Source organism: Helicoverpa armigera, chromosome 30 (assembly GCF_030705265.1).
Source record: "Helicoverpa armigera isolate CAAS_96S chromosome 30, ASM3070526v1, whole genome shotgun sequence".
Taxonomy (NCBI): domain Eukaryota; kingdom Metazoa; phylum Arthropoda; class Insecta; order Lepidoptera; family Noctuidae; genus Helicoverpa; species Helicoverpa armigera.
Window position 1 is genome coordinate 2,705,633 of NC_087149.1, and position 134,330 is coordinate 2,839,962.

Genomic DNA, 134,330 nt, shown 5'->3' on the forward strand with positions numbered 1-134,330 from the left:
AAGATTTCAATATAGGTACTGTTTTATATTTTTCATTTTTGTTTTAATCACAAAATAATAAAAAAACACGAAACTTAAAAGTAAGCAAAAGCCCTTGTTATCGCCACCCGAAGATAGTAGTCGGCGGCGGGGACAGTCTCCCCAGTTGATGCGACGCGAAAAAGATGTTAAAGCGCCGGTTACGCCGCACCCCGCGCACCCTGCCTGTGCGCTGAAGAACTTGGCACGAAGTCACACAGATACGCCTTCTCGGGATCAGGATTTCAGGAATAAAACACGAGCATTTCTTAGTTCCAACAGTCCGGACGCGTCGTGTTGCTTCAACGGAGGCTCGATGATGACTGACTGTGTGGGCGCCGCGGCCCGCCTTTTATTGAGCGGGTCGTGGGCCCGCGTTGAAACAACACTAGCGCTCGGTTGTGGGCGGTTTTATTTGTCATACATAGGTAAATTCTTATATTTCTTATATTACAATGTATTTATTCTAGTTACAATTCCAATTTTAATTATAATTAGTTTCTAATACGTATACATTACGTTATATATTATTCCCATAAGAACCTACCTAGTTTTCTATGCTAAGTCTCTTAGTAGGATCACCATTTTCTAGGCTAGACCTAATCTAGGAAGCCTAAGTGGTGATCCTAACCTTTGGCCTTGGAGACTTAGCACATGGCTGTGATCCGTATGTACCAACCACCCTTTGACCCATTCATGGTCACGAGGTTGTGTCCTGGCTCTCTGGCGCTGACACCCCTCGGCGTTTTACCCTAGGGTGGTGGTACTCACCGGATTCCCTAACCCTGCTCATCACGTCCCATGGTGAAGAGCAGGTCGCCTATTCCTGTAACTAAGCCGCCTTTTCACCACTAGCAGCAGCGGGGCGAGGCCCTTCAAAGCATGCTGCAGGCGACTTAGTTCTAGGTATCCTAAACATTGAATAAATAAAACCACCCCAATATAATATGTTTATTTTCCAACATTACTTACAAATATAAGACATCTTAACTTATTGTTAAGGTACACATTAAACTTAAACAACATAACACTTATACGTACATAAATCACAGTAAAACATGGCACATAATAATTAAATAATAACATCTTAATCTAAACATAATATTACTACATAAAACAAGTAAACAAGACACTTAAAGTTACGAAATATTTACAATTCAAGGAAGGAGACCGGTGCGCGCCTAACTGTGGACGGCTCTGCCTGCCACTACTTGAGACCCCCGTGTCCGAGGGTCTATGTTTCGCTCGCCGCGCGTAGTCCGTCGCCGACAGTCTCCCCCTCGTGCGTAGCACCGTCCTCCTGGCTCGGCGACTCTCCCGGCGCCTCCACCAGCACCACCAGACGCGTAGCAGGCCGTCGTAGCACGCCGCCCTTGGTCGTCACGTCCACGATGCGCGTTCTGCCGTCTGGACCAGGATACACGGCCGCGACCTTGCCGCGCGGCCAAGTGCACCGTGGAAGAGTGCCGTCGACAATGAGCACTACGTCGCCCACGCGCAGATCTGTAGCGCAGACTCTCCCGCTGATCTTCCTCGGTAGTAGCGTGGGTAGGTACTCCCGCAACCACCTTTGCCAAAAGTGGTCGGCAAGGCGTTGCGTAGTACGCCAGGTGTGGCGTCCCACTAGCTCGCTGTCTGTGAAGCTCCCGATGCGTGCTCCACCACAAGAGCGCCCGATGAGGAAATGGTTTGGCGTCAGCGCCTCTTCTTGCCAATCCGCGGCCAAGTGAGTGAGTGGCCGCGAATTGACGACGTGCTCTGCTTCCAAAAGGAGGGTAAGTAGGACCTCCTCTTTGGGATGTCGTTCCTTCAGCGTGGCGTCTAGCGCTGCCTTGATCGAGCGCACTAAACGCTCCCATGCTCCCCCCATGTGAGGAGCGCCAGGTGGGATGAATTTCCATTGTAGACCCAGCTTGGCGGCCTCGTCGGTGATGTCAGGCTGCAGTGCAGCCATCGTGTCTTGCAGCTCCTTGTTGGCCCCCACGAAGTTGGTGCCGTTATCACTATAGATAACGCGGGGCATGCCGCGTCGCGCCGCGAAGCGTCGCAACGCCAGGATCATGCTGTCTGTTGACAGCGATGACACCAGCTCCATGTGCACGGCCCTTGTGGTGAGGCACGTGAAGAGTGCGCCCCATCGTTTTTCGGTACGTCGGCCCACGGTGATCACCATGGGGCCGAAGTAATCGACGCCGGTGCACGTGAAAGGGTGGCACCCATGCGCCAGCCTCTCCGCAGGTAGGTTGCCCGTTGGTAGCGCGTGTGGCTGCGCTCTCCGCAGCTTGCACCACTGGCAGTGGTGCTGCACAGCACGCAGCGCTGCCCGTAGCCCGAGGATCCAGTAGTGTTGCCTTAGCTCGTTCATCACCGTGGCGTGATTCGCGTGATTGAACCGGTGATGGTAATGCGCCACGATGAGGCGCGCCACCTGGTGGCGCCCGTCGAGCACCAGTGGACGCCTGTATGCAAGGCTGACGCCTTGCACAGCGTCGATGCGGCCGCGCAGCTTGATGACGCCGTCCTCGAGCACCACGTCAAGGCGACGCAGCTGGCTGCCTCGCTCCAGCTGATGCTGCAGCCGGAGGTTGCGCAGGTCGTCTGCGAAGCTGTCGTGCTGGCTGCGCGCCAGCAGTAGCAGCTCCGCCCGTCGCAGCAGCTCTGCGTCGAGTGGCACAAAGCGCGTGCTAGGCGCCTGTGCGGTGGGTGGCGCCCGGGTAGGCGCCCGCTTCGGGCCCGCCTTGCGCCAGGCGGGGTCGTGGCAGGCGTGCACATGCACGCGTCGTCGGCACAGTTGCGTGAATTGCAGCACGCGCGCTGTCGCGCGCAGCAAGCGCGTCCAGGCGCTGAAGCGCGCCGGGTCGGGTGTTGTGTGCACGACGCTCTGCACCGTTGCTACCGCGTCGACTGCTCTCTCTTCGCCGGTCGGCTCGGTCTTAAATGACCGCCTGGCCGGCCATTTGTCCTCGCTATAGGCAAGGAAGTCGGGACCTGTGAACCAACGGTGATTAGCATTGAAGTGTTCGGGGACGTCGCGCGTCGCGTCGTCGGCGGGGTTAAGTGCGGTCGGCACCCAGCGCCATTCTTGTGGGCGCGTTGATTCTTCAATTTCAGCCAGCCGATGAGCAACGAACATCTTAAACGTCCGCGGGTCCGTCTTTATCCACGACAATACAACGCTGGAGTCTGTCCAGTAGACCTTTCGCTCGACTTGCAAATCTAGTTCCTCTTCTACCGAGCGCGCCAACCTGCTCCCAAGTAGTGCCGCCTGCAGTTCTAGTCTCGGTACCGACACGGGTTTCAACGGTGTGACTCTGACTTTAGCTGCCACCAGCCGCGTGTGGTTTCTGCCGTCTGCAGTACTGGTCCGCCAATACACTGCAGCTGCATACGCCTGCTCACTTGCATCTGTGAACGTATGCAGCTCCCCTTCTGTGCAGTGTGGCGCCAGGCACCTAGGAATCTGTAAGTCTCGTAGAACCTTCACGTCTTGCAGGTACTTTCTCCAGGCAACGTCCTCTCGATTCTCGATCTGCTGGTCCCATGACACTCCGCTGCGCCATATGTCTTGTAGTAGTTTTTTTCCCTGTATTAAAACAGGAGACGCTAATCCTAATGGGTCAAAAGTCGACATTACTGCGCTGGTTACTTCTCTCTTAGTGGGCGTGCGTATGCCCGACGCTATGTCCTGCGGTGTGTTGCGCAGGTTAGCCCTGAAACCCAATTTGTCGGAAGTTGTAAACCAGCGCAGACCCAGCGTCTTCTCTTCCTTCTCACCCAGGTCCACTTCCGTTTTTACAGCGCTGTTCGTGTCGATTAACTCATGCAGGAGCCCCGGTTTATTAGACGCCCACCCACGCAATTCAAAACAAGCCTTCTTGTGTATCATATTTACTTGCGACGTCACACTTATGAACTCTGTTTCTGAATGAAAACTGTGCAAATAATCGTCCATATAATGATTGTTTATTATTGCCTCAGCCGCGGCGGGGTATTCTGTAGCGTGTTCTAATGCGTTTTTGTTTTTCACATATATCGCTGTGCTTGGCGACGACGTCGCCCCGAATATGACCGAAGTCATTCTATATTGAGTGGGCGTTACCTCTCTATTGTCGCCTCGCCATAAGAAGCGTAGACTGTCGCGGTCCTTTTCCCTTATTTTTATTTGTAAAAACATTTCCTTAATATCGGCCGCGACAGCGTACGGTCCGCGTCTGAATTTCAATAAAACACCGAATAACGATTTTAATAAGTCCGGGCCCGGCAACAATGCATCATTTAGGCTAACGCCACGCGACCTGGCGGCTGCGTCGAAAACTATTCTTATTTTCTTTTTTACCGGGTGCGTCACCGCGAAATGAGGTAAGTACCACTGCTTATCATTTTTTATCTCATCAGCGCATGTCGGCGCCTTTTCTGCGTAACCGTTTGTTATGAGGTGGTCGATTTGCGCAGAGTATTCTTTCTTTAAATGACTATCTTTATCTAATTTGCGCTCTACATTTTTCAATCTATTAAAAGCAGATGCGTAACTCTCCGGCATACACTTGACGTCGCGTTTCCACAATAGGCCGGCCTCAAACCGCCCGTCTTCTAGTCTTGTGCACGTACTTTCCAATATGTCAGTGGCCTGTGCCTCTATATCTGTGGAAGGCCGCCTAGGTGTCACGCCTAATGATTCTATATCGAAGTGACGTTTAATTGTCTCGTGCATTTCTTCATCTTTATTAACTAAATGTGATATCGTGTTAATGAAGTTTACCGGGCGTGCTGCGCCCGCGTCGGTTCCGTGTAGCACCCAGCCTAGGTTAGTACGCGACGCCACTGGTTCACCCGGCTGACCTCGCCTGACCTCTCGAGTTACTATGAGGTGCCAATTGTCTTGGCCAATTAGGAGCCGTGGTGACTCGGGTGTATAACATAATTCGTGTACAAGTTTGCTCAAATGTTTACATGCACTAATTCTATTTTCATCAATATACTGCGGCGCCAGCTTTAAATTATCCATGGTTCTAACGCGCTCTAGAAGTCGTTTCGTATTTTGGTGAACGCCTCGAATTTTAACATTTAATTTTTCAGATTCTAAATGCCTTATTAATCGACCGCCTACTGTTTCTATTAATAATTCCTCCTTTTCGCCGTTAGCGCCTATCTCTGTCGCCACCTCGGCATCTAACAGTGAGACGGTAGAGCCTTCATCTAATAAAGCCATTATCTTTTTAGAACCCGTGCGCCCATATATTTCAACCGGAATCATCTTTAAATATGCGCGTGTAGTGCACATAGTGTGCACAGGTGCGACCACGTTAGTTGAAATTTCCTTGACTTTCTCGTCGTGCGCACCTTTATTATCACTGTGAAGTAACTTGTGATGCCAACGTTTACATATTCGACACGGCGGCTTCCTGCATGAGCTTTTTCTATGTCTGTCTTTCAGACACTTGAAACATATGTTCGACTTTTTGACAGCTTCCCAGCGGTCATCGACCGACATCTTTAGAAAGTTGCGACACTCGTGCAGCGCGTGATCATTATCAGTGTTATTGCAAAGTGGACATACCTGGTTCCTTTTCGTGTTCCTGTTATCACTGCAATCCATGTGGTTTGTGCACTGACGTTGCACTCGGTTATCACTGCAATCCATGTGGTTTGTGCACTGTCGTTGCACTCGGCGAACACTGACATTTTCACTATTGGCGAACGCACCGCACTTGTCCGCTTCTTTGTTCAAGAACTCACTGATCATTGTCAAGTCGGAAAGTTCACTGCAGTCCGCACCTTCATGGTAATCGTACCATCGAAACTTTAACACTGTGGGCAACTTGTCAACAATCTGTTTTACCATTTCGGGCGAGCACAAATACTGTGGCCTTTTCAGACCTTTTATTGCTGCAACACTATTGTTTACTTGGCTCGCAAACACACATATGTCCCGCGGGTTATCACTAATTCGTTGTAACGCACGCACTTTTTCTAACTCCGCGAGCACCAGCGCCTCCGGGCGGCCGAATCTCCTCTTGAGCGCGAGGATGACGTCACCTGGTGCCGCCTCGGAGTACAGTAGACTCTTGATGGAGTCCCGGGCTGCCCCTCGTATAGCGCGTCGTAGGCGCGCCATATTCTGTGCCTCGTTGAATAGGGGCGCCGTATCTTCGTAGACAACCCGGAAGGCCGTCCACTCGCTGCTGCTGCCGTCGAACATCGGTAGTTCGTGAAGATACTTCGGCGGTGCTGTTGCTGCGCCGCTCCTCCCGAAGGCGTCCCTTAGGGCGGCGGCGAGCGTCTGCACCTCCATCGACGCGCTTCCCGATGCGGCCTCTTCCTTGGCCGTGACTTGCTGCACCTTCTTGGCCGGTCGTTCCGGGCTTTTCCGCCGCGCCTCTTCTCTGGCGCCGTCCTTAAGGACTGAGGTCTGGATCCAATCCTGGACCTGGGCGGTCTTCTCTTCGTTGTCTACTTCCAAATCTGAGTCGTCATCTTCACACTGTGCGAGTTCTAGGCGCACGCGGGCTAGTTTAGTCGCCGCCTGGGCAGCTTCCAGCTCCAGACGCGCGAGTTCTTCCCTTGCTTCTAGTTCGCGGCGCCTTGCTGCTGAACTCGTTGACTTGACGCTTCTTGGCCGACGACCTGCGCCCGCCGGCTTCTTCGAGGTGGCCTCTTCCTCCCCGACTTCCGGCGTTTGGTGTGGCGCCTTCTTGGCAGTCGCTTTTTTCTGACGCGACGCTGCCGTTGTCACAGTCGTATCCGTGGTGGCCGTAGTCTCCGTCAACGTTGTCGCTGATGTTTCTTCCGTTCCCGTTGTACCGGTGGACGCCGTCGCGGACGACGCCTCTTCCGACGTCGCTCCCCCCGTGGCCGATGAGGGTGCTTCTTCATCCTGACGCGTCGGCGGCCGCACCGGCACGCTCTTTTGCGACCTGGTAACTGGCATGTTAAGTTCTTCGATTGCAGGATCCGGCTCGAAGGACCAGCTGTTATCGCCACCCGAAGATAATAGTCGGCGGCGGGGACAGTCTCCCCAGTTGATGCGACGCGAAAAAGATGTTAAAGCGCCGGTTACGCCGCACCCCGCGCACCCTGCCTGTGCGCTGAAGAACTTGGCACGAAGTCACACAGATACGCCTTCTCGGGATCAGGATTTCAGGAATAAAACACGAGCATTTCTTAGTTCCAACAGTCCGGACGCGTCGTGTTGCTTCAACGGAGGCTCGATGATGACTGACTGTGTGGGCGCCGCGGCCCGCCTTTTATTGAGCGGGTCGTGGGCCCGCGTTGAAACAACACTAGCGCTCGGTTGTGGGCGGTTTTATTTGTCATACATAGGTAAATTCTTATATTTCTTATATTACAATGTATTTATTCTAGTTACAATTCCAATTTTAATTATAATTAGTTTCTAATACGTATACATTACGTTATATATTATTCCCATAAGAACCTACCTAGTTTTCTATGCTAAGTCTCTTAGTAGGATCACCATTTTCTAGGCTAGACCTAATCTAGGAAGCCTAAGTGGTGATCCTAACCTTTGGCCTTGGAGACTTAGCACATGGCTGTGATCCGTATGTACCAACCACCCTTTGACCCATTCATGGTCACGAGGTTGTGTCCTGGCTCTCTGGCGCTGACACCCCTCGGCGTTTTACCCTAGGGTGGTGGTACTCACCGGATTCCCTAACCCTGCTCATCACGTCCCATGGTGAAGAGCAGGTCGCCTATTCCTGTAACTAAGCCGCCTTTTCACCACTAGCAGCAGCGGGGCGAGGCCCTTCAAAGCATGCTGCAGGCGACTTAGTTCTAGGTATCCTAAACATTGAATAAATAAAACCACCCCAATATAATATGTTTATTTTCCAACATTACTTACAAATATAAGACATCTTAACTTATTGTTAAGGTACACATTAAACTTAAACAACATAACACTTATACGTACATAAATCACAGTAAAACATGGCACATAATAATTAAATAATAACATCTTAATCTAAACATAATATTACTACATAAAACAAGTAAACAAGACACTTAAAGTTACGAAATATTTACAATTCAAGGAAGGAGACCGGTGCGCGCCTAACTGTGGACGGCTCTGCCTGCCACTACTTGAGACCCCCGTGTCCGAGGGTCTATGTTTCGCTCGCCGCGCGTAGTCCGTCGCCGACAGCCCTGGTGTCATTTTTATTCTGTTGCCGTACTGTCAAATTCTCGTTGGCGCCGAATTTAAAAAAGTTGACTGTTTGTTTAATATTGTTTGTTGAATATTTGCTTTTATTGCAAACAAAAACCAAATATACATAATTAGTGGCTCGCGGTACGTGTTTTTGTTACAAAAATGTGATAAATTAACAACCGCTCAATCGATTTTGTGAACTTCACATACCTAAACCATCTACTAAACAGTCAGAACAAAGCCTAATGTTTTGGTAAGTGAGACCGTTCTTGTGTTATAAAATTACAACGAAAGAGGAATTAATTTTTATGTCTAATTAAATTTTTCAGCAAATAAATGATAACTATCTGGTTATATTTTATATTCACTTTTAGGATCATTTTTGTGCTTTGTGATACCAAAGATTTCGATGCCAATTAGGTACCTACTCGTTTCTTTTTGTTTAATATTACACATTTAAAAAATCTATACTTCCATTCTATTAAAATAAAGGAGGAAAAAAGTTTTTGCTTGTATCTTAAAGTCTGCGAAACTACTGAAGCGACATGAAAAATTCTTTCACTGTTGGAAAGTTACACTCTTCCCAAGTAACATCCAAATCCAAACTAATATTATAAATGCGAAAGTAACTCTGTCTGTCTGTCTGTCTGTCTTTCTGTCTGTCTGTCTGTCTTTTCTTCACGCCTAAACTACTGAACCGATTTGTGTGAAATTTGGTACAGACATAGTTTGAAACTTGAGAAAGGACATGGGATAGTTTTTATCACAAAAAAAAATTAAAAAAAAAAAATATTCCGGACATATAGCGCCATCTATTGGTCAAATCGAAAATCTGCTGGTAGTCACTATTCCACGCGAACGAAGTTGCGGGCAAAAGCTAGTAGGCTATATTTTATTCCAGTAGGTACTAGCTTTTGCCCGCGACTTCGTTCGCGTGGAATGGTGACTTTTGGCAGATTTTTGGTTAGACCAATAGATGGCGCTATATGTCCGGAATAAATTTTATTTTTTATTTGTATATTTCTTTGTAATAAAAACTATTCTATGTCCTTTCTCAAGTTCCAAATTATGTCTGTACCAAACACACAAATCGGTTCAGTAGTTTAGAACAGACAGACAGAACAGACAGACAGCATTTATAATATTAGTAGGGATTTTCAGTAGTTAGTTCCTACGGGAAAATAGCTAGTTGTAAATAAAATAGTTTATGTCACAGTTATGATGTGTGGAGATATGATCCAATTAAGTATCTCAAAACTAATTTGTAGCCTCTTAGGTTTAGTAGACGCGTAGCGCGACTGCTGTGCGGGAGGTATCGAGTTCGATACCCGTGTCGGGCCGTCTGAGAATCTGGTGACTGTCCTGCTTGAGAACTCTCTCCGATGGTGTTGCGTGCTCTCCCATTGGTCTATGAGAGATATCATTGCACCTGTGTTAGCCCAAATGCTTGTACACTATAATACTTATTACGTCCTGCCTTTGCCTCCTTAGTCTAGCTGTCAAAAGCGCAGCTGCGGAGCACGAGGTCTCGGGTTCGATTCCCGGGTCGGGCCGAAATCGCTTTGTGGGTTTTAGAAACTTTTACAGAAAGGGCCCGGAGCCTAGAAGTGTGTGATTGATACACCCGTGCATCGGAAAGCACGTAAATGTCGGTCCTGCGCCTGATCTCTCTCCGGTCGTGTTGGATTGCCGTCCCATCGGGCCATGAGAGTGAAGGAATACTGAGTGCACCTGTGCAGACACAGGCAAATTCCAAATGCTATGCTCTATAATACTTATGTTCTGCGCAACTAGCTAATTTCCTTAAAGAGAACAACTGTCGTGGCCGATAGTCAGGATGCCACTATCAGAGCAAATTATGTATGTATGTACATTGCTCAATAATGCATACTATAGATACATACATAGGTAAACGACTGAAACCGTGCGGGCTGTCATAAGTGACATACCAACATTTTGCATTCATTAAAAGCCGGGATTCACCGCCACCAGCTGACAAATAAACAGTTTTCCTTGTTTTTTCCTTCTATTCTGCATTTCATCTGTTTTAGTAAGATAAGGAATATTATTGCTAAATAGTTTAGGTATTAGATTAGAGTAATAATAATAGGGGTCAAATGAGGTCAAGAGCGCGTGTTGTGGTGTGCGGTGTGCACAAGCGAAAATGAAAGTAGTGCCTAATCGATCCTGAATACAGGCTGGATCGATAAATCGTTATAAAAAAACCTTTGAATCGTTACGTAAAGCAAATCTGAATTTCAGTTCTATATAATTAAGGGTACGTTATATACCTAGGTGCTTAGGTGTGTAAATATTAAGCATATATTTTGTTAACTATTGACTTGTATTACAAATCGATTAATCTTATCTATCTCTGTAGCGATCTGCGAAAAATAACAAAAATGGTTAGGTAGGTATGCATCATTAATGTAAACGATTTCAACATTCTATTCCTAGTTTATTATTGAACTTCCAAGCACTGACTGAAGGGTCCGTTCAGATAGACCGGGTCGGAGCGCATTTTTTTTTCACACAGATCGGAGCGGATCGGCTGCGCGAGCATTAAAGAGCATGCAAACGGAGCCAAACGTCAAGAAAAAATACACGATCGGGGCACATGTTTCACACCGAGCGCATACGAGCATTCTCAATGACAAAAGCAGTGCGCATGCAAAAATAAATCTTACTTCAAATACTAAGTACTGAATTTTCAACGTGTTAAGAATTTGCTCTGGGGCCCGATTCTCTTAAGATAATAATGTCAAAATCGAATCGCAATATGATCACAATAGCAATTTTAACCATATCGGGCATTCTGCTACTAATATAAGACCAATCGTATTCCAACGACATTCGATTGGTTTGCGATTGGTCTGCTATTTTAATGATTTTGGTCTATACGGTAGTTTGCTCTTCAATCATATTGCAATAGTTAATCATTTGCAGACAAAATGATTCATTATTGAATGACAGAAAAACATAAAAATGTTTTTTCAAAGAAAAAATAGCGGAGTGCCACATACGCTTCAATCGTAATCGAGCCGTGATTGGATCGCAGTCGAATGTGAATCGTACGTTGCTTAAGTAAAATTAGGAGAATGGGGCCCCTGCTCTCCGACCCGGTCTATCTGAACGGACCCTAAACTGCACAGAACGTTCGGCCCGTCTGTGGTAAATATGTGGTTTTCAGGATTCCTTTCAACAAAGATCAAAAAGATCTTACTTATTTCATTTTTATTTTTTAATTCCGTCCAACATCTGTCACTGACATTGAAATGGCTTGTCACACAGAAAACGTTGAGCGGAAAATAAATTAAGAATCTCCATATATATCGTAACGTAGTGAATTATTGTGAAATAAAGCAGAGGTCAAATAAAATGAGCAGGGTTCCGTTGTATCAAGAATTGAGATTGATAGAAAGAAACGAGTCTGAAGTAAACGGAGCCTGGAAGGGTATCTAAAATCAGTTACTTTGTGAGAGTCATCATCATCCCTTACTCTTATTCTCCCCAAATGTATTGGGGTCTGCTTTCAGTCTAAATGTATGCAGCTGAGTACCAGTGCTTTACAAGGAGCGACTGCCTATCTAACCTCCTCAACTCAGTTACCCGGGCAACTTATTATCCCTTAGCAAGACTTGTTTATCAGATTTTCTGGCTTCTGATTAACCGTAACGACTGCCAAAGATGTTCAAATGAACCACCAATTTTAGGTGCTTTTCGAAACACGGAGGGACTTGTCATGACAAGATGATCCATCTACAGATCACGCCAAATGCTGCTTAAACTTTATGATCGTTCCGCATCAGCCGTTGCTTAATAACTTCTCTGTCCCATGTCATGAGTCATGTGATGGCTACTCACTACTTAGCCACTAGCTCCTCAATCATCATTGAACTGCCTCGTTGGTTTAGCTGTCGCAAGTGCGGCTGCTGAGCACGAGGTCTCGGGTTCGATTCCCGAGTCGGTCCAAAATCGCTTTGTGGGTTTTAGAAGACTTTCACAAAGCAGCCCGGAGCCTAGAAGTTGATGATTGATACACCCGTGCATCGGAGAGCACGTTAATGTCGGTCCTGCGCCTGATCTCTCTCCGGTGGTGTCGGATTGCCGTCCCATCGGGCTATGAGAGTGAAGGAATAGTGAGAGCACCTGTGTTTGCGCAAATGCTTGTGCACTTTAATATGTCCTGCGCAACTGACTAATCTCGTTACATGAGAACAGCCGCCGTAGCCGATAATCGGCTAGGAGGACATCATTATCATCATTGTAAATATTTGCAGGTGCTCACGTGCTCCTATTTTTCCTGGCGTTCGTGTTCGGTTCTTTCTGCACGTTTTGTTTTCATATGCTAATGTACCTCTTTGATGAGAAATGCGTGTTGTTTCCGAAGCTCCTATCCCTGCCTTCGATTAAGCATAACGTTATCTACGAGTTTGTACCTTCCACCAATGACCTTGGAATCTGTAAGGATTTTTTTTATTGTATTGTTTTCTTAGGCTGGCAAATTCGTACACTCCCTTCGTCCACGAGGTGTGGTTGTCATCATTCATCATCAGCATTTCTGGCGTTGCAAATAAGACAGTCCTTATTTATTTGACGTATACCTTTGTCGAGTCGTAGTAGTCCACCCAAAGGTAGACTAGTAGAAAACGCCTAAGGCGTCCCCATCAATAGTTCTACAGAATCCGGTCTTAGTTGTAGACCTTGTGAAACTTTTCTGCTGTTCTTTTGTCCCCGCTGCCTACGTCTTCCGTTGCCCGTGGACTAAAGGAGTGTCACGTCTCAATTTGCCATTCAATGTTACTTATAAATATGCCCAATTTTTATTTCATACAACTAGTACAGCCTTTATTATATTTATTTAGTCACTTAAATGAGTGTATTCTTAACAATACAAACTTCTTCCAGTACCTATAGACCTGCTAAGTCCTCAATGGGTTGAGAAGAGCACCTGTTCTCTCCCCACCTTTGTTCCGCTGGTGTCGGGGATCTGTGGCCTCATATGGACCACCCTATTCCTTATGTGCTCAACTGGGAGAAGACTTACCGGGTAACTCTTCGACTTCCAGTCTAACCACTAGCTGATGCAGCTGAGTACCAGTGTTTTACAAGAAGCGATTCAAAGGCAAAGTCAATTTCAAATAGGCCTTTGCAGGCTCTTATGAAACGTCACACTAGTTGCACGGTTCCAAGCAGTTGGAGAAGAGCCGGCAAGAAACTCTATAGACACTCTTTTGAAGAAGTAGTATGTTCTGTTACTTAACTATTGTAGGCTGATAAAGTTATAAAATGCCTACCTTATCATAGGAGCTTGGCCAAGTAACATCCGCACGGGTCGCTCGATTGTATTTTGTCATAAATTCCTCAGTGATTCGGAAGGCACGTTAAACTGGTAGGTCTCGACTGTCATTTGAACATCTTTGGCAGTCGTTACGGGTAGTAGACATAAGGTAGGCCATGGCTTGAAGATGTCAGATAGGCGTTCCGTGTAAAACACTAGTACTCAGCTGCGTCCGGTTAGACTGGAAGCCGACCCCAACATAGTTGGGAAACAGCTCGGCAGATGATGATGTGTTCTTGTTCAGTTTGCAGAGACCTTGGCGCGTAATACCTCCGATGTTTGTGTTCTCACTGGTGATGAGCTGTGTATGCATATACTCTTCAGTTGTCACACATTACGGGTTACACGAACTCTGTACGAAGCTGGGAGAAATTACAGGCAGCCCCACGTACGTACAATAACTGGTTCAAATAAATAAGCTGATTTTTCGGAGATCGTTTTGAGAATAGCTGTGCCCCACGGTTTTGTTGAGGGAACTACATCTAGCACTTGGATACCCAAGCCTAAACTTTAATCTTTCAGTAGTGTACATAATATGTATGGAGGATAAATATTAATATTTTAAGCTATTTGTAAAAATGTACCTTACTAAATAAATAAATAAATATGTGTCAGCACAAACTCTTACATGGATGAACCAATTTAGATGCCGTTTGTTTTATAGTCGAAAGCTGGTTTACCAGTGCGGTTTCATCAAAATTTACCCAGCCGTTTTAAGGCCATTTGCAATTTTTGCAACATTTGCCTATTTACATACATATTCTGTTTTTGGGTAGTTGATAAGTTATTTCTTTCTTCTTCCTTTTCTACAGCTGTTCTTACACCATAAACGTGGCGACCCTCCTATACGAGCGACGTATCCGCGGCGTGTACCAAGCGACGCGGCTGACGATCCTCTCGGCCTGGCTGCACACAGCATGCTGGCTGCTATCGGCTGTGCTGGCTCTGGTTCGAGTGCTGCTAGCCGTGGACTTCAAGCTGGTCCGCGTTTCGGCACAGCTCCATGGGGATATCGATAATATATTGGTTAGTATTGCTTGACTTTTCATAGGTTACTCTTCCCAAGTTAGTCATTAAAAATATGTAGCTATGCAATAATGTAGTGGCAAGTAGAATGATTTGACAAAGTTCTAGGCTGGAGTTGGTTGCAGGGCTCTTCCAACTGGTCCTTTTCTTGGCGGATGGGTTATCATCTTGTCATGACGAGTTCCTCCGTCTTTCAGAAGGCACGTTAAATTTTTGGGTCCTGGCTATCATTTCAACATCTTTAGCAGTCGTTATGGGTAGTCAGTAGCCAGGAATGGCCTTGGCATTGGGTTACGGGGGTAACTGGGTTGAGAAGGTTAGATAGGCAGTCGCTCCATGACGCACACTGGTACTCAGCTGCATCTGGTTAGACTGAAAGCCGACCCCAATCTATATAGTTGAGAAAATGCATTGATATTGTAGATCTACTTTTAAGCTGCTTCTACGCTAGGAGAGCCGAGCACGAGCGAAGCACGAGCCGGACACAATTCGTCTAGTGTGGACCAACTTACAAGCCTCTAACGAGCGCGCTGCGAGCATTTCGTTCGTGCTCAGCTGCGTTCGTCCCCATCGTCTTGGCGTTTTTCTATTTTTGCTGACCACCGCTATAATAATCGTCCAAATTCGCCAAGAGCCGCGAATTCACTGCGGAAAACTTTGTTCGAGAACAGTGATCGTTGTAGGTTCGTTGTACGTCCACACTTGACGCCGCGAACGAAGAACGAGAACGGCTCCGCTTATGCTTCGCTCGTGCTCGGTTCGTCTAGCGTAGACCCGCCTTTATATTTATAAAACTCATTTTTTTCTATTATCTAGCAGCGACACGAAGTTCAAATTAGAACCATATCGCCCGAAACCTTAGTTAACGAAGAAAACGAACGTACTCGTGCCTCATCCAATGACTTCATTTTCCTGGCAAAGCATGAGGTTACCATGTCTGATCAGTCGCTTGTGCCCGACAAAAGGTATGAAGCCCTGGACGAAGACACAGCATTTATCGTTAAAATGCTGTACGATTTATTGAAAACCTTGCCTTTAACTGATCTCTCTATCTTACGACCCACTTCTATGGCTCCATTCTCAGAGCCTAACCTTATGGCATCGGATATATTCAGGCAGTACGGGACAGAAGTATTGAAATCTCGAGTCAACACCAGTGAATTGCAATCAGGGTCTAGAACAAGTGAACCCGTTCTTGAAGATGATGATGTCAAAGAAGTAGTAGAGAGGATTGACAGCCTCATTTTAAGTCAACATGACAAAGTAAAGAAATCGAGAGAAGGAATTTCTTTTAGAAACGAATCGCCCCGGGCTTCAACGTCTAGAAGGTCTCGCATTGGGGACGAATCCGTTATGAATATTACTCCAGAAATGAGACGTGTTTTAGATACCGCTGAGGATGTGAAATTAAAAAATCAAGCTCGTTTATCGAGTTTGAGGACTATCTCAGTACAAACGGATGACAAGGGCAGGACTCGACCAAGAGTACAAATATCTCAAATGAATGTGACGATGAGAGAAAGTGATTCGTCTGACTCGGGTGCAGATCAGAGGTCTGCAGAATCTCTTAAGAAAGAGGTCGATAAAGACACACAAACTCGTGAAAAAGAAAAACAGGATTAAGTTTTTCGTGTATTGTATTTATAGTTTGAAAGCCATAATGATATAATAAATAAATATTTTCATGTTTTCAATTACGTTTTGTTTGTAGACGACTTACTCAATTCTTTATTAGTATTCCATAATATATTTTGCTTACATTTGGTATGTCGAGGAAGTGAAATAGCAGTCGCTCCTTGTAAAACACTGGTACATCCGGTTAGATTGGAAGCCGACCCCAACATAGGTGGGAAAAGCCTCGGCAGATGATGATGCTGATTTTATCTTTACTAGTTTTTAGTTGTACATGTACAAATCTAACTGGGGCCCGATTCTCCTAATTTTACTTAAGCGACCTTCGATTGACGTTCGACTCGATTCGACTGAGATCCAATCCCGACTCGATTACTATTGAAACGGTTGTGGCATTCCGCTATTTTTTCTTTGAAATAAACGTTTTTATCCTTTTCTGTCATTCAATAATGAATCATTTTGTCTGCAAATGATTTACGATTGCAAAATTATTGTACAGCAAACTACCGTATATACCAAAATCATCAAAATAGCAGACCAATCGCACACCAATCAAATGTCAATCGAATACGATTGGTCTTTTATTAGTAGCAGAATGCCCGATATGGTTAAAACTGCTATTACAATCATATTGCGATTCGATTTCTATTCGATTTTGACATTATTAATTTAGGAGAATCGGGGCCCTGGCATCATAAATGCGAAAGTACTTAGCTCGCGGTTGTCGCGCTTTCAGGCCAAAACTACTGAACCAATTTGTTTCTGACCTCTTATTCCGACTGATTTCTGCAAAATTATCCTACTCCCCATGTTTAAGTATGTCTTTAGAGTATTATATACTTAAAGCCCATATTTGAATAGGTACATAATATTATTTTTGCTGAATGAGAGCAGAGTCGTCTGACAAAAATAACCAACGTAAATTACTTATAATCAATACATTTATTTATATGCCTTATAACTTCAACTGGTCTGAAGTCTAGTCAGCCCGCAGACACCTATCAGAACACCGCTTCAGACAGTCCGGATCGTTGCGGCAGTGAGCGCGGCAAGACGCTTGACAACGCGTCAACGTGCGCACATTCGTTCGCGCTAGACGCTCGTCGAACATCACGCTGAAAATTAGGTAGATTCGTTTATAAGACAGTCAAATTAGGAAAAATAGATAAGAACTACATATGTGTCTGAATGAACCTAGGATAGTAGGTAATGCATTTCCATACATACCAATCAGGGAGAGCTTTCGGACAGTTGACAATTTGTCAATTTCGCATCGATAGATTATAATATAGCGAAAAATAATGCGTTAAATTGCAATCAGATGTTACGGTTCACAATAATTCGACAGTTTACAATCTATCGAGATAGATTGTTATCTAACGATGTTTGTAATCTTACGGTGACATATATAAGTCACGTACGGGCAGTAGTTCCCACAGGTCGCGAGTGAAACGGCGAGAAAACGGCTAGTAGGCAATATTTTATCACGGTACTGGCACTATTTTCCACAGGTCACGGGTAAAAACACGATAAATAGGTAGGCAAATAACCTCAGCTGCTCTCCTGAGCAGCTTTCGTTTGTTCCACTTCTTCCCAGCAAAAACACATAGGAAGTGATGAAGGGCGCTCGTTTCGGGGGCTGCCTTTTGTAAATTTGATCTTCAAAAAGTGTTGATTTTCAGCTTACTTTGAAAAATTGACTTCTTTCTTTTCTTACCTATCAATAAAAGGCACAGAAGTGCAGGTAGCGGCGTCACAGTGCAGTACGGGAGGTGCGACAGCCGCCATCAGAGAGCTATCCTCGCCCACAACGTACGGTATATGGTCTATGTAGATGCCGTCGAACAGGCACAGTCGCTTCATGTACTCTTCTGAGTGCGTGAACATCGTTGGGGGAGTTCCTGGGAAAGACAGTGGTGCAGGTTCTAGAAAAATCTTGGAGTCAAATAATACTAGGGTTATAAATGTCCCTGGGTGTTTTTCGATGTATCTTCTCAAGGTTATCAGATAAAAAATACTTCATCTAGCTTTTAATGAAAATTAGACGCGCGAAAAAGCGAATCTACATGATGTGATGCAAACAAACCTGTTGAGTTCGGTTTCCTACTGACAACTAGTCTTACCAAGGATTACCGGAGTAACTGGGCATATAGGCAGTCGTTTCATTTGGTACACTGGTAGGTACTTAGCTACATGTTGTTATACTGGAAGCCGACCCTACTAAATTTGTAGATACAAATCTATACAGATGATGAGTTACTTTTACTGTTCGTCGCATGGTTGCTATTACATTTTATGAAGGAAGTTTAACAAAAAGCAAATTAGGCAGGTACTACTCTTTTTTTAACAAGGCAAGGTTGATTTGGCGACACCGTATGGATTAATCGTTCTTTCCATTCCACGTCAGCCAACGTCAGGCGGATTTTAGAAATCGATGGGTGATCAAACTTGTAGCCGAAGTCGGGTAAAGTAGTTGAGTACAAGCAGTACTAGATATACATAAGTATATTATAATAAAGTCAAATACACCCAACTTACCCACAGTAAAATACCTAGTATTACACATGTGCTCCTGTATCAGATCGGTTCTGTTATGGAACCACCCGATGAGCCACTGCAGGTCCTCAAACTTGGTGATCTCATCGTTGATGACCTTCCTCGTCAGTCGGAGGTACTCCACGTCTGCTTCGATCACTGACTCGTCTTTGTCTTCGCCGTAACTGAGAAGAGGAAGATCAGTCCATCACAGAGAGGAACAAACAAAAAACTTGGGAAGGTATCAAGGGACACCCGGATGGCACGAAGTTTCTTTCACACTGTCAGGATTCATACTGTTATTATTTTTAATTATGTATACCTTGTATAAGATGAAATGAAAACAACTGGCTTGCTTTCTATGAGAGAGAAAGATAATTAGAGAGAATTTTATTTTTTTCACTCTAGGCCCCTTTCGCAACGCGCGATAATGCACATCGTTCCAAAAAGTAATTGTATGCAGAAAAGCGTGAACTGAACCAAGTGTAACGACCAGGTTAAGTATATCCTGGATTCATATTAAGAGGTTAATTATAGCGTGGAAACCGGCCGTCATCGTATGGGCATGTGATGCGGTATGAAAGTCATTTTGTGAGGAAGGTTTTGAGCCATGAACCACGGTTGGATATAATGGAAGAGGACAAAAGAAACGATGGATGGATTGTGTGAAAGTTGATATCGTTAGAAAGAATGTTAATTGCAAGATCACGTAAGATAGATGAATATGAAAGGAGAAAACCTGTTGCTCTGATCCCAAATAAAATTGGGATGAGGGCAGCAGGATGATTTTGAAAAAATGTACTTGAAAATGTACTTCAAAATTAATCGTAAACAGTAGTTTTATGAAAACTGGCATCTATTTGGACTTCCTAAAAGCTCAATAATCCTTCGAACAAATATAAATTCCACGTACTTTCTGTACTGCATTTTGAGGACAGCTTCAGACATGTGAATCCTGAAGATGACGCCAGGTCTCAGGTGCGCTTGGTACAAGTCCTTTGGCATTTCTACGTAGCCTGACTCAAAGTCCTGAAAGCACAGTTTAATAATATGAGAGTAAGAGCTCTGCCTCACTAAGACGCCATGGCGACGTCGCCAGCGGCTTAAGTCTGGCTACTTCTGGCATCATAATGTCGCCAAGTCGAGTGGCCATGGCGTCTCATCGCTGAAGAAATCGCACGCTGACTGTCGACCACACTGGCGACTGAGTGAGGGAGGTGCACTGTACCGTATACAATATAGTGGCAACCGTGGCATCGTCGCTAAGCTGCCAGAAGCCACTTAGGGAACTGTAGCTCGTGGCCACGCTTCCAATTTGGCGACGTTGCCATTCCGTCGCAAAGTGAGTTAGGCACCATACGTTTCAATACTAACTATTTGGATACGTAGTCGGCGACGTCGGCATTGGCGTCCTAATGAGGCAGGGCTCTAAGTCGGGTTAAACCACAGATTATGCAGATAATACTTAGACTGTGTCCAAACCAAATTGACTGTCAGTCGCCGAATGTGAGCGGACGTTACGAAGTTTATCGTAAGTCCATACATATTCACTTTTTCGTTCACATCTAACCGACGATACATAAGACGCTGACATTCGACGGTTGACAGTCGGTTAGTTTGAAAGCAGCCTTAACTCAACGGCTCAACTGATTTAACGGAAAATTGGTGGGAACGTAGCTTAGAACTAGGATTTATCCCGTTCCGAGAACGGTAGGTATTTCCCTTGGAACGCGGGTGAATCGTGTGGAAGCTAGATACTTAAATAAAAAACTTAGGTATCCGCCGAAATGGGGATCAACGTCCAAGCCACTCGTTTTCGGGGCTTCCAGAGCACAAATCTCCTCACAATACGCGCCGTTTCAACGAGTATCGCCTGCTACGTCAGTCACTTGACCCAGCCACCTTTTTTTTTTAACGATGTCAAAAATCATCAAATGACCCCTCCCGCTGTGAGTTAGCATTGGTGAGGGATTGTCAAACTCTTACTGACTAAAAGCCGTCGTGTTCCGTCGTAGGCCTTTTGTGTACCAGGGCCGCGGTGACTCGCGCGAACAATCCCGCAGCCCCGGCAGGGCCCAGCCACCTAACGTTGACTTTTGTTCAATAGAACATTGGCCGTTATAATAATCGGCACGTTAATAGCCAAATCGACATTCCACATGGCAACAACCTCATGTGCCATTGCAAATCTTGCCAAGCAAATATAGTACATAAAGCTATTTACTAGAGAGTTATATTTACCTTGCCCGGTGGCTCATAAATATCGTAGCTGGATTTCTTCACGTAATTTCTTTTGTCTCCCTTCCGAGCTACAGGCACCTCGGTGGTGGTCCCATTCTTAGACTGGAAACCAGAGAATTGATATCAAAAGCTGCACTGACTTAATTACTAAACAATCATTATAAAGACGAGAATATTATTATCATTATATAAATGGTATAAAACAAATTCGCGTTTCCATGTCCCCTTTTTGCACTTAAATCTTCAAAACTACGCAACCGATTTTCATGCGGATTTGTCAGCAACGCTTGCCAGTGCATGAAACTCTAACAGCCTTACCAAAAAAACTTAAACATCTGTTGAACACGTGTCTAAAAAAGTGTTGCTGCAAACGGACCTTATTTCAACGTCATAATCTGTCATTTTTTGGATAAGTGTTCAACAGACGTTTAAAAGTTTTTGTAGTACGACGGTATGAATTTATATTTAGGTAGGCGCTACGACATTGCCACAAAATTGCCAGGCATCGAAAAAGTCTTCGATAGCATGCGTAGTCTAATTTCCTTAAGACCATGAAGAAAAACAAATGAATTTATTACGTCATCCTCTGGTGATACGGTTGTGACTCGTTGACGCCCGCGTCGCTTGCCGCCGCGACCACGACGTCTCTGCAACAAACGTTATCAAAATATTACCACAAATCATCTATATAAAATTATGTTAATCAATCAGCTCCACACATTTTAACATCGCTATCTAGTCTTTGGAAGAATGTGGGGAGAGTACATAATGGAGTCTATGGAGTAAGTACATAAGGGAGTATATGGGGAGAGTACATAAGGGAGTATATGAGGTTAGTAGGTACATAAGGGAAGTATATGAGGACAGTGTTTCAAATCGACATAAAAATAAGTAGGTAGGTAAGTCATTCATAGATGCACAATCGTCATCTGATTTGACAAAGTTCAAAACATTTTTATTCGTCTTTTTTTTAAATAAATTCATCAATATCTCAGCACCTCTTGAGGAGCAAGATTGACTCCCAATATGTACTATGTTAACATCATCTGCGAATTTTCAGTTGCTCAATGTGTTCCAAGTGTCAAGTTTGTATGTAGGTACTTTCTAAGTATATCTTAGACATCAATGACTGATAAAAAGGTGAAGGAAAACATCTTGAGGAAACCTTTTTTTTTTCCGACGTTAAAAATCATCAAATGACCCCTCCCGCTGTGGGTTAGCAGCGGTGAGGGAGTGTCAGACTCTTACTGACTAAAAACCGGCGTGTTCCGTCATAGGCCTTTTATGTACCAGGGCCGCGGTATCCCGCTGGGGTTGCTGACGTCTCTTTGAGGAGCGCGTGGAACAACGCGCGCCGTCGACACGGGTCTGTCGTCTAAGTAGACAGAGGGACGATGAGCCACCCGAACTCACCGCCCACAGACCCACGCCTACGGTGGGCGGGAGTCATCTCGCGACACCCGGCGCCCATGGTGCTCTTCCTACTAATATTATAAATGCGAAAGTAACTCTGTCTGTCTGTCTGTTACGCTTTCACGTCTAAACCACTGAACAGATTTTAATAAAATTTGGTAGAGAGATAGAATTTACCTTGACAGGTCACCTTGAGAAACAACATCTAATAGAATAGTTTAATAGTTTTTATCAAGAAGAGTTCTCTTGGAAACGCGATATAACCGAACTCAACGCGAGCGAAGCCGCGGGCGGAAGCTAGTAACTTCATAATGTATTGTTTTCACTAAATGTATGTGTGTTTAGTGCTATGCTTTATTTTTATATTTTACTAGCTTTTGCCCGCAACTTCGTTCGCGTGGAATAGTGACTACCAGCAGATTTTTGATTTGACCAATAGATGGCGCTATATGTCCGGAATAATTTTATTTTTATTTTTTTTTGTAATAAAAACTATCCTATGTCCTTTCTCAAGTTTCAAACTATGTCTGTACCAAATTTCACACAAATCGGTTCAGTAGTTTAGGCGTGAAGAAAAGACAGACAGACAGACAGACAGAGTTACTTTCGCATTTATAATATTAGTTTGGATGTATAATTGTAGTAAGTGCAAAAAAACGAGTTAAGTTTCGGCTTCCTCTTAAGTTAACACTTGCATACTAATTAACGGCAGAATGTTCATAAGTAAAATTCCAATATTAGCTTTAATAACGTTGTAAGTGATAAAAAGTATATTTCCATTCGAAGATAATTTAAACAAAGATTATTAAGATGTTTAGTGTCAAGGACAATTCATTATATGGCCTACGACTTTTTGACTAACATTCTAACTAAATAAGGGCTGACCCTTTGAACAAAAATACCTATATGCAAAATATGATAGGTAAGGTGTAGTAGGTACAGGTACAATCAACTTCAGGTCAGTGGTAACAGTTTTATAAGAAAATCGTACTTATTACTATTGAGTTAAAGTGCATGACAGTTACCACTGATGTGCAGTCTACTGTACATAAGAAAGAAAAAAAAACACATAAGTACACCACAACTATTTATTGAACCAGCTACTTTTCACTCTTCGACATCCTTAGGCTCAGTTATAGAATCAACGAAAACAATAGAGTTGCACTCAGCTGCATCACATTGCAACATTGGGGGCACCTCTACAGGAGTGACAGAGTACTCGTCACCAATCACATAAGGGTTCCCATCAATCCATAGAGCATCGAACAGACAATAAATATGGACCTTTATGGTCATGTAACTTATAAACTTGTAGATCCGACCTCCGCATTCGCCCAAATGCTCCTTAATACTTTTATCAGTTTTGTACATTAGAAGTAGATTATGGAATTTCGTAATTTCATCCATGACCACTTTTTTAATCAAATTCGTGTAAATAATATCAGCTTCTATATGCCTTTCTGGGTCTTCATACATCCTTTGTTTAATTCTCAAAATTGCGTCGGACATCCTAACTCTAAAGATAACTCCAGGGTTCATTTGATCCGGTAGAATTCCAGGTCTTTTGGTGGATGTGGAAAATTCTAGAATCCTGTCTTTCACTGGTTCGGGATACACGTAGTGATGAGGTCTCTCACGTAGTTGGGGTCCGAGCAATGTGTTGAACTTCCTTATGTTCTGTAGCAAAAAACAGTCTTGTCAGCTTTGGCAGCAATAGAAAGTTGTCTGTAGTCTTTTCTTTAAGTTTTTGGGCACTAAATACACTTGTTAATAATCACTGATCACTCATTTTGTTAGATAGACAACAGTTTTTGGATGAACATTGAAAAAAATGTGATTTTCGAGTCTTTTATTTTGACACCCGCGTATTCTTTTGTGATTTGTTTAGTTAGGAGAATTGGTCGCGAAATCTTGAGAAACTAGAACAAGATAAGATTTTTATATTTAGTCGAATCGAAATACCGACTTTAGTTTACATAAAATAAACAATAAAAGTCGTTTCATCAGCAAAATATGTCTAGCAAATATAGGGTGAGTAAGGATCATTCCTAAATTCAATCTACATTAACATTTTTGGGCTTCTAATTAACATAAAATATAATCAAAGTTTAGTTAGTGACTCGTCATCACTATAATATGACGAAGATTTTTAGGCAATTTCAAAGCACGGAAATGAACACCTTGTATTAGATCTAGATGGTTTTATCAGCCGTGAGTTCCGAGCCGGGATTAATTCTCGGCTCTAAATTCAAGATTTCACGTGCCGTTTCCAGCGGTTCCACCCGCGACCTTTGTGAAACTCCACCTTTCTCAACAAAAGGTATTTCTAAATCTGAAATATTTTTTCAAATCGTCCCAGGAGTACCTAAGATAAGCGTCTTCAAACCAACTCTTCAGCTTTATAAAACTAGTATAGAAATCTGTACTAACCCGAGCTCGTCTCTTAATCCTGTTATGCTCTGGTGCGGAGTCTTCCTTGTAATCGTTCATGTACTGGTCAAACTTGCTGAAGTCAAACGGTGCCCAGGTGTCCACGCCGGAGTCGCCTTGGATGTCTGATGGTTCATTCTGCAAAGAAATTAGGGTTTAGATATGTACAGCGCGGTAATAAATTTAAAAATAACACTGGTTGAAGTTGTAGGGGACGGCTATAAAATGAGATGAGGACATTTAGAAGTAGACCAAGTGGTGTTGGGTTGCCCGGGTAACTGGCTTTAGGAGGTCAGATACGTAGTCACTGCTTGTGAAACACTGGTACTCAGCTGCATACGGTTAGAATGAAAGTCGACCCCCAACATGGGATAAGGGTCGGGAGATGATGATAATGACGAATTGGTTGAAGAAATTAGTGTCGTAGGAATTATAAATCGACGTTGACCAATCCATTATAACATCAATCGACTGTCGAGTGATTAGTCTGGTAGTTAGGATAGGTTCATCTCATGAGATCTTTAGGCTTACCTTAGCGTGAGGTGATTTCTTAGACATCAAGTTAACGGGCTGATCATAGATGTCATCTTTCATCTGCAAACGAAAATTAGCTTAAAGAAATATTTCTATGAAAAAACAGATAGGAAAACTTTATTTAACTACCTACGCTACAGATAACTACTAGTAAGCTGTACTATTTATTCACCTTAACAATTTCTCTATTCCACCTTTTCCTGCAAGACCAGGCGTTGTACCTGACCTGAACCTTGTCACAAGATTGTCATTGACACTATACAGGGCATATAACCTGCAGATTTTAATAACGTAACTAAACTGAATACTGAAGATACGGAAGTAAGTATAAGTTTAACAACTTACACTTGGGTATTCAAACGCCAGGCTGGCAAGTGGATCTGAAGAGGCCACGGCTATGAAGAACGTAACCTGAAAATAATAACTTAGTTTTTATCAATATTTCAATACTATGATAGGCCGTATGGGGATTTAAGGAGGCAAATCATCTTGTCCCAATTGCTATCTTCAATTGCTCGTAGTACCCTCTGAAAAATGGACGAGGTTCTGGCGTCTGACTGGTGGCGGTATAACCACCACACAGCAGCAAGTGGGATATTAAATGCCTTGCTCGAAGAAGGGCAGTAGCATCTTCGAAGCTAAACATATCCCACACTGCGCTCACCATCACGCATACCCTGCTCCGTGAGTGGATACAGGCAAATCCAGCTTGGGGCAGGCCTTTTCTATGGGAAATCATCAAATGACTCCTCCCGCTGTGGGTTAGCTGCGTGAGGGAGTGTCAGACTCTTACTGACTAAAACCCATTATGTTCCTTCTAAAGCCCTTTACCTATGTGCCTGGACCGCGGTAAATCTTACCCGCGGACTGGAAGCCGACCCCAACATAGTTAGGAAAAAGGCTCGGAGGATGAGGCCGGTAACTCTTTCGAGCAATCCCGCAGCCCCAGAGCTTGGTGGAGGCCTCTGTCCAGGTCTTTTTCTTCTTATCGAGTGAGCTGCAGGTTTAATCTCCTAACAAGCCCCAGTATTTGAGTATTTTCAAACCCGCCTGACAGCCTCTGACGTAGAATTCTTTCAAGAAGAAGGCTGTGACGACAACGATAAACAAATGAACAGTCAAAAACTCACCAGGACAACTTGGAGAAACCCCAGCATCTTCAACCCTTTCGTCTCTCCAACTGGAGAACTACTGGCGAATGTACAACCAACAGAAATAATCTTTTGAATGCAAAGTTATACATAATTGATTGTTAGTTCTTAATTAATTGGCTGTTAGGTTTTAGTTACTCTAGAAAAAGTTCAATAAATTGGCTATTATTATGGTGGATTTATAGGTACATGATATGCATTTTTGCTGGGGAGTATGTTCCACCACTTCTTCTTCCCAGCAAAAACACATAGGAAGTGGTGAAGGGCGGGCGTTTTGGGGCTGTCTTTTGTCAAAAATCAGCACTTTTAAAAGACCTTCAAAAAGTGCTGATTTTCAGCCTACTTTGAAGAAATGACTTATGATTTTTTGATTTTTGAAAATGAAATAGTTTTTATTTCTCAGAGGAATGAACCCTTTGAAACATATAGGTACCTAATTTTAAAAAAATGCGATAAAACAGTTTAATCAGTTTTAAAAAATCAGTTTAACGCCTACATTTTTATTCAGAGCAGAAGTACAGTATGAGACATTGATCGTATCGTAGGTACTGAAAGTTGGTAGTGATGAGAGTATTATTTTCAGACTACATAGATCAGAAAACTTGAGTTTAACAACGCACAGGTGAGAAAAGTTGACAGAGTCGTTGACACAGGTGAGATAGAAGTCTGTGACAGGATATGTGAAAAGTTTGAGTTACGCGGTGTCCTGCGTGAGCGACGAACGCGACGCGACGCGACGCGACACGACGCGACGTAATGCGACGCGATGCTATACGCGACAGATGTCCTAAAGTCATTACTTCTCAAATCATGGAGAAGTTGTGTTACAATTTTGCTTGAAAGTTCATATTTAAAGTACAGACAGCAACAATCTTCCAACTTGTTTGTACTAATAAACGATTTCTTTAATATTTATGTTTTTTTTTGTCCCACAACAATCAACGCTTCTGAATAGTTCGCGGTGTCGCGTCTGGTCGCCCTCAAAACAAGTACGCGTTACGTCGCGTCTCGCCGCAGACTGTCACATAGGCCGCATGTAGGGAATTCCTTTGAGTTGATCGCGTTCGTCGCGTTCGCAGCGTCGCGTCGCGTCGCGTTCGTCGCTCACGCAGGACACCGCGTTAACTACTCGATAACTACGAGTATACATATGTGCAGGCATTCTCATCATGTCTTTGCAATTACAAAAAAAAAAACAACGATACCATTTATTATATTTTTTATTAATTATACAGCCGAAAGTTTTCCTTCAAAATCACATAAAGAATTTACTATGCACTCAATTTCAGTACATAATATTATGTAATAAATAACTTAACCTAAGATTATATTTTTCTTTATTGAGCTATTTTAAGGAACAATATATAATTAAACATTTTCCTAATGAACTTGAGTCTCGGCTAATCCATTAAATATTATTGTTACAATTTTAAAGTCGTTATTCAGTTATTTTTAGTAAGTATAGGTCATACACAGTAATTATAGCATTAAATATGATGTGGTTGAGTAGTGAAATTCTGGTTTTAACATTAAATTAATAAATTATGTCCATAAAAATTATGCTAAAAATTAATTGGATTTTGCATGTCGGCTCTAATGCCAATCTAGGGGCAGGGCACGCCATGCGATTCACAAGCCTCGTAATTTTTGGGTTCATCATAAGAATTCAAGTCAACATGATGTATTGTAAAAATTATCCAAATAAGAAAAATAGTGGAAAATCATAAGTTCACAGTTCAGTTAGACTTTAAAGAAAATAAGAACTTACAGATGGTGACTCAAAAAAACGGTTGAAAAAGAGCATTATATCTCATTTGAACAGCAAAATCTTATTTAAAACAGCGTGAACGAGACAGTCACTAGCCATGTAGGCCAAAAACAAGTAATCAGTCCTCCTTTTCGACAAGCAGAAAATAACTCGTATTCCTTTTTCTCCTCAAAACGAATAACAACAAAGATATAACGTTTTTGAACATCGAGTGACGCCGCGTTTACTTAAAAAAATATAAAAACAACGTCACGACCCTCCTCCTCGTTCTTAAAATGCGTTACATCTTAGTTATTTTACTTTTAAGTTCATTAAAAATATACAAGGTTATAATATTTTCTAATTGACAAAAAGATGAGGACAGCCACTTATTTTTAAATCCTGGCAACACATTCGAACCTTATTTATGGTTTTGTTCGAACTTTTTGGACAAATCTCCAATTTTTTAACACTGCTTTTTGTTTCTATTCAATTTGTAATTAAAATGAGATAAATTGCGCTTTGGAAAAAATAAATTTGTAAGTAATAAAACTTTTAGATGCACGATATTGACAAGTGTGATTCTTGATTCTGACTACAAAGGGTCTGATAATCAGACTTACCAAGGGGAAGGTATCGGTAACAGGGTTGAGGTCCGATAGGCAGTCGCTCCATGCAACGCACTGGGAACTGAGCTGCATAAGATTAGACTGGAAGCCGACCCCAACATAGTCGGGAAAAGGCTCGACAGATGACGCCAGTGCTTTGATAAAAAATATGTTTACCTACTCATTCTTGCATTAGAAATTTTGGAAAAGTTGGATGAAATCCCTTTTAGTGGGATTGGAAATATCTTATCTCCTGTCTCTATTAAAGAGTTGTCGATCTACATTTGCGTGTCAAAGAACGACAAAAAATCAAATAATTTTTAAAGAAAGTTAACCTAAGTATACTCCTGTCTTATTGCACCATTGCAGATCAATACATTGCAAGACAAAAGACTTAAAATACCAAAGTCTTTTCAGTTCTAAATCGGCAAGTTGGGTCCAGTTGATCAAGTACACCCATCGTTGTCTTACACTTATAAATCTACAATCACACAAGAACTGCAGATGAACCAAGCTTGTTCAAAAGTCGGCCAAACTCAAGTTCATAAAATATGTGTTTTTTAAACGAAAAATTTAGACTAGCTCATCTTTTTCAACTCTTCACAGCAAGGAGAGATTGTGGCCCTTGAAATTCTCGTCATCCTGCTCATCGGGTGGATTCCCCAGCTGTACCTTCGTTGTGAGAGGGTCACGCCAGGTGTCCAGGATATCTGACACCTTATTCTCTTGTTCTGAAAAAAGAAAGAGTATTTTTGGAGTGTCTAGAAGCTTAAGAAGTCTGTTCTAAAAGTGAAGATTGGCAATTTGGGTTTGTTTGGTTGAATTTCAAATACATAGTGCTAAAGGTGCTTTGTGAATTAGCTGATGACTGCAACTGCCGACCACGACAGCAGCATGTGCAGTCGCTGTCAGATGTCAGATCGGTTGCAGTCGGCAGCAATAATTCAAAACATAACTCAAGTTTGATATTGCAAAAAATAAAATGATGAATCAGAAAAATGAACTCGTAGTACAACTGTTCTACCTTTTAGTTGCACATGTATAGCTGAACGCCTTACATATGGGAAGACACGATTATTTACGCATTGTATAAGGTAGGTACTTTTAAATCAAGTCCGACAAGACTTAAAAGTCCTAACGGTAATCAGAGCTTTAGTTTAAACAACAGGACAAAAAAATACTTAGCTTTCCGGATGCTGCGTAGTACTAGTGTTTTACATGGAGCTATTGCCTATCTGACCTGCTCAACCCAGTTACCCCGGCAATACTCCCTCATAATAAGTTTAACGTCACAATATGAAAATATTTGGCACCATTTACGAAGTCTGCTACAGAACAGCCAAAGTCACACAATCATCCTCCGAGCCTTTTTCCCAACTATGTTGGAGTCGGCTTCCAGTCTAGCCGGATGTAGCTGAGTACCAGTGCTTGACAAGAAGCGACTGCCCTGCCTGACCTCCTCAACCCAGTTACCTGGGCAACCCAATACCCCTTGGTTAGTCTGGTGTCAGACTTACTGGCTTTTGACTAACCGTAACGACTACCAAGGATGTTCAATGACAGCCGGGACCTACAGTTTAACGTGCCATCCGAAACACAAAATCAAAGTTACACCATAAAGGTAAAAAAAAAGAAATTCGTACGGTGAACTGGTATGTGGGTTCTTGGGGGTCTATTGCGTGCCTTTTTTCTTCTCCTCCTTTGTCTACCGCGGGGTCTAGCCGGGGGCAAGTGCATCGGCCCCCTACACTCCTCACAGAGGCCGCCTTGAACATCATCGCCTTTAGAACATTCAGTATTTTAGTATCTACTTTTGACGACTGTCTCAAGTCGACTTTCGTTAGTCCAACTAATTTAACCACTTCACTGCCCACGATGCAGACTCAAGCTTACTACGAAAACGTAAACATCTGTTGAACAATTGTCTAAAAAATGTCAAGTGTGGCTGCAAAACCGACCTTATTTCAAAGTCATAATCTGTAATGATTTAGACAAGTGTTCAACAGACGTTTAAAGTTTTTGTGGTACGACGATTAGTGTGTATCACATTTGACTCACGGGACAGGAAAGTTATTAAAGTTACCATTAGTTCTACAAAACTAGAGGAAACAGATTGGACATTGCGCCTAAATAAGGAAATAGACTAAAATGCTATAGATGTGCTTCAGTAAATATTTTGCTCTACAAAAATAGATTACAATTCTGTTTCGTAGCGTAACTGCAGTACTTTTTTAAGGAAAATCATCAAATGACGCCTCCAGCAGTGGGTGCAGCGTGAGGGAGTGTCAGACTCTTACTGACTAAACCCACCATGTTCCTTCTTAAGCCCTTAATGTACCAGCGCCGCGATAACTCGCGCGAACAATTGTTGGTTGTTTGAAAGCTTACACTGTAAGCTAATATATATTTTTTTACATACAGTCAGCTGAAAATCTCTGTAATATTGACCTATAATATGATCCAAGCATTACTAAGTTTTAGAAATGGCATTTCACACAATCATCACAAATTCCATCCATCGTTTTTTTGATCGTCCATTTCCACTATCCACATTCATAGTCACCACCTTTTTGAAATTGTTGTCCAATCTGATCCTTGTAGAACTAAAAGTAAAACTAGTTGGACTAACCGGAATCCGAAAGCAAACGTTTTATCGTCACAGGATCCAAATATTCTCGCAGTTTATGTAGATTCCTCGATCGACTTCGACTTCTTCCACAAGCCACCGACTTCGTGTTTCGACTTCGGCTGCGTCCGGTGTGAATGGGCCTCGAGTGAAGACCGGTAAAGATTGTGGCCACCCCTGCCGGCGATGGAGAGAAAGCGCTTGAGAGCGCTTGAAATCGCGCGTATTCACGGGACCTACTGAGACATTAAACTAGTGTTTGGTAAACTTCAAGACACTTCATTAGTGGTCATTATTATAAGATTTATCAGGGTGCTAAAGACAATTTATCGAATGATGAAGATTTATTTATTTATTTACACACACAACCTTAAATCTACCATCAGGACGTGCCCAATGCGGCAGATCTTATTATATATTTATATTTCTAAACTACTCTTTCATTAAAGTACTTATTGCCACGAATGAGTCGATATAAAAATACCTAAAACGATATCCCTAAGTCTTGCACAAGGCAAGATCCCACAGGTTGCATAACAATGTTTCTTCTGGTCTAAATAAAGTTATAGCAAATAACAAATGAAGTGTGAACATTTCTACAACGTCAGCGAAACATGCAACCTTCGTGCTCGAGCACATTCTAGCGGATTGGGTCTCATTTCCCTCATTGGCCTCATCGGCTTGGTCATTCAAGAACCAACAGGGCTTTTGGGTACTGTTATCTCCCCTAGGACTTGATCGTCAAACCCCTGGGGGTCCATTATTACCAACTTGATCTTCAAATCATGTTTTGAGTATTCGTGACTCCTCCTATAGTTTAGGCGTTCAGTTATTTACAAGTAGACCTACTTGTACTGTATAGTCAAAGCGTTCACGCTAATTTAGCTTTACAATTCTGACTTGTCTTGTTAAAACCATCGGACAAGCAACGCGACAAGATCTGTATCTCAAAAAATGCGCAGAGTCAAAGGGCTAACTTCATGGTTGGCAAAAGTTCCCAAATGCCCAAGTTTACTTTTTACCTTCTAAAACTGACAAAACAATGCGCTGCATTTTCATACCAGTTTGAAAAATTTCAAATGACTATCTAAAGGAGATTTTTGTGCACCAACTTACCGTAAGTAGTTAAATTATCCGACGTGTTCTCCCATTCAGGTTTGTCATCGCTTAGATTACGTCTGGCGGGAATTCGCCTTGCCATCCCAGGCATGGCGGTCAGAAGGTACTGGTTGTCGCAAACTGCTCCATAGAGGTTGTTCAACATCTTCACCTGTTTGGTCATTATACGTTTAGTAAGTGGCGCAAACCCGCTGCCTAACATTGTTAAAATTAACAAAACTACACTCCACCAAAGAAATTGCAGAAAAATACGAAAAATATTTGACGTTTCCTAAAAAGAACTATCAAATTTTCCGTGACAGATCTTTTGAAATTTTTGTGCTTACTTCTAATTTCTTAACGGCCTGTGCGATAATGCAAACTTTTTGCTTTATTTTTCATAGATTTTGTAACTTACCTGTTGTAATCGTTGCATTTTGTCAAAATTTTGAAGGTATCCTTTGCCAAAGAAATTCGGAGGGCCACAGAATTCCTATATCAAAGAGTTTCCAAAGACAGCATATTTCGAACTGAATGCAAAACTATGTACTAAGAAAGTCGTTCTAAAATATCTTCAAACATTTTCATGGATATGCCAGTGCTAACTTATGAGACCAATGAGTTTCTATGTCCTGCCACCCTTTTCATGGTTACGAGCTGTTACGAGTTATGAAACTCAAGAGGTTCAGTATGTTCACACGAAATTGTGAGGTTCAAATGAAATTGGGAATTCTTTCAACGTTCAATCATAGGTTGCATCGTTCAGCACTTGGCGTGGGAGTGCTGTTTGCGAACATTTGCTGGTGACCAAAAAATGTTTACCTGCGTCGTCGCGCTCAGAAGTTGCAGTTTCGCGGACATTTTTGAAATTGTTTGCACCCTGTTTGCTAATTGATATCCATCATCATCATCCTCCAAGCCTTTTTCCCAACTATGTTGGAGTCGGCTTCCAGTTTAACCGGATCCAGCCGAGTACCAGAGCTTTACAAGAAGCGACTGCCTATCTGACTTCCTCAACCCAGTCACCCGGGTAACCCGATACCTCTTGGTTAGACTGGTGTCAGACTTACTGGCTTCTGACTACCCGTAACGACTGTAAAGGATGTTCAATGACAGCCGGGACCTACAGTTTAACGTGCCATCCGAAACACAGTCATTGGTGTCTAAGATATACTTAGAAAGTACATACAAACTTAGAAAAGTTGCATTGGTACTTGCCTGACCTGGGATCGAACCCGCGCCCTCATACTTGAGAGGTTGTTCCTTTACCCGCTAGGCGACCACGACAATTGATATACAATTGACACATTATTAAATAAACGGAATTGAGTCTCAGAAGAAATGTTTCTGTGCGTCACAGTGTGGAATCTCACCTGCGTTATCCTTTCCCTCATTATACTGTTTTTCCTTGCATTTAGTATTCTGAGCTCGTCTTAACCCTTATTTTACGGTAATTGTAAACTAGATAATCGTGTCCATTTTATCTTAAGTTTTGAATGCACGACTGCTTACCCGTTTAATTGGCAACTTTTATCCTTAGGTACAAATATTTTAAATGCGCAGCTACTGAACTCTTAAATGGAATTTGTTAATTCAAATAAATAGCCTGCTAGTCTGGAACTACATAGGCTACTTTTTGACCAGGTGCGGGAATCTGCGGGTAGGTCTTTTGATCCTGATTCCAATCTTTCCAGTCAGTCTGATACCGGCTAAATATCTGGTCTGTGTAATGTGCGTACTTCCATTCATCTTCATGCTGATTATGAGCCCAATCAAAGTATAGGCCGATCAAAAGTTTGCAGTGTGTGGGTATGTAAGGTGAATGCTCGGGAAATTCAAAATAATATGGCTTTTTGATGTTTTATACCTATGTAAATTTTCATTATGAAGCGTGTACCGTTCGCGGTTATAAATATTTTTTTATGTCCTCGTTTAGCACTAAAACTTACAATTTAAAAATTCAATAAACTTTTGATGCGAATTTTATACTTAAGTTTCCCGTTACCAGTCGAAGCATTCACTTTAATTTGTAGTTATGCTAATATAACAAAGAAAGTGGAAACATTTTTTTGTTTGTTTTGTTTGTACCTACCCTAAAGGCTCCGAAAGCACTGAATCGATATGAAAAATTCTTTCACTGTCGGAAAGCTACACTCTTCCCGAGCAACATAGGCTATATTTTATCCCGGTAAGGGCAGTCATAGAACTGACGAAGTAGAAACTGCAGGGAAACGGCTAGTACGAAATACCTTTAATCATAAACAGTGTTTAAGTACTTGGTTTAAAAGATGATGTCATCAATTGTTGCTTGCTGTATGAATTGTGTAATTTGCAATGCGTTATAACTTATAACCGGTATTAGGAAATGATTTACGCTCCACAAACTCATATGGCTGGTGACTCAAACTCTCATCAGAGCAGAGTCAAATCAGAAAGAAATATGTAGAAAGAAAATTTATTGACGACACAAGACAAAAATGGCAGTAGCCAGTAAGCTAGCCCGGGTAACTGGGTAGAGTAGGTCAGATAGGCAGTCGCTCCTTGTAAAACACTGGTACTCAGCTTGCTCCACTTAGACTGGAAGTCGACCAAGACATAGTTGGGAAAAAGCTGCACAAGAGAGATGGATGCACGAGACAAAAATAAGTTCTTACGCGAGTAAACAGGTACAAACGCCAGCAGGTTAATCTACGCGAATCTGACAAATTCTACCAATCGAACATCAAACCACTATTGTGATAAGGTTGCAAATCTACAGAAGAAATTTTAGAGATTGAGGTAGGATAGGATGATGTGCTGTGTTGCTTGTACATAAGAAAATCACGTAATTGCACGTAAATGTCGGTCCTGCGCCTGATCTCTTTCCGATGGTGTCGGATTGACGTCCCATCGGGTTATGAGAGTGAAAGAATAGGGAGTGCACCTGTGTCCAAGCAAATGCTCGTGCACTATAATATGTCCTGCGCAGTTGGCTGATCTCCTTAAATGAGAACAGTCGCCGTGGCCGAATTCGTCCGTGGACGCCATTTTGTACATAAGAAAATCTAGAAATGGCGTGCCATATAGGTCCAGCCATTGCCCACCGATCATTATCATTTTAGAAAGCAAGAAATGACGACTGTTTGTCTATTTTCTTCTTATGATGAGTCCGTTTTAAATATTGTCACAACTTCCTTCCCGTTTTCATTGTGGAAATCCCAGTAAGTTAAACATCTTAGTACTTTATTATCAGCAAACAAACAATAGCTATTTACCTACTTTTTGAATTAAAGTCCGCCTGACGGCTTGAAATTGGACCGACTCCAAAATAGTATTCACTTATCTCCTTCTTTACAAACAAACAGGTTTAACAGTACGATCGTAACCTAATTAACAAATAACTTAGTGAAGTGAATACTGGTTATTTTATTATGATTAATTATGGGCTAATGTTGATTGTTATTAGTTCCAGTACCTAACAGGTCCACAGTGGGGCACATCAGGGCCAATTAAAGCCTGTCGGGGCTGTGGGACTGTTCGAAAGAGATACCGCGGCGCTGGTATATAAAGGGCTTAAGAAGGAACATGATGGGTTTTAGTCAGTAAGAGTCTGACACTCCCTCACGCTGCACCCACAGCGGGAGGAGTCGAAATGAAATGAAATGAAATTATTTATTTGCTATGAATGTAGGTACAAAAATATGGTGTTAAGTGAAAGTAGAGTCCAGTACATTCTACCATGAGGCATGCAAAATTTTATAAAATATAATTTTTTAAAAATGCAATTATTTGTCTTAAATCAAATTGTGTTAAAATATTGTCCAAAATTCAATGTATAGTTCAAAAGTTCAATATATAGTTAAGAAATACAATGTCAATAATAAAAAAGGGCCAGTAACAGATAAAGTGCCAGTTCTCTCAATGATAGAAAAAATATTAAAAAGATATAATGCACTGGTACTCAGTTGCATCCGTTTAGACTGGAAACCGACCCCACCAATTGGTAAAAAAGGCAGATGATGAAAACAAGCCTTTTTCCTGTTAGATAAATAATACAAGTGACCTGAGAGACTTTTAAGCTTAACTATAAACAACTAGAACTAGCTTCCACCCGCTTTAACCCGCGTCCTGAGGAATGTACCTACTTTCTGCACAAGAATATAAATTATCCTATATGTTATTCTGACATAATGGTACCTACGCTTTATCACTAACAAATTTCATCAAAATCCATCTAGTACTTTTTGCGTGATCTTTCATGTTACAAACATACTGACAAACTATGCCTAATTTAAGTACCTAGTAGGATAGGATTGTAGTAACACTTATTTTGAGATGGGGAATCATTAAATGATCCCCCGCTATGCCCTATCCCGATCCGCTATTTTAATTAACTAGACCTGTCTTTGTTAGTTCTCAAGCCCTCTGTGTACCAGGACCGTGGTTACCTACTTTTTCGAAAGATTAAAGGACAGTTTTAAATAGTTCTGCGTTCATATTTGCCTTCAAAATTATTATTTACAATTCAAAACCAAAAAATCCACAAATATTTCATCCACACTAGCTTACTTAGCGAAGCTAAATGATTACACAGGTCAACAGCATTTTTGGTGCAAAGGTGAAATATACAATTTCTTGTAGGATATTAGATACGTAATCGAAGTCCAGAACATAGAGTTGCACTAGCACGTAGGGATTTAGAGATATACCCCTCCTAAAGTACCAAAAACGCGATTTTAACGATATTTGACGATTTTTTTGAAGTACAGCAAAATAGTTTTTTTTGTTTCTATCTATAGCATTATATAGTACCACTCTTCCCGATTGAAATTCATTTTTATTTCCAACGTTAAGAGTTTAAATTTTCATGAAATATGTATACAGCTACGATAGTTCGATCTTCCCTATATTTCATTTGGCCTGTTAGTATGAAAAAACTCCACTTTAGTTATAAAATGGTATATATCGGGAAATAAAACTCGCAAAAATATAAATTAAAATGGGGTTAATGCGGGGAAAGTAGTACTATATGATGCTTTAGTTAGAAATTCCTATAAAATTCTGCTGTCCCCAAAAAATGACATCAAATTTCATAAAAAAACGCGTTTTTGGTACTTTAGGAGGGGTATATCTCTAAATCCCTGCGTGCTAGTGCAACTTTATGTTCTGGACTTCGATTACGTATCTAATATCCTACAAGAAATTGTATATTTCACCTTTGCACCAAAAAAAAAATTATAATTTGTTGACCAGTGTTATCACATACAATACCCAGCCTTTTGACATGTCATTAATTTTCAAAATGGCCGCGTCTTATATTGAACATGCATTGGTCGGCCGAGCCAGTTCGTTCCGTGCCCGCGCCATACAACCAACGACCTTGCCGGACAAGGAAAATAAACTTGATAAATACAAAAACCGGCTTCTAAGAACATCTTGTGGTTTTGTTTTGTTAATATAACATGTTATAATAGTGCAACTTTTGGTTTCTGAATTTTAAATTGCGGACGCCATTAAAGGTTGGTGAATTTTTTCGTTTTTATTTTTCGATTTTTTGGTAGCTTAAAATATTTTTTTTTCCTTTGTGTCCTTTTGCAAACTATTTTCTGTGTTACATGTTTAGTTTTTTGATTGATAAAGAACTTAATAATTTGCATGAATATCAGTTTAAAATTACATTGAGTTATTAAAGAACGTTAAACGGTGCAAAAAATGTGCCCATTCTACCCTAATTCTGGGAGAACTGCTTAAAAATAATTTGAAAAAGAAGTATCTGCTTATCTAGTTGTTTAAAATTAAGTATGCTTTTGCTTAAGTAAATTAGTTATATTCAAATCGGTTTAGAATAAATACAAAATACCTCAGCTGGTTTTAATATATCTACCCGTTTACATGTGACCGCTGCGTAAAAATACAAAAAAATATTGATGAGTATTTTACTCAGAATACCTACTTCAAGTTTTGCTGTCTTTTCTTTGGTCTTAAGTTAAATACGAATGTAACTGTATGTTTGTCTGTCCGGCTTTTACGCCAAAACTACTGAACCGATTTAAATGGACACACATAGGGTATGAGCCAAGGCATAGGCTACTTTTTACCGGGATGCAGATGTAAAAACTTGTGTCCTTGTTCTAACTAGGTATCTTAAATGCTATTCAAATGCAAAAATATGATATTGTTTAAATTCTCTCGAGCAAAAAAATGCATCACATTTTTTACCTCACTACCAACCAAGGCTATGTTTTTAATGAAAACGTATGAGTAACTGTACGATATTTTTCATCCGGGTCTTTCAAAGTTAGTTCTCGCCAAGTAACGTTGCCTGTCTGAAGTCATCCTCCGAGCCTTTTTCCCAACTATGTTGGGGTCGGCTTCCAGTCTAACCGGATTCAGCTGAGTACCAGTGCTTTACAAGAAGCGACTGCCTATCTGACCTCCTCAACCCAGTTACCCGGGCAACCCGATACCCCTTGGTTAGACTGGTGTCAGACTTACTGGCTTCTGACTACCCGTAACGACTGCCAAGGATGTTCAATGCAGAAGTACATTCCTAAATAATATGACACCTCTCGCATACCCAGTACCTATAATCCAAAGTCGTTTGCTAAGAATTTCGGAATTCGAGACACCCAGCCGAATATTTGTAAAAACTTTTATTTTGACATTTTAAAAGTTGTTTCAAAAACCACATTTTATGGGAGTTCGCATCTTTTATATGTTGAGGTCAAAGGCCCCAATTTCTTTGCAAATATCTCATGTTATATGGGATTTTTCGGTAATAAAATAATCATAGGAGATCAGATAGGTTGTATTTGCTAAAAATATGCAAACCTACCTACTTATCTAAAATTATATAGAGGATATATAATTTTGTTTTTTCATTTGGCCCCGAAACTACCGAACCAATTTGGAAAATTCTTTCACTGTAGAAAAGCTACACTCTTCCCGAGTAACATAGGCTATATTTTATCCCGGTACGAGCAGTAGTTTACACGGGACGCGGGTGAAACCGCGGGAAAAAGGCTAGTTTAGTATAAAAATAAAATAACATAGCAAGTTAAACGTCGTTATTCTGATAAGAATAATATAATCATTATTCCACGGTTCAGAGGTTATCATTCTGATATTATTATGAAGTAAATAAAAATATACTTTCTAAAATAATGTATTCTCGCAATGCTGTTAAGAACTTAATTTATTTTTATTGCTAGCTAGAAGTATATTATAATATAATTACGATTATATATTTTTTTAACTATTGGCTTGTATCTGAAAACTACTGAACCGATTTGAAAAATTCTTTCATTCTTGGATACCTACACTCTTCCCGAGTAACATAGGCTATATTTTATCCCGGTACGGGCAGTAGTTCCCACGGGACGCGGTCGAAACCGCGGGAAAACGGCTAGAGCTAAAAATAAAAATATCGAAGATCCGTTGTCACCAGTTGACAACATAAAACCAGTTTGTATGAAATTCTCGATCAGTTACCAACCACAACCAAACAACTTTTTTCTTATTTTTATTGCCATTATTTTATGTATTTGTCAAAAATAATAACAGAACATAAAGAGGCCCATTTTCCGAAACTTCCTCTAGTTTGTGTTAGATCCTACTTTATCAATGGTGACCAAAAATTTAATCAAAAACATTTTTTTGGCAATTTTTAATTATTTGAATGTGTTGTTTTCATTAGTCAGTCTTATACCGGCCAAATATCGGCTTACTACTATTTCATCTTCATACCGATTTATGAGCCCAAACAAACTATCGACCGACTAACAGTTTGGCGTGCGTTTACGCTTACTTCTCATCATTATGTCCCGAGCCTTTTCCCAGCTATGTCGGAGTCGGCTTCCAGTCTAACCGGTTGCAGCTGAGTACCAGTGTTTTACAAGGAGCGACTGCCTATCTGGCCTCCTCAACCCAGTTACCCGGGCAACCCAATACCCCTTGGTTAGACTGGTGTCAGACTTACTGGCTTCTGACTACGCGTAACGACAGCCAAGGCTTAATTGTCGACATGTGTAATTAATGTTTTTTAAAGACGTAAATAATTGGACAATGTGTAAACATTAAAACATTTTACAAAGACGTTAATGGCTAATGTCATAATTTCTGAATACATTTTCAATTATTGTAATTTCTTAATGCATGAATTCACTTTCATGTTTGCATTAAGCATTAAGCCTTTTTCGTTACGTACGGTATTCTTTAATTTACTTTAGTTTTAAGTAGATCTAACTCCATTTCAGTAGGGACAACTGAACATAAAAAAATCTTGATATTACTTTTTATTATACTATAATATACTAAGTAGGAATCTACATAAAAATAATGAATATAATTTTTTTACTAACAAAACTACTGAACCGATTTGAAAAATTCTTAAACTATTTGAAGGCTACACTCTTTCCGTGTAACATCTATACTAATATTATAAACCTGAAGAGTTTGTTTGTTTGTTTGAACGCGGTAATCTCAGGAACTACTGGTCCGATTTGAAAATTTCTTTCAGTGTTAGATAGCCCATTTATCGGGGAAGGCTATAGGCTACTTTTTATCCCGGTACGGGAAGTAGTTCCCACGGGATGCGAGTGAAACCGCTGGCTTTACTGCTTAGTAAGCTATATTTTATCCCGGTACGGGCAGTAGTTGCTACGGGACATGGGTGAAATCGCTGTTCTTTTTTTTTGGTATGGCATCTCGCAGTTCAGCCTAGGAGGCCGTGTACTGCTTAGCCGGACTTTTCCCTGTGGATGCCTAGAATTTAAGGCCTCCAGCCAGGGATGCTAGTTACTTATATGTATACTTCAAAGTAATTGCTGATGTCTTTATTTTACCCAAAAAATCTTAACAATTCAAATGTAATTAAACTTTATTATCAAAACGGTTCTATAGTTTCGGAGCCTTTAGGATAGGGTACAACCAAACAAAATAATGTTTTCCCTTTATTATACACATATTAGTACGTGTAAAAGTAGGTTTAGATAACCGCAATTGTTAAGTAGACATGTCTTCTTTGAGCTAAAGCATGGTTAAGTTTATAAGGTAAAACATCAAAAAACCTTTGAATTTCCCGCACCCAGTCGGAGCGTTCACCTTCTCAAAATGAGTAGCTATTTATATGTAAAGTATAAAATACGAAGGTAATTCTTACGGTACTTGTAATAAGATATCCCTTTAACCGGTTTTCCCATGACGAAGGTATTACCTACCTGGTTTATTTATTTTTATATTAAACTAGCTTTTGCCCGCGGCTTCGCTCCCGTCAACTGACTTCTCTACTTTACCCTATATTTTTTTTTCATAAGAACCTTCTCCTGACAATAACAAACACAACAAAAAACGAATTAGCCAAATTGGTCCAGGCGTTGTTGAGTTATGCGCTTACCAACACATTTTGCGATTCATTTTTATATTATAGATAGATTTATAACTTAACTTAGTATTTCGATTAAGTTGGCTTAGTTAAAAAGTACAGGTTTAAGTTTTGTAAAAGTAGATGGCAGTCGTTTCGGGTAGTCAGAAGCCAGAGAATCTGACAACCAGTCTTACTAAGCAGTATTGGGTTGCCCGGGTAACTGGATTGAGGAGGTCATATAGGGCAGTCGCTCCTTGTAAAGCACTGGTACTCAGCTGCGTCCGGTTGAAACTGCTGAAACGGCGAGTATTGTTAAACACTAGCTTCCGCCCGCGGTTTCACTCGCTTTCCGAGATAACTGCTATCCGTAGAGGAATGGTGACAAAAACTGTGCCCTTCTCCCGGGTCTACCTTCCAAATTTTTTGCTTAATCGGTCTAGCCGTTCACGCGTGATGGCGTGACCAAGGGATACATTTTTTATGTAAGACATAATGATTTTGTACCACAATATTTATCATCATCCTCTGAGCCTTTTTCCAATCATGTAGGGGTCGGCAGCTGAGTACCAGTGCTTTACAAGAAGCGACAGCCTATCTGACCTCCTCAACCCAGATGCCCGGGCAACTTGATACCCCTTGGTTAGACTGGTGTCAGACTTACTGGCTTCTGACTACCCGTAACGACTGCCAAGGATATTCAATGACAGCTGGGACCTACAGTATTTATACAGGCACATAATAATAACATTGTAGGTACAGGAAAAGAGGCCGAAAAATACATCAATTTTAAAGTTAAAGATAGCAACTGCAGTATCCAGAGGTCAACGAAGTTTACCAAAGATATCTCAAGTTTACACATTTACAGTACATTTCTTAGTTTCTGATTTATTACGGATGATAAAAAAACCAGCTCTCGGGGAATTCCGATTACTTAATTAATTATTATTCATTTGTAGTTGTAATAAGCAAATAATGAGAATCAACTGACAGACTATTGACATCTGGTGGAAATCAAAGCGAATTCAAAGTGGTGTTTTACCGACTTTGAAAATAGAGGGGTCTTTATTGGATGTGTTAGGTGTGAATCGTTGAAGGCGGGTGTTCTTCAGACTAAGGCTGTAAAAAGGAAAAAAGGTTTGGGCCTGAAGGAACATGATAAATATTTTTTTAAATTGCACTGGGTTGAGAAAGCCAGATAGGGCAGTCGCTCCTTATAAAGCACTGGTACTCAACTGAATCCGGTTAGACTGGAAGCCGACCCCAGCATAGTTGGGAAAAGACTCGGAGGATGATGAATTATAAGTAAGTAGGTCTCATGAGAATGTAGGTTATGCCATAATTGTAAATAAAATATGTATGTATTTACTTAAAAAGTATAGAAGCATGTAGTGTGATGTCACAGTACAAAAAATGCCTTATTTTATACAATGACGGAACTAACAATGTGACTTATTGCATTGACTTAGAATGCATAGATATTACATACATATCTGTGGTTTTCTACACTGTTCATAGTTTTTTAGTTCAAAATATCTTAGTAGTGGAATCTGATTAAAAATCTGCTTCCAAACGCATAGTCAAACAAAATAAAATCAAAAGTCATTTATTCAAATTAGGTTGCAAATCAGCAATTTTCGAACGTCAGAAATTTACAAAAGACAGCCCCCAAAACGCCCGCCCTTCACCACTTCCTATGTGTTTTTGGTGGGAAGAAGAAGTGGCGCAACAAACTCCCCAGCAACACATGTCTGTCTGTAGGTTTCGTCGGGTCAACTATTGAAAGTTAATTATTTAATTTCGTACTATTAAATTAGCACTTTTCCTCCTTAAAATTGCAAAAGCACAGCACCTCCAAACATCGTGCATCGGAGAGCACGTTAGGGTCAATTCACACTGAAAGAGCAGCGGCCGGCAGCGGCCGTAAGAGCACGGAAAATGTAAGAGCGCGGCGCGATGCGGCGCCGCGCCGCTTAGACCCTTAGGGTCAATTCACACTGAAAGAGCAGCGGCCGGCAGCGGCCGGCAGCGGCCGTAATTGCAAGGGATTGAGCGTGAGCGCGGCGGGCCGCGCGGCGCCGCGCGGCGCCGCATCGCGCCGCGCTCTTACATTTTCCGTGCTCTTACGGCCGCTGCCGGCCGCTGCTCTTTCAGTGTGAATTGACCCTTAATGTCGGTCGTGCTTGTGATCTCTCTCCGCTCGTGTCAGATTGCCGTCCCACCGCGCTATGAGAGTGTAGGAATAGTGAGTGCACCTGTGTCTGCGCAAATGCTCGTGCACTATAATATGTCCTCCGAAGCTGCCTGATCTCCTTGTATGAGAACAGCTGCCGTGGTCGAAATCGACCGTGGACGCCATTTTTACTAGGACGTGAACGAACGCGCCAAGCGGTCACTTAAGTTGATTGCAATACCTAAAACATAAATAAATAATATATTTACCTAATAACAAAGATAGATTAACGAGTTATGATCTCATCAGCAGCAGATAACCAATTACTGTCCAAACAACAAAAATATAAAGTTTTATCTGCGAAGGCTGTGTGAGTGAACTGACGTTTTTATTATTTTTGTAAATATAAGAGGAAAAAGTTATTCATAAAATTAAGGTTTTATGTGCAGTTTAAGTTCTACTGGTAAGAAGTAACCATTATTTAAGGTAATTTGAGCTAGTTATGTTTTGTTTCTTGCGTCTTTGCAGACCAAGCGCGGATCCAGCCCTCAAAAAAGGTTGTGGTCACAGCTACTAGAAAATCGGCTAAGTACGAGTCGGAGCATGAACATGCTCATTAACAATCATGCAAGTCGTTTATGAACTTTTGAATTAAACTATTTTCTTTTTTCTGAGCATCAGGACTTTGTAATTAGGAAAGAAAATAAACTTAGGAGGAAGTCGGACCCGATTTAAAAAATATACCGGGAGCAATCATTGCTAAAGCACCCCTATGTATGGAAAGATTGTGAGTAGTATTTTTTTTGCGCGAGCGTAGCAAGCTGGAAAATTTTTAGATTTTGTTGTAGGTACCAAGTTATAAAACCAAAAGCGAAGACGCAGAATATAAGCGTATAAAGTTGCGCGAGCGAAGCGAGCGCAAAATTTTTGAGTTCTGTGCCACAAATTACCTAAAGAAATCATAAGAAAAGTACTGTGTAATTAAGAAGCTGAGCGTAGCAAGCGAAAAATTTTGGAATCTTGGAACACGAAATCACCCAAACAAGTAAAAAAAGTAGCCTCTGAGGGAATAAAACCGCGAGCGCAGCGAGCGCGAAATTTTTTTGAGTTTTGGAACACAACAGTACCTACCAAAACAACAAAAGAAATTAAAATAGTGCCTATTGTAAATAATAATAATTGTATGGTAATAGACAGCTGTGTTGCTGGGAAGTTTGTTCTTCACCGCTTCTTCTTAACCAGAAAGTGCTGAAAGAGGGCGTTATGGGGGTGCTATCCTCTTCTACTTTTAAATTTTATCTTAAACGAACGTTTTCGACATTAGACTCAAATCACCGAAAAGTGAAGAAGCCGCGACCTCGAATTAGTAAACAGCAGTCATAAAATTAAATGCAACAAAAAAAGTCTTATTTTGTTCCCTTGTGTTATGATCAGCCTATCGATTTCAAAAGACCGTAAAAGTGTGAGGTCACAAGTCTAATAAGGTTGTGGGCATGCCCATCGTGCCCACAACGGTGGATCCGCCCTTGTTGCAGACGTGGTGATGCAACACAGTTTTGGCGAGTTTATTCCCCCATAAGATGGGATGACCTCTTAATAATTAGACATCATCATCTCAGGCATAGGACGTCCACTGCTGAACATAGGCCTCCCCCTTAGATCGCCACAGATACCTGTTGGAGGCGACCTGCATCCAGCGTCTTCCGGCGACCTTTATAAGGTCGCCGGAAGACGCAATATTTTTTGACAGGGCAATATTTTTTGAATAATGTAACCTATGTTAGAAAATGGTTTTATTTATTCTGCTCATTGTTCTAATCAAAGTATTCTAAGGTTTAAAGTTAAAAAGCGAATAATACTATATAATATTATAAATGCAAAAGTAACTCCGGTTGTCTGTTACGCTTTCACGTCTAAACCACTGAACTGATGTTAATAAAATTTGGTACAGAGATAGAGTTGACCTTGAGAAAGAACATAGGATAGTTTTTATCCAGGACTTTTGAAGAATTCTCTTGGAAACGCGATATAACCGAACTCTACGCGGGCGAAGCCGCGGGCGGAAGCTAGTAACTAGCAAAGGCCTTTTTTTATTTTAACCTTATTAAACTGAAACCTTATGTTCTCTTCCAGATGATAAAAGCCGTTCAGATCCTGCTGCTAGTAGCCGCAGCTCACTGCCAGAAGAACAATGGGGACCTAGACTCAGTTCTCAGCGAGATCTTCGGGCCCCCACCCGGCAGTAGCACTAGGAACCCGAGTGTTCTGTCAACAGTAAGTCCCATTGGGGACAAGACTCAAGCGTCTACAATCGTACCACCGATAAATAATAATGCAGGTAAATAACACTTACTACTACTGGTTAATAATGGCGTACTGGGGCTCAATGTGTCAATTGGATATCAACTGAATCTCAATAGCAGTTTTAACCACCAATTTTTTACGCCTTTATTAGTTTTAAGTTTCTTTTTATGATCTAAGATGTGATGATAATGTCCTCCTAGCCGATTATCGGCTACGGCGGCTGTTCTCTTGTAAGGAGATTAGCCAACTGCGCAGGACATATTATAGTGCACAAGCATTTGCGCAGATACAGGTGCACTCCCTATTCCTTCACTCTCATAACCCGATGGGACGGCAATCCGATCTAAGATGTACAATGTATACATAGTCCATTTTAAATAACGATTATGTTTAACGCAAATAAAGGAGAAACTTTCTCACTACACTTTGTTAGCCCAATATGCCGCCACAGCGAGAGCACGGCGGAGACGCTCATTAGGTCCTCCCGCGAGCAAGTTTCAGGACACAGTGGACATGCGATGAGGTGGGACATGGTCTGCACAGCAGCCCGTTCTGTCATTGATAATTGATGATGATGATGTCCGCCTAGCCGATTATCGGCTACGGCGGCTGTTCTCATGTAAGCAGGTTAGCCAGCTACGCAGGACATATTATAGTGCACGAGCATTTGCGCAGACACAGGAGCACCCACTATTCCTTAACTCTCATAGCCCGATGGGACGGTAATCCGACACGACCGGAGAGAGACCGACATTTACGTGCTCTCCGATGCACGGGTGTATCAATCACCAGCTTCCAGGCTCCGGGCTGCTTTGTGAAAGTCTTCTAAAACCCACAAAGCTATTTCGGCCCGACTCGGGAATCGAACCCGAGACCTCGTGCTCAGCAGCCGCACTTGCGACAGCTAGACCAACGAGGCAGTTAATTGATAGTTAACAAACTACTATTGTTCACAGGTGAAGTGGACCTGTCGTGTACCATGCCTGATGGCCAGGAGGGCGAGTGTGTGAGCTACTATCTCTGCAACGTGAACAACAATACCGTCATCGTTGATGGGGCGGGCGTCATCGATATTCGGTAAGTCTTTACAGTCTACATTATCGTCAGTCTACCGTTCTCCTCCTCTCTTTGTCAGCGACCGTAAGAATCGCTGTCAGCTCCTCACCGATCCCCTCCAAATACATAAAGAGAGATATTACCTTATTGCTAACAGCTACCATTACTTGTTACCAATTGCTACTCTCGTGGTTTTGAAAATAATCAGCATCTAAAGGTGATATCAGGATGGCTGGCCTCCTCTCTTTGTTCTCTCACGACCTTAAAAATATATAGAGGTATTTTGCCTCGCCTATACTGCCACCAAAGAACTGGCATTGCCATCAGACATGGCAATGAGGCCAGCCTTTTGGGTATGACTCCCGCTGACAGATGCTAATTTTAATTTCTGTTCTTGTTTTTAGTCTTTTAATTTTTTATAAAGTAAAATACTATGCGTTTTGGACCAGTTGCACCCTTAGAACGTTAGCTTAGGTCGCTGTTTTTTACGCTCTTAACAACATACTTTGAAACGTATAGTAACCCTTTATGCTCGTTTCCAGTGTCCGTGACGGCCCCTGCGAGTCCTACATTGACACCTGCTGTCTGGTGCCTGACAAGAGGCCGAAAGACCAGCCTATCAAACCTAAGCCTAAGCCTGATGAGCCACAGGTATGTACACGGAATTATTTATTTTCAGTTCTACAATCATTTACTTATATAGTAAAAAGTATGGGTCAGTAGCTTAGGCCCCCAATGGTCGAAGCCCCCGAAAATTGATTTTAATTAACCGAATCGGGGGAATTTAACATTTGTAAAATGTCCGCAAAATTGCAACGTGTGTGAACTCGCACAGAGGACTAAAGGATTTCGCAAGCAATTTTAGTAGAATCTGACCACAACTAACTTGGTCAATATGAAAAGCCAAAAAAAAAACACGTATATTTACAAAAAAAAAACAAATGCAAAGAAATATTTTATACTTTAACTATTTAAAATATAGGTATACAACAACGTCACGCATGCGTGGGAGCCCTCAAATGTATGTTATTTTTTTCATTTGTGTGTCAGTGTGTCTATCAACTTTTATTTTATTGGATCATCCATCTCATTTCTGCACTGAATTCTATTTTTAACATGTTTATCTTTATCTTCCCTGGTTACATAAAACTAAAAAGAACACAAAATCATTAATTAAAACTTGGCTGCAAAACAGCACCTTTTGGACGTCAAAATCAAGTCAAGCCCCCGAAACGCCCACCCTTCACCACTTCCTATGTGTTATTGCTGGGAAGAAGTGGCACAACAAACTCCCCAGCAATACCTGTCTGTCTGTAGGTTAGAAGAACTTTTCAACAATTAATTTATAATTATATTGCTGTTAACAATATGCAAAATAAAATAAATAAAGCCTGGGTCGTGGGTACTCTAATGCCCGCTAATTTTCGTTAAATTAACTTAAAAATCCACCGGTCGGTAGGTAAGTGTTTACTAAAATCGCGATTAATTCAAAACTACTGCACGGATTTTCATGCGGTTATCGCCAACAGATAGAATGGTTCATGAGCAAGGTTACGGTGTTTATAAATACCTCGATAAATACTAAAATATTATATATTTGTAGTAAAGTATCATCATCCTCCGAGCCTTTTTCCCAAACTACGTTGGGGTCGGCTTCCAGTCTAACCGGATGTAGCTGAGTACCAGTGCTTTACAAGGAGTGACTGCCCTATCTGACCTCCTCAACCCAATACCCCTTGGTTAGACTGGTGTCAGACTTACTGGCTTCTGACTACCCGTAACAACTGCCAAGGATGTTCAATGACAGCCGGGACCTACAGTTTAACGTGCCATCCGAAACACAGTCATTGGCGTCTAAGATATACTTAGAAAGTACATACAAACTTAGAAAAGTTGCATTGGTACTTGCCTGACCTGGAATCGAACTTGTAGTAAAGTATCAATATGGCTATATTCTAATTTCAGTAGACACATAACTAAAGGTAAACATCTACTTAGGAAATTTTCATATAAAACAAATGGAATTCCGCATAAATTAATGATTCAATTGATTAAACAATTGTTTCCTTTTTATTTACACAGATTAAAACCATATGTCATTTTTAAACTAACTTTTCAACAAAAACTTATAGATATGTATCAAAATTGTTTACCTTTAGTGAAGTGCCTACTACTTACCAAGGAGTATCGGGTTGCCCGGGTAACTGGGTTGAGGAGGTCAGATAGGCACTCGCTCCTTGTAAAGCACTGGTACTCAGCCGCATCCGGTTAGACTGGAAGCCGACCCCAACATGGAGAAAAGGCTAGATGAGGATGGAATATAGACAGATAAAGACAGACAAGTTTCACGCAATCCGGTAGTTCCCTGCATACATTAAATGGGTTTTCTATTATCATACGTCATTAGTACGGTAGACTGCTCATCAGTAATAACTGTCATGCACCTTAACTCAATAGTAATAAGTACGATTATCCTATGAAACTGTTACCACTGACCTGAAGTTGACTGTACTAAAAAAATGTCTGAGCAACAATGTAGCACCAACGGCCAATTTGTACATTCAAATAGCCGGAACAAAACGTCACTTATTGTTGTATTTTTTTATTAGTATGACTATAATGAGGTTTTATTAAGCATGATATTATCTATAGATAATGGCGTCCAAGGCCACGACGGTTATTCCGGCGGCTGTTCTCTTATAAGGATATCAGCCAGCTGCCCATGTCATAGTGCACAGACATTTGCTTGGACACAGGTGCACTCACTATTCCTTCACTCTCATAGCCCGATGACACGACCGGAGAGAGATCAGGCGCAGGACCAACATTTATGTGCTCTCCGATGCACGGGTGTATCAATCACCAACTTCCAGACAACTGCTTTGTGAATGTTTCTAAAGCCCACAAAGCCATTTTACGTACTAAAAATGTAATTAAGAGGAAACTTTGTTTCTCAAACAGAAGCTATTTGAAAAATTCAGTTTTTATCCGCAAAAAGCCCTTTGGATATCAACAGCAATGACCTTAAAGTACTGAAAACCTGCTTTGCAAAACCGGTCAAATGTCACTCGGATGGTCAGACACACGACACACCCGCTCAGAAGCAGGTTTCTTTATGAGGAAAAAGTGTATATTAACTATAAATCACACTTTTTCTGCCGATCGAAAATAATGTTCGTACCTAATTGCCTAAAAATTTGCAAAATAATGTTTTGTTTGTACCTACTTAAAGGCTCCAAAACTGCTGTGACAGCCTTTTTATCGTCCCACTGCTGGGCTGCGGCCTCCTCTCACACGGAGAAGGATTGAGCATTAATCACCACGCTTGTTCAATGCAGGTTGGTGATTTCAGACTATATAGTCCAGGTTGCCTCAAGATGTTTTCCTTCACCTTTTTATCAGCCATTGGTGTCCAAGATATAGGTACCTACTTAGAAAGTGCTGAACTGATAAAACAAATATTTCACTGTTAGGAGGCTACATTGTAACATCCAAACTAATATTATAAATGCGAAAGTAACTCTGTCTGTCTGTCTGTCTGTCGGTCTGTCTGTCTGTCTGTCTGTCTTTTCTTCACGCCTAAACTACTGAACCGATTTGTGTGAAATTTGGTACAGACATAGTTTGAAACTTGAGAAAGGACATAGGATAGTTTTTATTACAAAAAAAAATAAAAATATATTTATTCCGGACATATAGCGCCATCTATTGGTCAAATCAAAAATCTGCTGGTAGTCACTATTCCACGCGAACGAAGTTGCGGGCAAAAGCTAGTAGGCTATATTTTATCCGGATAAGGGCAGTAGTTCCTACGGGACGCGAGTGAAACCACTTGAAAACAGCTAGTGAATTATAAATACATTGTTTTATCAGCATACATAATTACATAATAGAATTGCTCATTCAAAACCAGTAGGTCATGGCCGAAATAATTCAAATAAACATTTTGTGGTTAATAATGACCTTTGGAAACCGCATTTGGCTTTGAAAACGACTTTAAAATACGATTTTAATGCATAAAAATAATAGATATCACTATATGTTCATCATCTGCTTAGCCTTTTCCCAACTATGGGGTCGGCTTCCAGTCTAACCGGATGCAGCTGAGTACCACTGTTTTACAAGGAGCGACTGCCTATCTGACCTCCTCATTAGCCAGTTACCCGGGCAACCCAATACCCCTAAGACTGGTTGTCAGACTAATTGGCTTCTGATTACCTGTAACGACTACCAAAGATGTTCAATGACAGTTTATCGTGCTCCAAAACACGGTAAAATCAGTATGTTTTATGAACTGTTTTTTTTAGATTCATAGGTTTAGAATTACATGGTTACGTAATACATTGTATTGTATGTCAATCGGTCAAAGATTATGCAAAAACATGCAGAGGGTATATTTCGTACCAACTTTTATCAGTTATTTTATACATTTTAAGCCGAAAGTAAAGAATTATGGGTATATTAATTTATATTTTTTATGTGTTCTCTAATAAAAAGGCTATGCAAATGATGAATTAAAATTTGTTAGTGATGCTCCGGTTTCAAAAGTTAGTTTCCGTTTTTTTTAAAATGTGTTATCAAATCAATTGGAGTTTACGCATTTTTTTTGCGTTCGAACCTACTTTTATATAACCAAATAGAAAACTACCACTACCTACCTACCCCAAAGGTTTTTTAATAACTACTTCTTATATTTTCACAAACACTAGACGCCATCTTTGATTCTTTCATATCTTGGTAATTTTTTTTGCGATACTTGGGGGAGTGCTTTATTGCAATTTTGTTAGGAAACTAATGCCCGTTTTCACCAACAATCTCTTAATCTAAGTGCCACTTAGAATAGGGGCTCTCAAAATTTTGACATAAATAACTATGTATAAGGGACACCTAAACTTTGGTGAAAACGAAATTCTTATTAAGTGTTCCGTAAAAGGTTTTGAAATTAAATTAAATTAGGGAATTTAAATTTAGGGATCCCCCTAAATTTAGGTATTTGTTGGTGAAAATGGGCATAAGTATGCTTATTATCAGCTATGCTTACGAATATTTTGCTTATTCACAACTAGGTACATTATGTTTTTCTCTTTGATATTACAAGGGGGTGCAAATAATTCAGTCTATTTATTATTAAGTCGTAATCATATTTTTTTAACAGGTTGGATGCCGATCGGATCGTTGTGTAGAGGTTGAGAGTTTTTTTTAATCTATTTTTCTTAGTCTTTACCTTTCACTTAACAACTTAAACTTACTATACTCTATCCACGGAAGCAAGAGCTAAAAGGTAAACAAAGAATGACACTTTTTCAAGATGGCGGTATAATCCGACCGATGACAAAACGTCACATTTTTGTGTAAAATGTTCGCAGTATCTGTGATTTAGCTCTTGCTTCCGTGGATAGAGTATAGTTGCTATTCCGTGACAAACGGAACACCACTTATAGCAAAGCCTGCCAGGGCTGCGAGATTGCTAGGAAGAGTTACCGCAGCCCTGGTACGCAAATGGGTGGATTTTACCAAGACTGACTCTGTTTGCGCGTTCTAAAACAGCATGAAAGTACCTATGTAGTTGTTAAGGCCCGAACTCCACTAGATCCAAGTTCAACGACAAAAAAACGTCAATTTTTCTTAAAACAACTGTATACTTTAAAAATTTAACGTGAAATTCCTTAGTCAAAAGTTGTTTTGATCTCCGCCCCATATTGGATAGAGTCTGGGTCTTATGTCCGGTTCTATAATTGCTATAGTTCAAACTTTTCATTTTCCAAAAGGACCGTATGATTTTTTCTTCAAAAAACCAAAAACTACCTACTCCCTACACGTATGAAGTATGAATGACGTATAGACTATAGATAAAACAATTGACTATATTGTGTACAAGACTTCTTGTTCTGTATTTCTTGTTATTACCAAGTCATTAATAACCACTAATACATACTGTTTTTCCAATATGTTTGATCAATAATCTACAATTCTAGGAACACACTAAGTTAGCGTCAGTAAATATATCTTTAATGCTATTTTAACAACCTTGTCTTACCAGTCGCGTGCACGGTCAAGCGAGACCAAACCTGTCTTAATAAAGAAGTTCATTGCTATTGACATTTATCTATAAATCTATATACGTATATACTTACCTACAAATTAATAATGTCTGCATGTAGCTACGAAAATAGACATGTCAACCTGGTTACTAAGGATACTTATAAGGGACGAAAATTCTTATATCGGTCGTGTCGTTCACAATCACATCAAATGAAATGCGTTAATATACTGGTTAATATATGTCGATTAACATAAAGAAAAAAGAAAAGATACGTAAAAATAAAAAAAAAAATCAACAAAGTAAATAGAATAAAAATGTGCGAAAATTAGAACACCATATAAAAGTCAGTCATTACAAACAACTGAAATTCTCCCTTGAAAACTGACAGCTGTCAACTGATCAAAACATTCGATACTCCTAACTTTATCTCTGCTTTACACATGATGTTGTAAGTAAATTATGAAAACTAAAAATGACTCCTGTGGCTAAACCACTGAATGGATTAGGTTATTTTTTTACAATTCGCCATAGAATATCATAGAGTATATGCGGTAGGATTTAATGTGATTGTGAACGACACACTCTGTATTTACTACCTACAAATTAATTTAGATGTCTGCATGTAGCTACTTAAATAGATGTCAAGCTGGTTAGGATACCTATTATTATATTATTATATCTAGCCTGTAGTGTCCCACTGCTGGGCAAAGGCCTCCCCATCTCGCTTCCACTCTTCCCGATCTTTCGATCGTGTCCACCTATATGTGACGAAAATACTTAGGTGTTTATTCTTATGTCAGCTTGACCTGACTAATCTCTGAAACGACTGAGTCGATTGGCTATATGATGGATAACTTGGAATTACTTTTGACCAAAAATATTTGACTTTTTTGTCTTATTGCTATAATTGGTATGTCTTACTGATGAATGAATTTCCTGTATTTTTCATCTTTTCCGAATTGTGTAAACATCTCCAAAACTCTTCAGTTTTATAAATAAGTAGGTATTCGTATTTTACTCAGTATTTTATTTTTACTGTTCCAGCGTAAAGGATGCGGTTGGGCCAACCCAGACGGTGCTGATCTTCGGACAACCGGTGAAGTAAATGGAGAGACCAAATTCGGAGAGTTCCCATGGATGGTCGCCATTCTAAAGTAAGTCACCTTCTTGCTAAATATCCAAAGTCAAATGTCTTTATTTCAAAAAGGCCTTTGCAGGCTCCTATGAAACGTCACACTAGTTGCACGGCTCCAAAAAGTTCGTCTCAAGGAGAAGAGCCGGCAAGAAACTCCATTACCAACCCGCATGGTGGTGATGGTCTAACGAAAGGGTGTCAGGTTGCCCTGGTAACTCGGTTGAGGAGGTCTGATAGGCAGTCATCATCAGCCTTTTTATCGTCTCACTGCTGGGCTCAAGCCTCTTCTCACAGAACAGATGTGTCGAGCGTTAATCACCACGCTTGTGCCATGCAATGCTGGCAGTCGCTCCTTGTAAAACACACTCAGCAGCATCCGGTAAGGAATGGAAACTGACCCCAACTTAGGCGGGAACCTGATTCCCTGATCAGGAAACCGAATATGGAAACCGAATGTATGCGCCCAGGCTTAATCGGCATATTTCCATTTTCAAAATGGCCTCCCATTGACCAAGAAGATTCACAGTTAGGTTCCATTAAAGTGTTCAAAATTTTTCGACGTTTTATTTCAGTGTTGATCCAGATAGTGATGGGTAAGTATTTTCATTATTTTTCAACCTGGGTGATTCTTCTTCTTCTAATTTTGGCCAAATTTCAATACTTCATAAATCATTTAGCAAAGTGGAAGGTCTTTATTTTCAATAGGCCTTTACGGGCTCTTAAGAAAAGAGAGACATTGTACGGTTCAAAAAAGTGGATTCCATGCAGAAGAACCGGCCAGACACTCCATCATCATCTGCCTAGCCTTTTTCGAACTATATAATAAGCTTGTATATACTTTCTAAGTATATCTTGGACATCAATGACTGTGTTTCGGAGGACACGTTAAACTGTGTCCAAGCTACCGTTTGAACATCTCTGGCAGTCGTTACAGGTAGTCAGAAGCCAGAAACTCTGACAACCAGTCTTACAAAGGGGTATCGGGTTGCCCGGGTAACTGGGTTGAGGAGGTCAGATAGTCAGACGCTCCTGATAAAATACTGGTACTCATCTGCATCCAGTTAGACTGGAAGCCGAATCCACCAAGTTGAGAAAAGGTTAGACAGATGTGGATGCCCCTTGAAACTTCTAAAAGCTACTGTCAAATTTTTGAGGTGTTCTCTCTCAGTTTTTCCTCTAGCTTTGAGTTTTTTTTTCTTTCATTTATAAACTTGGCTTTTGCGGTTTCACCTGCGTCCTTGACTGCGCTGCTTAATCGCCACCTTCAAGCTTTCCAGCTTTTTTTATTGACAGTTTAATTTTGCATACGAAACATTTTTTATAGGTCAGTTTTAATCGACATGCGGAAGATAGAAAATATAAGCTTTTATCCGTAAGCAAAGAGTTTTCTTTTATTTATTTTAGCGGAAAGCCCCTGAGAATGCGCGTAGTAATGTTATATGCTGTACCTATATGAATAATTTGTCTATTGAGGAATACGTTTGCTCACCTAAAAAGTGTTAATGTTAGAATTTTTTCAACTGCACAAGTTACTTGTAGTAACTGCGCAGTGCTCAAAATGTATGAACAAACCACTATTCTACAAATACAAACCACAAAAACTTTCACAAAGCAGCCCGGAGCATGGAACCTGGTGATTGATACACCCGTGCATCGGAGAGCACGTAAATGTCGGTCCTGCGCCTGATGTCACTCCGGTCGTGTCGGATTGCCGTCCCATCGGACTATAAGAGTGGAGGAATAGTGAATGCACCTGTGTCTGTGCAAATGCTTGTGCACTATAATATGTCCTGCGCAGTTGGCTGATCTCCTTATATAAGAATAGCCGCCGTAACCGATAATTGGCTAGGAGGACCTCATCATCATTCTACAAACAAACTTATTGCTAACTTCAAGATATTTTGCGTCAAAGACCTGTCAATGCTTCTCAACCAACTCCTACCTGTTTGCTTCACAGGATCGAACCAGTCAACGAGAATGACCCTGACGGCCAGAAACTCAACGTGTACGTCGGCGGAGGCTCTCTCATCCACCCCAGCGTGGTGTTGACGGCTGCTCACTATGTGGCCAGTGCTAAAGCCTTGAGGATCAGAGCTGGCGAGTGGGACACGCAGAACACCAAGGAGATCTACCCCTTCCAAGATAGGGATGTGGCTTCTGTAATTACTCATCAAGATTTTAACAAAGGTAAAGTCTTTTTTTGAGGATTTTATACTTTTCCCATATAAATAAAATCATAGGTACACTTATAATATTGAGTTACACTATGTTCGCGGGGGGGCCTGGTAATCTGCGTGACAGGGTTACCTAGAGCGGATACCAGTCTACCACAAAGGACTGGTCTGAAAAATGTTGTGAACTTAATTTTAAGAACCTTTTTGGAAGAGAGAGAAATAAAGACTTATTATAGGTGAAACCAACAAAGTTTTATAAGGCTAGTAGAAGAGTTTGTTTGCTTGAACATACTAATTTTTGGACTACTGGTCCGATTTGAGAAATTCTTTCAGTGTAACCTATTTATCGAGGAACGCTAAAGGCTACTTTTTCATCCAAGTGCGAGAAGCAGTGCGAGTGGGTAAAACACCTGGCTTAAGCCAGAAAATGACACTAAAAGAAAGGCCGAGCTATTTTTAAAGCTCGTTATTAAAGATGTATTGAAATCTTATTCTATTCATCATATCTACATACCACCTCTTCCAGGAAACCTGTTCTACGACGTAGCAGTACTCTTCCTGGCACAGCCAGTAGACCTGGCTCCTAACGTAGGAGTGGCGTGTCTCCCACCACCCAGGGTACGCCAGGAGGATGGCACCCGGTGCTTCGCTACCGGATGGGGCAAAGACAAGTTCGGCAAGGAAGGACGGTACCAGGTCATTTTGAAAAAGGTGAGTTCGTAACACGACGTAAAACAAAGTTAGGTAGGTACTTTGTAGGTCTGAGGCCGAAATACACCTATAAAATTAATTTTCTTAAAACAACTGTTTAATTATGAATTTACATGTTCAATTTTTATAAACACTTGTTTTAACAAATTAAGTTTATGTTGTCTGTGACGGACAATTCATTTGCATGAATTTTTAGAAAAATATCTGACTAGAATTAAAATAACTTGCGGAGCTAAAGAAATATTAGGAGGTATATTATTACTGCGACTTATAAGATGTTTGGTCATGCATACCTACTCTAGTCTAGGGTAATGTTATGTATCTGTATGTATATGACGCAAAATCAAACAAGTAAAAAAACAGAAAACGTCAATATGTAGATAGATGATCGAACAAAACAAAACATCAAAAACCCATATTATATTTGAAACCCGTTTCAGAGTTTAAACACGACTGTCCCCATTTACTATTTTCTCTCCTCTTGTTAAGAGACTGACAGCACCCAAAACAAAATACGCACAAACGAGAAGCCTGATGACGGGGCGTTCGTAACGTAATAAGTTTACTTTGTATCGAGAAAACTTTTGGGGAACGTGTTTTGAATTTAACAGATGCATATATATTTTTTTCGTAATACATTTGGCAAAAAGTAAAGTCGTGGTGGCCTAGTGGGTAAAGAACCAACCTCTCGAGTATGAGGGTGTGGGTTCGATTCCAGGTCAGGCCAATGCAACTTTTCTAAGTTTGTATGTACTTTCTAAGTATATCTTAGACACCAATGGCTGATAAAAAGGTGAAGGAAAACATCTTGAGGAAACCTGGACTATAAAGTCTGAAATCGCCAACCCGCACTGAGCAAGCGTGGTGATTAATGCTCAATCCCTCTCCGTGTGAGAGGAGGCCACAGCCCAGCAGTGGGATGATAAAAAGGCTGTAACAGTAACAGTTACAATTTTTTTGTATCTAGAAAACTTTTGGGGAACGTATTTTGAAGTTAACAGATGCATATATATTTTTATCGTATACATTTGGCAAAAAAATTGTTTGGGACAAGTCAATTTGGGTGTTGTCAGCGCCTCAACCTTACTAGAATACACCATTCTAACACCCTTCTTTCAGATCGAGCTCCCAGTAGTGAAACACGACAAATGTCAGACGGCGCTCCGTAAGACAAGGCTGGGCAGGTTCTTCGAACTGCACTCCACCTTCATGTGCGCTGGCGGCGAGCCCGGCAAGGACACCTGCAAGGGAGACGGCGGATCACCCCTGTCTTGTCCTATTGAGGTAATGTAGATTTTATGGCTAAAATATGATGAACGGCGTGTACAGTTGTGTTTCTAATGGCGGCTTCGTTTGCAGGATTATAAAATAACTGTCTGGACTAATCAAGGCTGTCCAAAACCTTCAAAGACAATTTTTATTAAAAATTAATTAAGTCTTTTAATGTGAGGAAATAACAAACGTAAATTCGATCACATAATTCGATCTGATCACCAATCCACGGAGAAACTTATATCTCGTTAAATTCGTCGGTCCCGGCTGTCATTTATATCTACATTTTTAGTAGTCCCTGCGGGTAGTCAGAAAACAGGGTCTGACAACTAACCTTACCAAAGGGAACTGAGTTGCCCCGTTGAGGAAGTCAGAAAGGCAATCGCTCCACGTAAAATACTGCCCAGTTAGACTGAAAGCCGACCCCAACTTTACTGAGGAAAAGGCTAGCTATATACTACAACTTCACAAACTAAGAAGGAATTTTCTTTTCGCAGTACGAAAAGGACCGTTACGTTCAAAGCGGTATCGTAGCGTGGGGCATCGGCTGCGGAGAAGACGGTACTCCTGGAGTCTACGTCGACGTGTCAGTCGTGAGAGACTGGATCGACGACAAAGTGGCTGGCAAGGGCTATGACCCTAAGACTTACACGTATTAAGGGAGCGAGCGAGCTCATGCCCTTTTTTACTGACATCCCTTGTAACCTATTTCAGCCCGAAAACTCTTAAACCCGACATCCTTTATAGATATTACCACCTATTTCAGCTCAAAACCTCTAAAACTGGCACTTGATAAAAGTCAATGAAAATATTATTGTGTGATTCGAAATATAACTCAGTATACTGGCTACGTTAAACTGTACGTCCCGGCTGTCATTGAACATCTTTGGCAGTCGTTACGGGTAGTCAGAAGCCAGTAAGGCTAAACCAGTCTTACAAAGGGGTATTGGGTTGCCATAGCAACTGGGTATAGCTTAACTATCAAACTGGGATGTTGGTGATAACTGGCTAAAAAGACTAGTGGTTTGAAAATATTACGGGCACACGTACATAATAAACTTTTTTTATTTACTTAAAATCATTTACTACGATAAAATATAAAGTCATGATTTAATTATTACGTTTCTTGAATTCCAATGTTAAAACTATTTTTTTCTTCTACTGAGTCCTGATTTTCATGCATTATGGAAAAGGGTGGCAGAGGACTTAATTTCAAACCACTGTCTTAAATTAACTTTTATATAAGAATCTATGCTCAATTATGTTTTAACTCTGAATTTTGACCTACAATATCAAAATTATGATTTTGTACTATCGAGAAAAAAACTTTTTTACATACGTCGACACAAAAATTACATACCTACCTTATGAGATTTTTACTCGCTACTCAATGTTTTTAAGAAAAATATAAACTTAAACAATGGTAAATGTGTTTTACTTCTTAACAAGTGTTTTTTTAGAAGTCTTTTTGTGAAAAAAATAATTCATCTCGTTAATATTATAAGCTTTATTTCGCATGTCAATAACCAACATTAATTTACTTATCACTTATTAACAATAGGCACTAGAAACTAAAAACAAAAGAAAAATAAAAGAATAAAAAAAGGTCTCACGATTTAATACTTCAAACAACAATAAAATAATTCCGAAAACAAAACTATTTACAAATGAAATTAAAGAAAAAATGTGTAATTACTCTTAGAGCTAAGAAAACCATGGATCAAAAATCTGCAAACTAACATATCTAGTAATATTGCGCTCAAATTACTAAAAACATACAATCACAAAATTGAAATACTTGAAAATTGACTTAAAAAGAGGTTTGCAACACTTACAAATACTTTGTTTATATAATTTATTTATAACTTTCTATATATTTACCAACTTGGAATGGACCGTCACACACTTGGCACTATATGGAGGGATCCTTTTTACTTCCAATACCAAACACTCATTTTTACTATATACCTATTATATCCAGTCCCAATATTCAAACCATCTGTTCAGTTGCTTACAATAGATAGGAATTTGTCAAGATTCTATCTCTTGTAAGCGAAATGACATAGACATAGGAAATTGGGAATCGCTTTTACACACGGAGGTAGGACAAAACGGAGATGCCATAAGACTAGTAGTTCATCTAGGTCAAATACTGTGGTCATGACCAAACGATCAGTTACAAGTGAACTAACGAGGCGTTCGGGTTCCTTGACAAATCTGTCGAACATTTTTGTGTTTTGAAAATGGGCGGGTTTTACGGCGTATGACGTTAGTAGCGTTCCTGGGCCCCCAAACACCCGCATGTTGTCGCGCTACTTTCTTAGGAGATTTTCCGTTATGACATCTTCGCTAGTCATTTTGTACTCCATGGATTTGATCCAATTAATGAACTCGACTTTCGCAAGGATAAGTATTTTTAAATACTAAATACTATCAGCCTTACTTATAAAAATCAACAAATCATCTTCTAAGCATTGTTTTAAGTAATTACTACTTAAAGCCTTAAGTAGTGATTAAATTATTTTGACCTATAAACGTTGCTTAAGCATGTCTTAAGTAATGAACAGATAATGACATAAAAACATACTAATTTCTCAACACTACCGGAATGTTGGTAGCTTAAAAAAATATTTGTCATCAAAACGTTGTGTAATGGCAACAATGGCATCCGTAAAATATAAAATTAAAAAGTTGAGCTGTCAATAAACCGGAAATGAAAAATCAGCTGGTAAGAATCCAGCCATTTTGATAATTAGCGGGTTAAACAAGGGTGTGAGGCTACTTAATTTGACAGCTCATTTAAGACATTGCTAAGAAAATGATTTATTTCAGCCACGTTTATAAGTAAGATTTTTTCTTAAACATCTCTTAAGTATAACTTATTATTTTATAAGTAAGGCTGTATGCGTTTAATACATCAGAATTTTTAAATCGTTGTTTTTTTTTTTAAATTGGAAGTTGTATTGCATTTAAAAGTTTAAGGCCATGGTTCCTATTTAGGCTATGTATAGACAAAAAATACATATTGAGTTTTTTTTTTTAAGTTAGTAATAAGGCCTTTTTGCCGTGTGGCCATAGAGTTTATTTTTGGAATATAATAAAACTCAATATATATTATTTTAGTAAGTTTTATCTATTTATTTATTTATAAATATATTCATCATCACCCACTTTTTATTAGTTTCTTTGTATCGTAGGCACATAATCGGTACTCAATCTTAAAACTATTTATCTACATATTTTATAATATAGTATACATAAGCAATTTTGTTTATATAAGCAAATACGAGGTAAGAGTATATAGTAGCGTTTTCAACATCGAATAAAAATTAGTCGAGTTTAAATTTAGTGTCGAATGCTTTAGTCGATTTGAAAATAGTCGACTAATTTTTAGAATTGATCGTGTAAGTCTTTTGTCTATTGTCTATGCGTAGAGGCACCGTTGTTCTAATCGTATTAAATACATCGAAAACATTTTCTTAGTTTAATCGACTAAAGGTCTACCCACATTTAATCAAGCAGAGTCAATGCGAATGGTATTAGTAATACTCTTATTACGTAGACATAAAGGCGTTTTCGTAGTTAGCCGAGTCCGCGTCGACAAATGTGGTGAGACCCTAAGTACTATTAATAATAATAAATAGTTTTGGAATCGATTTGAGCTCAGAAGACGAACTATAACTTTTCTACGGCACCAGTTGCGACGTTTTCAAACGTCTGTTTTTAATTTAAACACGGTGTTCCAGTTTTGGCAGTAAACTTACTATTTAGTGAGAAAAATCGACTAAATTGACAAAAAAAAATGCAATTAAGTATCAAAAACAGAAAAAAATACATCCAAAAAAAAACAGAAAAACGATTCATTCAAAAAAATAAAAACAAAAAAATATGATTTTTTAAATACAGATTTTAGCCGATACTAGAACACCGCAGTTCAAATTTAACAAAAAAAAATTACTCAGCGTTGATAGTAATAGTTTTTCCCTTGGGATCATCGAAGCGGTCCATGGTTCTGATGTCCAGCATCATCATGATGCCGTAGAAGGTTATAGCGAGGAGTATGAAGACCACGAACAGACCTGCCCAGATGGGGGCTGAAAAGAAGCCCACGCAGTTGAAAGCGTCTCCGAACTCCTGGGTTGTGTTGGTCTCGAAGAAGGGTTGAACCTGGGAAGAAAAAATACATAATTAATAATTATTATTTTTTGTGAAATATCCTTCCTATTATATTGTACTATACATGGCTAAGTTTAAGAAAAATGCTATAAGTTAATAGGCCAGGACAAAAAATTTAAAAAGAAAATAATTTATAGTAGGGTGAAGTTCATTGCAAAGGGAATACGACAAAAATTATACGAAAAATAATTTATGGTCGATCTGAGTTAAGGAAGCTAATTTTAAGACCCATTATATAAAACGTATGTAAACGCAAAAAAAACGATATATATTTCCAAATGTAGTGTATATTTAAGACCTTATTGTATCTGAATTCCAGAGAAAAACAATTATGGTGTGTTATGATGAGTTCCTCCGTGTTTCAGAAGGCACATTAAATTGTTGGGTACCTTGCTGTATATTGAATATCTTTATTAGTTGTTTTGACCACCTTACCAAGGGTTATTATATTCCCATGATAACTGGGTTCAGGAGATCAGCTAGTCGCACTGACTGCATCCGTTTAGACTGGAAGCTGACCCCAACAGATTTGGGAAAAGGCTAACCAGAAGATTTTCTCAACTCACCTTCAGATCTTCGAAGCTGACAGTGTAAGTCTTGGTCTCATTCCTGGTGGAGAAGGTGACGTGTTGGGCACAGCGGTAGCAGAAGCCAAGGATAGCGAACAGCTCCTCGTCAGGGTATAGAGTGTCAGTCAGATCGCCGATGGTCAGGACTACAGTGTCTGTGGATATACAAAATGGCGGAATTAGTCTCGGTTATATTAATATTATTTATAGGCTATTTATTATAATTATTTAGTTACATTGACCACAGTCAAACCACTAAAACGGGTTTGTGGGGCTTAGCTTTAGCTCTGGGCCTACTTTCATTGTTATTATAAATAGTGTCACCATTTCATTAAAGTTGTCTCAAAAGGGCTTCAGCGTGTTGGCTTCGGCCCCACGTTCGCCTCCCAAAAATCCGGGACTCTATAGTCCCGAGGTCTGGTAGAGACATACAAGATAAAAATAAAAATAAAAATAATAGTTTAGAATAGTTTAAATATTCAAGGCCGGAAAGACATAAATGTCAGTTTTCATTAAAATAATTGTTTATGTAATGTTATTGTTGTGAAAATTGAACGAGAAAATGCATAGTAAACTGTTGTTTTAAGAAAACTAATGTTTTTGCTATCAGTAGTAAATTAGGACTTTTTATTAATTGCCAAAGGTTTCCATACTCTTATCTAGAACAGCCTAAAAACCACATTTCTATTATGAATTAAAGAATTATTAATTAATTAATGAATAAAATATTTATTTAAAAAATCCAAAAAATTATCAACATCCTCCAGTATAGTGTATTTTTTCTTGTATTGTTTTGAAATTCTTTAGCCCATACAATATCTATTCTCTATACCACTCAAAAGCACCCTGTGTGTTGACCTATAAAAGTATTGGCAAATGGTTGAATGGTGACATCATAGGAGTATAATGTTATGTCATACACTAGTCAAATATCTTTGTCCCTCTTAATCACTATACAGGAAAAAACCTGGTCTATGCCCATTATTTGAAACTATTGACTTAACATGCAATGTTAGCAAGTTTAGTCATTTAATGCAGATTATTCCATTCAGGAAAAAGACATAGGAAAGTGAAAATAGTAATATGGTCCATGGATAGATGACTATCTTGTCATGAAGAGTTCTTTCATGTTTCAGAAGGCAGTATAAATTCATGATTCCCGGGTAACTGGGTTAAAGAGGTCAGATAGGCAGTCGCTCCTTGTTAAATAGTTACTCAGTTGCAACCGGTTAGACTTAAAACCAACTCCAATATAATTTGGAAAAGGCTAGCCAGATAACAAAGCTGGTAATTAGTACTCGGGCAAAAATATCATAAAATGCTGAAAAAGCCATGTAAAAGCCTGTTAGTTCTAGCATATTTGTTTTAGGCTTTAACTTGATCTTGGAAGCATGCCAAACTAATACTTGAGTACTATCAAAGAGTGTGAAGAAGGCATTGATTTTAACAGCCTTTTGTTTTACAAACATGGTCGACTTTTGCTGAAAGATTTTAATTTCTAGGTCAAATGTTGACACTTGAAAATTGAAAATATGGGCAGATTTTCTAGCTTTTGTGTATTTTTAGAAATACTTTAAGTTACATGTAATTTATATTGATATAATGTAGGTGGTTCTTTAGAAATATGTATTACTTAACTAGCTTCTACCAGTAGGTTCTCCTGCGTCTTGTGAGAACTAATAAACGCATCCAGATAAAAGTATACTCAATCGCTAAATGGGCTATCTAACACAGGAAAATTTTTGTTCTTGATATTAGCACATTCACAAAAACAAAACAAGACACACTAAAAATTTGTAAAATCACTTTGGGTATGCTGGTCATTGATTTAAAAAAAATTGTTTAGCTACGATCTTAAGTGACTAATAGTTTTTCCTATAGGCCAGATGTGGCTTGTCATAAAATAATTAAGAACTATATTCCATTTAAAATAACATTAGAAATTTAAGTGAACCTTTTTTACTGTTTGTTCAACCGATTTTGACTTCGATTGCGTTAGTAGTATGATTAATGGCGGCTGCAGTAAAAACTTGGTATTGTAAGCACTATTTTGCTTTCAATTCCGTTCTTTTGTCTACGGAATAGAAGTCAAAATCGGTTGAACAAACAGCAAAAAAGGTTTACTTAAATTTCTAATGTTATTTTAAATGGAGTTTAGGTATGAATAACATAAAAAATCTCAACTTACCAAAGAACCAGTAACCAGCCTTGGAGTTGAAGTTCAGCACGAGGGTAGTATTGTCGAAAGTGAGCGTAGCGTTCACATACGTATCATTCAATACAGAGCTCTGGGCGGTCACATCTCCCAAGGTCCTTGAATCATTACCGCTGGACAAGTGGATGCTCTTCGCGACCAAACGGAGACCGTCCACAGTGTACATGCGGGTATTACCAGCTTCGATGGCACGACGGACCCTGGATTTGGAAGACGGGATGGTCCATGACGGGTAGTTAGCGGTGTAGATACCAACTATGGGAACGTCTCCAGCCATATCCTCCACAGCCTTCTGCATGAACGCATCATGGCGGCGTAGAAGGTCAGCCCTCGATTCACCCTCGCGCGCGTCTTTCAAGTGAATGAAGACGAAACGACCAGCGTTATTCTTGCCAGGAGTCAACAGCAGCTCAGCCTCTTCACCTAATATGATGTTCTCAGAGTTGTAAGGAGACGACGTCCTGTTCAGCACCTCTAAGGCATCTTTAACAGTCGGTAAGTAAATAGCTTCCTCAATATTATCGTGCAGGTACGGGAAAGAAGTCTCACCATTGGCATTTTTCAGTGAAAAATCTTCGACAGACAAGTTTTCTTCGATGAATACGAGGGTTAGGGGGTCTTCAACTAGTATCTGCTTGAGGGTCTCCGCGAATTCGTCCGTGGAAAAAGGCGTAAACGGGTCTGATCTTACTGGAGACTTGATAGAGTCCGTCCATAGGTACACTGGGACAATCGATGCATAACAGCTAATTACACTTAGAACTAATAACGGGAACACCACACGGCAAAACGCCATATTTAAGGCTTATTGTATTGGACGTTAAACGGACTAAAAGTTAGTATTTTAGCCCAAATTTGTCATAAAAAGACGATGTTAGGGCGATGACGACTGACCATGGGTCATGTGAAAAGTGATCATATGATAACTTTGACGCCTTGTCTATGGTTAAGTAATGTTGCCAATGTATTTTTTTGAAATCCCTATATTTAGACAAATCTCCCGCTAGCTTTTCAGAACAAATCGTATGTAGAGGCTATTAAGTGGTTGATGTAAATCATTTATTTTTGTTTATTATTTTTTTAATTATTTGGATATAATATTCATACCTTTTCTCTTATAAAACGATGAAAAAGTTGATCTGTCATCCTGCATCATAATATTCTTATTCTGACATTTTACAAGTTTTCCCTTAATGATGGGTGATCGAGTAAAGAAAGTCTACAATGTCTATGATCCCATTTCATAGACACAAAAGAATAAATAAATACTTTTCGTCAAAATTAATTAGCATTTTTTTAGTTTACTGTCTACGAATAATTAGGATATTTGAGATTAAGGATAGATGAGAACAAATAAATAAGATATTAAAAGATCAAGACATTTTACCCGTTATTATCGCGTTTAAACCCGACTTAACTAACATAGACAACATGATGGGCGTACCCACGGTTGAAAAAGTTTCTTCCATGGGCGTACCAGACTTACCGGGTATAAAACCAACCCGGTATCTCCCCTCGCCACGGACGTCATACGTGCAGAAAAATAAATTTATTCTTTCGCAACCCCGCACTGGTGAAGGTTCGTCACATGCTCGTCACTCCCGCGCTTTGTCTCTTTGTGGGGCAGTGACAGTGAGATATTGACTATTTCAATCATAGTAAATTAGTAAAACCTAAAACCTCTTTACATTTAACCAAAAGCAACTTCCTATGTCAAAAATCTACTCTCTTGTCTTTTGAAACTTCCTCTATCACTTTTCTCCTTCTGTCAAAAGCTAAGAAAAGATGAATTTGTTAACTTTAATTACGTTCTTCTCCGTTTTACAAACAAGTTTTGCGGACAAAAACACAGTTCCTGTGTTCATGTTGGACTTTAATCGAGCAATGAGCCATGTACAAATAGATCCCAATCCGTTCACGAAAGTTTCAGCAGCCAGCTTGGCTCATATAGTTCACGATTCTATAAAACGGAGTGATGGCATGGTCATATTCGTCGAAGACACATTTTGCACCGAAGATATTAGCACTAAGGACAAATACGGCACACCTTACATACATTTACGCGCCGCTTTGCTCGATAAAAAAGTAAAATACTTCCCGTCCGTTATAGATCCGTTCAAAATCTTAAATAACATTTTCAAGCCTCAACAACACAACATATTTTATTTATCAAGTCAGACGAAGTTGCAAATAACGGATACGTTTGATCATATCTATATTTTCTTCCAAGATGGGGTGAATGAGACTAGGTCCCAGATTTTGAGGAGACATGATTCTATAATAAGAGAAGTGATGTTTGTCGTTCGTCAGTTGAAGAGGGGGCCAGTTGTGGCGTTTTATACGGGTAAAACGAACCCAGTGGTCGTGAAGAAGATAGAACAGGAGAAGAAGCCACAAGCTCTATCTTCAATGAAGAAAGGGGTCATGGTAGTGTCTTCTATTGGACTTTTTCGGCTTCATGGTTAGTAATATTTGGTTAAGTCTAAGACGCCCCCTAGACGGTCAATTAAACTGCGCGATATCTATCATCATCATCGAACTCCCTATGCTATTTTATAGTAGTGCCAAAACAAATAAAATATCTTCAATATTATATCATTATTTCAATATTCGTATCCCGAATATAAAATATTGCGCAATTTAATGGACCGTACAGGTTGCCCCTAAGGATTTAGAAACGAGCTATCGTTGATAGTCCTTACGTCTACGAATGCGCTAGGTCGTGTGTTTTATGTCTCCAATAACTGTTGAAATGTTGTTCGCAGGTGTGTACGCAGCCACACAAACCAGGCGCTCGGTATTTGACCAGGTACCAGGGGTATCTAAAGAGACGCGGAACGGAAAACAGGGATCATCGATAAGGATAGCCTATCCAGTGTTCGATATCGAGTTCGCTTTCACTTTTAACGAGGAAGGATGGACCTTTGGTTATTATTCTATTATTTACTAGTCGATTTCCCGCAATTTTATCCGCATTCCATGAAAAATATTGCTCGTACCTGAATAAAATATAGCCTTTGTTACTCGGGATAAGTGTAGCTTTCCAACTATGAAAGAATTTTTCAAATTGATTCAGTAGTTTCGGAACGTTTAGGCTACAATCAAAAATATATTTCCTCTATATTTTCTATACAGGTAAGTATAGATAGATAATTTGGTATTATAACATATTGCGTACCTACTCAACCGACTACCAAAAAGGAGGTCCTAAATTGGTATGTTTATATTTTATTTTCTCTTGTAGATTACGTGTCAATCTATGAAGTTGATGAAGAGGTTGGGAGGACAAACATAGGTATATGGGTGCCGTGGAACCATTCTCTTTACTGCCCGGAGCCTATACATATCATTAACCAAAGAGATTTGAGCTTTATCGTCATTACTCAGTACCAGGTAAACACATCTTTTTGTTAAATTGCGCAATTTAATTGATCGTCTATGCTACCCTTAACACTGATTTGTGTCAAATCCGACCAGGGCCCCGATTCTCCTAAGTTAATAATGTCAAAATCGAATAGAAATCGAATCGCAATATGATCGTAATAGCAGTTTTAACCATATCGGGCATTCTGCTACTAATAAAAGACCAATCGTATTCGATTGACATTTGATTGATGTGCGATTGGTCTGCTATTTTGGTGATTTTGGTCTATACGGTAGTTTGCTGTACAATCATTTTGCAATCGTAAATCATTTGCAGACAAAATGATTCATTGTTTTATTGAATGACAGAAAAGGATAAAAACGTTTATTTCAAAGAAAAAATAGCGGAATGCCACATACGCTTCAATCGTAATCGAGTCGGGATCGGATCTCAGTCGAATCGAGTCGAACGTGAATCGTATGACGTTTAAGTAAAATAAAGAGAATCGGGGCCCTGTAGTTCTCTCAAACAAACCCTCCTTGTAATATTAGCTATGTAATTTCAATATTATGTATACATACCTACTCATCTCTGCCGCATGCTATTGTCTTTCATTCGTTTTTATGTTCTTGGGCGTATTTCGCAGGTCCAACCCAAGGACGTTGGCGTACCTCTAAGCCTGGAAGACGGTACAGTATTCAGTGACCCTATCCACTGCGGCCCTTACTTTACATCGCCCATATTAGCCTGTTTGTTCGTCTCCCTTCTATGTCTAGCTATAACTTTGTATGGGATCATGACGCTCTTTGATTGCGTATCCGGAGATCGGTTTGAAGATCCCAACGCTAAGCCTCTTACGCATGAGGTTATGCATTGAACGCGAGTGATAAATAGGTAAAGATGTTATATTTCAAGAAAGTTAGGGGCTGTCTCCACGAGCGAGAGAATCGCGATGAGTCCGCCCTTATATCGTCGGATAATCTCCACGAACGAGCGATAATTCCGCCGCGTATCGTCGCGAGTCGTTACAGAATCGCGGCGACTCGTAACGGTATCGCCGCGTTTCCTTGACGTCACGTTGCGATAGAAGGAATTCAGTTACAACGTCTTTGCTTAACATGACGCTGCGTTTGACAGCGCGCGTCGCGTTGCTAGTCGCGGCGGGCTAGCGACGATGTAATGACGTTTTGCGTGCTCGTTGCCACTCGTCGCATCGCGGCGATAATATCGCCGTGTGGAGACGGTTCCATAGAGTGTATAGAAAAACGTGGCACGGCGATACTTTCGCTCGTGGAGACAGCGCCTAAGTAAGCTATACTGTATTGTATTGAGCATGTACCTACATTAATACACCCAAGTTTGGCCCATCCGCTTTCGTGGGTAAAACATTTGAAATAGCTTAGGTTCGTTAATTAGGTTCCTTTGTAAGATTTGTCATTTTATGTTAATAAATAAATACTTCTTAAGCAAATGGTCTCTTTTTCTGATAGGAGCAATTTGAAGTTCTCTGGATCTAGTATGACCTTGTCCAGAAGCGAATTCGTCGCGAAACGTTTCGCGCGCTATTGAGATACTAGGCACACACGCATCGCGTGAATTCAAAATACGCGCGTAAATCGCGTGCATAACGCCAGACCCTCGACTCGCGCGTATTGAATCCTTTCTGGACAAGCCCTAAGCCTATTTAAAAAAAAACCTTTCCAATAGGAAGCCACGTTATTTACGTAAAGCCAAGTGTTTGTTCACTTGAACGTGTCAATCTCAGGAACCGCTAAACCGATTATAATATTATAACCGACGGACTAAAGGAGAATTTATCAAAGAGAGTAGTGCTATCCAGGTGCACGGAATAGTTCTCAACAGACGCAGGCTAACTAGTCTAAAATAAAACACAAAATTAACTCTTAGCTGTGTATTTGGTAAAGCTGAACTACCTACATATCAAACTATGTAGAAATTATAAAATAATAACATTAATAAGAACAAAATTGGCCCGATGTGACAACTCCGAAACAAATTGTAATGGTACCGAAGGTTTTGTGCAATTGACAGCTGTCAGTTTGACATCTGTCAACCGCACGAAAAACGGTCGGCGTATATGTATTTACATTTTTCCTATATTGTATTCTAAATCTATATTTATTTTAACATTTGAGAAGTGTGTAGTTTTCTTCGTCATGTCGGGGGCACATTTTTCTAGTGTATTTTAAACTTAAATGCAATTTCACTCCAAAGATCTTGACAAAATGTGCGCAAGACATTCGTTTATATTCAGCGTTCTTTTTCAAAAATATTGTATTTAACATACGCCACTTGAACTTTGTTATAAAATTGAAATAATGACAAATGATGAAGTCACTCAAATACTATTCTTGATGAGGAAAAAATAATATATTGTTTTTGTAATTATAAATGTGCTTAAAATCTTTGTATTTTTTCAAGTAGCGTATGCTAAACATATTTTATAATAACAGTCGTTAAACAATGACAGACTTGCAAACTTTATTCGTATTTCCTACGACATTTTCTGAATTAACAATCATCGGAATTCAGGATCAAACCGGATTTAGGCGGAGTAATTCAGTTTACGCTTTCGTTACCTGAAAAAGATTGGAAAAATTTTGATAGGAACGACAGTAAGTCTAAGGAAGGATGATCAATAATTCAAAAAAATTTGGATTTCAATTAAAATTATAATTTAATAAAAATAGAGGCTGCAAGTCTCATTTAACACTAAAACCACCAGCCGGTACACTAAATAACAATTTAATATTAATTTCTAACGTCTAAATTAAAAATGGCGACTAACGTGTGATTGAAAATGCGATATCTAAAACTACTGGAATTTTATGTAGTTTTATTTAACGTATTTTCTTTGAAAATGGTGTTTTTAACGCGGTATCATGACAAAATAATATATTTTATCATTTTGTAGCGTTATGGATATTACAAAGGGCCCAATATGGTGAAAATATACTTTAAATTATTATATTATACTCATCCAGTGAGTCTTCAAGGCTTCCTTGTAAAACACTGGTACTCAGTTGCGTCTAGCTAGACTGTAAGCCGACTTTATAGGCGGCTAGGCAAATGAAGATAGGTTCGAAATTCTACCAAATTGGGCCACAGTATAAGTTACCATTTTGTATGGAATACTACATTGAGAATGCAAAAATAGGTATATCCTATTTGCAAATGAATTGATGAGGATGAAATTCATACATACATACATACTTATTCAATTTTATAAAGTTGTTAAATTTGGTCAGAGTTGAGACAAGGTCGACAATTTTTCGCAAATTATTTAAATAATATCATAAATAAATACAAATATTGCACATTTCAAGTTTTATTGTCTTTTCAGAATAAGCTAGGCTATAAGCTTAATTTTTTTAAACTAAAATATGTTTTATAGACATATAAATACGGAGTTTCGTAATGCAGTTGTTGTCGACCCGGTCTAAAATCCTACCAATTCTAACGAGAATTCCTACCGAAACGTTCTTCTAAATCAGGCATACAATTTGAGAGAAAGTATAAAGTGATATTCCGAACTGAATCGCCCAATCACAGACCGACTTTATCACGCGAACATCACCAATACATTATATCAGCCAATAACAGACCGGCTTTACGACGGACCAGAGAGACCCCGTTAGCCAATCAGAGACCGGCTTTATAACGCGACACCACCCAGGCATCGAATTGACCAATCACAGCCCAGCTTTATCACGCGACATCAATACATAACATCTGTCTTTTACTCCTTTTGTGACATACCAAGGCTTATTGGTGATGAAAAAGGTCAGTTTATCACTCTATACTCTACTCAGACATACATACATAAAGTAGCATTGTTAGGTGCAAAAACCAATTGAGAAAATACCCTTTTGTTCTAGTTACAAAAATAACGTGTGTAGTGTGGAATTTAAGTCCAAGATTCCTTGAATGAGTTTCCTAACACATAAAATTATAGGCTTATATTCAGCAGTGAAAAATACAGCTCATCACATAACTTTACCGCTCTGAAATCAGCCATTAGCAAACTTCACAGCGGTAAACTTATATTAGGAACAAATTCCTTGAAGATTTGCACATAACAATGTATCGTTCAAACCATTCGGCTAGACATTTCTGTACAGCAACACGAGTAAGTCCTCGGTACTAGTTTCCGTTGCTTATAGTTTAGTTCTTCTCTTCTTTCTTCTCTTGGGTTGGCTGTTCAGCTTGAGACTGCTGTTGTTGACCTTCGCGTTCCGCTGCCATCTGTGAAATAGACAAAAGTTTTAATTTACATAGTAATATTAAAACACCTTTATATCAGTCGAGCTTGAGATCTCTCTCCGGTGGTGTCCAATTGCCGTCTCATCGCGCTATGACAGTGAAGGAATAGTGAGTCCACCTGTGTCCAAGCAAATGCTTGTGCACTATAATATGTCCTGCGCAGTTGGCTGATCTCCTTATATGAGAACAGCTGCCGTGGCCGACTATCGGCTGAGAGGACATAATTATGTACGCGAAACTTTATATGTATGTATGTACCTTCTTTCACGCATAAGCAATATATGTATTTTAATAAAACTTGGCAGTAATATAGCTTATACATCAATAATTATTTAGCATTTTTTATCCATGTATGGGAAGTAGTTCTTGGGACAAGTAAACTTTGTAGCACTCGTGTGCCCTGGCGCCTCGAGTGAGAGAGATGCGCTAGAATTTGTAGAGTGCATTCATATAGCACACTTGCTTGACCAACTCGCTTTTTTAACGGCGAGCTGGCTCAAAAGGGTGCATTCATTAGGCCTTAGTCATTGAAAATAGAATGAATACTTGTATGTTCTTTCCACAGATAAACAAAGAATCTATACCAATATTAGAAAGCTGAAGAATTTGTTGCTCTCGGAAACTACGGTAGGATTTGAAAAAATATTGCCCATTTCTCGAGAAAGAAAGTAGCTAACTAAAGTGTAGTGCACAGTACATTGTACAGAATGTAGTATTAGGGTTTCAATATTTCTTAGTTATTTACTGTATTTTAGATGCAACGGAATGTCTTTTGCGTACAATAGGAATTATATTGAGTTGCTTAATCGCAATAATAAGACTTCAATGAAACTGTGTCCAGCGACTTTTACAAAGTAACTTCAAGAGTTCTTTAGTTAGGCTAGCCGCTGATTGCAACTTTTCGTCACCGTAACTTTTTGTCACTTAGTCAAGTGCAATGAAAACTATACTGAGTGCGCTCATTATGGTGACTTGACAATATGGTGACAAATAGTTGTAGCAGCAGGCAATGCCGGAGTGACGTGACTGTCACTCGCGTACACGTACGTACATTACAATGGGAGTCCGCTCACTGGTGACTTTTTGTCACACAGCCGGCATACAAAAATGAACGCGATTTGTCACCCAAGAACAGATTCAGTGAGCGCATCGTGGGTGACGCAGGTGACAGTGACAAAAAGTCACGGTGACGAAAAGTTGCAATCAGCGGCGGGCCTTACCTCCGAGTTCTCAAGGTGTCCTCAGAGTTCTTTAATGATTATTGACACAAACAGTGTATCTACGGTATAAAACCACGTACCTTCTTGTAAGCCTGCTCGAAGAGCTTGAGGCTGGCCTGCTGCAGCGTGCTGGTGGCGGTGCGGATCTCCTCGGGGTCGGCGGTGTCCTTCTTGGCGAGGAGCTCGCGGAGCTTGGCGATCTCTTCACGGAGCTTGTCGCACTGGGGGATAAGAGGTGACAGAATGTTAGTATGACGGCCCAAGGAGAGGAATGGAAGAATGGTCTTATATGTAGGAAATTACTATCCACTTAAGGCAAGTATCATGAATCATGATTGGACACTTGACTAAATATATGTTTATTTGATTGGGACAAAAACAATTGCATAATTACATGTATGAAGAAAAAAAATTATAAATAAGTACAAACATAGTCTAAATTAACAATGTAGGTCTAATTTCTCTCATTTAATTAATTAAGATTGTATTTTAGCGATAAAAGAAAATAGTCATTTTCTATAAAATTTGTATGAAAGTGGAACTGAACTAAAAACTATGACATCACTGATTTTTCACATCAAGATGAATGAATGAAAGAGACAGATGACTATTCAAATGGAGTATCTATGGAGTGTCTATCCAATTATAGTCAAAGTAATGTCTAAAGTTAAAGTAACGGTCAAATTCAATTTTTCTATTAGTTTTGCTGTCAGTTTAGCCTTGAAAAAACGGATTTGACCGTTACTTTTACTTTAGACATTACTTTAACTGTAACTTTTGATGAAGAAACTGGCCGTAAGTCTACAGTAATATGCCCTCACCTCGTCCTGCGGCAACTGGCTCTTGTACTCGTCCATCTTGGTCTCGGTGTCGTGCAGAACGCCCTCGGCCTGGTTGGACACTTCCACTCGCTCGCGTCTCTGCTTGTCCGTGGCGGCGAACTGTTCGGCTGCCTTCACCATGTTCTCGATCTCGTCCTTGGAGAGTCCGCCAGAAGATTGGATTACGACTGTTGACGAACAAATTTTAGTTAAAAAATATATTCAAACAACCACGATATAGTTATGACTGACCTACATCTGCGCAGAAGTAATTTATTGGGTCCCTTTCGTGGTATGAAGTGAGGCGCGGGGGCGGGCTAAAGCGGTGATTGGCCCGCAGTGCATCGCGTCATAGCCGTCACTCAGGATTGGTTCTTTGCTAATAAAACACTTCTGCGCAGATGTAGGTCAGAGCTCAAGATTCGTGCCGATAACTATAACTTCCTCATTTTTGAGATAAAAATTCATCTTTTTATGTTTTGTTCTTATTCTCCATTTAGCGCATAGTAAACGCATGTATTTATGAGATCATTACGCATGGATGTGAAAAAAAATATATAGGTAGGCAGGCAGGAAAAATACAATTTCACATAGAAGAAATAATGAAAAATATGATTCACATACAAGTAAAACGACGCAAACAAATAGAAGATAGGATGAAGAAGAATATAGGATGATCATTCGAAAAAATTTAGTACAAAATCGTGTTTTTTGGAGATTGCTAAGAGAAACTGATATCTACATATATTTGTACAGAAATAAATGAAGTATTTAAATAGAAAATAATGTGCCGCGGTTTCTAGGAAAGCAGCGCGCATGTTGCACACAACTAGCTGGTACCGCGACTGCTCTCGCACCGCTGCAAACGTGTTCCGCGCACTAGCACGGACACTGATCGACGGTGCTTACATATGCATACGTACTAATTTATCAATGTTTTTTTTTAAATTCTGTTATAAGTACAAAAAATCTTGACTTAGTATGTATCTCGCCAAACATGATGGCGACTATCACCTAACTTCAGAGCACAAGCTTTTTTCTACCAGCTGGTGCCTAAAACGGTGAGATACCCGAGAGCTTCAAAATGAGTTAAAAATGGACGAATAAAAATATCAAATTGATGGCTTAAGGGTCAAAGTCTACGCAACCACGAAGACATCGGAGAACTACAAAATGGTCGAAAAATACCTCAAATTGCTATCTTTAAATAAATAAGTAAAATAAATAATGTCTGGACACATTTTCACACACGGTCGGTTAGCCCCATGGTAAGTTATTGCTTAACTTGTGTTATGGGTGCTAACACAACTGATAAACTACATATAGCTACGTATATACATATTGTAACACCCAGACCACGGCCAACAAACATGCTCATCACACACATGTCGACCGAACCGGGAATCGAACCCGGGACCTCAGGTTCGGCAGTCCGGCATGGTCTAGCCTATAATGTCCAACTGCTGCGCAAAGGCCTCCCCATCTCGCTTCCACACTTCCCGATCCTTCGACCGAGTCGAAGAATAAGAAAATCTTAGAGAGACAAAATTATACAACTCACTCTGTTGTTCCTTGCCGGTGCCCTTGTCGCGAGCAGACACGTGGACGATGCCGTTGGCGTCGATATCGAACGTCACCTCAATCTGAGGCACTCCTCGCGGCGCGGGCGGGATGCCCACCAGGGAGAACTGACCCAGGAGTTTGTTGTCGGCAGCCATTTCACGTTCGCCTTGGTGGACTTTGATTTCGACTTGGGTTTGGCCGTCAGCAGCTGGGGATTAGAAAGTTATGTTAAGTTATTTAGGACTAGAAAAATATCTTATACTATACTCAATTTAAGTAGTTATCTAAAGGTACTTCGTTATCTCGATGGGACTTAACAAAAATAAATATTAAAGAAACTATAAATATTTAAAACAATGATTCAAAAATAGTGGGTCATGGTTCTCATCTATACTAATATTATAAAGCTGAAGAGTTTGTTTGTTTGTTTGAACGCGCTAATCTCAGGAACTACTGGTCCGATTTGATAATTTCTTTCAGTGTTAGATAGCCCATTTATCGAGGAAGGCTATGGGCTACTTTTTATCCCGGTACGGGAAGTAGTTCCCGCGGGATGCGGATGAAACCGCTGACAGAAGCTAGTTTAGTATATCTCTAGTAATCGCAATGGGTTGATGATAGTCAGCAAGTCTGACAACTTGCTTTACAAAAGAATGTCAGATTAACTTTGTTGAGATCATAGGTATACGTAGTTTCTCCGTGTTATATTTACCTCCGTATATATATTTTATTCAAACAGCTGACAACCAGATCCCATACCATGACAACCAGACAGTTACTCAATTCATCATCTGCCTAGCCTTTTCCCAACTATGATAGGGTCGGCTTCAAGTCGAGTACCAGTGTTTTACAAGGAGCGACTGTCTATCTGATCTCCTCAACCCAGTTACCCCTAGGTAAGACTGGTGTCAGACTTAGTGGCTTCTGACTCCCCCAAAATGTTCAATTATGGTGCAAAAAAGGCTCACCAGTAGAGAACACCTGACTCTTCTTGGTAGGAATAGTAGTGTTCCTCGTGATGAGCTTAGTAAACACTCCTCCGAGGGTCTCAATACCCAGAGACAGCGGTGTGACGTCGAGCAGCAGGATATCAAGCCACATTCATGCTCATCACCTTCCTCTCAACATGATCATCATACCATGACAACCAGACAGTTACTCAATTCATCATCTGCCTAGCCTTTTCCCAACTATGTTGGTGCCAGCTTCCAGTCTAACCGGATGCAGCTGAGTACCAGTGCTTTACCTCCTAAACCCAGTTACCCGGACAACCCGATACCCCTTGGTAAAACTGGTGACAGAGTCACTGGCTTCTGACTACCCATACTAACTGCCAAAGATGGTAAAAAAACACTAACCGGTAGAGAACACCTGGCTCTTCTTCGTAGGGATAGTAGTGTTCCTAGTGATGAGCTTAGTAAACACTCCTCCGAGGGTCTCAATACCCAGGGACAGTGGTGTGACGTCAAGCAGCAGGATATCAAGCCACATTCATACTCATCACCTTCCTCTCAACATGATCCTCATACCATGACAACCGGACAGTACCTCAATTCATCATCTCCCAACTATGTTAGGGTCGGCTTCTAGTCTAACCGGATGCAGCTGAGTACCAGTGTTTTACAAGGAGCGACTGCCTAACCAACCTCTTTGACCTAGTTACCCAGGCAACCTAATACCCCTTGGTGAGACTGGTGTCAGACTTACTGGCTTCCGACTACCCCAAAGATGTTCAATTATGGTACAAAAAAGGCTCACCAGTAGAGAACACCTGGCTCTTCTTGGTAGGGATAGTAGTGTTCCTCGTGATGAGCTTAGTAAACACTCCTCCGAGGGTCTCAATACCCAGAGACAGTGGTGTGACGTCGAGCAGCAGGATATCAAGCCACATTCATACTCATCACCTTCCTCACAACATGATCCTCATACCATGACAACCGGACAGTGCCTTATTCATCATCTTCCGAGCCTTTTCCCAATCATGTTAGGGTCGGCATCTAGTCTAATCGGATGCAGCTGAGTACCAGTGTGCCACAAGGAGCGACTGCCTATCTGACCTCCTCAACCCAGTTACCCCTAGGTAAGACTGGTGCCAGACTTAGTGGCTTCTGACTACCCCAAAGATGTTCAATGATGGTACAAAAAGAGACTCACCGGTAGAGAACACCTGACTCTTCTTGGTAGGGATAGTAGTGTTCCTCGTGATGAGCTTAGTAAACACTCCTCCGAGGGTCTCAATACCCAGAGACAGTGGTGTGACGTCGAGCAGCAGGATATCAAGCCACATTCATACTCATCACCTTCCTCACAACATGAACCTCATACAAAGACAACCAGTGCCTTATTCATCATCTCCCGAGCCTTTTCCCAACTATGTTAGGGTCGGCTTCTAGTCAAACCGGATGCAGCTGAGTACCAGTGTTTTACAAGGAGCGACTGCCTAACCAACCTCTTTGACCCAGTTACCCAGGCAACCCAATACCCCTGGGTGAGACTGATTTCAAACTTACTGGCGTCTCACTACCCGTAACGACTGCCAAGGATGTTCAATGACAGCTGAGACCTACAGTTTATTGTGCTCCGAAACACGGTAAAATCAGTATATTTTAGGATCCCTAGGTGAGACATGTGTCACTTACTGGCTTCTGACTAGCCCAAAGATGTTCAATTATGGTACAAAAAAGACTTACCAGTAGAGAACACCTGGCTCTTCTTTGTAGGGATAGTAGTATTCCTCGTGATGAGCTTAGTAAACACTCCTCCGAGGGTCTCGATACCCAGAGACAGTGGTGTGACGTCGAGCAGCAGGATATCAAGCCACATTCATACTCATCACCTTCCTCACAACATGAACCTCATACAAAGACAACCAGTGCCTTATTCATCATCTCCCGAGCCTTTTCCCAACTATGTTAGGGTCGGCTTCTAGTCTAACCGGATGCAGCTGAGTACCAGTGCTTTACCTCCTAAACCCAGTTAAACACCTGATATCCTGGATATATATGGACAACCTGATACCCCTTGGTAAGACTGGTGTCAGACTTACTGGCTTCTGACTATCCGTAACAACCTACAGTTTAATGTGCCATCCGAAACACAGTCATTGGTGTGCAAGATATAACTTACCGGTAGAGAACACCTTATCTGACCTCCTCAACCCAGTTACCCCTAGGTAAGACTGGTGTCAGACTTAGTGGCTTCTGCCTACCCCAGAGATGTTCAATTATGGTACAAAAAACACTCACCGGTAGAGAACACCTGACTCTTCTTCGTAGGTATAGTAGTGTTCCTCGTGATGAGCTTAGTAAACACTCCTCCGAGGGTCTCAATACCCAGAGACAGCGGTGTGACGTCGAGCAGCAGGATATCCGTCACGTCACCCGCTAGGACTCCGCCCTGGACGGCGGCGCCGACTGCGACGGCCTCGTCGGGGTTGACGGCGCGAGAGGGGGCGCGGCCGAAGATTTCCTGGACTGTTGATTGTACCTGGGAAGATAGTTGGAGTTTTAGTTGGATGGTGCAAGATTGATTACGTAATTTTTTATCATTAACTTATTATCACAATCTTTACATTTTAAAATATTCAGCTAAACATTTTTTCCACATCGTGTAAGTCGGTGTAAGTCTTTAATATCTTATCGGCGTTATCTTATATATAAAAATGAATTGCTGTTCGTTAGTCTCACTAAAACTCGAGAATAGCTGGACCGAATTGGTTAATTTTGGTTTTAAAATGTTTGTAGAGGTCCGGGGAAGTTTGCTGGGTCAACTAGTATTGACTAAAAAAATTGGTTTTCAAGCGAGAGTGTTAGGTATTTGTAACAAACAAAACATCCGAATTGAGAACCTTCTTTTTAGAAAGATGGTTAATTAATTAGTCTCCTAAATTATTCACCAACAATAATAGAGATATAAAGTGCATATAACATTCGTGTATTTTTTTTTGGAAAACAATTAGGACTCAAGAAATTAAAACGAAGATGGACTTATTTCTTTCAACTAGGCTATGCTAATATTATCTAGCTAGTACAAAATTACTATCATTACAAGCCTACAATATATTTTGTATATAAAATTGTCTGTGAGCGTATAACCCGGCCGCATACAGACACGGCCGGGGAATATAACCCCAGTTCACTCTGGCACCTGTCCGTAGGACTGCCTAGACAGACATTGGCGACTGACATCGGCTTGTGCTGTTAGGTGCGTACTTTTGCCTATTTAGATAAATGTTTTTAAAGAACCTGCCCACTGCTGAGGATTTTAGGTTCTTGTCTAAATTCTAAAGCAGATAACTCTAATTGCGCGATGTAGGATAGTGACATTTTAAGTTTTCGTTTGTTTCATAGATGGCGTTGTTGTACCTACAATTGATGTCCTCCTAGCCGATTATCGGCTACGGCGGCTGTTCTCATGTAAGGAGATTAGCCAGCTGCGCAGGACATATTATAGTGCACAAGCATTTGCGCAGACACAGGTGCACTCACTATTCTTTAACTCTCATAGCGCGATGGGACGGCAATCCGACACGACCGGAGAGAGATCAGGCGCAGGACCGACATTTACGTGCTCTCCGATGCACGGGTGTATCAATCACCAGCTTCCAGGCTCCGGGCTGCTTTGTGAAAGTCTTCTAAAACCCACAAAGCGATTTCGGCCCGACTCGGGAATCGAACCCGAGACCTCGTGCTCAGCAGCCGCACTTGCGACAGCTAGACCAACGAGGCAAAACCTACAATTAGAGACGTGAAGACTTTTGAACTCGTTAAGATCAGGAACTAATGGACCGATTTGAAGTATTGTTGTAGAGTTAGATAGCCCATTTATCAAGGACGGCTGTGGACTACTTTTTATTGGTGTTCGCGGAATATTTCACTCGGTACGCGGGCGAAAGTAATGACGGTATCTAATCTTCTTTTATGAGGGTTATTTAGAATAATCCTTCTTGAGGTGGGATATCCTCCCTTCTCGCTGTGGCTGCAGCAAGAATGAGTAACAGATTGACCCACTTTTGTTCCTCCTAGAGACCTTTGCGAACATTGAACAGCCTCATAGCCCATTTTAAACACCCCTGCAGTCTTGATCAAACTGATCATCATGATATAGTTACCTTAGGCATCCTAGTCATGCCTCCGACGAGCAGCACCTCGCCGATGTCTGAGCGCTGCACCTCGGCGTCCTGCAGCGCGCGCTGGCACGGCGCCACCGTGCGCTTGATCAGATCACCTACTAAAGACTCCAGCTTCGAACGGCTCATCTACAAGGAAAAAACATAATTTTTTTAGTTTGTAGGGTGAAAAACATCAAAATCAAAAATAGTTTATTCAAACTTGGCTGCAAAACAACACTTTGTATGTCAGAAATTTACAAAAGACAGCCCCCAAAACGCCCACCCCTCACCACTTCCTATTTTTTTTGCTGGGAAGAAGAAGTGGTGGAACAGACTCCCCAGGAACAGCCTCAGCATCAACATCTGCGTGGCTAACCCACAAGCTCTTTTATTTAATAATATTTTAACCAAACTTAAAAAAACCTGCGGAATTTTAGTAGCTTTTGCTCTTATTTCAGTATTTTATTTACTTTTCATCTAGAGTTTTAAGGGATAACTTTAGCAGTACTAATTCGATAGCTTTAATTTTTTTAAAGTTCTATATTTTTTGGGCTACATTATGGTAAAGGACCATGGGCAAAAATGTATGAAGCCTGGGCTCAACCACCAACAGAGATGAGACCACTTTGAATATACTTGTAAAGCACTAAATATAAAGATTTTAACTAATTTTTGCGAAGAATCCATGGGGTTATTTTGCTATAAATATTTTTCTCCAACCATAAATAAACTAATATTCTGCAAAAAGTAGTGCTGTTATGGCATTGTAGGTTTTGTTATTGAACACCTTTAACTAGTTTTAATTCCAGGTTTAATGTATACATAAAAAATAAAAATAAATAACTGTTAGCAGCTGCAGTTAAAATTATTTTTGTAAACATTTCAATCAATAATAATGTCGTCTAAATATCCTGCCGGTGGATTAAATTGTGTGTGCCTGCCTAACCCTAGATATCATATTATTGAAATGATATGAGCACAACTTCCTACAGTGTGTCTACCTGTTAGACACGAGCAGTAATACTGAGCGATGGCATCTCGACCAATTTCGTTTCTGCTAACCAGAATGTATACGTAATATGTACGTGCACGAACATGTATTGACTGTATCCTTCTTCTTAATAGCCACACATTTTGGTGATGGATATTGCAATTATCAATCAAAAAGTTCCAATTGTCGTTACCCATCAGAATATGTTCTTGGCAAACTCTGAAAAGCAAAAAAAAACTATTCTTAGGTGCATCGGCCTAGATGTCAGTGTCTAATGGATGTTCCTGAGTTTATACGCCACCGACTTCTATGCCGATGCATCTAAGAATAGTTTTTTTTGCTTTTCAGTGTTTTTGGGAGTCGGTTTTATTTGTTAGTAAAAAGTTTTTTATTATTTTTGGCTTTTCAGTGACGAGCATAGTTGTCACTATCCGCATTTGTGGAAAGTTCCCATCAATACGAATAATATAAGCCCAAACACGAGGTAGTTTAATATGTAAGTTGTCGAGTTCCCTCGACCTTCTCCAGTCTCCATCATCAGGTCAGCTCCAAACCTTATCTGTTGCATAGTGTTATCAGAAGTACACCTCACTGTCAAGTTTTTAACCTATGCACGCCTACAATTTTCGAAAGTTGCCCTCGATTTCTCAGGGGTTCCATCATCAGATCCTGACCTGGTGATTATGAGGTAGTCCCATAATCCTAGCATAATCAAATCCTGCGAATTAGGTTTTATTTCAGGAACAACCAAGCGCACTACGACTCCTAACAATTGTCCTTTTCTACAAAACCTATTTAGGTGTATATCTTTTTTTTGCCATGGAATTGAAGGTAGTGCCCATAGTAACAATTTTAGTACAAACAAAAACCTTCACAACGGCATATGCTACAACTCTGTTGGACAATGAGCCCAACTTGACTCATGGTCCTTTGGAGTAAATTAAATATATATATATTTGTCTAATATTAGGGGAATAAGTAAGTATTATTTGTATCGGAAAACTTTAAAATTCTACGCATTGTGAAAGCAAAAGTAATTGACGTCCAACTTTCGATTGCCAAATTCAGTCGTAAAATTAGCATGGCAAAGGGCCAGAATATTAGTTTATTTCAATTTAGAAAGTCATGTACGCAATGAACTTTCACCAAAGAACCAAGAGTTGTTTTCAATATCTTGGACATGAATTACTGAATAAAAGTGAAAATCGCCTCTGATCAAGCATGGTTTTTAAAGCTCATTCTTTCTCTGTATGATAAGCGGCAGAAGCCCGTAGTTGGGCATTAAATAGGTCAATTTTTTCTATTTATTTTTTAGCAATGGAATGCGCCATGTATGTCGATATTTTTATAGTTAGTTGAAGAGGTATCCACAACATAACTATCGCAACTCTTTCTACTGCTATCATACACACAAAGTCATGTCCAAAAGTTTTACGTGTGTGTGTGTCCATGTTTGTACGAGTGTGTCTGTTTCATTGCAGTCCCAGAAAAATGAACATAGTTTTTTGTCAAAAAGATTTTATCCAGTTTCTTCTTTGATATCCAATGAGAAAATGAGTTCAAAATAATACGGCGCTTTTTCTAAAGTGTGTCTCGTCTCCCTATACGTGACTACTATAAGTCAATCCTTCTTACCTTCAAGTTCATGTGCTTAGGTCCGGAAGCGTCCATGGTGAGGTACGGTAAGTTGATGTCGGTCTGCAGGGACCCGGAGAGCTCGATCTTGGCCTTCTCAGCGGCTTCCTTCAGGCGCTGCATCGCCATCGCGTCTTTACGGATGTCAATGCCTTGCTGTTGAGAGAAGTAATGTGATTAGAATATGGTTTTTATAAGTTGTATGGAATATCATCTAAAAGAATTAAGCTGTATCATACATTAAAACTTCCGTTATTAGAAGGTTAATATTATTTGCGACTTATGTTCCTAAAACGATTCTTTGCTACCACAAAAACATTGATTACCAAAGCGAGGTTGGACGGAAATTCAAACCTCATTGTAGTAAAAATTATAGTTTAATCGACTCAATATGTAATCGAATGTGCGTCAAATTAGCCCTTAGAAGTTTCGAGTTTAATTTTGAAAAAAAAAAAAATGTAAAATAATGTGCCGCGGTTTCTAGGAAAGCAGCGCGCATGGAGCACACAACTAGCTGGTACCGCGACTGTTCTCGCACCGCTGCAAACGTGTTCCGCGCACTAGCACGGACACTGATCGACGGTGCTTACATATTGACCCAATTAGATCGAAAACATAAACTTCAGTTTTCTTTAAAATGTTTTATACTTTGAAAAGAATGGGAAAATTCATAGTAAAACAATCGTTTTAAGAGAAAATACAGTTTTTTCTTCGTAAGGTGAATTGCTTTAACTGGTAGTGGGAAATCCAAACATTAACAGCCTGACAGCAGAAACTTAAACATCTGTTGAACACTTGTCTAAAAAAGTGTGGCTGCAAAACGGACTTTATTTCAACGTCATAATCTGACATTTGTTTAGACAAGTGTTCAACAGACGTTTAAAATTGTATGTTGTCAGTGTCATCATCATCATCTCAGCCATAGGACGTCCACTCCTGAACATAGGCCTCCCCCTTTGATCAGTGTACTTTGGGCCAATTTAGTAAAAATATTTTTTCTTAATTAACCATAGGGATACTCACGTCACGTTTAAACTCATCGACCAGGAAGTTGACGATGACATTGTCGAAGTCTTCACCGCCGAGCAGCGTGTCTCCGTTGGTACTCTTCACTTCAAACACTCCCTTCTGGATCTCGAGAACTGAGATATCGAACGTACCACCGCCCAAGTCGTATACGGCAATACTGGGGAACGAAATGTGTTGTTATAATGAGGTACACCAAACTAAGATTATTTTTTTTGCCCCTGGCTGGAGGCCTTAAACTCTAGTGGCCTTACTACAAAAACTTAAACGTTTGTTTTACACTTGTCTAAAAAAATTGTGGCTGCAAAATGAACCATATGTCAACGTCATTATCTGATATTTTTTTAGACAAGTCTTAAACTGACGTTTAAAAGTTTTTGTGGTAAGACGGTAGGCATCCACAGGGATTTGTCCGGTTTAGCAGTCAACAGCCTCCAAAGCTGAACTGCGAGATGCCATATCAAAAAAAAGTTTGTTTTTTTTATTGTTTTAGGTTTTTTAATAGAATATTTTTTAATTCAAATGTAAATAAGAATATGAACAAACTATTACGAAAAACTTCGGACGTTTTTGTAGCAAAAAGTAGGTGTTCCAAACTAAAATATATCTCAGTATATTTGGCCAGTACTCATGACACAACTTACTGTTGATTAGTTCCAAAATATAGTTTCCAGTGCATTGATTTAGAAAGTTTTTGGGTTAGAAAAAAAAATCTTGATAAAGTTCTATGTATTTGTCGGCGACGATGAATAAGTGTAAAAGTGATAACTAAATGATAAAAGCAGTGATAATCAATGTTTAAGTTTTTTAAGGTTTTATGATAGTTAGTATGTCTGTAGTTAATTAAAAGCTATTTTCTGTTGTTGTTTTTAATTCCTTTAAAGTTTAAGACTAAAATTGTTAAGCGTATCTAAGTACTAATTTTAAGTGTAACTTGTATGCCCTAGTTTAAGGATTAACGTTTTTCAATAAAAAAACAGATATTGCTGTTGTTTTAATTATAAAGATAGAATACTAAGGTTGCATAATTAAAATAGTCAGTACAAATAAGGTTGTTAAGTACTAAGTTTTGTATTTGTAAATAAATATAAGTGAAATGCCTATCTTATGCAACCTAGAAAAAACCCTAGAAATAGATTCAAATAGTAAGTCTAGGGTATTGGTACTTTTCCATTGTTGAATTTTAGTTTTCTTTTTGGCCACGAGCGGCGCTAGTAGGATGATCGACAAATTAAACCGAATGTTATCGAAACCTTACCTTAACGAGAGCCGTTTGAGTTTTTTAAAGTTTTCTAATTAAAAAGGGATGTTTTTAAGGGTGAATTTTTTGTATAATATAAGGGAAATCGGGTTGCATAGGATAGGCATAGCTGGAACGTTATAAGTATGCCAAATCACCTGAAAACTGCCCCAGAAAGATTCCCATACATAGGGCACGGGAACGCCCCTCGCTCCCATTGGCTGTCGCATCGGCCATATTGTGAACGACTTACCCGCGCTCTAGCGTATATAATGAGGGCATATTTTGGTGATCGGGCAGTCCGAATCCAGCAGCGCTCCAGTTAACAAGAAGAATAAAGGAAGAATTAACCCTGAATAGTGTTATTGTCTGCACCCTGCCTTGTTGAAGAGCGTCCCCGCCAGCAGCCCTATTCGGCACCACACCAATTATACAGTCCACACCCCTTCAGCTGGTCCTTCGCGAGCCGGATAGGGTGAAGATCAAGATGCCTTCGACAAGATCAAGTTCTGCGCAGTCCAAGACCACCGGGGAAAGTTCTACGTCAACAGACTGGAGCATGAATACGCCAAGTGAAACCGCAAGTTCGTCGATAGCAAGTAGATCGACGCTTACAAAGGACGCCGTCGCCGCACAAACGAACGCCGTTACCTCAAGCAAAGGGTGTTGTTGGAAAGGATTCATCAGCGGGGGAAGGGAGCCGCCCCCCTCCGCCATCAAGGATAAGCGAAGAATCGGATCCCGTACATGAAGTAGGAAGCCACCCCACGTCCCAGAACCCGGAGAGAAGCGTCGCAGTGAAGGCTCGTCCACAAGATTCAAGCATTCCGCCGTCAAGTGTCAGCGCGTCAGTTGAAGGAAACCCTCAAGCTAAGAAGCCGACCCGCGATGTAGACACGACGTCCAGCCGCTCGTCTCAAAGAAAGAAGGCAGAAGCACAAGCAAGGATGGCGGTGGCACTACGGGAATTAGAAGTAGCTGAAGCCCGCGCAAGGGTAGCTCGAGCCGAGCTGGACATCGCCGTCGCCGAGTCCGACGAGGAAGATGGAGCTGGTGAAGAGTTGTACGAGCAAACCCATGAAGTGGAGAATTGGTTCATCGAGACCAGCGCCGGGCCCAGCAAGAAGAAGAGACCGACCGATTCTAAAGAAGAAAGAAGCGATATCCACCAACTGGCTGAAGCAATACGCAAGCTGTCTGAAAACTCACGTGACGTCACCGCGCCGAAGTACATCGAACTCCCTCACTTCAACGGATCCTGTGAAGAGTGGTTGGCATTCAGAAGATCATTCGAAGATACAGCCGCCTCATTCAGCAACGCACAGAACTTAGCGCGCCTAAGAAGAGCTATACAAGGGAAAGCGAAAGAAGCTGTTCAGAGCCTGCTATTCACCGCTGAAAATCCACGCGAAGTAATTAAGGGATTGGAGTCAAGATTTGGAAGGCCTGGAGCGCTAGCATTATCAGAGCTGGAGAAGCTGAAGAATATGTCAAGAGTGAGCGAAAACCCAAGTGATATCTGCGTGTTTGCAAGTCGCGTGAAGAACGCTATAGAAACAATCAAGGCGTTGAAGAAACCGCAGTACCTCAGCTCGCCTGAAACATTGAAAGCCATAGTGGAGAAGATGCCGCCCTCTATGAAGTTTCGCTGGTTTGCCTATCACAGAAGCAGAAGAGATGAAGACCTTCAAGAACTATTACTTGTTGAAGCGTTCCTGGAAATTGAAGCAGACATGTGTGGGGACTTCGCTCCGCCTGAAGCGTTATCAGAATACAAGAAGGGTTTCAGAAGGCCGGTGAATGTGACACAAGACACGTCGCAAGACAAATATAAGAAGTCGTGTCCAGCTTGTGAGGGTGAACACTATGCAACAGAATGCAAGAAGTTCAAAGAAGCGGATATAAATGAGAAATGGGACATCGTCAAGAAAGCAAGAATCTGTTTTAAGTGTTTACGATTCAAGCACTCAAGAATCAACTGCAAGGCGCCTGTGTGTAAGCAGTGTGGAAGATGGCATCATACTCTCCTGCACTCGGACGAGCCGCCTGTACCAGTACAGAAATCAAGTGACGAAAACAAAGGGAAACAAACATATGAAGAGAAGGTTTCTTCAGTAAACAGTACCAAGTCAGAAGAGAGAGCATATTTGAAGATTGTTCCGGTGCATCTCTACGGGCCTAAAGGACAAGTACGTGTACTGGCGTTGCTGGATGAAGGATCAACTGTCACGCTCCTGGACGAGGCAATAGCAGAGACGATTGGAGCTGAAGGAAGTCGCGAAGCTCTGTCTATTGAAACAGTGGGCGGAAGAGTTATAAGGAAAGATAGTTCTCAGAAGATTCAATTGAAGATAAGAGGAGCCCACAGAAGAGATAAGAAGTCCATCACAGTTAGAACAATTGACGACTTGAGGCTGTGTGAACAAGGAATCAGTAAGAGCACGGTAGAGAGCTGCCCGCATCTGAAGGCAATCGAAGAGCAGTTACTCTACACGGCAGAGCGGCCAAGGTTGTTGATTGGGCAAGACAATTGGGCACTTATCGTCACAAGAAGATTGAAGAAGGGCAAGCCAGCTGAACCCGTGGCCTCTCTCACTGACTTAGGGTGGGTGCTGCACGGCTGTGAAACTGGCACGAACACTGTAGTCAACTTCGTACATTATGGAAGAGCGACGACAGAATCAGAAGACATAGAAGAAGTAGTAAGGCAACATTTCCAGCTAGAATCGCTGGGTATCCAGAACCGACTGCCATCAAACGACAGCGACAGAAGAGCCTTAGAAACTTTAGAAAAAACGACGAAACGTTTAGCAAGCGGGCAATTCGAAACAGGCCTCTTGTGGAAGAAAGAAGACGAGCGCCTGCCTAACAACTACAAGCAAGCTTTTCGTCGTCTAATCAGCATTGAAAGGAAGCTGGACAAAGATAAGGAAGTCAAAGAGTATTACGAGAAGCAAATCCAGAGCATGGTTGAAAATGGATACGCAGAGAAAGCGCCAGAGACGTCAACTGAAGGAAGAACTTTCTACTTGCCCCACTTCGCAGTTGTGCACCCTGTCAAGCGGAAGCCAAGAATAGTGTTTGACGCAGCAGCCAAGTACGAAGGGAAAAGCCTCAACGACGCCTTGCTAGCAGGCCCGGATCTACTTCAATCACTGTTCGGGGTGCTGCTACGCTTCAGAGAAGGCCCAGTGGCTGTCATGGCCGACATCCAAGACATGTTTCTTCGAGTCAAAGTGAGGGAAGGCGACCGAGACAGTCTAAGGTTCCTGTGGCGAGGAAGCCGAAGAACAAGCAAACCCGACGAGTACAGAATGTCGTCGATTATATTCGGGGCAGCGTCATCGCCCGCAACTGCGATATATGTGATGAACAAAAACGCGGAAGACTTCAAGGCAACTCACCCAGAAGCTGTGAAAGCTATAAGCAGGAATCACTATATGGATGATTACCTACAGAGCTTCGCGTCGATTGAAGAAGCTAAGAAGATATCAAGAGAAGTTAAAGAGATACATTCTCGAGCGAGTTTTCACTTGAAAGGCTGGGCGAGCAACGACATAAGGGTATTATCAGAAATTGAAGACACGAACAAAGGAGAATCACTGCTGCTTACAAAGGAAGAAAAAACTCTGGGACTGAGGTGGCTTGTGAAAGAAGATAAGTTGGCGTTCAACGTTGGTCTGCGCAACACACCGAAGGAATTATTAGAAAATACAAGAGCGCCTACGAAGCGTGAAGTCACAAGTGCCGTGATGTCAACATTCGATCCGCTAGGCTTCGCGGCGCCTGTGCTAATACAAGGAAAGAAATTAATTCAAGACATATGGAGAACGAAGGTTGACTGGGACGAGAAGATTAACGAAAAACAAAGAAAAATGTGGTCAAGGTACTTAGAAGAGGTGCTGGCATTAACAGGACTTCAGATACCGAGATGTATCTCGCCACGCTGCGGTGAAGGGCAGCTACACACGTTCACGGACGCTAGCGAAGAGGCTTACGCGGCGGTTGCTTACTGGAGGACAGTTGAACCCTGCGGGAAAGTGCACGTCTCCATGGTCGCAGGCAAAGCAAGAGTATCGCCGACAAAACCAGTGTCGATTCCACGATTAGAGTTGCAAGCCGCCCTGCTTGGCAGTAGATTAGCAGCTAGTATCGAGGAAGAAATGAGCCTGCAAGTATCAAGAAAATTCTACTGGACTGACTCTAGCACCGTGTTACTGTGGATCAAGGCGGAGCCAAGGAAATTTAAAACCTTCGTGGCTAACCGGCTCGCAGAAATCGAAGAAAACACTAAGCCGGAGGACTGGAGATGGGTGCCCACTAAAGAGAACCCGGCGGACGACGCTACAAGGGGAACGCCGGCCGAGTTCAGTCACAAATCAAGATGGTTCCAAGGCCCCGCGTTTCTTCGACAAACGGAACAAGAGTGGCCTCTACACGATTTCAAGTCTGCGGGCAAATTACCGGAGGAAAAAAGCAAGGAGCAAGTGGTGGCTGCAGCAACAGAAGGGAAGGCCTTAATTGATTTACAAAGGTTTTCAAGCTGGGAGCGACTACTGCGCGTCACGGCCAGAGTGGTCACCTTCGCATACCTCTTATTGAAGAAGACCCGTAAAGCAGCCACTACTGCCGTGCGCAAAGAAGACGAGCCTTGGCGACCGCAGAGAAGAGCACAGAAGGACAAGAAGCGAACCCCCAATCAACCAGCCATCACCAAGTCTAAGAAACCCCTATTCGGCACCACACCAATCATACAGTCCACACCCCTTCAGTATTAAAAAGATTATTTCCCGAAAAATTTATCACATTTCGGATTAAAAATAGTCTTATTTCTAATAAAAAATGTGCCGCGGTTTCTAGGAAAGCAGCGCGCATGGAGCACACAACTAGCTGGTACCGCGACTGCTCTCGCACCGCTGCAAACGTGTTCCAAGCATTGGCTCGGACACTGATCGACGGTGCATACATTTTAATAAATTTTTGTCTGACTTGGGAATCGAACCCGAGACTTTGTGAACAGCAGTCGAACTAAGCGACGACTAGACCAACGAGACAGTTAGTGGCTATGTAAATTTTACGGTCAGTTAGCACCAATTTACTATAACGATAATCGAATCATTTTCAGTTGTCAAATTGCCAATTTGAGCAATGGGCGGCAAGTTACACTTTGAATTCGGTCGCAGCTGCACTACTGCTTTGTATGTATTTACATGAAACCGTTTTGAACCGAAGCGGCAGCGTCAGATATCTGTCATCAAACATCGATATCTACAGTGACTTTGGTTATTGTTATAGTTGAATGGTGTCATCAAATCATTAATATCTTTAAGGCCTTTACAAGCACTTATGAACCCAACGAGGTCTTTAGTACATAGTTTATACTCACATTTTATCGTCAGTCTTGTCCATACCGTAGGCGAGGGCCGCGGCCGTGGGTTCGTTGATCACACGCAACACGTTCAGACCAGAGATTTGTCCTGCCAAAACAACGTTTTATATTTAAAAAAAAAACTTCTTTTTTAAATCTTTTCGATATTTTTTTTATGTTTTGTGCGCCCAGTGACATAACATAGTGCAGTTGTCTGAAATTTTTTAGGAACTTTGAAATGAATTTTCCATGCCAGCTGTCAACTGGTCAACACATTCGATACTCCTAACTTTTAATTATCTCTGCTTTACACATGATGATGTAAATTATGAAAACGAAAAATGACTCCTGTGGCTAAACCACTGAACGGATTAGGTTATTTTTTTACAATTCGCCATAGAATATCATAAAGTGTATGTGATAGGATTTAATGTAGGTACGACACCTGTTACAATTTTAATTTAACTTCTGGACAAGTTTTCGAAGTCAAAATTAATTTGCCATAATAGAAGAATGACTTTGTTTTTCTAAATAATAATAGCTAAGTAATGTAGCGCAATGTTCCATAAAGTTTGGCACAAAAAGTACTTATGTTTTTTCTATGTAACACAAACCTGCATCCTTAGTGGCCTGTCTCTGCGAGTCGTTGAAGTAAGCTGGCACAGTGATGACGGCATTCTTGACCGAGGTGTTCAGGTACGCTTCAGCCGTCTCCTTCATCTTGATCAGCACGAAGGCGCCGATCTGAGACGGGGAGTACACTTTGCCGTCGCTGCCTGTGTGCCAAGGAAAAATAAATATAGTATTATTATTTATTTGAAGTCATGGTGGCCCATAAAAGCACTGGACTCTGTAATGAGTATGAAGGTTCGATTCCAGGTGAGCCAATGCATTTTTTGTAAAGTATAATATCTTGGACACCAATTACTGATTTAAGGTGAAGGAAAACATCTAGAAAAAAAACTGTACTATAAAGTTTGAGTCCGGAAATCACGTTATTGGTAAATTGTGCCTAAATGGAACAATCCAATTAGGATAAATTATAATGTTAATTGTTGAAGCATGCATAAAAAATAATGTGCCGCGGTTTCTAGGAAAGCAGCGCGCATGGAGCACACAACTAGCTGGTACCGTGACTGCTCTCGCACCGCTGCAAACGTGTTCCGAGCATAGGCACGGACACTGATCGACGGTGCATAGGTAAGTCCCAAAATTAAAAAAAAAAAAACTAAAATATTACAAAATAATTTTCACACTTTGTGAGCTTTTAAATTCGAAATCCCATATTCACTGTCAATATAAACATCAGATTTCCTTAGAACAACTGTTAACTTTGAAAATTGAACATTACAAGTCATAGTATAGGAGGGGTACCGAATCTTTGTGCAGCTGACAGCTGTAAACTTTCATGATAAGAAAATAGCATTTTGTTTTTATTGCCTGACAGGAATTGTCACCCGCACCATAACGGTCATACCAGACCATAAACAGAAATAGTCTTAAGAAAACTTTATTTTAAATTGTCAATGAACTAGGCCCAATTTTCCAGAACATTTCATCTCACCTTGCACCCAAGCGTCTCCATTCGAAGCCCTGACGACCTTGTAGGACAGGTTCTTCATATCCTTCTGGACCTCAGGGTCATCAAACCGCCTGCCGATCAGCCTCTTGGTGGCATAGAAGGTGTTGCCACTGTTGGTGACGGCTTGGCGCTTGGCTGGCATGCCGACTAGACGCTCGCCCTCCTTGCTGAAAGCCACGTGGGAGGGAGTCGTGCGGGAGCCTTCGGTGTTTTCCACTACCTGTGGGTGATGAAAGTTAAGTTGAGTTAGGCTTGTTGTAAATTGTGTATAGTTATCGGCACGAATCTTGACCTCTGACCTTCACCTGCGCAGAAGTAATTTATTGGGTCCCTTTTGTGGTACGAAGTGAGGCGCGGGGGCGGTCTAAAGCGGTGATTGGCCCGCAGTGCATCGCGTCATAACCGTCATTCGGGATTGGTTCTTTGCTAATAAATCACTTCTGCGCAGATGTAGGTCAGAGCTCAAGATTCGTGCCGATAACTATAGGTTGAAGAAAACATGTATTATGAGCTTAGTCACCACCTTGATTCTCATTTCGATTGCCATTGACTGGCAAAGAAAGTCTCCACCAAAGTCAAACATTTTACTTTCAAATAGACCTAGTACAATGTCCTTATGAAGTCAAGACAGTTGCCTCGGAAATAATAAGATTCAAATAAGGGCTTTATATATCACTGTTTAGTTCAGACTAGCTGTTTCTTAGAAACTTGTTCCCATACCTGGATTAAACATGGCTTATGTCAGAGATAGCGTTGCTTCTCAAAGTGATTTTTTGAAAACAGTTAAACAGTTTCGGAGCATTTGCGATAAATATTTTTCCTCTTTATTGTATAAGTAAGCATAAAAGTATAGATTTCACGTACATTTTTATCTATTTATAGATGACACAGATTATGCCAAAGATAGTAGGTACAATACTCGGCTTACTATTTCTGTATTCTTAGCGAAGTTTTGACGTCAATCATTGGTATATTGATATAATATGAGTAGAAAAGAATTTTTTATTCGTTTGTTACTGAACCGATTTGTAAAATTCTTTCGTAATATTATCCCAGTAGGGACACCTGGTTCTTCATAATACGAAAGATTATTTATGATAAATTGTACTTTATTAAGTCATACATAATGATAAAAGGTGCCCCACATTTCAGAGGGGCGGAAACATGATAGAATCTGAATTGATAAAACATATCTTTTGAAATACTGACTTAATTACTCATAGCGTATTGCGGTATTATCACGTCAGAGTGAACGATATCCGAAACTTTATCAAAATAAAAGATACGAGATATGTGTTACGTAACATTCTTATAAGACAGACGTGTGTTGCTGGGGACTTTGTTGCGCCACTTCTTATAAAAAAAAATCATTTTGGAAGGGTTAAAAAGGCGGGCGTTTTGGGGATTTTCTTTTTAATTTTCAACGTCCAAAAAGCCGATGTTCAGAATAATTCTAGCGAGTTTTGAATGTAAAAATAATGTGCCGCGGTTTCTAGGAAAGCAGCGCGCTTGGAGCACACAACTAGCTGGTACCGCGACTGCTCTCGCACCGCTGCAAACGTGTTCCGCGCACAAGCACGGACACTGATCGACGGTGCTTACATATCATGAAAGTTCATGAGATCTTCTCGAAAACTGTATCTAAAGGTATGTTTTGAATGCTAGCTGCCGACTGCAACTGCCGACCGCACATGCCGCGACTGCATGAAGTCGGCCGCAGCTGCACTACTGGTTTGTATTGTATGTATTTACATGAAACCGTTTTGTATCGAAGAGGCTAGAATTCAATGCGACTGACAACATTTGTTTTCAAAAGCCCATACATTTGTAGTTACATGAAAGACAAAATTTAAATTGAGTATAATTCCCATGGGTCCAATAAAATTACTTCAGTAGATCCAGTCAGAACATAATCAATGTCAGTCTAACCAAGGGGTATTGGGTTGCCCGGGTAACTGGGTTGAGGTCAGATAGGGCAGTCGCTCCTTGTAAAGCACTGGTACTCAGCTGCATCCGGTTAGACTGGAAGCCGACCCCGACATAGTTGGGAAAAAGGCTCGGAGGATGATGATCCAGTCAGAACATAAGTTATGTATTTATACAAACTTTACGCAAATTAACAATACACAAAGGGAAAATTAAATTGATTAATATCTTTTAGCAAGTAACATCTGAGCACAAACAATAGGAATAAATCTTTTAAATTAACTTTATAAATCAAGCGGAACAAAACTCCAGTATGAATTTTAATACAACTTGTCAGAAATATAGCTTTTATAATAGGACTAGCTGTTTTCCCCTGTCCCACGGTAACTACTGCCCGTACCGGGACCAAAGTATAGACTATGTAACCTATGTTACTCGGGAAGAGTGTAGCTTTCCAACTGTGAAATATTTTCTCAATTCATTACTTCCGGATCCTATCCGGGTGCAGACAAAAGTTCCTTGGTGAAGTGGGTGAACGCTGAAAAAAGCTAGTATTGATATAAATATTGTACATCGACCTTTGTACTAACAATCACCCAAACTTTAGGCTCAAAGAGCGTTATCTCTTATCAGTACCAACTGAGACAGTCCAAAGGTTTATTACCCTACTGCCAAGAGGGGTATCATGTGTTTGTTATTTTTTTCTTTGACTTCGTATCATCCAAAACGGCTCAGTAGTAATTCCACAATGAAGTTATTGTTACATTCCTCTTCGAAACCTAAATAACCATACATCATTTGCCTAGCCTTTTCCCAACTATGTTGGGGTCGGCTTTCAGTCTAACCAGATGCAGCTGAGTACCAGTGTGCCACAAGGAGCGACTGCCTGTCTGACCTCCTCAACTCATTTACCCGCGCAACTCAAATATCATCTTTTATATAGGAAAAAAATAAAAATGGTGTTTCAAGGGTCAAGTTTTTCGTTCAAAATTCGCTCTAAGTTTATAATTATTTCGCTTTCAAGCCGAGCCCCCAAAATAATAATCCGATTTGACGCCACTCTGAAGAGATAGATAATACATTTTCTTTCTGACGTCTTATTATGACGTATATTATTTGAGTAAGTACGTAAAATGAATAAGATTTCCGTTTGAGATTCAAGGTCTGCCGTATCGCCTTGAAAGCAGAAATTACGTATTCAATTCTTATAAGAACTGTCAGTATTGCTTTAAAAATTCTCGAAATTGTATGTAGATGTAGTCAAAATAGATTGAATCCATCAGTGCCGTATAGTTTTCCTGCTAATATTATAAAAGAGAAAGTTTTTAAGAATGTATGGAGGTTTGTTACAAAAAGTACTCAATAGGCTTAAAAAACTTAGCAGTAATATTTAACATACAAGAATTTAAGAATGGACTTTGACTAGAACCTAGCTTATATATCAAAATTTAAAAAAAGGCTATTTTTAATCATGTGAAGGAAACAGTTTTCTCTGCATGCTGAATGTAAATTTTTCCTCAAGTTACTTAAATCCACATTTTCTTGATATCCAATTGTCAAAGCATCTTTATTTTTTTCCAATTAGACCTAGGACAGGTGCTTGTGAAAAGCTGTGAAATAGGTCACTTTGGAGACCAATACCACAAGGCTAGGTATAAAAAGGCTAATATATAGCTTACCTTAGGGGTCTTGCCCTCCATGACAGCCACACAGGAGTTGGTGGTACCCAAGTCGATACCAATGACTGCACCGCGCACACCCTCAGACCTAGCAAGACAAAATCGTTGTTAGGCCGGCAATACAAAACCATTTGAAGCAGTCAGGAGCACCTGCACAGTGAACTACGTTCTATGGATGCAAATACTTGAACCGCTCCAGCAGTTGCAACTGATTCGGGTGGTCGACAGCCAGTCTTATAGTTTTCACCAAACTTTTTGTCATCTTCGAACATGGTGCAGTAAGTAAGGTACCAGCAGATGGCAGAGGTGTGCCATTTTAATGTCTTTGGCAGTTGATAAAAGGCAGGAAGTCCGATAACCAGTCGTACTGAGGGGTATTGGGTTGCCCGGGTAACTGTGTTGAGGACGTCAGACAGGCAGTGACATACTCAGGTAAATCTTGACTGGTAGCCAACCAAAAGATAGTTGAGAAAGACAAATGACAGCTTGTGAACCATTTATTATTATGGAACTTTAACATAAAACATAATATATCATTGCTTGCATATTGCATCACATAAACTTTGTTGACATAAAACAGATGACAGCAGGATTAAAATGTCAATATCTCAAAGTTTTTGAGTGTATGATTTCCTATGAAAAGGCTAGGTAGATGATGTATTCATGAGAGAATTGCCATAAAAATATCATGACCTGCCTAGCTTTTAGCTTGTCGGCTTCCTGTCTCACTGGATGCAACTAAAAACCAGTGTTTTAAAGCAACTGCCTATCTGACCTCCTCAACCCAGTTTAACTAATCCCCCCTGCTAAGATTGGTTGTCAGGCTGTCATCTGACTATTTGTAACTGCCAATGTTTACTCGAGTTTTATGATAGTTAATCAAATCCAATAATTTGTTCTTTGGAAATCAGAAATTTATAGTTAAAAATAATAAGTGAACTTGTCAATGGGACTGACAAAATGATTAGCTATGTATGAACCATAAGTGTGAAAGTCAAGTTATGTACAAAAATGGAATCTTATAAGCATTCTAGACATTTTGCGAGCATATAGGTTATGTCCCATAGAAGCAAGTGCCTAATTTATACCACTTTCAAAGGTCACTCATGATATGCAATAAGTTAGGTTATGATGAAATATTATTGATTTTGGTAAAATAACACTTACTTGTTCCTGTATTGGACAGCATGTTGCTGGTAAATGGGCACTGTGGGGGCTGCGGTCTGAAAAGCACGACAATATGACGAAATGTTAACTTCAACAATTCCATGAAGAGGCCCATGCGTCTTACGGACCGGCACGAATAATTAAAAGAAACACAAAGAAATAACAGTAATTGTTACAGGAAATTAGAATTTAATAAGTTTTTGACATTTTCAGACAATGTGACATACGATTTTCATTCGTTTTAAGAAATAAAATGGTCACTCACGTTTCTGATAATTGAGGAAAAATTCCTGTGTGTGTAAATGTCTGAACTAAGGCCGGAACACTCCAGAGCCTTGCGGCCGATCACCCGCGTAGCGGTCAACATTTTTGCGACAATATTATCAACTGTTTAATTTATTTGCTAGCTTTATTTCACTTCAAACAGAACATGTGGGTGACGCAACTTCATGAAAGAACGATTTTTACTTTTTTTTCTAGCACACCTCAAAGAATAAAACTTGCCACGCCAAAAAATATAAGCCGTGCGACCTAGAATGTTCTCCTTTTTATGTTGTCGCAGGAATGTTTTCATTGGCACAGATTCAAACTTGCTTCTTTTGTATTGGTCCATTACTCGTGACCGGCATTTTGTAGCCAATCAAAAGAATGGAATTGTTTGATTTACAAAGTAGCCTCAAGTAAAAACGAACTCGTTATGTAATAATACAAAAAAATAATCTATGCTCTTTTTTAGGTAATAAATATTATTAAATACATTTCAGTTTTTCTTACAAGACTTGTAATTGTGATTTCAATAGAATTCATACTCAGGCTGGATAATTTCTATATACATTTTAGCGTCATCTAGTGTTGGCAATCTGAAATGTTACACCATATTTCACATTCTTATTTAAAGATGGCGCTATAACGCATTGCATGATTTTTTTTAAATTTCAAAAAGTATAATAACTGATTTGGTAACTAGCTGTTTTCCAGCGGGTTGGGCCGCCTCCTGTGGGAACTACTGCTTCGTGTAGCTTTCCAACAGTGAAACAATTTTTCAAGTAAGTCCTGTAGATTGTATTATTTTGACGAAACTTGGCAGAATTTTTTACCTGAGTGTACCTGAGAGTAATTCTTTCGTAAGACACGCGAAACCGTGAGGCAATGATAAACAAGCGCAGTTTGAAAAATAAGGTTTTATTTTTAATATTTATTGTAGGTATACGTGGTCGTTAGCCGTGTAGCGACGGCTTAAGAATACACATGTCGCTACCCCTTCTTCCAGTGGGTGTCGTAGAAGTCGACTAATGGAGTAAAAAATGCACCGAACACCGTGCGAGAGAAGGAAAACTCGAAAAAAAAACCCTCTATCAACCCGTCTGGCCAGCGTGATAGCAGTAGGCTAAATTCCTCTATGTGCAGAACCATAAAGCCACGGCCCCTAGTTCCCGGCAGTCCCGTTATTCCCGGTCACGGTGGCGACCGTGGTTACGGCGGGACAGGGGGTGCGAAGAATCTCCGGGTTACGGGAGGCCACCAAACTAAACTGACTCTGGCGACGTACAACGGCCGCACGCTACGGCTTGACTCGCATCTGGCGCAACTCGAGGTGGAACTTGGGAAGATTAGGTGGCACATATTAGGGTTATGTGAAGTTCGAAGAGAGGGGGAGGACACCATAACCCTCGAATCAGGTCACCTAATGTACTTCCGAGAGGGAGACCAACAATCCCAAGGTGGCGTTGGGTTTCTGGTTAATAAGTCCCTAGCTGATAACGTGGTGGAGGTGTCTAGTGTGTCGAACAGGGTAGCGTACCTTATCATAAAGCTCACCGACAGGTATAGCCTCAAGGTAGTGCAAGTGTACGCACCGACCTCGACACATTCAGACGATGAAGTGGAGGATATGTTTGATGATATATCAAGGGCCCTCCACTTCACTACAAAGACCCATTACACCGTTGTCATGGGGGACTTTAACGCTAAAGTGGGAGTACAGATTTGCGGCGAATCGGCAGTAGGATCCCATGGATTTGGAAGCAGGAATCATAGGGGGCAAATGCTCGTCAACTTCCTAGAACGCGAGGGGCTCTTTTTGATGAACTCCTTTTCAAAAGCAGCCCCAAAGGAAGTGGACGTGGCAAAGCCCCGATACTATGACTAAAAATGAGATTGACTTCATCATGACGAACAAGAAGCACATATTCAGAGACGTCTCCGTGATCAATAGGTTTAATACCGGGAGTGATCACCGACTTGTCCGAGGCTCTCTGAATATCAACTTCAAGGCTGAACGTTTCCGTCTGATGAAGGCCAGGCTCCGACCAACACTGCTCCAAACCATGACAGGATCTGAAACGTTCCAGTCAAATTTGGAGAACCGATTTGCCGCCGTGGAAACTACAACAGACGTTAACCAGAACCACGAATATGTGGTTCGGATCCTCAGGGAGGAAGGTTCGAGATTCTGTAACATGCAGCGTAAGGGCAAGAAATCAAAGCTTTCGGAAGAGACATTAGGGCTTATGAAGAAACGACGTGAAAACCCGCCTGTCACTTCGTCAGCTCAGCGGGCTCTAAACCAAGAGATCAACAAGCACGTACGACGCGACCTCCGGTGCTCCAATACTCTGGACATTGAAAGAGCAATTGAGCTGAATCGGGGTCAAAGGTGTTCGTACAATCTCTTGGAAGAAGCCACTTGACGAAGCTGACCACAACAAGTGGAGAAGTCGTTTCTTCGGTGCCGGCAGTCCTTTCGGAAGTGGAAAATTTCTATGGCCGGTTATACGCATCGCATGCATCTCGACCTGATCCCGGAAATGAGGATTCTAGAGCCACATTAACACGCCATTTCACCGAAGACCTGGCAGAAGTCAGCAGTGGCGAGATCGAGATCGCTCTGAGACAGCTCAAAAATGGAAAAGCCCCTGGCGAGGATGGCATTACAACAGAGCTTTTAAAAGCAGGAGGCAAGCCCGTACTGGGGGAGCTCCAGAAGCTTTTTAATGCCGTCCTCTTTGAAGGGAGAACTCCAGAGGCGTGGAGTAGGAGTGTTGTCGTCCTGTTCTTCAAAGGGAGACAAAACCCAGTTGAAGAACTATCGACCCATTTCCCTCCTAAGCCACGTATATAAGCTGTTCTCAAGAGTGATCACGAACCGACTTGCGCGAAGACTCGACGAATTCCAACCACCGGAGCAGGCTGGGTTTCGGAGCGGATACGGCACCATAGACCACATCCACACAGTGCGGCAGATTATACAGAAGACCGAAGAGTATAATCAGCCCCTGTGTCTAGCATTTGTGGACTATGAGAAGGCCTTTGACTCGGTTGAAATCTGGTCTGTTCTGGAGTCCCTGCAGCGTTGTCAAGTAGATTGGCGATACATCCAAGTGATGAGATGTCTCTACGAAGCCGCTACAATGTCCGTCCAAGTACAGAATCAGCAAACAAGGCCCATACCGTTGCATCGAGGAGTGAGACAAGGGGATGTTATTTCCCCGAAACTGTTCACTAATGCAATGGAGGATATGTTCAAGACGCTGAACTGGAAAGGACGCGGCATCAACATCAATGGCGAACACATCTCTCACTTGAGATTTGCTGACGATATCGTCATCATGGCGGAAACGCTGCAGGACCTACAACAGATGCTGAACGACTTGGCTGAATCTTCTCTACGCATCGGCCTACGGATGAACTTGGACAAAACCAAGGTCATGTTCAATGAACATGTTCTACCGGAACCGATTGCGATACACGGCGCCGTTCTCGAAGTTGTTCGGAAATATGTATACCTCGGGCAGACATTGCAGTTAGGTAGAAACAACTTTGAGGACGAGGTGAATAGGAGAATTCAGTTGGGTTGGGCTGCATTTGGGAAGCTACGTCGAGTCCTAACATCGTCGATCCCACAGTGCCTAAAGACAAAGTCTTCAATCAGTGCGTCCTACCTGTCATGACCTACGGAGCCGAAACGTGGACACTGACGGTACGGCTGGTCCACAAGTTTAAAGTCGCTCAGCGGGCTATGGAAAGAGCTATGCTCGGCGTTTCTCTGAGGGATCGCATCAGAAATGAGGTAATCCGTCAGAGAACCAAGGTCATCGACATAGCCTACCGAATCAGCAAGCTGAAGTGGCAGTGGGCTGGCCATATTAGCCGAAGAACCGATAACCGTTGGGGTAAACGAGTTCTAGAGTGGAGACCACGCCTCGGCAAACGTAGTGTAGGACGTCCTCAGGCACGGTGGAGTGATGACTTGCGCAAGACGGCTGGCAGGAGCTGGATGCGAGAAGCCGAAAATAGATCTCAGTGGCGTGCACTTGGAGAGGCCTATGTCCAGCAGTGGACTGCGATAGGCTGATGATGATGATGTAGGTATACAGTACAAGTGAATCTGAGGACAATCAAATCACATGGTGCATAAAGTCAGCTAACCCTATCTAGCAGCCCCGGATCTTCAATTTTTTTTAGGCGGGGCAAAAACTGAAAAATGCCGCCCCGCCTACCCAGCTACTTATGTTTATTTTCACCAACGAAAGACACTTTTTTGGTAGGTAAATGACTTAAAAAAGTGTCCAAATCATTGTAGGCTCAAACTGTTGGCCAGGTTTAAGTTATGAAAGTCGAGACAGAATAATGCAATTAAGTATTGTAAAAATTTGCGCGCTACTTTCGTTCGCGCAAATTTTTTAAATTTTGGGACACAAAAAGTTAATACATTTTAAAAAGCGCTGTAAAGTAACAAGCAGTCGGTAGCGCAAACTTTTTTTGTTTTTGAGGACTCCATAAATAATATTTTTTGCTACATTTGACTTATAAAAGGTAATACAGCGTGGATTTGAGTCATGGAGTTATGAAAGTAACGTATGTATAATATAGCGCGAGCGAAGCGAGCGCGAAATGTTTGAGCTTACGACACAATAATAAGTGACTAAGTACATTGTGAAGCCACGAACTTTTTAAACTTATTTGTTTGATGAGTCACAAATTAAACTGGGAATTATGTACAAATAAAAAGAAACCGTGATTAGAGCGAGTGCCATTTGTGTTCGTTGATTCGGTGCGTCAATAAAAATGATAGACCATCAGAAAGACAACATTGTCTTTTAGCCGCGAGCGTAGCGAGCGAGAATTTTTTCACTTAGTTGGAGGATGTTAAAACTGAAAAATAATCAAAATGATCAATTAAACAAAGCGAAGGCGACTTTTTTAGAAACTTACTTAACTTGTCAGTATCATGATACAATGGAACTTCCTTGTCAAACGGGTGTAATTTCATCGAAATTTCCTGGTGGTGGGGCGTCCCGCGGCGCCCCTGAGACCGAGGCGCCCGGGTTATTCGCACATCCTGCACCATAGGTTAAGACGGCCCTGTAGGTAACTATTATGGTATTATTAGGATTTAAAATCAGGCAGCCGCCTGATTTTGCCGCCCCCTGAATTTGCCGCCCGGGGCGTGGGCCCCGGCTTGCCCCCCCCTAGATCCGGGGCTGCTATCTAGGACCATTTAATGACTTACAGCTTAAACACAACATTTATTAATATCTAGTAATTACGTAGTTACTTATATTATTTACACATTAAACATAAATAATTGCACTATGATCACTTTATAGAAATCACTTATTATTTTAAATTAAATTCTTATATTCTAGGCGTAATCACAAAAGTGGACGGAGTTATTACCAGTATCGCCTTTGAGTGTCTTGGCGAATTGATCTCTTACTGAGCGCTCCTTATGCATTAAAAGACAGTGTGCATATACCGGTTTGTTCCCACTAGTTCTACTATATGAGATGTAACAAAATAGTAGAACTAGTGGGAATTATGGTTTTTATTGGTATTCCCACTAGTTCCACTGAACATTGGCAGTAGAACTAATGGGACATAATTTTGTTCTACTAGACAGAAGAAGTACAGTCGACGGCATACCTAAGTAGGTACAGGTAATTTACATACACAAGTATGGCGCACACGTTTTCGTATCTAAGTGTACATAAAATATATCTTTACTGATGATTTTCATTGATTCCTTTATTTTATTTTTTATTTTAGTCAAAAGGAACTCCAACAAAGGATAGGTACCTACACATTACATGACATGCATAATTATAAAAAGTTCCTTTCTTAAAAATTCTCCGATCCCCTTTGGTGGCGACTAAATACTTAGTAAGTAGCTAGCTTTTTATTAGCATCTTTATTCATATCGCGTCGCGTACTCGGACTTTTACGCCTTAATTAATACTGATTGAAAGTTCACCAGTTTCAAACCACTAGCAGAATGTTTAGCGAACCTGAGCGATACTTGGAAAATAGGTATGGTAGGTCTGTATGCTAGTAGGTATTCTATCTTTAATCTAAAATCCTATTCTTATATCTAATCCGGTGTAGTAGAAGAAGGCGCGGGTGCCGGCGGCTCGTCTCTCGCCGCCAGCAGTGACCGGAGCGCTAGGGCTTCCTGTCTTAGGGCTGCTACATGAGCTCGGAGCGACGCATTCTCTTGTTCTAGAAGACACGCCCGCCACGCTATCTGGGGGTGAAGAATGATGGTTGAAATTGAACTGTAGGGTTTAGGACGTTGAGTTGAAAATTGAGTGAGTTCACTTGGAGAAGGTACTCATGTACTTTTTTACAGACTTAAGCTGTTCTGTTCCGTAAAAGATGCCGCTCAGTGCAGACCGATTGTTCACTTAGTTTATTTCGGAGGTAATGTCATGAAGCCAATCAAAACTATGTACTTGGTCTTGGTCATCCTTCTGCCCTTATCCCAATTATTTTTCAGCATGTTTACTCTCATTCATCATTTTCTTTCATATCCACACATATTTATGAGCCCGACACTTCCAATCCAGTATTCAAATGCCAAACGCTCGTAACCTATTGTATACCGCTAAAAAAAACAATTGAAAATCTATTGTGTCTCGCGTAGATCTGCGCACCGGCATACAAGGAGTTAATCAGTGTTGAAGTGGAAGTGTAGAAGAATAATTTTCCAAAAATCCATTGCCATTTACCTGGTCTTCCCTGATCCGCCTGGCGTCTCTCGACTTCTTAGCAGCCTGGTTGTTCCGGCGTCGCCGCTCGAAGTACTTCTCATCCTTCAACTCCTGAGGGATGGGTCGCTTCTCGCCGCGACGCCGGATTTCCAGCTCGCTCGTCGGTGATGGAAGAACTAAATAAAAAAATAAAAAATATATAAACACAATTGAGATTTAATCGCAAATCGATATTATCTGTAGGTACCTAAGAAGAAAGATTTTTCGGTGAGACATCTTTTTCTTTTCGCCTATCTGATTTTTTTACTGGGAACATTTTTCCATGTAGTTTAGATTACTGGTGGTAGTTCCTTGACGTTTGTTCTAAGTACGAGGCTTATGTCAAAAACATATCGTCTGTAAGCAAAACAAATGGTTTTATGTAAGATCCGGGCTATATACCAGATACATACATTACGTTATCAGAAGTAAATGCTGCTGCGTTCAACCCCTAAATTGGTGACCCTTATGTAAAAATTAAAAAGGCGTACAAACATCTGAGTTCTAAAGTCGGTTAAAAAAACAAAATTAGTAGATTGCGTGGTACCTAAAAAGGCCATTGATCGTGTTTCGGATGGCACGTTAGACTGCAGGTCCCGGCTGTCATTGAACATTCTTAGCAGTCGTTACGGGTAGTCAGAAGCCAGTAAGTCTGACACCAGTCTAACCAAGGCGTATTGGGTTGCCCGGGTAACTGGGTTGAGGAGGTCAGATAGGCAGTCGCTTCTTGTAAAGCACTGGTACTCAGCTGAATCCGGTTAGACTGGAAGCCGACCCCAACATGGTTGGGAAAAAGGCTCAGAGGATGATGATGATGCGTGGTAAAAAGGCCTTTACATACGTGTAGTATTTCTCGGCGGCAGATGATGACAATATGGCGGCAAGCAGTGCAGCTGTGGCGGCAACGCAGCCAGCAATGGATTCACCACGCTATGCACATCTGAAAACAAGGAGGTTTTAGTTTTTTCAATCAGCTCGAGGATCTTGCACATATCCGGAAAAAAAGCTTAAAACCTTTCTGAGCCTCCTGACTATCTTTGTGCTAAATTTTATTTAAATCGGTTAAATTTAGAGTAAAATCCGTCAGACACTACCTTTTAATAGCGATTTCACCCGCTTCCAGAGGTAACTGTGTAGGTACTTTTCCCAACCTGATATCCAGTCTACTGTTACTCAGCTGAATCCGGTTAGACTGGAAGAGGCTCGAGCGATGATGATGTAATTCTAATACACGTGGTACCAATATTAAAGCTAATATGTCTCATCATAATCCATCCAGTAGTTTTTCCGTTAACTTTCGCATTAAATCTTAGTAGGATGAGAAGATAGCAGAACTTTACTCACACGGACCTGTAAACCATCCCGTGCTATCAAAGCTACACAATAAATATTTGTCATGCATTTAACCCCTGACCGTCCACTGACATGCTCCCCTGCTAAATAATGAACGCCCTCAACCCCTAACATTGTTGTAATCATGTCGTGTAGAGGTTGATCGACGCCACGCGACATGTAAGTGGTATCAATTGGGCAGCTTGATCAAATATTAGCATGTTTTGTATGTGTAAAAAGGTTATTTAACTTTGTAAAGCAACCATAAATATTGAACATAGCGGTAAAAAGTGGCGAAAGAACTATTTGAAGTGAAGAACTTCTAATTTAATGGGCCTAATTTCAATGACCTTATTTTATATTATACTAGCTTCTGCCAGCGGTTTCACCCGCATCCCGTAGGAACTACTTCCCGTACCGGGATAAAAAGTAGCCTATAGCCTTCCTCGATAAATGGGCTATCTAACACTGAAAGAATTTTTCAAATCGGACCAGTAGTTCCTGATATTAGCGCGTTCAAACAAACAAACAAACAAACTCTTCAGCTTTATAATACTAGTATAGATGTGTGATGTTCAGCTGATTCTTAAAGATTAGCTAATTAGTTAGAAAAGTCAAATTGCGGTCCACCTGCATCTTTGTTCCGAGCTATGAGAGTGAGGGAATAGTGAGTGCACCTGTGTCTGCGCAAATCCTTGTGCACTATCATATGAACAGGTGGCGTAGCCGTTTGACAAAACGGCTTAATCGATTTCAATGAAACGGGTCAAGAAATATCGCTGGAGAACCTTATCATCCAAAATGGATCATTCATTTAAGAACTACTGTGCCTCCAACACTCATAGCTCTTTCAACACCCCTCTTCTTGCAGGCAGGGTTAAAAATAACAAAATATCACTACAATAGGTACTAGTTACAAAATCCGCCTCCTCAATAGCCCTTTCCCTTAATGACGTAACAGGTCGTGAACGCACCTGCGGTCGTGGGAGTCCACACCTGTGCCCTTCTGCTAATTATTGCAAGGGGCTCACTTAATGACGGTGAAATTAAAACGAAATATTACAAAAATCGTCTTTTGTTTATTGCTTTTTATTTGGTATACTAGGTAAAGTCGTGGTGGCCTAGTGGGTTAAGAACCGACCTCTCAAGTATGAGTGATAAGGCTCGGAATATGAGTAGGTATAAATGGGTTTTAGAAGACTTTCACAAAGCAGCCCGTAGCCTGGAAGCTGGTGATTGATACACCCGTGCATCAGAGAGCACGTAAAAATCGGTCCCGTGCTTGATCTCTCTCCGGTCGTGTCGGATTTGCATCCTCGCGTGCTATGAGAGTGAACTTGTGTCTGCGCAAATGCTTGTGCACTACAATATGTCCTGCGCAGCTGGCTGATCTCCTTTCTCTCTCCAAAATTGGCCTAAGATGCCATATAAAATGAAAACTAAAAACTGTCTGTCGAGCTTTCACGCCAACGAACGATTTTCTTTATTCTTTAGCCAAAATATTAACTGAAAGTTATTTAATGTTACAAGCCTATTTAATAACACGAACCGCAAACAGAATTAACCCCAAAATATTGGGTTGAGCAGCAGAGTTCGCGAGAGGGGGTGTGTTCAGCTAATTAAGTTTTGCTTGATAGGGTTGTCAGTCTAAATGTTGTTAAAACGGCGGCGTGCCAAGTAAACGATGTTCTAAGGCATACGCAGATCCAGCGGGGCCTACCAGAGCCAAGGCCTGCGGGATCTGCGGGATTGTTCGAAAGAGTTACCGTGGCCCTGGTACATAAAGGACTCAAGACTGCCTTACGCTGCTAATCCACAACGGGAGAGGTCATTTGATGACTTAAAAAAAACCCCCGACCCAAAAAAAGTACGCAATAATTTTGACAAAAGGTTAAAAACGCTAAACCCTATAAAAAGCAAAAAATAACTTTTAACACTACGTAAACTAAATTTTGTCGTGTCGGGGGACCGCTCTAATTCATTACTTTAGATACTTAAGTGTTTTTTTTTAACGAATGTTGTAATTATGTAGGTATCATTTGATTTATGTAAGTATTTATGAAGGTAAAAAGCGGTCCCCCGACACGTCAAAATTTAGTTTACGTAGTGTTAAAAGTTATTTTTTGCTTTTTATAGGGTTTAGCGTTTTTAACCTTTTGTCAAAATTATTGCGTACTTTTTTTGGGTCGGGGGTTTTTTTAAATTAATAATTTAATTTTATTTCATGCTTTTTAAAGGAGCTCCTTAATTTTTCCTTCTTTCATTTAATTTATTTTATCTTAAGATGGGGTCGCTATATGCGATCTCGGCCAAAGGAAACTGTTTAACAATCCTCATGACAAACTGGCTCTGGGAGAATCGCACAGATTGAGAAACAATAAAGATTAACCTTTGGACATTCTAGATTTTCAGCAAAAATATAAATTTATCCGTTTCATTCCGGCATTTCAGGGTTTAATCCGCCACATCCCATTTCCAGCATCAGGTTCTCGTCAATCAGAAACATGAAGAAAACTCGTCAAGACAAATTCAACGAGCCCAAACTCGATGGGTTTACCAAAAGGCAGTTCAGGGTTACGTCTCCTACCTTCGTGCCCTAACAGCAGACCAGCTCAGTGGTTCCAAAAGACATTAGTGTTTCAAATTTCAGATCCCACATATACTTGCAAGTAAACTCAGCGTGTAACATTCCTGTCACATCTAGCAAACGAGCTGATGACCTTGAAGACCTGAACCGATTTCCACCAAACATAGCTAAGAACACTCCCGACTGACATACCTTTTAAACAAAAAAAACCGCATTACAATCGGATCATCCGTTTGGGAGCTACGATGCCACATACACACACACACACACACACACACACACACACACACACACACACACACACAGACACGTCAAACTTATAACACCCCGTCGTTTTTGCGTCGGGGGTTAAAAAAGTATACTGTTTAGCTTGAGCTCTCGGTCCGGATTGTAAAGCAAAATTGGGACCTGTAGCGAGAAAAGCACGGGGCTAGGGTCCCTCCTCAAGTCCTAAGAAAACTTCTTACTTAAGAAACACATTAAAAAGACAACATAGGGATTGAACTGACAAATTGTCATCCTTATTTGGTACCATCATATCGTAACCGACAAATTACGCGATCATGGTGGTTGTGGCTAAATGTTTGCCTGCCTAATTATAAAGGGGTGAAAGCATGATAATTATGCGGATTTTTAAACGCTGTGGCGTGGATGGAGACAAATATTCTTAATATTAAATGAGAAATGATTTGTTATTTAGTAGATAAGAATTATCAAGCTCAGTAACTTAACAGCATCTTCAATACGTAAACCTTTCTTTAAATATAAGTGTGGGTTTGTCTATCATCATCTACTATCCTTGTCTAGGTCTATGGTTTTCCCAACTATTTTCAAGTCAGCTTCTCGTCTAACCGGATGCAGCTGAGTACTAGTATTTTACAAGGAGCTTTCTACCTATCTGACCTCCTCAGCCTAGTAATCCGGGCAACGCAACACCCCTAGGTAAGGTAAGACTGGTGTCAGACTTACTGACTTCTGACTACCTACCCATAATGACTGCCAAGGTTGTTATGAGTAAATGAAAGCCTATTGATAAATGTTTGACCTTCATCATACTTCGAGCCTTTTCCCAACTATGTTGGGGTCGGCTTCCAGTCTAACCGGATTCAGCTGAGTACCAGTGCTTTACAAGAAGCGACTGCCTATCTGACCTCCTCAACCCAGTTACCCGGGCAACCCGATACCCCTTGGTTAGACTGGTGTCAGACTTACTGGCTTCTGACTACCCGTAACGACTGCCAAGGATGTTCAATGACAGCCGGGACCTACAGTTTAACGTGCCATCCGAAACACAGTCATTGGTGTCTAAGATATACTTATAAAGTACATACAAACTTAGAAAAGTTGCATTGGTACTTGCCTGACCTGGAATCGAACCCGCGCCCTCATGCTCGAGAGGTTGGTTCTTTGCCCACTAGGCCACCACGATTTTTTGTTATATCATAAATGTTTGACCGTACTTGGTAAAATTAGGTAGGTAGGTACTCCTGTAGGACTGTGTATTCTGTGATTTTATTTATAGGTAGGTACTTTCAGCCGTCGATTTATAAATTGCCGCACAAAAATCCTGACAAATAGTAGATGTTATAACAAAAGTAAATATTGATTTATAAAGCAATTAGCTCACGACCTTATGACCGGTAACACCTGCTTGCTCACATAACCTATAGACATCACTTTAGCAAAGGAACTTATACTTTATTCTTATAGTAGTAAGGTTGCGAATAAGGTTGACATCTACTTGCTCAAATAACCTATAGGTATCACTGTAACATATGAAATTATACTTTATTTTCTTAAGTATAAGGTTGAGAATTAATAAGCAGTTTGTAAATTGATGACACCATAGTTTTGAGGGGTAAAAAAAATATTTATTATGTGTCTAAAAATGTGTTGAGTGTTATTTTTATTGTGTACTTTGTTAATGTAGAAGGGTTTTATCGTTTTATGAGGATTTTGAAAATCTGGGTATTTTCTGAGTAGGCTTTCCTTAATGGCCATGCTTTTTTCACTTCATCTATCTTTTAGTGCGTTCGGCACAAGTGTCCAAATGACCTTATTGCACTCGACTAATTCCAGACTCCTGCCTAAATTATTCAGTATCTAATTTATTAATTGAGTTAAGTTAATAGCATTCAGTAATTTAGAATTCTGGTGTTAAAGGGTGCACCAACATCGTCCTGCCTTAATTGAAGATTCACCTACCCGTGGTGTACCTTGCTGAAAATCGGACGACGCTCTAGAGGCAACTGTAGAATCAAACCTATTATAACTTTTGACGTTCATAAGTGCTTGTAAAGGTTTAAATGAAATAAATGATTTGATCGGGTTGAGGAGGTCAGATAGGCAGTCGCTTCTTGTAAAGCACTGGTACTCAGCTGAATCCGGTTAGACTGGAAGCCGACCCCAACATGATTGGGAAAAAGGCTCGGAGGGCGATGAAATGATTTGACTTTGACTTTGCTCTGGCGGCTGGATGGAGGCGGCATAACCACCACACAGCACCAAGTGGGATTTTAAATTATTACTTGGAGATGGGCAGCATTTTCCGAACCTAAAATGCCCCTCACAGCGCTCACCAACACACATACCCAGTTAAACCAGTGCGGTGAATATGGGCAAATCTTGGGGAGGTCTTTGTCCAGCAGTGAGCGTCTGATTATGATGACAAAATTCCGACGTCCTAAATAAATGATTAAGTATTTATTACTAATTCGGTCAATGAAATAGCATTCAGGAAGTTAACATTATAGTTAGAATTAGAATCCCATATCGGAAGAAGTTTCGCTTCTGCTTGGCTGCATTCTAATTAGGAAGCGATAGAATTACTAAATTTTCAAGAATGGGAATAAAAAGCAATTTATCTTGCACAGTTATAAAGGGCAGATTTGCAGTGTTTGCCGCCCTGTGCCCTAACCATCCATGCACTTTCACAAAAAAGCTGCTTAACCTGCTCAGTTTGTGATGAATATGTACCTACACAATATGATGTACCTAATGCTTATAAAAGGGTTATGTTACTCACAGTTTCCGAATGCACATATCTTTGGGTAAGTAGTAAGTAGTCAAATGGATGGAGCAAATAAATAATCAAAACTTTAAGAAACGAACTTAAAGAAGCAAGTTGAAAGTGGACGACCAAAGAAACGATGGATGGGATGGATTGTGTGAAAAACAGAAAAACATGGCTAGAAAGAATGTTGCTTATGGTATGACAGCAGATAGAAGAGTATGAAAGAAAACGAGCTGCGCCGACCGTGAATAAAATTGGCATAACTAAGAGCAGGAGGGAGGGTGATAGTCAAAGTAAAGCCTTTCAGTTAATCGCCTTTATTGCTTAAATCTATGTTTAGAATACTAATATTCTAAGGTTTGTTTGAGTAAGTATAGCTTGTTACCGAGCCGACTTCGCCGACGGCAGCTTTCTGTAGCGCAAATAGCTTTTTAGGACTTTTTATGCAAAAGAAGTTCACATTAAACGAATAAACTACCGATTCAATTTAATTAATTGATACAATAAGCAAAGTTGTCCAAGAATGGTAGTAAATTTTTTGCTTAATGCCAAGATATTTCGCAGCATACTAGTATCCATCTGCCGTTTCACCAAAATCCTTAGGAAACTGTTTCTCGCACTCGGATAAAAGAAGCCTATATGTTATTCTGATAAATTAGCTAAATTACTGCTAAGTTTCATTTAAATTCATCCAACAGATTTTGCGTGAAAGAGGAACAAACAAAACATTCATACATAGTATAAACTTTTAAGGTTTTTTTAAAAATATATTTAGGTACATTAAGGAGAAAGGGTAACACTTATGGTATCTCTGCGCCTCTCTCCTGACTGATTTCAGATTGGGAAAGTATTGTGGAATGTTATCTAAGTACTTGCGGCTGTCATTGAACATCCTTGCCAGTCGTTACGGGTAGTCTGAAGCCAGTAAGTCTGACACCAGTCTAACCAAGGGGTATCGGGTTGCCCGGGAAACTGGGTTGAGGAGGTCAGATAGGCAGTCGCTTCTTGTAAAGCACTGGTACTCAGCTGAATCCGGTTAGACTGGAAGCCGACCCCAACATAGTTGGGAAAAGGCTCGGAGGATGAGGATGATGATCTAAGTACTTGCGAGATGACGGCAGATAGAAGAGTATGGAAAGAGAAAACATGCTACGCCGAAAATTGGGCATTACAATAAGGGCAGGAGGATGATGATGAAGGTATTTTAGTAGGTAATATATAGGTGGTTTGAGGAGAGAAAGGATTTTCACTTAAAACTTGGTATATTTCTAAACTTACCAGGAGTAGGCGCGGCGGCAGTTGGAGCGAGCAAATGGTTGTAACTCCTGAGCAGGCAGGCTACAGACTCCAAGGAATACAGTGGCAATCCCGGCTCCATTGTCTATGTCCACTGTGGTATCACATCAAACCTTTTTTGTCACTTCACTTGTTAACTTGAAGATTTGTTCATGGTAACACACGGTTCTTATTTTCTTTGCATTTTTAGTTAAGCAGGAGATTAAGTATCTATGTTTTGAACACTTTTTTTTCAAAGGATTGTTAGTTTTTTTTGAAGCCGTGCTAGCGAATTTAAGGTGTACGTTCTTTTTTTTCGTTGTTTTTCTTTGGAATTTTCAGGAAGCTGTTGGACATTAAAATGTTGACTTTATTTTGATGAGCTGTTGATTTATTTTTATTGAATATAGCTGCAGTTTCAGATTAATTATTGAATATTTTTATAAAGTATGTGGGGACATTTCTTCATTCAAATCAAAATTGTGAAGTCTTATTTTTATGTTTTTTACGGACTTCCCATAAAGGAAGAGGTTCCTAATCAACGAAATTCTTCTAGAAGATCAGCTTAAAGGAGTTTAAGCAGTAGCTTATAATTAGTTACTGATAAAAAAAACATAAAAGCTTTTCCTACCCTTCTTTTAAATTAAATAAGAAGGAGATAGGTAGTTTGTTCTTCACTGCGGAATACTTTAGCTTACTAAAATTGCTTTAAAATATTAGTCTTTAAGTATTTTCTGATGATATTTACGTACTTTATTTTACTCCGATTAATCATATTATAAAAAAAATCTTAGATTTCATTAACTTATTATTCCATTTTCAAGCAGGAAAAAGTACAATCTATTTTATAAAAGACTTTTTTTTTATAATAAGCAAATATTTATCTATTTTTCAAACACTACACACCAATTCGAAATTCAAACAACTAACGAACTAAAACATTACATTACACACGGAAAATGCTACATCACCTTCGAGTAATTTCGCGCGCTTTCTTCTATTGGGTCATTGACTAATTACACAGCAGCGTTCTGAGCCCTGATTGGTCGGTTGCGTAATTACCGGGCTGTTTGGTGGCGTCTGATTGGCTGGGTGCGGAGGGCACGCCCCCTATTTTCCCGCGGTAACCCGGCTTGGCTTATGACACGGCGTGTAACGATCAACGATGAATAGTTGATGAAGTGGCATTAACTTTTCAGGTGCTTCTGAAAGCTTTTTATAGAGTCTCCTTTCAGGATTTGACAAAATAAAATTCTTACTTATTTTTTCCCTTTTAAAATCTCTTCATTTCCCTAGCTTTTTTCCAACTATGTTGGGGTCGGCTTCCAGTTTAACAGGATGCAGCTGAGTAGGTACCAATTTTTTACTGGCAGCGACTGCCTAACTGATCTCATTTGAAAGGCTCCATGAATATTAATATCCGTTTTTCATGAATACAATTTGTTCCTGTAGGCTAATCTGAATAGATTTCTTGGTAGTCCTTTAATCTTCTTCTTCCTCCTGCCCTGTTCCCAATTTTATTTGGGGTCGGCGCAATATGTCATCCTCTTCCATTTTCTCCTGTCACTTGTCATACTGATACTCACTCCCTTCCTATAGTAGTCCTTTAATAACAATAGGTATTTTCAATATCTTCAGTACATGATGATGTCCTCATAGTCGATTATCGGCTACGGCGGCTGTTCTCATTTAAGGAGATCAGCCAGCTGCACAGGACATATTATAGTGCACGAGCATTTGCGCAGACACAGGTGCACTCCCTATTCCTTCACTCTCATAGCGCGATGGGACGGCAATCCGACACGACTGGAAAGAGATCAGGCGCAGGACCGACATTTACGTGCTCTCCGATGCACGGGTGTATCAATCACCAACTTCCAGGCTCCGGGCTGCTTTGTGAAAGTCTTCTAAAAGCCACAAAGCAATTTCGGCCCGACCCGGGAATCGAACCCGAGACCTCTTCAGTACATATTAGTAAAATAAACAAATAATTCGTAGTGTCTCGTATAAAGAGCTCTTTAAAAGCAACATGGCGGCGCGTGGCGTTATAATTGCCGCTTACGGCGACCACCACGCGTTATGAACGCCCGGGTAACTCGCACAGAGAAATACGTGGAGACTTCAGTGTTTGAATTTAAAAGACAAAGTTTTATTAGAACAACTAGCTTCCACCAGCAGTTTCACTTGAGGGTCACAGGAACTATCACATACCTGGATAAAAAGTAGTCTAGCACTGAAGAATGTTTCAAGTTGGCCGGTAACAAACAAATATTACCAGCAAACTAGGTTCTTGACGTACTACAGTGTAACAAGTTTTTGAGGATGCGGACGAAACCGCAAACGAAAGCTCGTTGCGTAAGTACATGAAGTTATGCTTTGACCGGTAAAGCACTATGCCATTTATCTAGGAGCTTGAGAACAGAATAAAGAGCTTTGACTTTGACCTACTTGGTTCCTTCACGATGAGAGCAAAGCCAACAATAAATAAGAGCGCTTTAAGAAGACCCCTGAAAAATTGTTTCCGCAACCCCAATTAATTTTGGCCCAAACCGTTCTACAAAATGGAACCCACGGCAAAGAAATTCTATTAGTAATTTGAAATATTCTCTGCTCTGGGCTAATTGATCATACTTGCTGCCAGCGGTCAAAAGGTCAATCAATGCGCTACTCCTCTCACCGCGCTGTCCCTTGAAGGTCTAACATCAAATAACCAACTAATAACTGTTGGAACGAAGGTAATGTAGCTCTACCACATCAGTTCCAGCACTCGAACATTATTTTACCCATAAAACTTTAAATATTAAGTATATTGGAAACTGCTTTTCAATGGTCTGGTTGTCGTATAGCGCTACTTTTGTACGGGGTCTCGGGTATCATTCCCAAATTAGGTAGAAATCACTTTGGGGATCCTAAGAAACTTTCTCAAAGCAGCCCGGAGTCTGTAAGTTGGTGACTGAGTCACGAAAATGTTAGTACCGTGGACTCTTCCGCTTATCACTTTTTGTTCGTGCCGGATTGCCGGTACTTTGGGCTATGAGAGTGAATAGCGTATTTTTCGCAACTCGCGGTGACAGAATACTACTGAGTTCTAACGATGATCGCGACTGATTTTTGGACGCGTGAAAAGTTTCTACCGTAGAAAAACCTACCATATACCTACTTACGCTCGATAAAACCCGCTAGTGTAAGCATTTTGACAGTCAGAAACCAAGATATCTGAACCATTTTTAATCCAGAAAGTATTTTTTATATTGCCAACACTAAGGCCCAATAAAATCCAGCCAAGTTACACAAGTGAGGCAATACAAACAAACAGCGTCCGTGGGAACTGACGGCTGTAGCAGCAATTAACCCCTTCGCCCCTTTACATAAACGCCCTGTCAGCGAATACTGACGCCGATGTACTGAGGTCGGGTAACGCCAAGATTTTTATATGAAACTAACTCGGAATGAGTATGAAAGGTATTACTTTAGGACTGGATATTGAGCTAGGAATTCGACGTTTATTCGGAAGGAAAAATAGGAAAAAAGCTTGAGAATTAAGTGGGCTAAAAGTGTAGGCGTTTATTTAAGTTAGGTTTATAAATCAGCACTTTTTTACGTCCCTAAACGCCCATCCTTCAAGACTTCCTACGTGTTTAGGGAGAGAAGAAGTAGCGCTACAAACTGATAAACTGACAACTGATAAAGTAGTTCCCGGGACTTTTGCATTTTTTGAACTTAAAACTGAACTTGTAATGGTGATTTCAGATTTATTTAAAATTCTTATTTACCAGGATCCATTTACACGCCATCATCCTATCATCTTTCTAAACTACTCAAAAGAATGTTAATTCAATCTACATAATATAAAAACTATTTAAAACAAGGCTAATAAAACCTCATTTACATCCCAATCTAAGACCATATACCAAACAAGAAAAAAATACATTTTGGATTTCAACATTCATCTATTCAAAATATAAGTTCTACGTCAAAATGAAAATCACAAACACGACCATTGAGGTCGAATGTCAATGAAATAATTGCGGATTAGTCCTGAGGAGATATGATGAAGGCATTTACGCGAATACCTTGTGAAATCTGTCGATTATGTGGCTATAACCGTGAGTATTTTTGAAGCTATTGCGACGGTAATTGTGGATGGGTGACCATTGCTGTTATTAGTTGTTGCCCGCAGTTTCATCCGCGTTCCTTGGCATCACTTTCGGAAACAAGGGGAAAAGTAGCCTATGCCCTTTAAACTATCTATATGAAATTTTATTTTAGTCGATTCAGTAGCTTTACTCAAAGGTGTGCTGTAAGAGACTCCATAAAACTGGGTTAAGCTCGCCTTTGAACAACAACTTTCTTATATTATGTACACTCGTATGAAAATGCATCTTAGTGCAAAAAAGTATAGATAAAGTTTTGATTGCAACTGAAAACTTTAGAAGCATTACTTCCAGCCAAAAAGACTCAAGAAGCAATCACTAACAGCCAATTTCTTCATCAAAAGTAAAATCCAAAGTAAAAGTCAAAGTAATGTTTAAAGTAAAAGTAACGGTCAAATTAGCTTTTTCTATTAGTTTTGCTGTCACTTTAGCCTTGGAAAAACGAATTTGACCGTTACTTTTACTTTAGACATTACTTTGACTTTTATGTTTGATGAAGAAACTGGCCGTAAAACCACGCTATTTTTTCCCAGTCCATATCAGTCGGGCATCATCATCTACTCTGCCCAACCAAGAATTCTCGAAGACACAGCAGCCTCCTTCACAACCAGCGGTGCTTACTCCAAGGGCGGGTTTCTGTCCCCCTCTAAGAAGGCCGAACACATACTTCCAAAGACCTCGCATAGGGGAAATAGAAAAGAGGATACACTTGGACCCCTGGTTTAGTGCTTCTAGGAGTACCCAATCTCTGTTTAGAGTCGGTGCCTATCTGAACTTGCAGCATACCAGAAGACAGGTTTGTTTTAGATTTTTTTGACCTATTTTCCTCAATGCAAATTCAGCAAGAATTTGAATGTGAAAATTCATAGTCAAGACGACAGTTATTTTAAGAAAAGTGACGTTTATGTTTTCAGTATAATTAGGCTTTTATGCATATTTAGAAACTTATATAACTTCGCATTTGCTGTCTCTAGTGAAACATATTATTAAACTGCTTAAAAGCTGTGTACAGGAATAACTGGACTTCAGATTTATATACTGTATGTTGTCGTAGCAAACCTACTGATTGCCTTATGCCCATTTTCACCAACCAATACCTAAATGTAGGGATCCCCTAAGAGCATTTAGGGAACACTTAATACGAATTTAGTTTTCACCAAAGTTTAGGTGTTCCTTATAACCTCTATTATTGGGGGAGCCCTTATTCTAAGTGACAGTTAAAAGATTGTTGGTGAAAACGGGCAATAGTCTCTCACTGTACCTGTCGTTTCCTTCCTCAGTTTTCAACTTCGCCGATCCTCAATATAGACGAGTGTGATGATGAGCCCCCGAAGAAGAAGCGCCGGGGTAAGCCCGAGGCGGCAGGCGAGAGCCCGAAGCCTTCTAAAGGTACAGGAGGAGCCACTAAAATCGCCTCCGGGGCTGTCAAGGGGAGGATTATAGCTGGTTAGTCTCCAAATAACGTTGCCTGTATATTACAAACTAGCTTCTGAAAGCGGTTTCACCTGCATCCCGTGGGAACCTCTGCACGAACCCGGATAAAGTAGCCTATAGCCTTCCTCGATAAATGGGCTATCTAACACCGAAAGAATTATTCAAATCGGACCAGTAGTTCCTGAGATTAGCGCGTTCAAACAAACAAACAAACTCTTCAGCTTTATAATATTAGTATAGATTACATATTCTGTATACATACATATGTAGCAGTGTACGCTTTTTAGATTTATTTTTGTATTATGAAGGTTGTTGTTGTTGCTTGTTTAATCTTAATAATTTCAACAGTTTACCAGTGAAAACGTGACAAAGAAGCTCAGGAATTTCACTTTAATATACCTTAAATATTGCTTTTTTTATGGGAAATAATCAAATGAACCCTCCCGCTGTGGGTGCAGCGAAGTGTCAGACTCTTACTGACTAAATCCCGTCTCGTTCCTTCTGAAGCCGTAAACATATAATACTGACTCTCACGACCTTCTTACACAGGGACTTTGTTTTTTCTTTGTTTATTCAAGGGGTAGCTATATTAACAGCTGTTTATCATCGCAGTGATCGGAGCTGTGGTGGATGTGCAGTTTGACGCTCACCTGCCTCCGATCCTCAACGCGCTCGAGGTACCTGGCCGAAGTAAGTAGGATAGCACAAGCAAGTCCTGTTTGTTAAAACATAAGTTTTTAAGACGAACTCAGTATCTTCAATCTAAGTGTGTATGTCTTCGTGTTAGGTAAATTGCCAACTTCTCATTGACTCAGGGTCCACTGGAACCCTTTTCCCTCTAACTATGTTGGGGTTGGCTTCCAGTCTCTACCGGATACAGAGTACATTGAGCAACTGCCTGTCGGACCCCCTCAACCCAATCACCTTAGCAATCTAAACTTCCTTGGTAAGACTGGTTGTCACACTAGCTTTGGACTTCTCGTAACGACTGTCAAAGATGTTGAAATGATAGCCGAGACCCATAAATTTATGTTTTGGAGCCTTTAAGGTGCAAAAAATGTATTCCTCTTTATTACATTAGTATAGATTGGACAGGTCAGATATATTTTTTCTACAGAACCGCGCCTAATCTTGGAAGTGGCCCAGCATTTGGGCGAGAGCGCCTGCCGTACCATCGCTATGGATGGTACCGAGGGCCTGGTGAGAGGTCAACCCATTGTAGACACCGGAGCTCCCATCACGATACCAGTAGGAGAACGAACCCTGGGCAGGATTATCAATGTAATTGGAGAACCTATTGGTAAGTTATTCGACAGCAAAACCCCTTGTATGCCGCTAATTATAATAGAAAACAGGATCGCTAATTATAAGAACAATCAATTGTCTTGCACCGGGGATAAAACTCAGTTTTTCTTAGAATAACTGATTATGTTGAAACTTAAACGTGAATCATAGTAAACAGTTGTTTAAAAAAATAATCTTATAAGCGTTGTCGATAAAGGTAATGGTTATCTGTGATATTACTAGCATCTAGGCCGAATTGTATTTTAAGGAGATGGTTCGCATTAGGGAGACAGCTGCGCAGGAGATATTATACCTAGTACATAAGCATTATTTGCGTATACACAGGTGTTATATTATTATTCCTTCACTACCTATTCCTTCACTCTCATAGCTCAATGGGAAGGCAATCCAACACGACCGGAGAGAGATCAGGCGCAGCAGTGTGATTCTATAAGACTTCACTCTAAACTTCACATCTGAATCCGCCGTGAGGTACTACACTAGCGCTACACTTGCGAGCGTGTTTGCGAGTTGAACTAAATTAAACGAGAGACTTTGACAGATAAAGTATGAGATGACTTTTAGAACTTTTTGAACCGAATGTGAAGTGAGAGTGAATAGCGAAGCGAAATACGAAGTGAAATGCTTGAAAATGAAAGTTGTTGTTCGAATTTTATAGAATCGACGTACAGGACCGACATTAACGTGCTCTCCGATGCACGGGTGTATCTATCACTAACTTATAATTATGGAGTATCTATGTCTTCTATTTACGGAATCCATTTGTTTTTTGGTAAGCTGGACTTTCCCTGAGCAAAATAGGCTATATTTTTGTACAAGTTCCCCCGGGGCACGGGAAATAGCTAGTACGGAATATATGAACCACTCATTTCAACCACAGATGAGCGTGGTCCAATAGAGACGGATGAGTACGCAGCCATCCACGCCGACGCGCCGCCCTTCGTGGAGATGTCTGTGGAGCAGGAGATCCTGGTCACTGGCATCAAGGTCGTGGACCTGCTCGCTCCCTATGTCAAAGGTAAGGAGGAAAGTGGTGAAGGTATGCAGGGACTTGGTGTGGACAATAATCCCTGAGTCTGATCAGTCTACCTAACTGGACCAAAGTGGAGAGGCTTCTAAATAACTAAGTATAGAATGTCATTATTCACAGTTCTCGTCGCTACCTGTAAACTGGTACCCACTGAACTAGTTTCTTCTTTTTTTTCTAATCAAAAATCTCTAGGTACTTAAATACTTAACAAAATTTTTTGTTCGTTTCTTTGTACCCTAAAGGCTCCGAAACTACGGACTCGATTTGAAAGATTCACTGTTCTAAAGCTCTCTTCCCAAGTGAGATAAGTCATATTTTATCCCGGTACGGGCAGTAATTTTCACGCGACGCGGGGAAACCGCAAAAACACGGCTAGTTGTCCCTCCAGATTCTTGTAAAAAGCTGGGTACTCACTTAGAAGTGTAGCACGTAACGTATCAGATACGGTATCAACCTGCAAGTGGGTACGGCTCGTCCACGGTCCTCACGAGCACACTGCGAGCCGCCACTCGGCGGGTCACTGCGAGCTTACAGCGCTCCACGTGAGAGCGGCTCACAGCGGGCTCGTGCCTACGTACTCAGTTGATACCGCTCAGCTATATATTGTCAAAGTTCGTCCTAAACTTAGCTTTCATTTCTAGGCGGTAAGATCGGCTTGTTCGGCGGCGCGGGCGTCGGCAAGACTGTGCTGATCATGGAACTTATTAACAACGTCGCTAAGGCCCATGGCGGGTTTTCCGTAAGTATCTTTATCTTGTCTACAGCTACTAATTAAGTTGCTATTACACTAGAAAGAAAGATAGAAACTTTTTCAGAAACAAATCCTTTCTTTCCTGTCGTCTTTCTTTATTATGTGTGTGTACCTACAAAAATTCGTAGGTAGATCTATATTTAGGTATATATAAAAGAATGTCGTGTTACACATTTTATAAGTCAAGAATGGATGAACCGTTTAAACTGAAAATTAGAGAGAAGAATATAGGATTTTTTGTCACCATCCGAGACGCGGGTGAAACCGCGGGCAAAGAAGCTACTAAAAAAGAAATAAATGAACGTCAAAATTTACAAAAGGCGGCCTCCAAAACACTCGCCCTTTACCTTTTCCTTCCTTGGCGTCCCGTCTAAGAAGCGTCAACGCTCGTAAAACGGCAGTGGGATAGGGACCTTATTAAACAAAACATGTAACGGCCCTTCCACACGGCAGTCCATTTTTTTGCAGGATACCGTTTGATCGCAAAAGGTATTATAGGCTAGTGTTCACACGAGCAAACCGCATGCAGGATCCTGCAAAATGCCGTTCCCGTCGATTTGTGCGATTCGGTTTTGTCACTTGAAATTGGATCGTTCGTCCAGTAATCCTGCTAAAACGGACGCTGTGTTCACACGTAGTTCAGTTTTGCAGGATACAGTAAAATGCCGGTCCCGCAAAACGACTGCCGTGTGAAAGGACTGTAAGAAGTTTTGGAGCTGTCTTTTGTTTTTGACGTTCGAAAAGTGCTGATTAATCAGCCTAATTTGAATAAACTTTTTGAGTTTGAGTTTGAAATCATCAGTTCTTCATGAAGTGTTTTTGATGATTTCTCAGGTGTTTGCTGGCGTGGGAGAGCGCACGCGAGAAGGCAATGATCTTTACCACGAGATGAAAGTAGGAGGAGTCATCACTGATGATTATAAGACTTCTAAGGTAATGCATATGTCGTAACCATAATTTCGGGTAAATAATCATTTGCAATGTTTTAGCTAACTTGAAGAATTAAAATATGCCGGAAAATGATGCGTTTTTTTAAAGGCTTGGTTCTACCAGTCCGCGACTCTGTACGGCACTAATGCAAACATAAGTGACACTGGGTACGCATAGAATGTTTTTTTCTTTTTCTAAAATTTCCGAGAAATTAAAACTTTTATGAGCAAGCATGCTAGCAGGGCTCGCGTTGATGCGTAATTTTTTTATTGCAAACATTTGTGCGCGAAAAATTTTGGTGAAATCTGCATACGTTGACTTAGGGGTGAATCTACGCGGTGCAAATGGTTTGCACATGTCGAGGCACATGCGCAGGTTACGTGCATTATAAAAATGTGCGGGGTCCAGCGACTCGCGCATGTACCAAAGCAAGATACCCACCCGCGTGCTCTTGTCACGTGCGCTTGTTAACTTGCTCCAGCTACATGCACCGTGTAGATGCACGCTTACAATCTCACTAGGTAGATTCTAATTTGTGCTAACATTATTTACAATGTTATCTAACATCTTTCTCCATTCCTCTTTAGGTGGCGTTAGTATACGGGCAAATGAACGAGCCCCCGGGCGCGCGAGCCCGCGTGGCGCTCACCGGCCTCACCGTGGCCGAGCACTTCCGAGACAAGGAGGGACAGGACGTGTTGCTCTTCATTGATAACATCTTCAGGTTTACTCAGGCTGGCTCGGAGGTACGGACCTTATAGTTATACAAGTACAATCGAGACTTAATCGGGGATATCTATACCTACTACCTATTCTAATAACAGCCACAGTAGCTGATAGTAGGAGGCCATCATCATCATTCTAATGGTGCAAATTTCGGCCACGACAGCGGTTCTCATATAAGGAGATCAGCCAGCTGCGCAGGACATATTATAGAGCACGAGCATTTGCTTGGACACAGGTGCAGTCACTATTCCTTCACTCTCATAGCGCGATGGGACGACAACCCGACACGACCGGAGAGAGATCAGGCGCAGGACCGAAATTTACGTTCTCTCTGATGAACCCGTTCATGCAATGGAACTAGATGGTAGCAATCACCAACTTCCAGATAATGGACTGCTTAAAAGTTACTTTAATTCTCAGATTCCATTACATAGTTACATACAGGTCGACCTTATATAAACGACATACACATTTATATGCATAGGTAAACCTTATAATTATCATTAAAATCTCTTCTGACTATCTGGCTGTGCCCATCAGGGTCCATAATTGTTCGTGACTATCGTTTTATATTTTCCACCTAATGTTCATTATGGAATGCGATAAACGATATGATATGAATAAAAATGTGTGTAGGTATCAGCGTTGCTCGGGCGCATCCCGTCCGCCGTGGGCTACCAGCCGACCCTGGCGACTGACATGGGCACCATGCAGGAGAGGATTACCACCACCAAGACTGGTTCCATCACCAGTGTACAGGTATGAGAGAAACGCTTTAATTTTTTAGGGAAAATATTACGAATCAGGATTTTTTTGGACTCTAAACATGAAAACCGACTTTCAAAACTGCGAACTTTTCATCTCCCTTGAAGTTATTGTCTCTGCTGTCTTTATTTTGCCAACGATATCTAGAGTAGGTAGTGAAGATTATTTGTCTGTTTTGTGTTTTAGGAGTCGGATTGATGTTATAAAATCATCTTTGTCGTATTTTACCTATTTTGTATTAGTCCACAATTCAATCCAAATATGATTTATCAGCTGGACCTTAGATTGAAGCTCAAGACATTTTCACCACGAGATATCTTGCCAAAATACATATATCACACTAGCTTCTGCCAGCGGTTTCACCCGCATCCCGTGGGAACTACTTCCCGTTCCGAGATAAAAAGTAGCCTATAGCCTTCCTCGATAAATGGGCTATCTAACACTGAAATAAATTTTTATATCGGACCAGTAGTTCTTGAGATTAGCGCGTTCAAACAAACAAACTCTTCAGCTTTATAATATTAGTTAGAGATTTGTCTAATCTTCTTCTTCCTATGTTTTTAAAGCAACATACTTCTCCAAAACCTGTTTATTTCCTTCTTCCAGGCGGTATACGTGCCAGCAGATGACCTCACAGACCCGGCTCCGGCCACAACGTTCGCTCACTTGGACGCCACCACCGTGCTGTCGCGAGCCATCGCCGAGCTCGGCGTGTATCCCGCAGTGGACCCGCTAGACTCAACGTCCAGGGTCATGGACCCGAATATTATTGGAACAGAGCACTATGGAGTTGCTAGAGGCGTGCAGAAGATTTTGCAGGTAAGACATCTACTGGAGTTTAGAACAGTTTGACACTATGGCTCTTTAGGTCAGTCCCTGCAGCTCAGATGATAAGAAGATAGTTTTGTTTGACAGAATAAGATTTGTCAAGAATAAACAGTTAATTTATCTTTAAATAAAATTGTGATTGCAGAAGAAATACGTCTGAATAAAGACTTTCACTTTCACCCACCCGCGCTGGATTTATTTTATAGGATCTAAAAATTGAAATACGAAATTTCTGTTTCTGTCTCGAAAATGTGCTTTCATAAGCTGTGTTGACGACCTCGATGGCGCAATGGTCACCATGCCGGACGGCCGAACCTGAGGTCCCGGGTTCGATTCCCGGCTCGGTCGACATTTGTGTGATGAGCATGCTTGTTGGACGTGGTCTGGGTGTTCAATATGTATTTATAAATATGTATATGTGTAGCTATATGTAGTTTATCAGTTGTGTTAGCACCCATAACACAAGTTAATTAATAACTTACCATGGGGCTAACCGACCGTGTGTGAAAAAGGTGTCCCGACATTGTATTCTTCTTTTAGAACTTACATATAAACAGGATTTTAAACATAAATGATTTTTCAACTTCTTGCTTTCAACCAGGACTACAAGTCGCTGCAAGACATTATCGCTATCCTGGGCATGGACGAGTTGTCAGAGGACGACAAGCTGACGGTGGCGCGAGCTCGCAAGATACAGCGGTTCCTCTCGCAACCCTTCCAGGTAAGACCAGTTTGTTTCACTTGCTAGGGCTGCGGGATTGTTCGAAAGAGTTACCGCAGCTAGGGTTTTTCTTGAATGGTCTTTTCTTGAACATGTTTGGCAGTCGGTTAGTCAGGACAACCAGTCTTACCAAGGGGTATTGGGTTGCCCGGTTAACTGGGTTGAGGAGTTCAGATAGGCAGTCGCTTGTAAAACACCGGTACTCAGCTGCATTATTGAAATGCATTGACATATATTTTCACAGGTTGCTGAAGTCTTCACTGGCCACATTGGCAAGCTGGTCAAGTTGGAGCAGACCATTAAAGGGTTTAAGAGGGTAAGCTGCCTTATCAACCCGTTGTAAACATTGAAGAAGAGAACGTACCTTTTTAAAAGACCAGCCACGTAGTTGGGACTTGCGTTGCTCTGATAATCGCTCCGATACATGTGTCGAGATTCCACCAAGATGCCATTTCTCTGGGCATTTTGGCCCACAACTGGCATGTATTCGTGAAGTTGCACAAAGGTTGCATTTGTTATAGAAAAGCTCGCACGCAATTTGTTACTGTTTGCTAGGGAGAGTAGACCAGGGACCCGATTCTCCTAAGTTAATAATGTCAAAATTGAATAGGAATCGAATCGCAATATGATCGCAATAGCAAGTGTTAAAACTGCTATTGCGATCTATATGCATATCGGGCATTCTGCTACTAATATAAGACCAATCATATTCCAACGACATTCGATTGGTTTGCGATTGGTCTGCTATTTTGTGTACCGCACACCCACCGGTGGGTATATACTTGTATGTTCGTATGTAATACATAAAAATACAAGCATCAGAACTGAGGACCTACTTTTTGGGTAGTCGGTTATAAGGACCCTGTCTCTCTTCTAGATTCTCATGGGTGAGCTGGACCACATCCCCGAAGCAGCTTTCTACATGGTGGGAACTATTGAAGATGTCATCACCAAGTCACAGGAGCTCGCCAAGGGCGTGTAAAATATGAAGAAATATCTATGGATATAACGCTTAAATATGTGGGCATAGCGTTCAAATAATATATATATAGTAGTTTAGATATATTCTCTTGTAAATAGTTGTGAAGTTACGTACTAACGTTCGTGAAAAATTCACTCACGCATATGTGCATAGACGAGCTTTTAGGTAAGCGTTCACAGCCCCGCATCGGACGTATCGCATTAGGTGTCGTCCTAATTGGGAGCGATCGTACGATGGCGCGATGCGTTTTTCATCTAAAGGGCTTATTACACTTGACTAAATTCAGTCGTCTAAATGATTCAGTCACTAAATTCAGTCAAATGTAATCGCATTTAGGAAGGTAGGTTTCATTAAATTATTTAGAAACCTAATTAGACAAATCTAATTAGATGACTGAATTTAGTAAAGTGTAATAAGCCCTTTAGGCGTCGTCCTAATTGACAGCGATCGTACGATGACACGATGCGTTCTCGTCGTGCGATGAGTTCAAACATACAGATTTCATCAGAGTGTCCTATTTGAACCTCGCGAGTGAGATCGTGAGATGAAAAACGCATCGCGCCATCGTACGATCGCTCCCAATTAGGACGACGCCTTATAGCATAGTAAGGCCACGTTCAGACACATTTTGCAATCGTAAATCATTTGCAGACAAAATGATTCATTATTGAATGACAGAAAAGGATAAAAACGTTTAAATGTAGTACGTAGCTTCACAACTGTTTACAGGAGAATATAATATATTATCTAAACTGTGGATATAGTTTTGTTACTTGTGAATAATTTGTTCTTAGAATTTTGTAAAGTAGTGTGAAAATGGTATTATTTTTTTTCAATGAGTTGTTTTGTTTTATTTTGTGAAAATATTAATTGTTATAGCAGATTTTATTTTGTGAGTGGATACCAGTATAGAGACGATTATTAACTTATTATTTTTTCATGAATAAAGTTATTTAATTTATACGCTTCATTTTATTACAACGTTTATCTATCTGTACTATACTATATTAAAAAGGCATTTTTTGCTTATTTGTACCCTAAAAGCTCCGAAGCTGCTGAACCGATTTGAAAAATTCTTTACTGTTGGAAAGCTAGATACTCTTCCCGAGTAACATAGGCTATATTTTATCCCAGTACGGGCAGCAGCTATCTTCCGAGCCTTTTTTCAACTATGTTGGGGTCGGCTTCCAGTCTAACCGGATGCAGCTGAGTGACTGTCTATCTGACCTCCTCAACCCAGTTACCCGGGCAACCCGATACCCCTTTGTTAGGCTGGTGTCAGACTTACTGGCTTCTGACTACCCGTAACGACTGCCAAGGATGTTCAATGACCGCCGGGACCTACAGTTTAACGTGCCATCCGAAACAGTCATTGGTGTCTAAGATATACTTAGAAAGTACATACAAACTTACAAAAATGAGGGAATATTAATAAAAAAAACACGAAAATCGCTTTGTACAAATCACAATTTATTGTATTTACAATCGCATAGCGCTGCGTACAAACTTAATACAGTAACTATATAAATATATTTCCACTTCACAACTACATACAGAACGGGCGGCAGAACTACTGTTACTCAGGAAAAACGTCATTTAACACAAGAAAAAAAACTAAAAAACTTATTAATAAGAATTATCCTGAATACTCAAATGTTTATTTTAAGTCATTTCCCAAAAAAAAAAAAAAATGAAAAAAATATTTTTCATGCGTTTCACACTTCTACCAAACTGCATAAGTTTTCATGTTATTTTAATACAAACATATATTAGAATCTCCTCAGGAACACAAAAGACCAGGATTTAATTCGTCAGATAACTTTGCAACTCTGAAATCAGCCATTAGGAACGTCGCGAAAACAGTACTGTTCATACATTATTGAAAAATGCGCAGTTACCTAATACCAATTTCGTAGTGGTAAAGATACTTGAAAATAACTGTAGTTTGCAGCAACGGCTGTTCTCATATAAGGAGATCAGCCAGCTGCGCAGGACATATTATAGTGCACGAGCATTTGCGCAGACACAGGTGCACTCACTATCTCTCTCATAGCCCGATGGGACGGCAATCCGACACCACCGGAGAGATATTTTTTTAGAGATGTAGTTCCTACAGTAGTTCAGTAGTTCACGCCAACCGTGATAGGGAACATTAATAGTTAAACTTATACATACGATATACAACTAATAAGTGTTATAATGTAACAACGTTATATTTTTAACATAGCCGAGTCTAGTAGTAAAACAAAATCGGACTTTACTTATGTATTTCAATAGATGGGTGACTGCCTAGCCTTTTCCTAGGTTTGTTGTTCTTGGAGCGACTGCCTATCTGACCCCCTCAACAGTTACCCGGGCACGACATACCCGTAGGTACGATTGGTTGTCAGAATTTTTGAGACAGGTCACCCATCAAAGGTCTAACCGCAGCAAGCGCTAAGCCACGAACCATTCAGATATGTTACTTTTGTTCTACCTTATCAATTTATTTCTATTATGGGTATTACAAATTAAAAAAAAAATAACATTACAAGATGCATGCATAAGTTGTAGGATCTAAGGAAACCTAATGTCCTGATTTAAGAGTCTATATCTAGACACAGCCAGAATTCTACCAGAAACTGTGCAGCTTTTATCTAAGTATAAGTAAAGTCCTGTTTGAAATAGTGGCGTTATGTTAATATCCGTATTCAATTGTTATTTTCAATCGCAGCTATCTAAAACGCAAAAGTATCTTAGCGCAAATAAGCGCAGTTTTTGCGCAACAACTGCGCAACTTTGCGCAACCACCACGGACCTTAACACAACGCGATACACACACCCTCGCGGACATTTCACCTAAGACTGCACACATTCATGGAATGTCATCTCTTAGACCATTTAAACTTCGACAAAAAGACGCAGGATGGGATAAACGAATATACTAGGCATGTTGACAGAGTTAACAAATAAGCGATTCTAATAAGGTCGACATAAAAGTCAGTTTTCTTAAATCAACTGTTTACAGTGAATATTTACTTTCAATTTTCAAAACTAACAGTTGTTTTAAGAAAAACCGGTCGCTTATTATGTCATTAAACTTGAGCCTAAGTTTTTCAGATTAGCTATAACATGGACACCAAAAAAAAAACTGTACAAAAAAGGGGGATCTTACAACAAAAAAAAATACCTGGAAGGGACATGACACAATTTTTTAAATTTTTAGCAAAGGGGAAATAATACGGGTCCAATATTTTGAGTTAATCTAAAAGACGAACTATACTCTATCCACGGAAGCAAGAGCTAAAAGGTAAACAAAGAATGACACTATTTCAAGATGGCGGTATAACCCGACCGATGACAAAATCACAGATACTGCGAACATTTTACACAAAAATGTGACGTTTTGTCATCGGTCAAGTTATACCACCATCTTGAAAAAATGTCATTCTTTGTTTACCTTTTAGCTCTTGCTTCCGTGGATAGAGTATAGTTACTTTTCTGTCATTTACCCATTCCTTACAAAGTAGCGTATCGCTATAAGTCTATAACACTTCCTGCATCAAAATGTTTTATTGCTATCAAAAAACACAAGGGACGCAAAATTTTCCTATTAACGCCAATTTATCAATCATCAGCTAACTTCTATTTGAAGAATAAATCATCATCTGTCGAGCCTTTTCCCAACTATGTTGGGGTCGGCTTCCAGACTAACCGGATGCAGCTGAGTACCAGTGTGCCACAAGGAGCGACTGCCTATCTGACCTCCTCAACCCAGTTACCTAAGCAAACCCTTGGTAAGACTGGTTTTCAGACTTACTGGCTTCTGACTACCCGTAACGACTGCCAAAGATGTTCAATGACAGCAATATGGCGGTTTGACATATTTTCTATATAAGAGCTGTTAAAACGTCAAAAAGTTCTTCAGAAAAAAGGTATCTGGTGATTGAAAAATCGGCTTAGAACAACTGTATTCACACATAATTATGCCTAGCTGTATCTCTTTCACTCGTATTACGTTAGAAGAGTACGACAATACAACGAGTAGGTATAAATATTTTTTCTTGCTGTTCAATTCATAAATAAATCGGTCCACACTTATGTATGACTAACATAATAAATGCATAAGTAACTCTTTGTTGCAAAACTGCTGAACCGATGTTGATGAAATTTGGGCAAACTGAACACCTGGATAGGTGCCACAAGTAATACCTTTGACATATAAAAAACTTGGTTAATATTACGGTGGGTTGCACCATTTAACTATAACGATAACCGAACCATTGTCAGTTGTCAAATCGCCGATTTGAGCAATGCGCGGCAAGTATACGACTGGTTGTGGCTTGGTTATCGTTATAGTTAAATGGTGCAACTCGCTCTTAATATAGACCAACTTGAAAGAGCAACTGTTATTTAATTTACAAATGATTTATTTAGTTGATTCACGGCCAGTTTCTTCATCAATAGTAAAAGTCAAAGTAATGTCTAAAGTAAAAGTAACGGTCAAATTCGTTTTTTCAAGGCTAAAGTGACAGCAAAATTAATAGAAAAATTGAATTTGACCGTTACTTTTACTTTAGACATTACTTTAACTTTTACTTTTGATGAAGAAACTGGCTATAAGTCAGCTGCAGCCAGACATAACATTATTTGCTTTATTCAAACCGTATTTTGTTAATTGTCATACAAAACGAATGCCTTTACATATTTCCTTTATTTCTATCGATTCTTTAGTTCTTAGTCAGGTCGATTTTCAGAAATAACTTGAAAATAGAACTTGAAAATTCCAAGTAAATCATTGTTTTAAGAAAACCGACTTATAAGTTCGTCGGTGTAAACGGACCTTCATAGGGTAGACTTTCTATAATGGCCAGTTTCTTCATCAAAAGTTAAAGTTATGGCTAAAGTAATGTCTAAAGTAAAAGTAACGGTCAAATTAATTTTTTCTATTAGTTTTGCTGTCACTTTAGCCTTGAAAAAACGAATTTGACCGTTACTTTTACTTTAGACATTACTTTAACTTTAACTTTTGATGAAGAAACTGGCCGTAAGTCAGTAAAGTCAGTGGTCAGCAATAGTTGTATTTATAGTTTTTTTTAAATAATATTGTCCTTTATACAAGCTGTTAATAATTATAATAAAAACAATAAAAAATACTTTTACTTGTGTTGATACTCGACTGCAGAAAAGGGGTTCTTAAGGAAATACTTTTGCAATAGAAATCGACCACGTTTTGTGAGTGCCACAGACTATATTTTATCCTGCTGCGGGAAATAGTTCCCATTTCACTGTTCACGAAGCAGACATATAGTTAAACAATCGGTGTGTATCACATATGACTCATGGAACAGAGAAGTTATTAAAATCGATAGAAATACAAATAATATACGAAAAAAAATACACATAAAATTCATAACAGAAATGACGTAGGTACCTATATAAAAAAAAGGAACATGTTTTACACACAACACATGAACGGTTATCGATAAACTAGTGACGTTACACGGCATACGATATAATTGGGAAGTAGACTACACTATCATCTGTCTAGCTTTTTCCCAACTATGTTAGGGTCGGCTTCCAGTCTAACCGGATGCAGCTGAGTACCAGTGTGCCACAAGGAGAGACTGCCTATCTGACCTCCTCAACCGGGCAACCACCAGGTCCAACCAGGTCAGATAGGGCAGTCGCTTGTAAAGCACTGGTACTCAACTAAATCCGGTTAGACTGGAAGCCCACCCCAATATAGTTGGGAAAAAGGCTCAGAAAACGATTGATTTGAAAAATTCTTTCAATGTTGGGTAGCTAAACTATTCCCGAGTAACATAGGCTACTTTTTATCCAGGTGCGGGAAGGCGGACACAGCTAGTGAAAGTCCCCAATGAAGTCATATGCCGCGATGCGTAAAACTAAAGTTAGGATCTTAAAAAATCTAGACAACGAATTCTTACATTTAAAGAAAATCACGGAGAATCTAACACAGCTGTTTAATATTATTCTTAAAAGGATTAAAACAAAAAAATAATATAATATACACTATTTTTCAAAAAAAAAACGTGCACCTATGAAAATCTTGGTTTTAAGGACAAGCAGCCTTACTATAAAAACTTAAACATCTGTTGAACACTTGTCTAAAAATGTGGCTGCAAAACGGACCTTATTTCAACGTCATAACCTGTATTTTTTTAGACAAGTGTTCAACAGACGTTTATAAGCTTTTGTGGTATGACGGTTTATGTTTTTTTCAAGGGGTACCGCGGCGCTGGTACATAAAGGGCTTAAGAAGGAACATGCTGGGTTTAGTCAGTAAGAGTCTGACACTCCCTCACGCTGCACACACAGCGGGAGGCGTCATTTGATGATTTCCCACCAAAAAAGGGCTTATTGTCACTATGCTAGCAACATATTTATTCCAGTCATTAAAAATCTTTTGAAACAAGTCTTTAAAACCAAAATTCGTAGAGAAGCCCGTTTTTTTTTTTGCAAAACAGTTTTCTATAATAATAATAAAAAATACTTGAAGTTTTAAAATTGTGATAATAATGAGTCGCAGACGCCTCTGAACTAACAGTTTTTATAATTATTATTTTATATCAATTAATTATAATAATATAATTATATTTAATTTTGGACTTTCTAATGTACTAAGAATTTTAGGGAAATCCTTTATTGGTTTTGAATTTGAATAATCTACATAGATTGAGTGAATACGTTTGTCTACCATCATCCTCATCCTTTTCCCAACTATGTTGAGGTCGGCTTCCAGTCTAACCGGA

At 40.5% G+C, this 134,330-nt stretch overlaps 11 protein-coding genes across 14 annotated transcripts; 4 read left to right on the forward strand and 7 right to left on the reverse strand.

The window, feature by feature from the left end:
- Positions 1-1,252: 1,252 nt before the first annotated feature.
- Positions 1,253-8,178, reverse strand: LOC126056117 (uncharacterized). The gene has a single exon (XM_049847775.2). The coding sequence runs from the start codon at positions 6,944-6,946 to the stop codon at positions 1,253-1,255; it is 5,694 nt and encodes a 1,897-aa protein (XP_049703732.2). The 5' UTR covers positions 6,947-8,178.
- A 3,347-nt stretch (positions 8,179-11,525) lies between these two features.
- LOC110383647 (uncharacterized) lies at positions 11,526-16,209 on the forward strand. 3 transcript variants are annotated; one of them, XM_049848161.2, is made up of 6 exons: positions 11,526-11,642; positions 12,469-12,651; positions 13,097-13,238; positions 13,774-13,917; positions 14,342-14,555; positions 15,372-16,209. In XM_049848161.2, the coding sequence occupies exons 1-6, from the start codon at positions 11,567-11,569 to the stop codon at positions 16,176-16,178; spliced, it is 1,566 nt and encodes a 521-aa protein (XP_049704118.2). In that variant the 5' UTR covers positions 11,526-11,566; the 3' UTR covers positions 16,179-16,209. The 3 variants fall into 3 exon arrangements, with proteins under 3 accessions (XP_049704118.2, XP_063899067.1, XP_049704119.2); XM_064042997.1 differs by having other exon boundaries at positions 15,375-16,209; XM_049848162.2 differs by having other exon boundaries at positions 11,537-11,663.
- A 910-nt stretch (positions 16,210-17,119) lies between these two features.
- On the reverse strand, positions 17,120-22,581 carry LOC110380704 (uncharacterized). The gene is made up of 7 exons (XM_064042788.1): positions 22,567-22,581; positions 21,542-21,610; positions 20,964-21,065; positions 19,636-19,751; positions 18,726-18,907; positions 17,905-18,088; positions 17,120-17,302 (listed from the first exon to the last, which is right to left on the reverse strand). The coding sequence occupies exons 1-7, from the start codon at positions 22,579-22,581 to the stop codon at positions 17,167-17,169; spliced, it is 804 nt and encodes a 267-aa protein (XP_063898858.1). The 3' UTR covers positions 17,120-17,166.
- Positions 22,582-23,456: 875 nt separating this feature from the next.
- LOC135119140 (uncharacterized) lies at positions 23,457-26,552 on the reverse strand. The gene is made up of 5 exons (XM_064042840.1): positions 26,471-26,552; positions 25,686-25,751; positions 25,338-25,400; positions 24,807-24,944; positions 23,457-24,053 (listed from the first exon to the last, which is right to left on the reverse strand). Exons 1-5 carry the CDS (start codon positions 26,495-26,497, stop codon positions 23,484-23,486), a joined length of 864 nt encoding a protein of 287 aa, XP_063898910.1. The 5' UTR covers positions 26,498-26,552; the 3' UTR covers positions 23,457-23,483.
- Positions 26,553-28,859: 2,307 nt separating this feature from the next.
- LOC110382554 (uncharacterized) lies at positions 28,860-33,147 on the reverse strand. Of its 2 annotated transcripts, XR_010278026.1 has the most exons (3): positions 32,989-33,147; positions 32,589-32,742; positions 28,860-29,577 (listed from the first exon to the last, which is right to left on the reverse strand). XR_010278026.1 is itself a non-coding variant. In XM_049848321.2 (2 exons), the coding sequence occupies exons 1-2, from the start codon at positions 32,791-32,793 to the stop codon at positions 29,447-29,449; spliced, it is 336 nt and encodes a 111-aa protein (XP_049704278.1). In that variant the 5' UTR covers positions 32,794-32,883; the 3' UTR covers positions 28,860-29,446. The 2 variants fall into 2 exon arrangements, 1 of the variants encoding a protein (XP_049704278.1); XM_049848321.2 differs by lacking the exon at positions 32,989-33,147 and having other exon boundaries at positions 32,589-32,883.
- A 4,732-nt stretch (positions 33,148-37,879) lies between these two features.
- LOC110382558 (phenoloxidase-activating factor 2) lies at positions 37,880-59,980 on the forward strand. Its single transcript, XM_021343190.3, has 9 exons — positions 37,880-38,068; positions 46,217-46,421; positions 47,344-47,464; positions 47,986-48,094; positions 54,531-54,640; positions 56,579-56,808; positions 57,322-57,506; positions 58,626-58,790; positions 59,276-59,980. The coding sequence occupies exons 2-9, from the start codon at positions 46,217-46,219 to the stop codon at positions 59,435-59,437; spliced, it is 1,287 nt and encodes a 428-aa protein (XP_021198865.2). The 5' UTR covers positions 37,880-38,068; the 3' UTR covers positions 59,438-59,980.
- Positions 59,981-60,380: 400 nt separating this feature from the next.
- Positions 60,381-66,690, reverse strand: Vhaac45 (Vacuolar H[+] ATPase AC45 accessory subunit). The gene is made up of 3 exons (XM_049848219.2): positions 65,712-66,690; positions 63,521-63,678; positions 60,381-62,945 (listed from the first exon to the last, which is right to left on the reverse strand). The coding sequence occupies exons 1-3, from the start codon at positions 66,532-66,534 to the stop codon at positions 62,733-62,735; spliced, it is 1,194 nt and encodes a 397-aa protein (XP_049704176.2). The 5' UTR covers positions 66,535-66,690; the 3' UTR covers positions 60,381-62,732.
- A 778-nt stretch (positions 66,691-67,468) lies between these two features.
- Positions 67,469-70,545, forward strand: LOC110382556 (uncharacterized). The gene is made up of 4 exons (XM_021343187.3): positions 67,469-68,199; positions 68,504-68,665; positions 68,983-69,131; positions 69,749-70,545. Exons 1-4 carry the CDS (start codon positions 67,524-67,526, stop codon positions 69,977-69,979), a joined length of 1,218 nt encoding a protein of 405 aa, XP_021198862.1. The 5' UTR covers positions 67,469-67,523; the 3' UTR covers positions 69,980-70,545.
- A 454-nt stretch (positions 70,546-70,999) lies between these two features.
- Positions 71,000-99,217, reverse strand: LOC110382555 (heat shock 70 kDa protein cognate 5). Its single transcript, XM_064043115.1, has 14 exons — positions 98,980-99,217; positions 98,715-98,770; positions 97,548-97,635; positions 93,925-94,162; positions 92,975-93,136; positions 92,379-92,469; positions 85,750-85,912; positions 84,727-84,882; positions 82,101-82,247; positions 80,236-80,476; positions 76,989-77,198; positions 75,428-75,615; positions 74,687-74,827; positions 71,000-73,368 (listed from the first exon to the last, which is right to left on the reverse strand). Exons 1-14 carry the CDS (start codon positions 99,079-99,081, stop codon positions 73,288-73,290), a joined length of 2,064 nt encoding a protein of 687 aa, XP_063899185.1. The 5' UTR covers positions 99,082-99,217; the 3' UTR covers positions 71,000-73,287.
- A 5,739-nt stretch (positions 99,218-104,956) lies between these two features.
- On the reverse strand, positions 104,957-106,734 carry LOC110382552 (CCAAT/enhancer-binding protein delta). Its single transcript, XM_064042805.1, has 3 exons — positions 106,584-106,734; positions 105,709-105,879; positions 104,957-105,242 (listed from the first exon to the last, which is right to left on the reverse strand). Exons 1-3 carry the CDS (start codon positions 106,732-106,734, stop codon positions 105,085-105,087), a joined length of 480 nt encoding a protein of 159 aa, XP_063898875.1. The 3' UTR covers positions 104,957-105,084.
- Positions 106,735-117,902: 11,168 nt separating this feature from the next.
- Positions 117,903-127,762, forward strand: LOC110382557 (ATP synthase subunit beta, mitochondrial). Its single transcript, XM_064043069.1, has 14 exons — positions 117,903-118,055; positions 118,637-118,899; positions 119,384-119,549; positions 120,150-120,227; positions 120,655-120,837; positions 121,723-121,860; positions 122,514-122,611; positions 123,458-123,556; positions 124,141-124,299; positions 124,916-125,038; positions 125,651-125,863; positions 126,474-126,593; positions 126,838-126,909; positions 127,471-127,762. Exons 1-14 carry the CDS (start codon positions 117,998-118,000, stop codon positions 127,573-127,575), a joined length of 1,875 nt encoding a protein of 624 aa, XP_063899139.1. The 5' UTR covers positions 117,903-117,997; the 3' UTR covers positions 127,576-127,762.
- Positions 127,763-134,330: the final 6,568 nt, after the last annotated feature.

Bases quoted from the DNA above. Each gene is read 5' to 3' on its own strand.
- LOC126056117 (XM_049847775.2), bottom strand. From the start codon at position 6,946: ATGCCAGTTACCAGGTCGCAAAAGAGCGTGCCGGTGCGGCCGCCGACG.
- LOC110383647 (XM_049848161.2), top strand. From the start codon at position 11,567: ATGAGCAGGGTTCCGTTGTATCAAGAATTGAGATTGATAGAAAGAAAC. The intron at 11,643-12,468 runs GTATCTAAAATC...AAATATTTGCAG, and splicing joins AGTAAACGGAGCCTGGAAGG to GTGCTCACGTGCTCCTATTT. The intron at 13,918-14,341 runs GTACGTACAATA...CCTTTTCTACAG, and splicing joins GAAATTACAGGCAGCCCCAC to CTGTTCTTACACCATAAACG.
- LOC110380704 (XM_064042788.1), bottom strand. The intron at 21,066-21,541 runs GTAATAAATTCA...TCTGGTTTCCAG, and splicing joins CCGTATCACCAGAGGATGAC to TCTAAGAATGGGACCACCAC. The intron at 17,303-17,904 runs GTAAGAAAAGAA...CCTAATTTTCAG, and splicing joins TCTGTGCCTTTTATTGATAG to CGTGATGTTCGACGAGCGTC.
- LOC135119140 (XM_064042840.1), bottom strand. From the start codon at position 26,497: ATGCTGGGGTTTCTCCAAGTTGTCCTG. The intron at 25,752-26,470 runs GTGAGTTTTTGA...TATTATTTTCAG, and splicing joins GGTTTCTCCAAGTTGTCCTG to GTTACGTTCTTCATAGCCGT. The intron at 24,945-25,337 runs GTAAGCCTAAAG...ATTTCTTTGCAG, and splicing joins AGAAATCACCTCACGCTAAG to AATGAACCATCAGACATCCA.
- LOC110382554 (XM_049848321.2), bottom strand. From the start codon at position 32,793: ATGTTAGGCAGCGGGTTTGCGCCACTTACTAAACGTATAATGACCAAA. The intron at 29,578-32,588 runs GTAAGTTGGTGC...TTCTTTTTTCAG, and splicing joins GGATAATTTAACTACTTACG to AACAAGAGAATAAGGTGTCA.
- LOC110382558 (XM_021343190.3), top strand. From the start codon at position 46,217: ATGATAAAAGCCGTTCAGATCCTGCTGCTAGTAGCCGCAGCTCACTGC. The intron at 46,422-47,343 runs GTAAATAACACT...TATTGTTCACAG, and splicing joins ACCGATAAATAATAATGCAG to GTGAAGTGGACCTGTCGTGT. The intron at 47,465-47,985 runs GTAAGTCTTTAC...GCTCGTTTCCAG, and splicing joins GCGGGCGTCATCGATATTCG to TGTCCGTGACGGCCCCTGCG.
- Vhaac45 (XM_049848219.2), bottom strand. From the start codon at position 66,534: ATGGCGTTTTGCCGTGTGGTGTTCCCGTTATTAGTTCTAAGTGTAATT. The intron at 63,679-65,711 runs GTAAGTTGAGAT...GTATATCCACAG, and splicing joins GGCTGGTTACTGGTTCTTTG to ACACTGTAGTCCTGACCATC. The intron at 62,946-63,520 runs GTGAGTTGAGAA...TTTTCTTCCCAG, and splicing joins TCAGCTTCGAAGATCTGAAG to GTTCAACCCTTCTTCGAGAC.
- LOC110382556 (XM_021343187.3), top strand. From the start codon at position 67,524: ATGAATTTGTTAACTTTAATTACGTTCTTCTCCGTTTTACAAACAAGT. The intron at 68,200-68,503 runs GTTAGTAATATT...TGTTGTTCGCAG, and splicing joins TGGACTTTTTCGGCTTCATG to GTGTGTACGCAGCCACACAA. The intron at 68,666-68,982 runs GTTATTATTCTA...TTTCTCTTGTAG, and splicing joins CGAGGAAGGATGGACCTTTG to ATTACGTGTCAATCTATGAA.
- LOC110382555 (XM_064043115.1), bottom strand. From the start codon at position 99,081: ATGTTGACCGCTACGCGGGTGATCGGCCGCAAGGCTCTGGAGTGTTCC. The intron at 93,137-93,924 runs GTGAGATGAAAT...CTTGGCACACAG, and splicing joins TGGAGACGCTTGGGTGCAAG to GCAGCGACGGCAAAGTGTAC. The intron at 82,248-84,726 runs GTAAGAAGGATT...TTTTCCTTGTAG, and splicing joins CTAAGCACATGAACTTGAAG to ATGAGCCGTTCGAAGCTGGA.
- LOC110382552 (XM_064042805.1), bottom strand. From the start codon at position 106,734: ATGTGCAAGATCCTCGAGCTGATTGAAAAAACTAAAACCTCCTTGTTT. The intron at 105,880-106,583 runs GTATGTAAAGGC...TTTTTTATTTAG, and splicing joins GCCGCCGAGAAATACTACAC to TTCTTCCATCACCGACGAGC. The intron at 105,243-105,708 runs GATTTTTGGAAA...TCATTCTTCACC, and splicing joins AGACCAGGTAAATGGCAATG to CCCAGATAGCGTGGCGGGCG.
- LOC110382557 (XM_064043069.1), top strand. From the start codon at position 117,998: ATGATGAAGGCATTTACGCGAATACCTTGTGAAATCTGTCGATTATGT. The intron at 118,056-118,636 runs GTGAGTATTTTT...ATTTTTTCCCAG, and splicing joins TCGATTATGTGGCTATAACC to TCCATATCAGTCGGGCATCA. The intron at 123,557-124,140 runs GTAATGCATATG...ATTCCTCTTTAG, and splicing joins ATGATTATAAGACTTCTAAG to GTGGCGTTAGTATACGGGCA.